The following is a 144,179-nucleotide window of genomic DNA, read 5'->3' on the forward strand; positions in this document are numbered from 1 at the left end:
GTGTTATTATTTGATTAATGTCTGTCTCCCTCACTAAGTTATAAACTCCATGAAAGTAGGAGCCTGTGTGGTTGTGCTCACCATTAAAGACCAGAGGCTGACCCAGTGCCTGGTACTTCAGAGATGTACTTCAGAAAATACTTGTTGGATAAAGAGAAGTGGGTATTTCTTGTCTCAGAGGTCACTTGTCACATTCAGATTGTCACATTTGACACCTCCCCTTTTCCTGATCTTATCCTATTTGGACTCTGCCGTATTTGACACTGCTAACCACCCTATCCTTGACATTCCTTCTTCCTTTCTTTGTGACTTAATTCACTTTTTTCTTTTATTGCTCTTCTCCCTTTTTTGTCTCTTTTACTATCTTTTCTTTCTTTTTTTCTATTTACAACTTCATTGTAGTTAATAAATAAATACTTGTTGGAGGAATGAATGACATGTTAGTTTTTTTTAGGGTTCTGTCATTGGTCTTTTTCTCTTTTTCTCCTCCCCTCTTTTCCTTGGTGATCTTATCCAACTCAGTGGCTTCACTATCATCAATATGCTGGTCCAGACCTGTATTTCCAACTGATCATCTTCATGGAGCTATCCTAGAGGTATCTTAAAATCAACCCAATTAAAACCAGAGGGATTCTCTTCCTAAATGTTCTTCTCCTGTAACCTGCTCTCAGTAAAGTTCCCCACTACCCAGTCGGGAGGGTCTAAGCCCAAGACCTGAGATCGTCCTCGACTCCTTTCTTCCCCTTCCACTAATACCAAATTCTACTAATGCATGTGAAATGTCCCTCCCTGCTCTCTTATTTATATGTTCCTAAATACTACGGCCTAGTTTTGTAGTGCTCAAACTCTTTTTTTAAGAAAGAAAACCCTTTTAAAAGATGAACTCTTACATAGGCAGTTATTATATAAGGCAGATGAAGAGGAGCTACTTTGGTTGAAGGTGAGGGAAAGGATCTTGGAGCCACTCCCCTTGCCAAATGAGGTGGTACCAGAAGATGCTGTGGTTTGAAAACCACCAGCCTATGTGATTGCAGCAGCCTTTAAAAAAATGCTTTAAAATTTTTCAGGTGTAAAACACAGAAATAATACTTACCCAAGAGAGTCACTATGCAACTTAAATTAAATATAAGGCCCTTGGCATGTGGTACACACTCAGCAAGTGACAGCTGAAATCACTATTATTCCTTGTAATCTTTCCACAAACTAACTTCTTAATTAGCCTTTGCTGTTTTTCTTAGATATATTCAGTTAATCACTCAGTCTGGATACTTCTTAATATTTTCTCTTTTTCATTTTCATTCTCACCTTTTCAGTCCAGACCCTCATGGCCTCATTGCCTTATGACCAAACTGTCTCCTAATTGGCCCTCATTCTGCCCATCAGTCCCCCTATAGCTCATCTGTACATTTTATTACCAGGTCACATATACTTCTTGGCTCTATACTAACCACAGGACAAAGTTCAGCCACCCTAGCTTGGTAACTACCATGCTCTGGGACTGGTCCTTACTTTCATGCCAGCATTTTCTCCTTTTACTCCCTCACACAGACCCTCTGCTGAAGGCAAGCTAGGTTTGTCATTGCTCTGGAACACACCAGGAATATTCCTGCTGCTACTCCGTGTTTTTTCCTCATTTACAGTGGAAGAAGCACTCTGATGCTTTAAGTTCTAGGCGTCATTTATTATATAGTCCATTCTATCTCACCAGTTCCTGAAAGACTCCAACTGGGTCCACTTTTGCCTGTTAGGAGTTTTCTTTCTTTCTTTCTTCCTTTCTTTCTCCCTTTCTTTCTTTTTTGGAATTGATGTTCTTTTTTAAAATTAACTTTTATTGGAGTATAGTTGATTTACAGTGTTGTGTTAGTTTCTGCTGTATAGCAAAGTGAATCAGTTATACATATATCCACTCTTTTTAAGATTCTGTTCCCATATAGATCATTACAGAGTATTGATTAGAGTTCCCTGTACTATACAGTAGGTTTGAAGCTTTCCTAAATGCACACCAAACCCCAAGCAGTTAGGAACCAATTTATTTATCTATTTTTTCCTTTTAATTTCTTTTTTATTGAGGTATAATTTGTATACTGTAAAGTACATAAATGAATTTATACATATGTATACATTTGTGTAAACATAATATATGATATACAGAAGATATAAGATATTGATATATAAGATATAGAATGTTTCCACCGCCCTAGAATTCTCCCTTTAACCCCCAATCAGTTGATACTCCCCCTCCCCCCAAAGCTAACCACCGAGGAACCACTTTATTAATTGGTTCATTCATTTATATAATAGGTGTTTATGAAACACATACTATGGACTTAGCACTATAGTAGGTGCTGTGAATACCATAGTGACAAGATAAATACAGCCCTTGCCCTCAAGGAGGTTATATTTAACGAGGATGGCAGAGGAAAAAAAGCAATTATGACAAAGCAGAGTAAGTGCTCTGATGGGGGATGTAAGGAGCTGTGGATGCATGTAGGAGAAGATCTAATATAGTGCAGGGGCATGTCGAGGGGTATGTCAAGGATGGCTTCCTGTAGAGAGAGACTGTTAGACTGAGGCCAGAAGGATGAGTGGAGTTGAGTGATGAAGAGGAGGGAAGATGTTCCAGGCAGAGGAAACACTGCTATTCGTGTCTTAGGGCAGGTCAGTTACTGGGAGGTAGAAGAGCAGGAAGTATTCCTGGCAGGGCACATCTTTAGCTTAAAAAGAACCAAGGAAACTCTGGAGAGGCTGATTCAGGGTGTAATGCTTTCTCCATCCCTTCCTGGGCCCCTCTCACCTTCCCTGCCCCTTAAATGCACACACACCTCCTTCTTTCAGGTTTGGCCCTCTTAGGGATTATTTCCTCACTTCTAAGCTTGAAGCCAATCTTTGATCTGAAGCAGATGACTTTCAGCAAACCACTAGGAGCCTGCCCCTGCCCTACCTCTGTGACAACCAAAAATAATGCGGACACACAAATCATGAAAGCACCCAAGCCCCGCCTAGAAGCCTCATAACTCTTAAAAAAATCTTCCTCAAATAGAGGAATTTTGTGGGTTTGTTTGATCTTTTTATGTTGCTGTTTTCAGGATGTAACTTTTCTCCTTTCCTCTCAAGCCTGGGCTCCAGGCAGTTATCCAAGAGAGGAGAGGTCTGGAGTCCTTGGCTGGTCCCAGGGCACACATCAAGGCAGAGATGAAAATATAGGCAAATGGTCTGGGATGTCTTTATGAACACCATTCAGATGACTTGGCTGAAATCTTCCTCTTACATCAGAACTCAATGGTTTTAACAACACAGTTTGATAAAAACATTTTCTTTAGCAGTTGTGTTACCATCATTAAGGTGTAACCTTGGGAACTCTATGCATGATTTAATTCCTTTTTGAACTAATTGCTCTTGTTTTATAGACATTTACTGGGTTTCTTTCCAGGTTCAAAAGGAGTTTTAAAATTGACAGTCATATGGATTCTCTGCTTAGCAGAATTCTCTACTAGTTTTTGAATGTCCTTACCTAGAGATAATTATTACACACAAAGCAAAATAAAAATTAATTTGAGATTGAACCACTTTCCAGTTTTAAAATGGAGATAATAATACAGGTCTTCAAGTTCTTGTCTGAAATTTCTGGGGCCAGATATATTTAAGAATTCAACTTATGGTGGTGCATGGAAAATAAATTTTTGGTGGTGAGGCTGTTGTAGGGTATACAGAAGTAGAAATGTAATGTTGTACACATGAATCTTATGTTATAAATCAGTTTCCTCAATAAAATATTTTAAAAAAGAATTCAAAATTTTGCAGATATTAGAGAAATAATATGCTGGCTGTATTACATAGTATCTCAGTCAGGGTCTCGGGTCTAACCTGATGTGGAACATCTGAATACTCACAGCACATCAGATAACCTCATGTTATTTCACCAAATGAGGTTTTGGTGCCAAACTTAGGAAATAAACTTTTGGTTTTCAGAGCATTTTGGATTTTGGAGTTACTAATAAGGAATTCCACATCTTGCTTCACTGAAAGAGCTGTATCAAGTGTGGTGTTAATCAAAAAATGTTTGCAACATAAAATATTGTTTTAGAGCCACTGGAGCATCGTTGTCCTTTTTGACACATATGTTCTTGCAAAATACTTTTTGGTTATAAATACAGTAATTCCTGTATCTGGAAGTTCCATATACTGCTCTCTCATCTCACTTATTACCTTGCTATCTGTTGCTCTTTGTTGAGCAGGCTGGCTTTCCAATACAAATTTCCTTTACTACAAATGGCAGGGTTGTTCTTTCCGGACATCTTATTGTACAAGCCATAATTTATGTCTCTGTCACCTGTTTTGAGAACCTTTTCTGAAATTAGTTGTTTAGTTGACTGTGGCGGTCCAGTGGGTAGCTCAGATTTATTTATCTAGAAACCATGCTACTTGGGGGCATGGAAAGAGTAAAGTACTTAGAATACTCAGAACTCCTAGAATTTCACTTTATTTCTGCTTTTTTCTATCCATGGTGATGATGGCACACAATTCGTCTGATTTGTCTGAATCTTAATTTCTCAACTTCAAAATATGTGCCTTTGCTACTTTTCAGGCATGACGTGAGGTAAAATGAGAAGATGTTGCTGCAAGCAAGGAGATTCACTAAAATTCAAATTCAAGGAAAGGGAACTATGTATTTTCAAGGTCTGTACATACTTAAGGTAGTATCTATTAATAAATGTTGGGTTATACAGCTTTATTCTTGCTTAGATCTGGATACGGGCCATTTATTGAGTGTCTGCTGTATCAGGAACTGCAGGAGGCATTCTTATTTAATCCTAACAACACCTCTTTGAGGCGGCTGCCATCATTCTCCATTTGAGAGATGGCAGAGACTCGGCCAAGGTCACACCACTATCTAGTCCCTGAGCCAGATTGAAAACCAGATTTGTTTGATGGTTAAGTCAGCACCCCTTCTACTTGCAAAGACTGTTTTGCAACAGTGAATGTTTTGGGGTTATTGTTTTGTGTTTTGCAAATTGAGAGGAAGATGGGATTCATAAAAATTTAGATAATCTTTTTCTCTTGAATATAAATTCCAGACAATATCAATAAATCACACACTTTGGAAGCTCAGGGGAAATTAATCATTATTTGATGCATTGGAAAATCTTCATTTTCTCTTCATTCACTCATTCTTTGTGATAGAATTTATTCTCATCATGCAATCCTCATAAACAAGCAGAAATGTTTTACTAGTTTAAAAAACCTTAATCGGTCCAGTCTTCCCTTTTAAGTCTCAGAAACAGTAAAACAACATAATTTTTCTTTACTATCTTCTTGGCCTAATTGTTCGCTTGCCCTGAATGAATTGTTGAATTGAGAAACCCAGATGAGCCTCTCAAAGCATACTTCTTTCTTATTTCCAATAAGTGGCCAGTTTGCAATGCTTTCTTAGTTATCAGTGACTGCATTTACTTGAGACCCTGGGTGTCGTCACTCAGAGATGAGGGCCTGGGGGAAAGGATGGGTTGGAGGTGGGAGATTGGCTAATAAAGACTGTGGAGTCTCTTTATTTTTAGTCTCTCTCTCTCTTTCTGTCTCTCATTTAAGATGATCAGAGAAGGTCTTGCTGGCTGTGAGAAATACAGCCCAAGGGATGTTGGAAGGCCTATGGCTCACAAAGACCTTCCTTGCCCCATCGTTTTGCTAACTGGGATTTCATTCTAGAGAGTAAGAGCCTCTTTATGGATTCAGACACCTCCTGGCTGCATCCAGCCAAGTGTTAATTAATGTCTAAGTGTCAGTGGCTCTAATTAGGTAAAATATCTAGATGGAATTAGTCTTTGTGAAAAGGACTTTAAGTGAGAATAAACTTGAGGAAAAGAGAAGAAAATTTGGATTCCAGATTTCATATGATTTCCTTCTGGGTGGTGACTGTGGGGACAGGGAAGTAGGATGTGAGATAACTAAGAGTTTTACTGGCAAATGTCACATTCATTTAGAGGCTCCATGACCTGAGATGTCCTTGATTTTTTTGTCTGTCTTTTCCATAATTGATTAAAAATCAATTATTGAGCACCTCATATGTGTTCAGACATACAGCCCTAGATCACATGCTAGTGATCAAGCATGAAGGTAGCCCTTGCTCTCCTGGAATTCTTAGTCTAATAGGGGAGATGGATGTTAATCAAATAAACTACACACAATATTGTAAAATTGTGACTGAAGACATTTATGGTGCTGTTAGAGAAGACTTATTTTTTGTGTGATGGATTAACCAGTGGTGGGATTACTATACCCTATTTTCTTGTAAATGTCAGGAGCCTTAGATACTTTTATTAGGTATTAAAAGGAATATACTAGTTTAAAAAAATGATTATTCATGTAGTTTGTAAATGGACTGCTGGATTGAGCTAGTTTTTAAACACATGCACAGAAAAGAAATATATATCTGTGTGTGTGTGTATATATTCAAATGTAAATACTATATACATATAATTTGTTTTGTTTTGTTTTTTTAACTACCATCTTTACCTGATTATGAAAGCAATGTAAAGTTATCATAGAGAGTTTGGAAAATCATAAGAAGTACAAAGAAAAAAATCAAAATTCCCCAGAAATAATCAGTGTTAACTTTAAAAAAAAATAATAAATTTATTTATTTATTTATGGCTGCATTGGGTCTTTGTTGCTGCGCATGGGCTTTCTCTAGTTGTGGTGAGCGGCAGCTGCTCTTCATTGCGGTGCGCGGGCTTCTCATTGTAGTGGCTTCACTTAGTGCAGAGCATGGGCTCTAGGCTCGCGGGCTTCACTAGTTGTGGCACATGGGCCTAGTTGCTCCGTGGCATGTGGGATCTTCCCAGACCAGGGCTCGAACCTGTGTCCCCTGCGTTGGCAGACGGATTCTTAACCACTGCACCACCAGGGAAGCCCTAGTGTTAACATTTTGATGTATATCTTTCCAGTCCTTTTTCTAGACATATGTATGTTTAAAAACATAATTTGGATCATATTGAAAAATTATTTTTCGCTTAAAAAATATTTTTCATTGAATTATAAGCATTTCTCATGTCATTTATTTACTGCATTATATTCTACATTTGCATCATAATTTATTTTATTATTCCTTTATTATACACAGTGATGTATCCCATTTTGCTACCATAAATGATACTGTGAAGTACAGGTTTCTATAATTTATGACAGTTTTCTCAGGCTAGATTTTGAGAAGGAAAAAAAAACAAAAAAAACAGAGTCAAAGGGATGAAATTTTAAGGTTTGTGATATGTCCTACAGAACTGCTTTCCAGATAGATAATATAAATCTAGTTCCTATTAAAAAAGTATGAGAGTGATTATATTGCTGATTACACTTATCATCATTGAATGTGATAATTGTTATAAATAGTTGAAAAATATTATTTTCTTTTAATTTGCTATTTTAGTCTACTAATGGAATTAATTTTTAAAGATGTTTGTTAGCCATCTGTACATCTTTTATGAAACTCAGTTCATGTTCTTTGATCATTTCTTTAATGTGATTTTTAGTGTTTTTCTTATTGTTTGGTAAGAGTTTTGTTTATTAAGGATACCAATCTTTTGTCATCTGCAAAGTTTTCCAGGTCTTTTTGTTTAAAAGAAGTTTCTAATTTTTATGTAGACAGATCTACTTGTTTCTTCTTCTTGATTTCTGTTGCTTTTATGCTGAGAAAGTCTTTCCTTAACTTATTAATCAGAAAACATTTTGTCTATGTGTTTTAAATCTCGATGAATTTTCATTGTGGGGCTCATAATATACTTCAGCAAACTGGTCCAGTGCCTAACATGGCACATCTGAATATGAGATATAGTCACTTCATGTTTGACTAATAGTTTGATCTCAGTAGAAATTGGTTATTGGGGCAGTTCTTTAAGCCACATCTTGAAAGAGGAGGAAGTATTACCCAGTTAAACAAAAGGGTGAAGATCGTAAAAGATGGGAAATCATCACAAGATTTTAAGCAGGAGAGGAACATTATCAAACTGACAATGGGAAATTTAGGTAAAGTATTCTAATTTACTCTAAACAGCAGAGAAAAGAATTGGAGAAGATAAGATTTGAATCTGGGCAACCATTAGGAAAGAAAACGTTACATTTATCAACAATAGTTAAGAAATGGGGAAGGTAGTATTGTATGGGCTAGAGATAAACAGATGCAAGAAATATTTAGATTGTAGAATTTGTCCATTTTACCTCTGGCCTTTTATTGACCTTAAATATGGACAAAGAAGGCAGTACAGCATAGAGGAAATATATTGTGGTTTGGGAATGAGGGCCATGGCTCTGACACTAGTACTGTCATCTTTACTAGTTACTTCTCCTCCGAGGGCTTCTACTTCTTTATTATTATAAGTGCTTTCTGGACTTATTTCTGGGCTTTCTATCCTGTTCCATTGATCTATATTTCTGTTTTTGTGCCACTATCATACTGTTTTGATTACTACAGCTTTGTAATATAGTCTGAAGTCAGAGACCCTGATTCCCCCAGCTCCGTTTTTCTTTCTTAAGATTGCTTTGGCTATTCTGTCTTTTGTGTTTCCATACAAATTTGTTTGTTCTAGTTCTGTGAAAAATGCTGTTGGTCATTTAATAGGGATTGCATTGAATCTGTAGATTGCCTTTGGTGGTATAGTCATTTTGAAATATTGATTCTTCTGATACAAGAACATGGTATATCTCTCCATCTGTTTGTGTCACCTTCGATTTCTTTCATCAGCATCTTATAGTTTTCGGTGTACAGGTCTTTTGTCTCCTTTGGTGGACTAGATGATTTTTAAAGTCTCTTATAGCTTTAAAAATTCTCTGTTCTCATAGTTTTAGGTACCAGTTTAGTGTTTTGAAACTGCAAAGTAGCCTGACAAATCTTGTGAAAATAGGAACTTGTACTTTTCTAGGATTTTTACTTCCTGTTTTTATAAAATTTGAGCTAGAGAGGACTCTAAGGAGTGTCAGAATGAACCCCTGCCTGCTGCTTGGCCAGCTGAACAGAGAAGGTTTCTGATGCCCAGAGGTGAGTGTTGTTTAAGGGGAATTGACAGCAGAAGCACAGCCCTCTTACCTCTCCAGTGTGTCTTATAGTTGGCATCATTATTATATCCTGATGTCTTGGGACCAAAAACGAAAATAAAGACATGCACAGAAATGACAGCCATGTAGTAAACGAAATACAACTATTAGAAATTCAAAAACTGAAGTTCAAATTCGTTGGCAATTTAGGTAAAATTTGGGGTCTTGTTCATTCAATTTGAAAATGCTTGCCCAGCTCTGTGGCTAATTACGTACTGAAACAATTTAGCTTACTGTCATTTTAGTCTTTAGTGCGGGCAGAAAAACTGAAGGATGTAAAAGAGACATGCCTTGCATTTTGGGAGTTCCTTGTTAATTATACAGTACTCAGTTCTTGTTCGTCAGAATTCATACTATGTGAAATACCTTAGAATAAAGCTAGTATACGAAATTTTAAAAGAAGAAAATTTTCCCCCCTGCCGGCCGTACAATTTAATCAGTGTGCTCTTTGGTATTTAGTTTGCTATTCTCTGTCATTTTTGTCTTGAGGCATTAGAATTGGGTCTATATTCTGCTGTCTGCTTTCCAGTCTTATCTAAGGAATGTATAAGCAGCTTAACCCTGTCAAAGGGAGAGTGTACTAAAATGGCCTCTTCAGGAAGGACCAGAATTCCACTCCTGAAGCCATTAGCTGTGTCTTGCTCACATGAAGCTTATCATGCTACCCTCAGAAAATTTCCATCTTATCATGGGCTGCATCGTAAATAATGGAAAAAACTGTCTGAAGCAGTTTGAGTGTTTTCTTAGATTGTTTGGAAATTTCCAGCTTCATGTACTTGACAGAAGACCTCTGACCTCAGGGATAACAGCATGAAGGCGAGGTATGGCTCCTCATCAGCCAAGGAGAGCCCATAATTGCTCTGCAGATGCTTTCTATTATTTCTGTCGTGAAATTTCTGACTGTGGTCACTAAGAGCATGGGAAATGAATTCACTTTAGGAAAACAAGCCTAGCAGAGAGAATTCGTTCCTCAAATGGAAAACTTTTAAGAGCCTTTTATTTATGTGCCTGTAATTGTAAGAAGGAGTTTTAAATTAAATGTTGCTATTGAAAATTTATTAGTTCTTATAAGAAACAATTTTAGGGAAGGCTTAGGTTAATATCTAATTTAATGTATTTTAAATTCTAGGTAAATTTAAAAAGATGAAGTCTATATTAGTTATTACAAGTTGCTGAAGGTTTAAAAATGAAATTTTCTCAGTCCTCTCATTCTTTGTTTCTAAAATTCTTTGCACACAGTAACAAACAATCTTTACATATTATGAAGGCACTGTTTCTGCCTTTGGTCTAAAATAGAAGCAAAGGGTTGGTTAACTCATAGCTATGCACTTTTGTTAGCCCTCAGTTTTGTTCATTCTGTCATCTAACCCAAAATGTCCTTTCCTCTCAATTTCTGACTGTAAAAATTTTATTTGTCTTTTAAGATTCAGATCAAATGTTACCTTCTTCTATCTCCTAAAACAGATTTCTGAGCAAAGACAGGTCTGTGAACATTTAGGAATGGAAGCAGTAACCTGCATGGATTTTTTTTTTTTTTTTTTTTTTGCGGTACGCGGGCTTCTCACTGTTGTGGCCTCTCCCGTTGCGGAGCACAGGCTCCGGACACACAGGCTCAGCACGCACAGGCTCAGCGGCCGTGGCTCACAGGCCCAGCCGCTCCACAGCATGTGGGATCCTCCCGGACCGGGGCATGAACCCGTGTGCCCTGCATCAGCAGGTGGACTCCCAACCACTGTGCCACCAGGGAAGCCCACCTGCATGGATTTTTGATAAAGAAGTCATTCCACACTAACCTCATCTCTTTTTTACATTATTTTTTACATTGTTACTCATTTTTACATTACTCATCTGATAAGTATATTTTACATTATTACTCATCTGATAAAGAAAATGCAATAGACATGATCTTTGGATTTCAATAAGTCTTTGATAAGGTCTCTCTTGATAGCTTTGTGATCCATGTGATAGTACAGTTAGGTGGATTAGTAACTGGTTAAATGGCTGAAGCTAAAAATGACTGATTAACGGCTTTTGGCCTATGAAATACTTCCTGTGGAATGCTGTCAGGCTTTGTCCTAGGAACTATCTTAGAGAAAAATTTTATTAGTGATGAATCAGTTGGGATGGGTTTTAGTCCATGCTGTAGTAACAAACAATGCCCCTCCTCCCAAATTTAGTGGCTGAAAATAATAAAGGTTGATTTCTCTCTGACACTACAAGTCCATCCTGGGGTGATGGGGATGGGTGGGAGGTCTTATCTGTGCCTTTGTTGTACTCATCATTTGGAACATTGCTGGCTACCTACAACCACACCTAATCTCAAGTGGGTGGGTGTGCAAGTTGGCAGGTGCCTACAAGGAGAGCTCTGCCATATTTGTGAAAACCTCTAGTGACTATCACACTGATTGGACAAACAAAAACATAAAATAACAGTGGATGACATGAAATTGGGGGTATAGTAAATGGGATTTCGGTCAGAAGACCTGGTAGTGGGTTCTGAACTCTTCCACTTATTATTTGTATGGCCTTGGGCAAATCATTTAACTTTCCTGTTTCCTTATCTATAAAATGAGACCGTCAATGATGTTAACATCCCAGGTTATTATGGGGAGTACTGGTGTCTGGTACTGGCTGGTATTGGTGTCTCTGAGTTTGGAATCAGCTTTATATATTGGTACTTTATTCTTGGATGTATAAAAGATTTCTATTGCAAAGGAGTATTCATAATATTATCTTTATCCATGTAAAAATTTTGCTTCTTTCTAAATTTAATGTAATTTGTTTTGAATTGCATCTTGCATCTGCTTACCTTGCCAACCTTAAATGATATGTGAACTCACTTAAAGATAGCTCATTGTTATTTATCTAGTCTGAAAGCCTTTTTTTTAATTTAAAAATTTTATTTACTTATTTATTTTTAACATCTTTATTGGAGTATAATTTCTTTACAGTGTTGTGTTAGTTTCTGCTGTATAACAAAGTGAATCAGCTATATGTATACATATACCCCCATATCCCCTAGCTCTTGCATCTCCTTCCCACCCTGCCTATCCCACTCCTCTAGGTGGTCACAAAGCACTGAACTGATCTCCCTGTGCTATGCAGCTGCTTCCCACTAGATATCTATTTTACATTTGGTAGTGTATATATGTCAATACTACTCTCTCACTTCGTCCCACCATACCCGTCCCTCTCCCTGTGCCCTCAAGTCCATTCTGTATATCTGCGTCTTTATTCCTGTCCTGCCCCTAGGTTCATCAAAACATTTTTTTTTTTAGATTCCATATATATGTGTCAGCATACGGTATTTGTTTTTCTCTTTCTGACTTACTTCACTCTGTATGACAGACTCTACATCCATCCACCTCACTAAAAATAACTCAATTTCATTTCTTTTTATGGCTGAGTAATATTCCATTGTATATGTTTGCCACCTCTTCTATATCCATTCATCTGTCAATGGACACTTAGGTTGCTTCCATGTCCTGGCTATTGTAAATAGTGCTGTAATGCTTTGGCTATTTGGGACCTTTTGTGTTTCCATATAACTTGTAAAATTTTTTGTTCTAGTTCTGTGAAAAATGCCATTGGTAGTTTGATAGGGATTGCATTGAATCTGTAGATTGCTTTGGGCTGTATAGTCATCTTCACAATGTTGATTCTTCCAGTCCAAGAACATGGTATATCTCTCCATATGTTTGTATTGTCTTTAATTTCTTTCATCAGTGTCTTATAGTGTTCTGCATACAGGTCTTTTGTCTCTAGGAATGCAAGAGATTTCTGTGTATTAATTTTGTATCCTGCTACTTTACCAAATTCATTGATTAACTTTAGTAGTTTTCTGGTAGTATCTTTAGTGTTCTTTATGTATAGTATCATGTTATCTGCAAACAGTGACAGTTTTACTTCTTCTTTTCCGAGTTGGATTCCTTTTATTTCTTTTTCTTCTCTGATTGCCATGGCTAAAACTTCCAAAACTATGTTGAATAATGGTGAGAATGGGCAGCCTTGTCTTGTTCCTGATCTTAGAGAAAATGGTTTCAGTTTTTCACCACTGACAACGATATTGGCTGTGGGTTTGTCATATATGGCCTTTATTATGTTGAGGTAGGTTCCTTCTACGCCTACCTTCTGGAGAGTTTTTATCATAAATGGGTGTCGAATTTTGTCAGAAGCTTTTTCTGTATCTATTAAGATTATCGTATGGTTTTTATCCTTCAGTTTGTTAATATGGTGTATCACATTAATTTTTTTGCATATATTGAAGAATCCTTGCACTCCTGGGATAAACCCCACTTGATCATGCTGTATGATCCTTTTAATGGGCTGTTGGATTCTGTTTGCTAGTATTTTGTTGAGGATTTTTGCATCTGTGTTCATCAGTGATGTTGGCCTATAGTTTTCTTTTTTGTGTGACATCTTTGTCTGGTTTTGGTATCAGGGTGATGGTGGCCTCATAGAATGAAGTTGGGAGTGTTCCTCCCTCTGCTATATTTTGGAAGAGTTTGAGAGCGATAGGTGTTAGCTCTTCTCTAAATGTTTGATAGAATTCGCCTGTGAAGTCATCTGGTCCTGGGCTTTTGTTTGTTGGAAGATTTTTAATCACAGTTTCAATTTCAGGGCTTGTGATTGGTCTTCTCATATTTTCTATTTCTTCCTGGTTTAGTCTCAGAAGGTTGTGCTTTTCTAAGAATTTATCCGTTTCTTCCAGGTTGTCCATTTTATTGGCATATAGTTGCTTGTAGTAATCTCTCATGATCCTTTTTATTTTTGCAGTGTCAGTTGTTACTTCTCCTTTTTAGCCTTTTTTTTTTGTATAGGCGCTTGATCCATTTACATTTATTCCCGTAATTTTTAAACTGAAATTTTCTTTTGGACATTGTGATTTATACTTTCTGTTTAAATATTTCCCTTTTATTCTGACTTATGCTATATATACCATTTGCTTCGCATTTTCCTCTGAATGTAAACATCCTGTTTTTCATTCTACTAATATATACCTTAAAGAAATAAAACCCAACCCCATAAATGCTGTCTTTTTTTGAAATACCAAAATCAAGAATGAAATAATTACTTATGACCCCAGACTTTGAACACTGGTCTTTCTTTTCATCTGTGTGCTTTAGATTATTTTCATATGCCCAGATTTATTTCTCTTTACTTGTCCTTGAAGGACCAATCTTAAAGTACAGACAAGACATGGAAGTTATTCAGTGGTGCACAGCCTCACCTAGGTAAGTTACAAAGGGTCATCTTTGGGGTTAGATTAAAAGACTAAAAAGGACATATAGCAGGTGCTGAGTTGACAACCAAGTAGTGGTAGTGCTGGAAAAAGTGTCTCCCATTCTGGGACTTCATTTCCTGGAAACTGCTCCTGAGTCTCCCTGGCACAGATTCCAATGGCTCCTTGGAGAAAAGACACAGTGTTATGCTCCCAGTCAACAAATAAGTTTTCTGGACCCACAAGCAAACTGGATCAGCTGAGAGCAGGCAAAGACAAATGCATAGGTAGAAGGAAATCAGTATAAATGTAGTTTCCTGTGGTAATGTGGAAACAAAATTGTCTCAGGGTGACGCAAGATGTAAGACCCACTCTAGAGCCTGAAACACTGAAGTGGAATAAGCACAGATGCTGGTTGCCTGCTGTGGATTAAGGAGGATTATTTAATTTTGCATTGGAATCCAGAGTGCTATAATTTCTAATGTTCCATGTTATTGCATAGACGGTTTTTCTTATTTCACATTTTCTTTGTTCATGTAAGTGGTTTTGGAGGAAGGTTTTTAGAATGTTCTCTCATTTCTTAGCCAGAAGCCCAAGGGCATTTTTTGTCTCAGAGGACAGAGCTCCAACTCAAAGGATTTGTGCTTAGGAATTTCGGGCACCAGTTGGCAGACAGGGGCTTGTGTCAACTCTCCAATCTGAATTCAGGATGGATCTAAGAAGCCATTTAAGGCACAAACTTAGGTGAGACCTCTGAGTGAGTTTCTGAGAAAGGATTGGGGCAGTCCAACTCAATCCCTGCAGCCATGCAAAACATTTGCAAAATTCAAGCACTTTAGTGAAACACAAATACACATTATGTAGCAAACAGAATTGGGATGGGTCTTGCAGAGCTAAGGCATTACCAAAAAACAAACAAACAAACAAAAAATTCCAGGATTCTAATAGCTAGGCACAAACAAGTTTAGGATCTGTGAGTAGCAGCTGCAGCGTTTAAATAAACACCCAGCCTCTGCACATGCATACGTGGAAAGGCCTGTCAGTATCACTTTTCAGCCACACCTGCACTCCCAGATGGCGACCACTGCCAGCAGCCTTGGCTTCTCAAGAAAGGATAGTCCCGGATTGTTTCACAGAGGTTTACTGACGGGAAAATAACTACCCATAATCTCAGGCCAACACTGGGAACATTCCTGTGCATTTCCTTTATCACGTATTAGAAAAGGTCCCACTTTCCCCACCCCCCCCAAGAAGACACCAGTTTTGAGAATTCAAGTCTTTTGCAATGAGTCTGGAACACAAGCCCATTCAGTGGTATGAAAGTGGTTTTGCAGAGTCTCCATGAAAACTGCCAGGGGCTAGGTGGGACCCTGATGACCCAGGGCCGAGCCACTGAACCAGAGTTGGCTCTGGGATTTGAAATGATAGCCACTTGCTGAGTTGCTTGGGCTAAATCTGAAATGATAGCTCAGCTGCCCATGTTCTTTGACTTCTGGAAACTCTCTTCCCTCATGGCTTTCCCAGCATAGCCCATCTGTTTTACCTCCTCTTTCTCTGTATTCTTTCTTAGTCTCCTTGATGCTTTTTCTTTTCAGGCCCTGAAATGTTAACTGTCTTCAGAGCCATGTCCTTGGCCCTTAACCTTTCCTCTTCTGCATGTCGTCTGTGGGTCTTCCAGATTCCTGACTTCAGCCCCCCACCCACATGGCCATCCCCCTTTGGGACATCTCCTGGGTCTCTCTGAGCTCCTCAAACGTCCCTTGTCCTAACTGTCTTGGCTACTAAGTGCCTCTCCCCCTCCTGAGATTATCTATCTTTCCTCACACCACCCTTGTCCTCTCTCTCTCTTTGATTTTTCTCTGTTTGCAGCACATTGCCTCTGCTCTCTCCTTTGGAAAAGTCTTTATTAAAAAAAATCCTGTTCATAGACTAAAAGCTCTGTGGAACTTTGCCCAACCCTCCTGTCTCTCTGCTGGAATTAATTGCTGCCTTCATTGGTAAAATAAACATTACTGAGGACCTGCTGGGCGCGAGGCACAGGGCAGGTACTAGGGACCCTGAGGAGTCTGGTGCAAGAGACAGCCTGTGGTCAGTTAGCATTTGAAGTGGTGCAATAAAGACATGTGCTAAGTGCTGTGGGAGCACAAGGGAGGGCGTCACTAACACACCATTTTCAGAAATCCCCAAGGTAGGGCGCTGGGAGCAGAGGGCAGTGAGTATAGAGCACACAGCTGGACTTGCTGGACGATTTCTTCTTGACGATCCCTCCCAGCCTCTAACCTATCTTTCTTCCTCCCAACTCATCTATTGTCTATTACTCCCATTGGGAAGCTCCACAGAGTGAAGACAATTTCATTTCTCCCTTTTCCTCTTTCCAGATCTCAGAGTGAACTCATGACTTTAATGTTTTTAACTCCTTCAGTGAGACATGGTGATGTTGGCAAAAATACACCTGCAAACTGAAAGCAAATTTTAAATGGTGCCCACTCATGATGAACCTCCATTTTCTGTTCCCTTTAAAACGGTCTCATCAGAAATCATCCCCTGCCCTGTGGCTTGTTTATTTCTTCCCTGTGGGCTTTGTTGTTTGACTCATGCTGTACTGATCATGCTGTCCTTCTTTTTCCTGGTGAAAATGATCCTGGAGGTGCTCTATGTATAGCACTACATCATGCTTCACTGTTTAACATGTCCTATCAAATTGTTATTCTAGATGAGTGGGAGCTAGGACAGCAAAGGGAATTAGGCATCTTGGTCACTGCCCCATCACATGGAATCTGGCATGGAGTTGATACGTAGGATGAACTCAGGGACGATGAATTTGAGAGATAGAAGAGAGTTTAGCAATCATCTAGTTCAACATGCTTATTTTACAAATGGCAGAATGGAAGCCCAGAGAAGTAAAGTGATGTGTCCATGGTTCACAGAGAATTAGTGGCCAGTTTGCCTAATGTCCTGTTCAGTGGTGCTCTTTCTACTTCACTGTCATACCTGGAACTCTGTAGTTGCTTATAGCTCTAAGCCTTAATCTAATTAAAATAGTCCTTTGAGGTAGGTTTATCCTAATTTACAGAGGAGGAAACTGAGGCATATAGAGGGTAAATAATTACCCAAGATCACATGGAACCTTTTTAATAATCTACATTCTCACATACAAAATGGGAATTAAAATATCAATCTATGGAATGATAAGAAATTAGGGAGGTAAGATTTGTGAGATAGTATATCATGAGCTATTAATTTATGTGTTTCTTTCCTTCACTTTCACTCCCTTTCACTTTTTGATCCTCTTTTATTTAGGCAGCTAGATAAGAGGGAATCAGAGAATTGACCTAGATATCAAAGACTGAAATTCTTAACTCTTAGTTTAAAAAAAGTCCTTGCAGTGAATATTTACTTTTTTTTTTTTTTTGTCTGTTAACAGTTCTGAAGCCCCTCTTATGTTAGGGATTCTTCAATCACACAAGTCTTGGTGGAAGGCAGTCTCCTGCCACTCGCTGTGGAAATCTATGGTGGTTGGATGTTCCATCTTTCTGCTCCCTGGCAGCCAGCTTGCAGATGTGTGAACTCCTCTTGGCTCCCACCAAGGACTGTGTGTGAAGGTGGGGATCCAGGGATAACTGGTGGTTAGTCACAGTGGTAACAAAGGCATGCTCAGGGGTGGCAAGGTGCTAACTATTAAGTGTTTGGTTTCTGCTGTCCAGCTCTTTGTATTCTCAGCTGATTCTCCAGCCTTCCCAGTGATTCTGTGAACCACCCAGTATTGGTTCAATAAATTCCTTTTCTGCTTAAGTTAGTCAGAGTTGTTCACAGCAAGAGCCCAGACTGCTACAATCCAAGTTTAAGACAAATATTTGAAACCGAACCTGCAGAACAAATTTTCTCCAGCAGAGAAGTGACAGAGCCCTTGATGACAGAGAGCTGGATAAGTAGGGATTTCAGAGAAGGGACTGTGTGTCTTGCCTCTCCCTCTCCCTCTGTGTAACAGAATGGAGAAGTTTGTGTTCCAGAAGCGAAAGGATATGTGCCCCATTCTCCTTGAACCCTCGGCGGAGGCTGCCTCCTACAGGTTCCTCATGCTGCCAGTAGTGGAAGCTGAGGGTTAGGGTGGCTTCACTGGGTAGGGTACCAGGTAGTGAGGAGGCCCACAGCTGCCCACCTGGTCTTCTGTTACTCTCAGAACAGCTAAGTTTTCCTGTGTCCTGTGGAAGGTGTGGAAGTTGGCTGAGGGAAAGAGGAAGGATGAAACTAAATAGCACCAGAAAGCAGGAGGGCCAGTGGAACAGAATGGGTCTTAGGATTCTACCTAGGGGTTTTCAGCAGAGGGTGGTACTGGTCGCATAGTCAAAGACAAGGTGGATATACAGATACCTTGGTAGTGCCAGCCTGGAAAGATGGCCACACATGGAGACCAGGTGAGACTAAACAACTCAGGTATCCTGCAGAAGAGAGAGGACAATCCCAGACCAAAAACACCTCTATCCCCAATGCTGACACCAAGACATTCTGAAAACCCCCTGGAACTCAGGTCAGTCCAGGGAGGGAGAAAAGGATAGAAAGAAGAAAACCTGGAACTGACTTAAGAAAAGTAGCAATGATTGAGCAAACCCCGAAGGTTGGAGTTTATCCGGAATCGATGAGATTATGTTTTCTGCCACTGGTGAACTGGAGTTCAAGATAGAAGAGCAGAGTCGTATTTTTGCAAACCTGAGATTTGCGCTTTGATTCAGAAAAAATTGCTTTTAGTAATTCAGGCTTTGGGCAGACATTATGATTAGGAATGTGTCCAGTGCCGTCCTGGTCAGGAGGACCACACAGCAAACAGTTTCATCTCTGAGCCACTTCTCTGTGGTGATGGAAACAAGGCAGTCCTCAGCTTTCTGGAAATGTATTCAGTTCTGGTGCATGCAACTTTACACAGCTGGGATGTAGCCACATTGGTAAACAATTCACAGGACTGTCTGAGAAGCGTGATGAAAACCACAGTCAGAACACCAACATCCCTGATACACAGTGGAGCTGCTTGCAGAGAGCACCTGGACAGCCACATGGGATTCCATTCCTTTTTTTCTTGACATTTCTTATTTAAAACAGTTTTAAAAAAATTTTAGAGACCTTTCCAGGGTAGCAGTTGCAAGCTGGATATTGAGAATATCTATTACTCTGTCATGGATTTGAAGTACTGGTTAACTAATGACCTGTATGGGTCTGGCAAATGGAAAAATTTTAGAGATGCTTAGCATCACCTGCAGTTTTCCATCACTTTCTATTGTTCTTTGAGATTCAGTTTTCTCTAAAGCATAGAGATTCAGATGCCTGTGCAGGAAGTTGCATCCTCATATGACTGATGGTAAAGATTCAGCTTTGGGCCTTTGCCAAACACTCACAATTGAGAACTGCCCAAGAGAAGCCAATGTGGTAAAAAGAAAGAAATAGCAGGACTAAGGACTATTACTAACTTTTACTGTCCGCACTTACACACATGGACCAGTTCCTTTTCAACACAGCCCTGGCTGTATCACTTGAGAATACAGGCTGTCTAAGTGTACACTATCCTGCACTAACTTTGCAGTCTGAAGGTGTTTGGTACATGTGTTGAGAGGTGGGAATGAGGTGAATTTGGAGTTAATAGAAGACATGAAAGTGAGTCCTGGGAATCTGTAAGGCTGATTTTTTTCTGATACTGAATGTGGTGCTTTGGTGTGTGCTGGAGTGGAAATAGGAGTCGGGCACAGTCCAGACCACATCGAAGTAGATTAGTGTCCCTCTTCGAATGAGGCTTAGAGGATCTGGTCATTTGTGGGAACCTTCACACTGAGGGTGAGCAGGTGTGGGAAGGACCTTTGAAAATGCCTCTGAAACACATGCAGGGTGTGATTCCACCTCGAGTGGGAAGGTGAAAAGCCAGAGTCCTGCTGGTCATCTGTGATGAGATTGGAGAGGTGCCTCCACCTAACTAACCAAGCCTCGCCCTGAGCTTGGGGCAGTGGGAGGCTTAATCATAGCTCTGAAATTAGCCTTTTGCATGGGATCCCGATCAGTCCCTTCACCTCTTTATGCCTCAATTTCTCCTCATGGACAGGAGATGACTTACTAGTTCCCTCCCTCCTAGAGGATTAACTTCAGAAGGAAAGGAGAATGTGTTGTGGACCATTTGTTTTGTGTGTGGCAGTTAAGTTATTAGTTTTTAAAATCAGTACTTTTTAATGGAAACAGCTTAACCAAAAATCTGTCACAGAATCTGAGACCCATTAAAAAAGTTTAATGAAAAAAAAAAAAAAAAGAGCTTCCCTAGTGGAGCAGTGGTTAAGAATCCACCTGCCAGTGCAGGGGACACAGGTTCTAGCCCTGGTCCGGGAAGATCCCACATGCCACGGAGCAACTAAACCCGTGCGCCACAACTGCTGAGCCTGTGTGCCACAGCTACTGAAGCCTGTGCGCCTAGAGCCCGTGCTCCGCAACAAGAGAAGCCACTGCAGTGAGAAGCCCGCGCACCGCAGCCAAGAGTAGCCCCCGCTCGCCGCAACTAGAGAAAGCCCGCGCGTAGCAACGAAGACCCAACACAGCCAAAAATAAATAAATAAATTTATATTAAAAAAAAAAGGAATCCTCAGCATTTTCACACATCAAATGCTTCATGAGAGCTTAAGAACACTGTTATCCCAGCGGCATTTCATCTCTAAATGTTAGTTTAATATATACGTTCTCTACTGGCCATGATAATTCTTAAGATATCTGTGTGGTAGGTTTAACGCAATAGAAAAAGAGTGTCAGCCTGCGCACTTGGACTTCTGAGGCTGGGTCAGCATATGCCCCAAAAGTGAGACACAAAGAATTAAGTCAGTCATCTAGATTCTGGCTTCTTGGTATTGTGCAGACAAATTATCTGGATGATGAAACTGTGGGTGTCTCAACATCGTGTTTTGGAATGTGTCTGTGTATGTATGTTTGTGCATTGTGTTTCTGTCAAGTGCATGACCTAAATCATTCTTCTTGGAGATGTGTTCAGGTTCAAAGCTCAGCTTTGTGGCAAATTCCGGTTTTCTTGCTCGAGTGTTCCAGGTGCTGATTTCTGTTTCTCATTTCCTCCTCTGATGCCTTATCTCTTCTGTTCTTGTGCCTCTCACCATGTAGCTGGAGGCTGATGGGCTGAAGTGATTAGGCCCACAGACCCCTGAGCACCAGGCCTGCTTCAGCAGCACCTGCTACCCCTTTATTTCTTGTTTCTCTCAACCTCAGATCCTGCCCTTTTATTCATCTGCTATTTGGCAGTCACCCTACATTTCATTCCATCACCATGGGGATGAGGCTAGGGGCAAACCAGAAATGGCAGTTGCCTTGTTTGATAGACCAACTTTCCAGGAGGCCACGGCCCAGAAATGCAGGCGATGGTGCAAGGAGAACAGGTCAGCTGTGCATTACTAGGCCATGTCTAGATATCTAGAAAGTAGCCTTTTTCTGTGCCCTGCCACTAAATTCCACTCTCCTTGATTAATATTCACAGAAGGGTGTACAACTTTAAAAAAAATTGTGGTTAAAATGCACATAACACAAAATTTACCATTTTAATAATTTTTAAATATACAGTTTGGTGGCCTTAAGTACATTCACAATTGTGCAACCATTACCATCATTCATCTTCAGAACCCTTTTCATCTTGTAAAACTGCAACTCTATACCATTAAACAATAAAGATTTCAAAGATATCCATTCTCCTAGTCCCTGGCAACCACCATTCTACGTTCTGTCTCTGTAGATTTGACTACTCTAGGTACCTCGTATAAGTGGAGTCATGCAGTATTTGTCTTTTTGTAACTGGCTTTTTTCACAGGGCATAATGTCCACAAGGTTGTAGCATGTGACAGGATTTTCTTCCCTTTTAAGGTTGAATAGACCATATTTTGTTTATCCATTTATCCATTGATGGACATTTGGGCTAAGGTTGTGCAACTTGTATGTGAGGTGGTAAAAACAACACAACCTTTATGGTCAGACAGATTTGGGTTCCACTTGTGGCTCTGTTACTTTTTAATATGACCGTGACAAAGTTACTTAGCCTCTCCTTAAAAAAGTACTTAAAAAAATTTAAAGTATATCTTACATACAGAAAAGAGTATAACTTACATGTCCAGTTTGAAGAACGATAACATAATATATAATATAATAGCAACACAAAAATAGAACAAGCAGCCACATACTAGCCACACAGACTAAGAAACTGAACATTACTCCAACCTTTGAAACCCTTCAGTGCTCCGCCTTGTGCCCCTTCACAGCTTTTTCTTGACCTGAAAATTTGTTCACATTATTCCTTTGTTTTTCTTTATTATATGTGTAGATCTCTAAACAGTGTATTATTTAGTTTTGGTGTGATTGTTAAACTTTATGTAAGTGTAATTCCACTGATTTTTTTCCTCCAAGCTTTAAGTTTTAAAATTCATTTATGCTGAGTGTGTCACTGTAGTTGATTCATTTCCATCATCATAAAAGTATCCCACTCCCATTCTATGGGCATTAGGTTTATTTCCTCCCTTCCTTCCCTCCTTCCTCCCCCCTTCCTTCCTCCCTCCCTCCCTCCCTCCCTCTCTCTCTTTCTTTCTTTCTTTTCTTCCTCCCTCCTCCCTCCCTTCCTCCCTGTCTTTCTTTCTTTCTGCTACTAACTTCTGCTCTGAACTTTCATGCACTTATTTCCTAGTACACAGGTGCAAGAGTTTGTCTAGCGTATCTACATAGCAGTGAACTTACCTGAGCATAGGGTATATGCAAGTTTCTAGGTAATATTCAATTATATTCTGAAGTTGTGCTCTCCCAAGTTGTGCTTCCACTGTCAGTATATGAACATCTCCATCAGGTCACATCTTTGCCAACATCTGGCAATGCCATTAAACAATTTTCTTGCCCTGGTGGGGACACCTGGTGGGTGTGAAACAGTCTTACACTTTCTTTTCAAATACTTAATCTCAGTTATCTTTATTGAGCACTCTCTGGTGATAAGTGCGATGTATATAGTGCACAAATGAGAATTATTTTAAAACAAGATTTTTCTTCCATGAATATGAACCTGGTTGAACAACAGAACAACATAGATACTGCTAACTCTATATAGAGATGACCTATTGTTGCTGAGAATCAATACTGATATAAATATTGATTAATCCCTAAGTTGACTTCTTACCTTCATCCAAGGAGGAATGGAGACTTTTTCCAAACCATTGTGTCAGTCATCCAGAAATATCTATCAGGCTTTGACTAGGGACATAAGAAAGCATGTAGAAAATACATGCCTTAATTTATTAGTAAAGGGGAAGAGAAACACAAGGGAGGGTCTGCTGAGTTCAAGACAGCGTGATAGGTACTTTCGTATATGTTAATCCCCAAAATAATACTCTTCAAAAGAGGTATAACATCTGAGTTCTTAGAGATGGGGAACTAGACCCAGAGAATTGTCAGTCAACTGAAAATATATTTTAGTTCTGAGTGTGTTCCAAACACTGTCCTTGAATACAAAATGAATATACAAGGTTCCTGCTCTCAAGAATTTTATACTCAACCTGGCAAGGAAAACAGATGTGAATACAACTGTAATTGCATTTTCATGTGTTAAGAGGTATGATAGGGCTTCCCTGGTGGCACAGTGGTTAAGAATCTGCCTGCCAGTGCAGGGGACATGGGTTCGAGCCCTGGTCTGGGAAGATCCCACATGCTACGGAGCAAGTAAGCCCGTGCACCACAACTACTGAGCCCGTGCTCTAGAGCCCGCGAGCCGCAGCTACTGAGCCTGCACACTGCAACTACTGAAGCCCACACGCCTAGAGCCTGTGCTCCGCAACAAGAGAAGCCACTGCAATGAAGTCCGTGCACTGCAGCTAAGAGTAGACCCCGCTCACCGCAACTAGAGAAAGCCTGCGCGCATCAACGAAGACCCAATGCAGCCAAAAAAAAAAAAAAAAAAGAGGTATGATAGAGGTAGGTATACTTTATATACAGTGAAGGCTTCTCAGGGAAGAAGACACTTGAACCAAGCTTTGAAGGGTTAATAAGAGCTGGTCAGGTAGCAAGAAGGGACACTCCAAGTAGAGGGGACAGCATGAGCAAAGTCATGGGTATGAGAAACAGCATTCCCTTTCTCAGGAAAGTGCAAAAGAGGGCAGTGTCTGATGTGGGGAGATAATAAGGGGTGGGAGCAAGGGTAAGAAAGAGGATTTTTGGAGACAGGCCAGGGTTAGATCTTGTAGGACTAGTGGGAGTCCTAGAAAGGAGTTTCAACTTTATGGGAGCCTTCAATAAAGCAGGGGAGTAACATGATTGGATTTTGGTTCTGGCAAAATCACTTGGATGGCTATATAGATCGGTGTACAGGGCTGGGGGCAGGGAGGTTAGGATATGGTAATGATGATTCAAGTAAAAGATGAGGAAGGCAGAGGCAACAAAGGTACATTTCGATTCTGTTCAGGTTTTAGTGACTAGTGGATGCAATGGCTGAGAGAGCTGTCAGTATTTAGGCATCATTCACCGAGATAGTGAATAAAAGGTGAGCAGGTTTGAAATGAATGGATAAAGAACATGTGGTATATACATACAATGGGGTACTACTCAGCCATAAAAAAGAATAAAATTTTGCCATTTGCAGCAACATGGATGCATCTGGAGGGTACTATGCTAAGTGAAATAAGTCATACAGAGAAAGACAAATACTGTATGATATCACTTACATGTGGAATCTAAAAAACACAACAAACTAGTGAACAAAACAAAAAAGAAGCAGACTCCCAGATATAGAGAACAAACTAGAGGTTACCAGTGTGGAGAGAAGGGAGGAACGTTAATTCCTTGCTAATGTTCTTGACCAAGTTGTGGCCAATTGAATGTGATCAGAAGTGACATGTATACAACTACTGGTTGTGCTTTTAAAGGGAGAGGTGTGTCATTTTGCCCTCCTTCCTCCACCCTGCTGCCTGGAATGCAGAGTAGTAATGGTGAGTCATCTTGGACCAGGCAGGTGAAGGCAATATCCTAGTGATGGTAGAGCAGCAATATAAGTGGAGTGGGGTCCCTAACACTGAGGGGCTACCATATATAAGCCATTGGTAATTTGCATTATGTTACAGCAATTGAGCTATATACCACATTGCTAGTTAATAAAACGAACATAAAGTTACTTATTTTCTTTGCAGGGTTCATATACATTTACAATATTATACTGATGTCTGAATTCTTTGCCTATTTCAGCTCTCTCTTAAAGGCTTCCAGAGAGAGCATCCCTATGAATTTAAATTCCTTTGCCTGGACACTAGCTCAGAGTGATACTTACGTACAAAAACACCCAGGAAGGATGGGGCAGGCTCAGACTTGGTCCAGATCATCCTTGTTCACAATCTTTACCTTTGGTCATCAGGTGCATTATATATTTTCTTTTTCATCTACCTCATTTTTTTCGGAAGCTGCTGAGAAACTGGTTTATCGATTAGCACTGCATATAGCTGTGAATAACAGAAACCTGACTAGTTAGTGGCTTAAACAAGTTACGGTTTTAATTTTTCTTGTGGAACAAGAAGGCAGGAAGTGCATCACAGTGCACTCAAGGATCCCCTAGGCTACCTCTGTTTTCCGCCCAGCAATCTTTAGCATGTGGTTTCTGTTCTCATGCTTGTCACTTCATAGTTCCACGTCAGGCATCACAACTGTGTTTCAGGCAGGAAAAGGGTTAAAGGTGAAGGAAAGAGTGCAAGCTAAATGAGTTGGCTCCCTCATTTTCATAAAAACTTTATAGTAATATAACATACATACAGAAAAGTTTACAAATCACAAGTGTAGAGCTTGGTGAATTTTTACAAAGTGAACATGTCAATGTAACTGGCACCCAGAGCAAAAACCAAAGCACTCTCAGTACCTTAGAGTCTGTTTTACTGCCCCCAAAGTCCATCTTCTACACCCAAAGGAAGAGCATAGATTATTTCTGCCTGATCTTGTACTTTATGGAAGTGTATATAGCATGTAATCCTTTGTGTCTGGCTTCCTATGTTTAATATGTTGTTTGTGGGATTCACCCATATTGTTGCATGTAATTGTAGAACATTTATTCTCACTGCTATATTATTCCAATGCATGAATATAAATTTTTAAAAATCCACTGCAGTATTGGTGGACATTTGGATAGCTTGCAGGTTTTAGCTATTATAAATAGTACTTCAGTGACTATTCCAGTACAAGTCTTCTGGTGAACAAATGTCCACATTTCTGTGGATATATTCCTAGATGAAGGACCTCTGAGTTACAGATTATGCTTATGTTTAGTTATGATACTGCCAAACAATTTCCCAGAGTATTTGTACCGATTTACTAACCCACAGCAATGTGTAAAATTCTTGGTTGCTCCACATCCTTGGCAACCCTTGGTATTATCTGTCTTTTAGCCATTCTGGTGGGTGTGTAATAGTCTCATATTGTGTTTTTAGTTTTTATTTCTCTGATAACTAGTGAATCAACTAAAGTTGAACAACTTTTTCTATGTATAAGTTTATTAGCTTTTTGAATATTCTCTTTTGTGAAATACTTGTTCACAATTTTTTGTTCTATTCTCACTGGGTTTGTCATTTTGTTTTGTAGAGCTCTCTATATCTTCTGGATGAGAGTCTTGTATTAATTTGCTAGGGCTATGATAACAAAATACCACAGACTGTTTGGCTTAAACAACAGAAATTAATTTCTTTTTGCTGTGGAGGCTAGAAGTCCAAGATAAAGGTGTCAGCAGGATTTGTTCCTCCTGAGGCCTCTCTTCTTGGCTTGCAGATGGCCTTCCTCTTGCTGTCTCTTCACATGGTTGTCCCTCTGTGCATGGGTGCCCCTGCTGTCTCTCTGTGTGTCTTACTCTCCTCTTCTTATTAGGACATCAGTCAGACAGGATTAGGGCCCACCCTAATGGCCTAATTTTAACTTAATTACCTCTTTAAAGGCTCTATCTCTAAATATACAGTCACATTCTGAAGTATTAGGGGTTAGGGCTTCAACATGTGAATTTTGTGGGTGATATAATTCAGTCCATGATAAATCCTTTGTTATATACATGTATTATAAATATTTCCCTCACTGTTAGTTGCCTTTTTATTCTCTTAATGGTGTCTGTTTGATGAGCAGAAGTTCCTAATATTGTTTAATTTATCAATTTTTTTCCTTATGGTTAGTGCTTTTTGGAGTCTATTTAAAACTCTTTGTCCATTCCAAGGTCATGAAAATGTTTGTTCTCTTGTGTTTTTTTCTAAAAGCTTTATTGTTTTACCTTTTACATTTGGATATACAATGTTTCTGGAATTAGTTTTTATATATGGTGTGGGGTGGCAGTCAAGATTTATTTTTTTCTGTGTGGAACCAATGTTGTTTATTGAAAAAAACCATCCTTTCCCTATGGCACTGCAGTGTGTTATTGTAAATTAGGTGATATCTCATTGTGGTTTTAATTCTCATTTCCCTGATGATTAGTGATATTGAGCACCTTTTCGTGTACCTGTAGGCCATTTGAATATATCCTTTGGAAAAATGTCTATTTAGTTCTTCTGCCCATTTTTTAATTAATTTTTTTGTTATTGAGGTATGTGAATTCTTTATATATTTTGGATATTAACCCCTGATCTAATATATGGCTTACAAATATTTTGTCACATTCTGTAGATTTCCTTTTCATTTTGTTGAATATTTCTTTTTTTAATATTTATTTATTTTATTTATTTATTTTTGGCTGCATTGGGTCTTAGTTGCAGCATGTGGGATCTTCGTTGAGGCATGTGGGATCTTTTTCATTGCGGTGCATGGGCTCTTCATTGTGGCGCGTGGGCTTCTCTCTAGTTGTGGTATGTGGGCTCCAGGGTGCATGGGCTCTGTAGTGTGGTGTGTGGGGTCCAGAGCATGGGGGCTCTGTAGTTGAGGCATGTGGGTACTCTCGTTGAGGCACGCAGGCTCAGTAGTTGTGTGGTGTGTGAAGGCTTAGTTGCCCCATGGCATGTGGGATCTTAGTTCCCTGACCAGGGATCGAACCTGCACCTCCTTCAATGGAAGGCGGATTCTTTACCACTGGACCACTGGGGAAGTCCCTGTTGAATCTTTTTTTTTGCTACTCAGAAGCTTTTTAGTTTGATGTAGTCCCGTTTGATTATTTTTGCTTTTGTTGTTTGTGCTTTGGGTGTAATATCCAAAAAATCATTGCCAAGACCAATGTCAAGGAAGTTCTTCTCTATGTTTTCTTGTAGGAGTTTTACAGAATCAGGTCTTATGTTTCAGTCTTTATTCCATTTTGAGTTAACTTTTGAGAGTAGTTTAAGATAGGAGTCCAGTTTCATTTTTCTGCATTAGGTTATCCAGTTCTCCCAACACCATTTGTTGAAGAGACTATCTTTTCTCTATTGAGGGTTGTTGGCATCCCTGTCAAATGTTAGTTGATCATATACACAGGGGTTTATTTCTGGGCTCTCTCTTCTGTTTCATTGGTCTATGTGTCTATTTCTATGCCAGTACCATACTGTTTTGATTACTATAGCTTTGTAGTATAATTTGAAATCAGGACGTGTGATGCTTCTGGCTTTGTTCTTCTTTCCCAGAATTTCTTTGGATATTCAGGATCTTCTGTATTTCTATACAAATTTTAGGATTGTTTTTTCTATTTCTCTGAAAAATTCCATTGGAATTTTGATAGGGATTGCATGGAATCTGTGGATTGCTTTGGGTATTATGGACATTTTAACAATTAATTCTTCAGATCCATGAACATGGAATATCATTTCATTTGTTTGTGCCTTCTTAAGTTTCCCTCATCAGAGTCTTGTTTTCATTGTATAATCTTTCACGTCCTTGGCTAAATTTATTCCTATGTATTTTATTGTTTTTGGTGCTGTTGTGAATGAGATAGTTTTCTTTATTCTTTTCAGATGTTTTGTTGTTAGTGCACAGAAATGAAACTGATTTTTGTATGTTGATTTTATATACTGCAAGTTTAGTGAATTTATTGATGAGTTCCAACAGTTTCTTGTTTGAGTCTTAAGGATTTTTTATGTATGAGATTATATCATCTGCAAATAATGACAGTTTTACTCCTTCCTTTCTGATTTTGATACCTTTTATTTCTTTGTCTTGCCTAATCACTATAGCTAGGATTTCCAGTAATATGTTGAATAAGAGTGGTGAGAGTGGGCACTCTTGTCTTTTTCCCGGTTTTAGAGGAAAAGCCTTCAAATCTTTACCATTGAGTATGATGTTAACTGTGGGTTTGTTGTATAAGCCACATACATTTTAGAATCAATTTATCATTTTACATATGCAAAACCCTTTAGTTGACTCTTTTAAAGAGGTTTCCTGTAAGCCCCGACCAGTGACTTCTCATCACATCTCATTGGCTAGAACTATGTCACATGGCCATCTCTAGCTGCAAGAGTGACTGGAAAATGTAGTATTTTTAGCTGTATATATTGTACCCTGAATAAAATTGAGATTTTCCTTATAAGAAAAAAGGTGAGAATGGACATTGTGTAGGCAACGAGCAAGTTCTGACTTAGTTGCTAATTCTTCTAAAACTAGTGGAGATGGAAGAAGAAGATAGGAAGTGATAACCTTCCCCACTTATCAGATGAGCAGAGCTCCATGGCTTTTGCTGTCACAGCTGGAATTACATTGGTGCAACTCAGGGAAATTGATGGTTCCTCTTATTCCCTTGTCTGCTAGAATTGGACTGAACAGGAATGAAGGTCCTAGTAACTCTTCTAGTGGGATCATCTGTTCCTTACTACACTGGTTTTGTCTTGTTTCCTCTAGACTGTGCAGAAAGTAAGAAACATATTTGTATACGAATACCCCAGTTTTTCCATATTTATTGTAAAGGACCAAGAATGAAAAATCAAGCTGCATTAGCCAGTGTCTCTGAGAAGCAGCCACCAGGATGGTGCAAGGATTTTATTAGGGGAACACCTGTGCGAGAGAAAATGGAGAAGGAGCTGGCAGAGCCGTCAGACTATGATGCAAGTCTAACCACAAGTGAAAGAGAGAAGGAAGGAGGGTTGGGTGGAAGAGTCCTTGCAGCCTAAGAAAGGTTCAGCATAGCCACTGGGGAGCCCTTGAGCCAACACTGGCCATCAGGGGAGTCTGCTTCCCCAGAACAGGACTACCTGCCACACCTAGTCATTGGCTGGGAGCAGCCTGTGGCAAGAGTGGCCTTGGTACAGACGTGACAGTGGGTATCAGAGTGCAGCAGTTAGAGACCTTGGTCAGTGACATTCCTGTAGTTGGAGATCAGCAAGTTACAGTCTCATGACAGCCTCAAAACCTTAATAAGCTTTTGCTGGAAATTAAAGAGAGAGCTGGATGCCCCTTACTTTTGTGAAATACAGAAATCCAAACTGGTCGACATCTGTTAACATGAATGACTTTAGGAAAGGAGTGAAATAATGGTGAATCAAAAGAGAAGGGATAAACTATATTGGATGTCCCCAGAAGTCTGTAATATTAGAACTGAGTTATTCTTGAATTATTTTCTTAAGTTCTACAGAGTCTTCTTGATTAGGTGCCATTAGCTTTCTTAAAAATTTAAACAAAAACTTTTCGAATAGGTTGACTTCTCAGGTCCAAAAAATTTGCACCAGACATTTGGAGTGTAACGACAGAGCAAAACAAATAGAGGGCAGTGTCTTTGACCTATGAATTGTTGACAGATTCACAGATGAGAGTGCTTTTGTTTTAAAAACAGACAACCTGGGCATATAAACAAGATATCAGACATGTGAGAATCAACTTTTCACTACTTGTTTTATTTTTATATTTCACACTATCAAGTCCTAGCATGGGCAAGAACAAGAAAGCACCAACACTAATAAGTTTGCCAAAACGCCCAGACAGGCATGTGACATCCACAGCAAAAGGGCCTTCAAACCTGATTTATTCTTCTGTCTTCTCCTAAGTCACAATTTGTGCTGATAAGGTGACCTAATTTACTTAAAAGTGAAATGGAGAAGCTCAAAGAAAATTGAGTGAATCCCAGGTTTATGTGTTGAACATCTCCATTAGCAGAAGGGCCATAGGCAAAAAGGGTGGGGGACATGCAACCAGAAACAGGTTTTCGCTCTGAACAAGATTAAGAGACTAGAAGGTGCATGAGATAATTTCATTTAACTCCCCATTTTGCTGCCCGAAAGACCTGGAAGAAGAGGAGGAGAATGTTCTAAATAACCTATTTTCTGATTCTTTCTCCCTCTTCACTATACATGGTTTAGCTGATGGCTTTCCTGCCATTTCCCTCAGGGAGATAGTGTTCAAAAAAAAAAGCCATTGGTAGCAAGCAATTTTCTCAGATGATTTTCATTTTCTCAGATGATTTTTTAAATTAATCTTCTAGAACAACCCTGAAATTCTTTTTGTCCTCATATTCACTCTCCTAAGATACCTATGAACCACTGTTCATCACTTTAGTCTTCCCATCACCTGGCTGTGGCTATTCTTCCTTTTCTGACTTGTGGGCAAGTCAAATCCTTTGAGAGAATTTACCACACATATAATTTTGTCAATGGCTGTTGGACTCTTCTTAGCTCTTGAGAGGTCCCACAGCTTGTGACCGAATGACGAATTTTAGTGATTTCTTCCCAAAGGAACTTATTCAAATGCAACAGAATTTCCTTGCACATTTGAATCTTTTCCTGCAGCACTTTGAAGCTGTTGAGCCCCAGCTCTGTGAAAAGAACTATTAGAAATCACCAGAGTCTATAAGGCTTGGAAATATTACAGAACATTTCGTAAATTAAAAAGCAGTCTTGGGACTCTCTTCAGCATACAGGGGAAGTTTCAACACATTTTACAAGAGGAGAAAGTAATGCAAAGAGTAATTTCAGTCTTCTCTGCTGATTACCCCTCTTAGAACTCTCCCTCCCCTCCCTCCAAGGGGGTTGCAAGGCTGCAGCTGTTCTTAATTGTTGATTTTAGCTTTGCAGTGGTCCCTGGAGGGAGAGGATGCCATATCTGCCCCCTGGAATGGACTTACAGGTGTTTGAGGAATGTTTTCTTTCCTATGGGTTATTTGACACTCTTAACAGACAAGCTATTATGATATACCAGCTGATGTCGGGAGACGTGGTCTTAAATAGCGCCTGTCTTCTCCTTCCCCCATTCCTCTCACATATAGACCTGCTGAAAAAGATCTGCTTTCTGTGCATTTCCCAGTCATTCTTCTCTCCATGCTCCCTGCAGATGGGCAGGGTACCTCAACAGCAAAAGAGAACGTCAGGTATTAAGATCTTTATGAACTTGCTCAAAGCAGGGCCAGATTAAAACGGGTTCCAAACTGAAATGCCTTGTTTAAAAAAAAATGAGTATATGAGAAATATTAGCTTTTTTAAAAAAAAAATAAAAATGCTACTTGGGCAAAAACAAATCTGGTTTTATTTTTGTTTTGTTTCCTAAGAGTTAATATGCTAGAACTTGGGTTCTAAGTTAGGGCTGGGCATGCCTTCATGCTTGTTCTGTTGATGTCATGATAGAGTTTCATTAGCTGGCTGTGGATGTCACATGTGAAGATAGTAGCACATTGAATGCATTAGTTTGAATGTATTAATACTAGTACAGTAATTGCCACTCCTTCCTCCCTTAGGTTTTGGGCACCTAGGGCTCCTTCCTTGGACTCCATGCCTATTCTGGCCCACCTCTGACCAATCCCTCACCCCTACCCTGACAACCCACTTCTAGACTATGCTCTGAGACCAGCACCTAGACTTCTATGTCTACCCTGGTGTGCGCACACCTAGGTCTGAAGAGTGGCTATATTTGAAAGTGGAATGAGAGGGGACAGAGCCTGCACGTGCTGGCTACAGTGTCCACATGCATGTAATCAATGACCCTCAGGTGCAGCTCAGAGCTGGGTGAGCAAAGAAAGGGGCTCCCTGGGCCTGGTCTCCACATGTGTTCTTGCCTGGATCTTATACATATTAGGGATGGACCTGCATGCTACCTCTCCTACTGGCTGATGCAATACTTCAAAAAAGGCAAACAAACATGGGTTTTAATTTCAAAACTAGGTTAAATTTCTCACTCATTCTAGATTTTAAGGCAAGTACACAGGAAAGTAGTCTTGCTGTAAATAGAAAGTGAAACTAACCAGTTTGAGTCCCCCCCCACCCTTTTTTTTTTTGCGGCACGCGGGCCTCTCACTGTTGTGGCCTCTCCTGTTGCGGAGCACAGGCTCCGGACTCGCAGGCTCAGCGGCCATGGCTCACGGGCCCAGCTACTCCGCGGCATGTGGGATCTTCCCAGACTGGGGCACGAACCTGTGTCCCCTGCATCGGCAGGCGGACTCTCAACCACTGCGCCACCAGGGAAGCCCTAGTCCCCTTTTTAAGATACATGAATTGCTTCCTTTGGCAGTCAATGAATTATTCTGACATTGATTTGAATGTTTGAAAGTTATTGATATTTTAGTAAAGTACATCCAAAGGATCAATAGTAACATTTTGTTGCAGTGCAATGAATGTTGAACAGTATTTAAAAAACCCACAAATTTTGTCAGGGTCTTGAAGGCTGTTCAGGTTCAGAGCTATAGTAATTAGCATAACCACAACTCTGAGTTCTGTTAGTTCAATCAAACACCTGGATTATCAATCAGGTAAAAGGCTCCACAAATTTATTACAGGGTTTAGCCTAGTAAGGGCTCAGTAAATATTTACTGTATTTTAAAAATTGACCCAATGTCTGAAAATGTTTGGTTACAGTAGTTTGTGCAGTAGTCCAAGATAGAGTCAGCGTAAATCTCATGGTGTTTCAAGGTGTTTCAGTAGCACTGAAAGCCAACCCTAGCTTCCAAAGCCAACAGCCCTGACGACTGGTTATAGATACTTTAAAGTGAGAAAGTGGAGCTAACTTTTCCATTTACTGTCAAGTAGATATAAGAGTGCACTCGCCTCAGTGTGATTTGACTCATATCCAGAAAACTGGCCCACTTCAGTCTTAGCTTCATGATGGTTTCAGTCCATTCATTGGTCATTGTCTCTTTGATCTTCAGTTCACTGGTTTGAAGTGGTTTAAGATAAACTATGCACGATGATTTCCGTTAGGTTCTATCCAGGAGGGTGCATTATCTTTCTGTGATTGTGGATGAATTTGGGAATGGATGAATAGAGGAGGAGTTATGTAGTCAGAAGATTGATGGGCTCTGAAGAGTGTGTCCACTGGGAGCCCAAGGTAATTCATGACGTGGTCCCAGCCTCCCACTTCCTGGCTCCCACTTTGCCTTAAAGCATTGTGGGGTTTCCCCCTAAGGATCCTATTTCCCTACCATGAACACCTTAATTCGTATTTTATCTGTTATGTTCCTAAATGGCCTTGAATTTCAGTACTTTTCAAATTGTGACTCTTGGCCCATTTATGGTTGTTAAATTAAATTAATGGGTCAGACCAGAAATGAAAAATGAAATAGAATGAAACAGGGTAGAAACTATCAGCGCACATCTTAGGGAGTGGGGAAAGTATTGGTTTTGCAGAATTTCTGTTTCGGTTGTGTATGTAGGAGATGGTACTGAAGAGTGCCGTAAAATTTGTATTCTTTACATGGGTGGTAATGAGAAAAATGTGAAAAGCACAGACTTAAGGCAGGTTGTTTGATTTTTAGGCACATGACAGGCATTAGGAAGGAGAGAGAGGTATAGGGGAAGGAGACTTTCTGTGCATAACTCCCACCACTCCACGTAGGCAGTCATGCTCCCAGTTTGCCTACTCATTCAGGTCATACTTTTTTTTTTTTAATAAAATAATAACTTGGATTATTTAAAAGTAGATTCAGTTGCAGGTCATACCACTCGATGTTGCTTCCTTATCCTTGCTTTGTAGAGGACCATCACAATATCACAATATTCTTCAGTGAATACTTTTCTGATTGTAAGGTGCTTTTGCCCATTCCATCCCACTTTATTATGGATTCTAGATTCCAAAACCTAGGTTCATCCCTAGGTTCAACCTCCTGCCTCTGAAAATCCTCCAGCAGATTATTCTCTAGCCTGTTTTGATGACTCAGTGTTAATATAACCACTGCCTAGAAGGGGGTGCATTTATCTGAAGGTATTTCCTGTGTCTGATTAACTTGTAACTTTTGCAGTTATGTTGCTATTACTTAAGTAAGGTATGATTGCCCTTATGACATCTCCAGTAGCCAAGGGGTGGTATTAGAAGGGCGTGAAACAAGCAAGTGACACTGGTTTTCAAGAATGAGGGTCACAAGTAGAAGAGGATGACTCCTGGATGCTAGGCAACTCTAGGGGGTCAGGGATGGGCCAGCATTTTATTGCTCACTGGCTCATGGAGAACTCCACTAAGAGTCACAGACAGACTCAGGCAGCCAGCTGTTTTTCAGAGAGATGGTTTTGTTGTAATGTTATCCTACTACCTTTCTGGGGGCCCAGCTATTCCATTCTGGGAACCTGCTGTTGTTAACAATCCACCCCCTCCAAATCAGTTGCTATTTATTAAAAGCCTGCTAGTACTATTCCCCTGGGGATCTATACAGAAAAGGTAGAACTCTGGGATGAAAAGATGGGGGCTAACCTCTAGGGCATTTGGTTAGTGGAAGCTATTTGTTTTCAGACCTCTTCCATTAAGTGACAGTGGCTGATGCCAAGGCGAGTGAGAGCCATATTGGCTTTGTGTCTCTGTTGAAAGCTCCTCACATTCACCAAAACAAAATGCCTCCTTGGAGAACTCTTAAGACCAGAAAGAGTTAAGCTGTGTGTCTGCACCGTGTGGCTTTGTTCTGGCAGCGTCCCATCAGTTTAGGTCATTTCTGATGACTTCACTCTCCTGGTGACATCAGCCTCTAATCTCCTGAAGGTGAATTCATGTGCGATTGCTTCAAAATGCTCACTCCCTGAGTTCCAGGCCATTCCTGTTGATATATGGACAGAGCCTGTCTTTGGCAGGCCACAGTCTGTTCTGTTCACCGCATTTGTGCTTACCATATCATATTACCGTGTGGACATTATGTCACTAACTGGCACAGCCCAGCTCAAAAATGAAATGTGCTTTTGCAAGCAAAAAACCAAAAGCTAACATCACCTCTCCCCGTGCCCTACCCCAGGTATAAAATGAAAAGGTTAGAAGGATGGCTTGACTATGTTTTGGTTGGATATTTTTCTAACTGCCCTCTCTTTCTGTACCCTCTATGTGGTCTGAATGTTGATAGTATCTTTGTCTTAGTTTTCAGTTCATTATACCCGCTAACTCTTGAAAATGTTTGGTTACTGATGGCACAAATTAAATCTAAGACCTTGAAATAATTTAGTTTAGCCTTGTTCTAAAATATCAATCTATAAATGAAAGTAGCCTGTTTACCTTCTAACACCATTTCCTTTCCTTTACCATTCACATGTCATGAAAGAATAAAGAGTTGTCAGGAAAGCAACCTGGGCTTATTGGGTGAGTGCCCAGGGTCCACTTCAACCAAGATGATATAGGCGTTCACTTTCCCAAAGCTGACAGGGACACGATGCCTCTGGGGATTGTGGGACATGGCCTGGAAGGGTCCCTGGAGCTTGCCTAGTCTTAGGCCAGTGTAAGCACATATTATGCCCCTTTCTGCCCTTCTTCTGCTATCCACAGGCTGTGGTGACACCCAGTTATGTCACTAGGGATTCAGAATGCCACAGGGTCTCCCTGAGCCCTGCTGTCCCCCCATGGCTCCCACTGCTGCTGGGAGGGAGTGTGCTTTGTTTGGGGTTCTGTGTCCTCAGATGGGACCTGGATGGAAATGGGGCAGAGGAGGGGAGCCTGTCTGCACAGCAGCAGAATCCCCACACCATTTCCAGGACGCTGTGCATCCATTTCTTCTTCTGATTAATGGCTCTTGGCAGTCAACAGTACCTTCTGGTGTAGAGCTAGCAGGGTACACCCTGGGGTTTAAAATCATGTCAGGAAAATTTCATACTAACAGTATTTTTAAGAGGAGAGTCTGATGTTTAAACAAGCCAATACAATGCCAGTTTCACTGTTTATCTTCATTTCATATTGAAGGGAAAGAAAGACACGAATAGAGCAGTTCACCCTTACAAGTGTCACAGTGCAATTTTCAAATAGTCACGACCAAGTATATTCAGTTTTGGGGTCGTCCACAGACTGCAGGGTACTGAAAAGATACTCTTTTTTTTTTCTTTGCCTCTTCACGGAATAAATTTAGAGGCTCTTATTTTTTTGAGGAAGGAAATAAAGTCCTTGGATGGCTTGAAAATATATTTTAAAATGCAGGGATTGTTAGCCTTTCTGAGTTTCAGATCTGTTTTAGTTGAGGGCGGGGGTGGGGGTGGGGGATTGGCTGCCTCAGAGGAAACTGGGGGAATCTTAGTCCAGGATGCTGGAACCATCACCATTCACATCTGCTCAGGATATACGAAGATATTGGACCTTTTTAAGGTCTAGTATGAACTAAACCAACTTCCTTTCTCCTCCTGCTGCATCTCCAAGAAAGTGGAAATATTAGAAAAGCCTCTTTATAAACACATTCTCAATGCCATCCTCTTTCTTGGTTCATGTAGAGAAGAAAATAGAAAAAAAGAATAATACAAAAACCCAGAAACCTAACTGAAATAAGTGAAATTTTAAAATTTGTTTTTGTACCCAAATTCTTACTTGTCCTCTTCTAGCAGCATGACTATTATACACGCACACAATTTATACGTGCACATGCTTTACACATGCCTTGCTTACTCCCTTCCCCCCAAATAAGTACTCCTCAGGAACTGAAGTTTCCCATTTCCTTGCAAGCTCCTGGAGAATAAGAAGGTAAAGCTGAGAAGACTGGAGGAACTCCTCCTTCCTAGCAGTGAAATGTCTCACATGGACAGTTGGGCTGCAGCCTTATTTGGGGATGAAAATAGTGGTAGTTGTCTGGCTATTCAGGAGGGAGGGTGTGGGTGGGTTGTAATAAGGAGCCCTGGATGAGCTGAGCCCTGTCTTTCCCACATGCAGTATTGTGGTGGTCCCTGTAGAGGGAATGCTTCCTATCTGTTTCTGAGGAGGTTGAGACATGTTTGCGTTTGCAGCTGGAGAGGAAAGGCAGGCAGTAGCAAACGAGGTAGTTTGCCCATAGTATCATTACTTTGGTGATGGCATAAATCACCAATCCTGCAAACTAACGGGTTCTTTGATGAGCATGCCCTGCCATCAGTTTGCTGAGCACTTGTTCTCCGGGTGGGATTGCTAAGCCACCAAAGGGGCACCCCCGCCCCCCAGTTTGGGATCTGAATTTGACTGCATAGTGTCCACTGTCTCACCAACTTCTCCTGCATCCCAGTGGGGAAAGCCTCCCACTCCCTACCTCCCTCTTGGAGTCTTGATATTTTGTTTGCTTAATTAGGCTCAGGCCATGCCCAGCTGCAGCAGCACCATCAGCTAGATGCAGACTTGGGAAGATGCTGGTAGCTGGAGGTATAGAAGAGAGGGAGCCTGTCACCAAAAGGCTGATGTGCACGTGTACATCCACCAAAGGATGTGATGGACGCACTCACATCAGCAGATCTTTCAGTGAAGCTCTGCCATCTACTGTCGGCCTGACCCTGAGCCAGAACCATAGCCCCACACAAGATATTTATCATTTGTCCTGGGACTCTGGATCAGAAGGGAAAAAGTTCTCGCTGGAGCCATCAGTGCCTGCAGCCAGTGGGATGATAAACACTGACGTAGTTGGCGCTGAGTATTGGTTTATTTAATGAAACAACCAATACAGCCAAAAAGGTTTTTGAGGAGTCTACCCTATCTAGAAGCCAGCTGAGGGAGTCCTGATAATGTGTGCACAGTCATTGCCTGACCTGCACCACCCCATTGAGATCCTTTGAGTTTGTGATCTGATGTGACATTCCCACTCGGGACCCCAGGTCCACCCCAGGAGGACCTCCTTTAGCCCCGGTGATCACCAATGCCTGTAGTCTTCTTGAATGCTGGGGCACTCACGTCTCAGTATGGCACCTTCATCTTTGTTTCCTGTGCTGAGAGCAGAGCCTGGCATACACAGGTCCTTGGGAACTACTTGATGAGTTGAACTGTTGAAATAATTAAAAATTTGCTGTCTAAAATAAACCGTGAACACGAAAACAGTCTATAGATGAAACATTAAATTTCAGTGTCCCAAGGATGCAAAACATGTAGTTCTTTGAAAGGACCCATCTTGATACACGTATACAAATCCACCAACTTTTCTTCCATTTGACATGTTTTAATAGTGTGGTCATGGAGTGGGCTTCCAAACAGGGTTAAATCTAAGGATGGGGATTCACGGTTTTCTCCAAAATGGGAGGTCTTAATCTAGCATCTTGTTGGTCTGCTGTTTAACTTCTCTGTTAAGGAATTCAAGGAGGTGTCTTCCATAGAGGTGGCTTCTCAGATGATCTTTTCCCTTTAATATCCTCATCCAGCTTCTTCTTGACAAAGAAGCAGTAACACTTGTTCACGTCACACAATTTTTGTCATTAACTTACCCACCCCTGCCACCCATTGCGTGGCACTACATTGGGAGAGCTCCATGAGGACAGTGATCATGCCTGCCACCATAGCATCTTGCCCAACACCTGGAGCATAGAAGATGCTTAATATTATTATGTTTAATGAATGAATTGGTAGGAATAAATGATGGCTAGTGAAAACAGAGGGGTTCCTGCCCTGGCTTGGTATATTGCCCTGGATCCTGACAACTATTAGCACATGTGAAAAAAGAATTGGAAGTCAATTCTCTGGTGAATCTAGTTTTGGCAGTGCATGATAGGTGTTTGGCCAACAGCCTCTCACTGTAGGCATTACTCACACATAAGCCATAGAAGCCTTCCCAGAGAAATTTGGGATTTTGTTTGTATGTGTCTGTGTATTGTTGTTGCTGTTAATTTAGCATTGTAAACATTGTGGAATATTACATGCATAAAAACTGCACATGGCAAATACATGCAGCTTAATATTTTATCATAAAGCAAATAATTGTAGAACTACTACTCAAGTCAAGAAATAGAGTATCACCAGCATCCTGGAAGGTCCCTTCATGCCCCTTCCCAGTCACCAACTCATTTCTCCCTGCAAAGGTCAATACTGCCCTAACTTTCATCGTAATAACGTCCTTGTTTTTCTTTATATTTTAGCACCTGAAAATGTTTGTGTCCCTAAATGCTAGAATTTAGTTTGGTTTATTTTTTTGTTGCTGGACATTATATAAATGGAATCATGTAGTGTGTGTTTTATTCTGTGTGTCTGCCTTCTTTGGTGTACCATTACATTTTGGGAGTCATTCATGCTGTTGTGAGTAGCTATAGTTCATTTATTTTTTTATTGCTGTGTTGTACTCCATTATAGTACAAATATACCACATTTATTTATCTATTCTACTGTTAGACTTTTCCTATTTTTACCTATGCAAACTTTTTTTCTAAAACATTCTTCCTAACATTTTTGCATGTGTATCTTGGTGGAATTGATGAGTCATGGGACATAAGTATCTTCAGTTTTAGTAGGTAATGGCAAACTGTTTTCCAAAATGATTGTACTGAATTTTTCTCCCACCAGACATACAGAGTTACCAGTGGCCTACATATTTGCCAATATTGGTATTGTCAATCTTTTTAAATTTAGCCACTCTGCTGAGTATTTCATTGTGATTTTATTTGGCATGCTCTGATTACCTATTACCCATGCAGTGGAGTATTTTTTCACATGTGAGTTAGCCATTTGGATATTAACTTTGGGAGGTGCCATTTCACATTTCTTCCTCATGTTTTCTATTGTGATATTTCTTTTTCTTATTGATTTGTAGGAGTTGTTTATATATACTAGATATAAGCCCTTGTTAGATATATATGGAAATATCTTCTACTCTGTAACTTCTTAATGGTATCTTTTGAAGAACAGAAGTTCTTTTTTTAAGTTTTTTTAAACTTTTTTTTTTTTTTTTTACAAATTATATCAAACACTTAAAACATTTGGGAACATTAAACATTAATTCTTAATTCAAAATAATGATATTCATAGAATATATCTTGGTGTTGGCCAATATGAAGTTTACTTAAATTCAGTATTAAAAAATTTTTTTTATTGGAGTATAGTTGATTTACAATGTTGTGTTAGTTTCAGGAGTACAGCAAAGTGCATCAGTTACACATGTACATATATCCACTCTCGTTTAGATTATTTTCCCATATAAGCCATTACAGAGTATTGAGTTGAGTTCCCTGTGCTAAACAGTAGTTCCTTATTAGTTATCTGTTTTATATACAGTTGTGTGCATATGTCAATCTCAATCTCCCAATTTATCCCTCCCCCTCGTACTCCCTGGTACAAAAATTTTGTATCCTGCAACTTTACCAAATTCATTGATGAGCTCTCTAGTTTTCTGGCAGCATCTTTAGGATTCTCTATGTAGAGTATCATGTCATCTGCAAATGACAGTTTTACTTCTTCTTTTCCAATTTATATTCCTTTGATTTCTTTTTATTTTCTGATTGCCATGGCTAGGACTTCCAAAACTATGTTGAACAGAAGTTCTTAGTTTTAACAGAATCAATTTGATCTATATTTTCATTTACAGGTAATGCTTTTTGTGTTCTGTTTAGGTAGTCTTTCTCTACCTAGCGGTTATGAATATATTCACCAATATTATCTTCTAACAGGTTATTGTTTTGTCTTTTACATTTGATCTATAGTACACCCAGAATTGATTTTTTGTGTATAGTGTGAGAAAGGGAGTTGACTTTCAATTTTTTTCCATATGGGCATCCTATCACACCATCTTTGTTGAAAATTTATCGTTCTGGATTCTTCCATCTATTTCATCATATTCGTGTATTCTTGGGCTAATATTATATTGCCTTATTTAGTATTTTTTTTAGCTAGTTTTGTTATTGAGTAGATGGAGTCTTCCAAAATTTTTCTTTTTTAACAATATCTTTACTATTTGTAGGCCTTTGCATTTTATGTATAAATATTGAAATAAGCTTATCAAGTCTGTCCTCCTCATCTTAAAAGTTGAGATACTCATGAGGATTTCATAGACTCTATAGATCAGTTTACAGAGAAATTATCTCTTTACCATATCAAGTCTTCAAATCTAGGAGCAGCTTCCCTCTGGTTTATTTGACTTTTATTTTTTTAATTAATGTTTGGGTTTTCTGAGTTAACTTTTTTTTTTTTTTTTGCGGTACGCGGGCCTCTCACTGTTGTGGCCTCTCCCGTTGCGGAGCACAGGCTCCGGACGCGCAGGCTCAGAGGCCGTGGCTCACGGGCCCAGCCGCTTTGCGGCATGTGGGATCCTCCTGGACCGGGGCACGAACCCGTGTCCCCTGCATTGGCAAGCGAACTCTCAACCTCTGTGCCACCAGGGAAGCCCCTTCTGAGTTAATTTTTATATGTGGTGTAAGTTCATATCAAAGTTCATTTTTTGAACATAGCTATCCAGTTGTTCCTGCACAATTTTATAAAAACATTTATTATTTCTCCATTGACTTGACTTTGTGCCTTTGTTGAAAATCAATTGTCCATATATGTTTGCGTTTCTTTTTGGACTTTCTGTTCTGTTCCAGTGATCTATTTGTCATCCTTATGTCTATCCCACTCTGTTGGTTATTGAATTTTTAGGTAGTGTAAATCATCCAACTTTGTTCTTTTTCAAAATTGTTCCAGTGACCGCAGGTCCTTTGCTTTTCCACATGAATTTAAAAATCATTTTGTCGATTTCTACAAAAAAGCCTACTGAGATTTTTATTGGGATTATGTGTTGCAGCTATAGGTCAGCTTAGCAAAATTTGACATCTTAAAAATATCGCATCCTCCAATCATGAACAACATATATCTCTCCATTTATTTTTTATTTTATTTTATTTTTAAATTTTTATTTATTTATTTATTTATTTTTGGCTGTGTTGGGTCTTGGTTGCTGCACCCAGGCTTTTTCTAGTTGCAGCGAGTGGGGGCTACTCTTTGTTGTGCACAGGCTTCTCATTGTGGTGGCTTTTCTTGTTGCAGAGCACAGGCTTTAGGCACACGGGCTTCAGTAGTTGTGGCACGAGGGCTTCAGTAGTTGTGGTGCATGGGCTTAGTTGCTCTGCGGCATGTGGGATCTTCTCAGACCAGGGCTCGAACCTGTGTCCCCTGCATTGGCAGGCAGATTCTTAACCATTGTGCCACCAGGGAAGTCTCTCTCCTTTTATTTTGATCTTAAATTCTTTCTTTTTAAAGGTTTGGTGAGCCTTCTGGAAGCTCATCACCTACTGGCTGCCTTTCCCTATCTCTTTCACTTTCTCTGAAGTAATTGCTCTGTTTTTTGTTTTTTAAAAATATTTATTTATTTATTTTTGGCTCTGTTGGGTCTTAGTTGTGGCACGCAGGATCTTTCATTGCGGTGTGTGGACTCTTTGTTGCGGCACATGGGCTTCTTTCTGGTTGCAGTGATGGGATCCAGAGCATGCGGGCTCAATAGTTTTGGTGCCTGGGCTCTCTAATTGTGGTGTGTGGGCTCCAGAGTGTGTGGGCTCTGTAGTTGTGGCACATGGGCTCTCTAGTTGTGCCCCACGATATGTGGGATCTTAGTTCCCCAACCAATCGAACCCACATCCCCTGCATTGGAAGGTGGATTTTTAACCACTGGCCCACCAGGGAAGTCCCAGATCTTCTTAAATTCTTTCAGCAATGTTTTCTAATTTTCCTAAGTTTTTCATGTTTTTTGATGTTATTATGCATGTTATTGTCTTTTAAATTTCATGTTCTGATTGTTCATTGCTTGTATGTAGAAATACAATTAATTTTTGTATATTGGTATTGTAATACTGCAGCCTTGCTGTGTTAGCTCACTTTAGTTCTAATAGCTTCTTTGTACAGTCCATCAGATTTTCCATCCTGATGATCATGTCATCTTCTTCCTTTTACTTCTTGCTTTCCAATCTTTATGCCTCTAATGTCTATTTATAACCTTGTTGCACTGGTTATAACCTTCAGTGTAATGTTGAATAAAAGTGGTAAGAGTAGACATCCTTGTCTTGTTCTTGATCTTAGAGGGAAGTGTGATGTTGACTCTAGGTTTTTGGTAGATATCCTTTGTCCATTTGAAGAAGTTCCCTTCTATTCCTGGCTTGCTGAGAATCTTTATGAGAATGAAGGTTGGATTTTGCCATATACTTTTTATACATGTATTGAAATGATATATGGTTTTTCTTTTTTTTATTAATATGGTGAATTACACTGATTGATTTTTTTAACATCTTTATTGGAGTATAATTGCTTTACAATGTTGTGTTAGTTTCTGGTGAATCAGCTATATGTATACATATATGCCCATATCCCCTCCCTCTTGCGTCTGCCTCCCACCCTCCCTATCGCACCCCTCTAGGTGGTCACAAAGCACCGAGCTGATCTCCCTGTGTTATGTGGCTGCTTCCCACTAGTTATCTATTTTACATTTGGTAGTGTATATATGTCAGAGCTACTCTCTCACTTCATCCCAGGTTACCCTTCCCCCTCCCTGTGTCCTCAAGTCCATTCTCTATGTCTGTGTCTTTATTCCTATCCTGCCCCTAGGTTCATTAGAACCACTTTTTTTTTTTTTTTAAGTCAGCCTTGCATTCTTGGGACAAATTGCACTTGTTTATGATGTTTTATCCTTTTTATATATTGTTGAATCTGATTCCCTTAAAATGTCTGTGGTTTTGTTTTAAGTGTAATGATGGCCTTGCAGAATGAATTGGAAAATAACCCCTCTTCTTTAACTTTCTGAAGAGTTTTTATAGCAATGGTATTATTTCTTTCTTAAATATTTAGTTGAATTTACTTGTGAGTCTTTCTGGCCTGGAATTGTCTTTGTAGGAAGGGTTTTAACTATGAATTTAAAATTTTTGGAAATATAGGACTATTCATTAAAGTAACCTATTTAATTTTGTGTGAGTTGTGGTAATTTGTGTCTCTCAAGGAATTTTTCCATTTCACTTATGTTATCAGATTTATTGGCATAAGGTTTTAACAATATTTCATTCTTCTTCTTTTAGTATCTGTAGAATCTGTAATGATTTTACCTCTCTCCTTGCTGATATTCATAAATTGCATTTTTTCTCTCTTTTCCTTATTAATCTGGGTAGAGGTTTGTCAGTTTTATTGAACTCCTTTTGGTTTCGTTAATTTTCTCTATTTTTTTCTTTTTACTATTTCATTGTTTTCTCCTCTGATATTTTTACTTGCTTACTTTGGTAATATCTTTAGTTGGAAGCTTTATGCTAGTGATTTGATTCCTTTTCTGACATAGGTGTTAGGGCTATAGATTTCCCTTTAAATTATTGATTTAGCAGCATCTCACACATGTTGATATATTGCATATTCATTTTCATTCAGTTCAAAATAGTTTCTACTTTCCCTTTTGGATTCTTTTTTGATCTATGGGTTATTTGCAAGTATTTTATTTAGTTTCTAAATATCTGGGAGATTTTCCAGAGATAATTCTGTTATTGATTTCTAAGTTAATTCCACGGTGGTCAGAGAACATACTTTGTATGACCTGCATCCTTTTAAATTTATTGAGACTTCTTTTACAGCCAAGAATATGGTCTATCTTGGTCATGGTCAGTGTAAGATTGAAAAAAAAAGGGTATTTGCTGTTGTTGAGTGGAGTTTTCCATAAATATCAATTAGATTGAGTTGGTTGATTGTGTTTTTCAAATCTTCTGTATCCTTACTGATTTTCTCTGTCCTTATTCAGTCTGTTATTGAGAGAAGGTTTGAAATCTCTGATTATAGTGGGGGCTTCAATTACATGTATATTAAGGTGTTTGAAGTCATACTATAGCTAATGCTCTGTTAATTATTTTTTAGTCTCTTTCCTCTTTGTGATATATTTATTTTAGTGTTATTTTCTTCTTCAATGTCTTATCTACTGTGAATTCTTTCCAGTGGTGCTTTCATCTCGACAAGTTTGATATGGTTCTTTTTGTAATATCTTCTCTCTCACTACTTAACTTTCTGAACATTTGGAATACAGTTAGAATATCTTTTTAAATGCACTTGTCTGTTCATTTTAACATCTTTGTGAGTTTTGGGTTGGTTTTGATTGGTTGATTTTTCTCCTCAATATTTTCCTGTTTTTTGCATGTCCAATAATTTTTGTTTGTTTATTTGTTTGTTTTTGCGGTATGCGGGCCTCTCACTGTTGCGGCCTCTTCCGTTGCGGAGCACAGGCTCCGGACGCGCAGGCTCAGCGGCCATGGCTCACGGGCCCAGCTGCTCCGCGGCATGTGGGATCTTCCTGGACCGGGGCATGAACCCGTATCCCCCGCCGAGGCAGGCAGACTCCCAACCACTGCGCCACCAGGGAAGCCCCCCAATAATTTTTGATAGAATGGCAGCCATCGTAAATTTTACATTGTTCGTTCTGGTTATTTTATTCTTATAAATTTCTTGAGCTTTGTTCTGGGCTGGGATTTCATTAAGTTACTTAGAAACTGTTTGATCCTTTAAAATCTTACCTTTAATATTTGTTAGGTGGGAGTAGAACGCTGTTTGGTCTAGAGCTAATTGTTTCCCACTACTGAGGCAAGAACTTTCTGAGTACTCAATTCTCTGTAAATTATGAGGTTTTCCAGTCTGGCTGGGGGAACAATCACTTTTCCTGTCCTTGTGTGAGCTCTAGGAATTGTTCTTTGTAATTCTTTTAGATACTTCTTCCCTGGCTTCTGCTAGTTTCCCACCATGTATGCACTGATCAATACTCTGCTGAGTACACAAGGGAGACCCTCTACCAATGTCCATTCTCTTTCCCTACAGCTCTTTCTTCTCCCTCTATCCAGCCAACTTTAGCCACATTGGTCTTTCCAAACTCTTAGCTGCATCTCTTCACTGTAGGGAGACTACATCCCCCTTCCTCTGTCGTGGTCTGGAAACTATTTCATGGCAGTATGCTGGTACTATTGTAGGGCTCTTCTCTTTCTTTTTCTGTCCTATGCTTTCTCTTGGATTCTGTTCTGATAATTATTCACTATCATTTTAACTTTCTTATGCTGTCAAACATGTTTTTTATATTTTATCTAATTTTTCTAGTATTCTTTTGTAAAAGGTTTGGTAGTCATTACTGTTTCCACTTGTTGGAATAAGAAGCCCCAAACCTTTTAATTTCAGTGAAGTTTTTTCCAGAGGAGTGAGCAGTTATTTCAGGTCTGGTGGGGTCCCCAGGTAGATTCTAAGTGAGATTCAGAGATGGTCATCTGGCATGTCTGACAGTTCTTGAGGAAGAGCCTAGTGGAAACGTCTTCTCTGGTGGACTGAGCAGACAATTGAGAGGGTGCTGATCCTGAGGGGAGAAGCAGCCAGACAGAATGAACTTCACCCAAGAACTGAATCTGAGTTATTAGAGAAGAGGAGGAGTAAGTATGATGTCAGTCATTCATATTTCTTTTCTGTCCAGCTCCCATTAGATTTACATAGAGTTGCCCAGAGAGAGTTGACTGTATGTTAAAACAGAAAGGGCACTTTTACTAAAAATTCTGCCAAAAAATAAAAGGAGCCAGAGGCCCTCCATCAGCAGCTGGGAGCAAGAACCAGTGAAATTTGAGTTATTACTGTTAATATGACCCTTTAAGAACACCCTGGCTGGTGAGGCTTGGAGAAATCAGGTTACATACGGGCCAGGTTAGCCTGGAGCCAGCTGAAATTTTATGGAGTTTCTTTAATAAAAAGAGTCCCTGGAATCCCCCTCCCCCCCATAAAATAGACAACTAATGAGAACCTACTGTGTAGCACAGGGAACTCTACTCGATGCTCTGTGGTGACCTAAATGGGAAGGAAATCCAAAAAAGAGGGGATATATGTATATGTATAGCAGATTCATTTTGCTGTACAGTAGAAACTAACACAACATTGCAAAGCAACTATACTCCAATAAAAATTAACTAAAAAAAAAAAAGAGTCTTTGGCACAAACCCATTGTCCATCAGAAACTAGCCTGAGGCCAGAAACTCATTTTACCTTGACCTCAGAATGTCCATCAGATGGTGAGGCTCTTGCCTGGCACTAATATTTTTCTGGGCTGGTATTCAGATTGACTTGAAGTCCTTAAAATTTTTGCAATGAGTCATACATAGGTCCAGGTTTGCTGAAACTTAATATGGCAATTTGTTGCTAAACTGTAGGCATTGTGAAGATATAAAATGATTAATATGGGGACTTCCCTGGTGGCACAGTGGTTAAGAATCTGCCTGCTAATGCAGGGGACATGGGTTTGATCCCTGGTCCGGGAAGATCCCACATGCCACGGAGCAACTAAGCCCGTGCACCACAACTACTGAGCCTGCACTCTAGAGCCCGTCTGCCACAACTACTGAGCCTGCGGGCCTAGATCCCCGTGCTCTGCAACAAGAGAAGCCATGGCAATGAGAAACCCGCGCACCACAACAGAGAGTAGCCCCCACTCACCGCAACTAGAGAAAGCCTGCGGGCAGCAACAAAGACCCAATGCAGCCAAAAATAAATAAAATAAATAAATTTATTTAAAAAATGATTAATATGATGCATAAAATGAAAGACAGGTAGTGGAGGTGGGGCGTGGGGAAACTATTTCCAGTGAACATAGCTCTGGTTCATCAGATGAAATCTATATTTCACTCAGCAGAAGGTACAAATCTGTATTGCATTAACTCTGCAATTCTAACAAAAACAAAGACAGGATGGCAAATATTTAAACAGTGATTAAAATGTTGCCCAGGCAATAGGAAATGTCTCCTCTTGCCATCTGTTTGCTTGGACAAAATAAAATAAATGAGGGGCACACAAACCATGTCTTCCTGGTTGCTCTCAGGGACCCTTCTCTGGCACAGGGGCAGCACCCTCAGTCATTAATTTGAGTACTGTGGATCCCACTGGAAAGACCCTATTGAGAAAGAACTCTGACATCTGTTAATGGCTAAAAGGGTCTCCAATATATATTTTTCTTTTAACATATTTTACTTATGTAAATGGCAGGGTGCAATCAGAGCAGATTTCTCTACCAGAATTTTGAATGCTTGATTCAGAACAAACCCATATTTGATTTGGTAGTATAATTTTTCCCTCCAACTCCCTCATTTGGCTCTTTGCCAGCTGTTAGTCTAATTGTAGGGGTGGCAGCCTGAGATTCTACAGCCCTCCAGGGCAACTTGAAGAAAATGTTTTCATTACTAATTATGGTGATGCTGTGATTGAAAGTAATTCTCTGCTTTTGAAAGACCTAAAATGATATGACAGCACAGAAGCACCTAAGTACCCCTCACAAATCTATATTCTGTTAAAGTTCAACATTGCATTCATGTCAAAAGTGACACTGAAACAGTCTCACTCCAGCTTTTAGTCAGGATGACCACAACTTTGATCCAATCCCACTCAGCATTTGCTCTAGTCATCTTGAAAGCGGAGCTGTTTGTTGTGTTGGCACAAAGTTGTCACAGTGCTGCCATGCTCTTTTGCAGGTGGACGGATGGCCTGGTGACTTAATTCACATTGGTAAATAGCATTCACTGTCACATTCTCAGCTCTGGACTAAATACTGCAGGTGAGCAGCCAAGGGAAGAGGCCGTGTTATGAAGTGAATTGTGTCCCCTCACTGCCCCCCCCCCAAAAAAGATATTTTGAAGTCCTAACCCCCAGTACCTCAGAATGGGATCTTCTTTGGAAATAAGGTCATTGCAGATGTAATTAGTTAGGATGAAGTGACCCTGGAGTAGCGTAGCCTCCTAATCCAATATGACTGTGTCTTTATAAGAAGATGGCCATGTGAAGATAGAGACACACATGGAGGACGGCATGTAACAATGAAGGCAGAGATTGGAGTTACGAGGTTGCAAGCCAAAGATTGCCAAAGACTGCCCCAAACCACCAGAAGCAGGAGAGAGATGGGGAAGGATTCTCACCTAGAGGTTTCTGCAGGAACGTGGCCCTGTTGACACTTTGATTTTGGACTTCTAGCCTCCAGAACTGTAGACAATAAATTTCTGTTGTTTCAAGCCACTTGGTTTGTGGTACTTTGTTCCAACTGCCCTAAGAAACTACTACAATGTGGAATGCCTTGTGTCCTTGGGCAGCATGGGACTGGTGATGGATCTATTTCATATGCACAGTGTAGTAAGGATGACATGTGGAATGGACAGGGACCAGTGGAGACAGAGTTACTAGAAGAGGCAGTTTTTTTTTTTTTTTCCGCCACGTTTTGCGGCATGTGGGATCTTGGTTCCCTGGCCAGGGAAAAAACCCATGCACCCTGCAGTGGAAGCATGGAGTCTCAACCCCTGGACTGCTTGGGACGTCCCTAGAGGAGCACATTTTAAGCTGATTTCAGGGTGTCATCATGCGAGTCCTCAAACTCATTTGAAGTGATTTTGTTTCCCCCCTGTGCAGTCTGGACCCAAGAGAAGGCAATCTGTAATCTGGGCTGAAGTGGCCAAATCTTTCTCCTCCCACCACAGAGAGTACACTCATTTGAATAACATGAACTAGTCCCAGCTTAATAGACACCCTCTTTATTACTAGTGGGTCAACAAAAGTATAGGGTAGCCTAATTGCATAGATAAAAAGGAATTCGGAATGTAGAATGTTAAAACCAAGGGTCCAGTGGCTAATTATTCCACATCCAGTATAACTTATCCTAACCCAAGTAGCTGGTCTAAAACCCAAATGACTAGAACCCTGATGAAATTTCCTTTTAAGGTGCTAAAACAGAGATTCAGACTTTGAATTTGTTGAATTAGTGCAAATTTGGATCCAGCGCCAGTCTAGCAGCCCATTCCAGCCCTCATAACGTGAACGCAGCTCACTTGGTTCCATGCCCATGCTGGGAGCTCCAGGAAGCTCTGGTGCTCCCGGCTGGCTTCCTCCGATACCAGAGCCATGTCCACTCTATAAAATGAGTATCTCACCACGTTGCTTCCCGTGTACAACCTTTTGGTGGCTCTGACTGCCTATGGATCAAATCGAAGCATGCTGTTTTAACAAGCCTCTATGATCTGTGCCTGCTCTGGACTCCTCTTCTGCCATCCTCTCCTTTTAATTTTACATCTAGCTTCACAAAATTACTTGTCATTTCCACAGTGCATCCTCATGTGTCCTGCCCCTGTGGTGGTAACTTACTATCCCCTAAACATACAATGTCATTTCCTTCTTTCCCTACTAGGAAGACGCTAGATAATCTTCAAAACCTTGTAAGGAACCCTTTCCTATGAAAGGCCTTCCTTGACCTCTGCCTCCAAATAGTCTTAAAATAGCTTCTTTCTTTGTATTATTTTTTACATATTTACTGTGCATCTCACACTGTATTTAATGATTTGTTTATAAATCATCTCCCAATTAAACTGTAAGGGAAGGAATTATGTCTTATTTATATCAGGATGTGCAGTAGTATGCTCAGTGCCTACAGAAGGTGATTAGTAACTATTTAAATGCTTTTGTTCACTCAACAAATATTTATTGTGGCATTTAATGTGCCAGTCATCATTCTGGACCTTGAGTAAACAAGACAGATAAGGAGATTGCCTACAAGGAGCTCACATTCTGGTAGAGAAGAAGGATAAACAAGTAAACAAGCAGAAATGATATATACTTTCAGGTAATGATATGTGCTATGCAGAAGAACAAAGGGCTGTAAGAAGTTGTTGGTCATTGGAGATCCTCTTAGACTCACAAGTCAATGAAACTTACTAAAAAAGGCAGACATCTCTCTAATCAACCTTGATTGCTGATAGCTTTCTTATCCATATCAGCTTAACGTTCTGGTAGAATCATGGTGGAGGGATGGGAACATATGAGACATACCGGGCCAGGAGGTTTGCATACATTATCTTGTCAGATTTTATAATGCCCTTGAGACAGGTGCTGTTACAGATGAGCGAATAACCTGAACTTCAGGGATGTCAAATAATGTGTCCATGGTGTAGTGTCTGAAGGTATAAACCAAGATTCAAATCCAGGTAGTGCTGGGCTACTTGGTTAACACCAGTTCTACAAATGAATTAATAAACAAACACAATAAAGGGCTGACTTTTTGCCAACCCTGTTTAAGTGCTTGGCATATACTAGTGAATAGAACAGACAGGAGTCTCTGTGTTTACAGAAAATAACAAGTGTTGGTGAGGATGTAGAGAAATTGGAACTCTTGTGCACTGCTGGGTAAGAAAGTAAAATGGTGCAGCCACTCTGGAAAACGGTGTGGTATTTCCTTAAAAAATTAAAAATACAATTAACATATGATCCAGCAATTCCACTTCTGGGTATATACCCAAAAGAACTGGAAGCAGGATCTCAAAGAGATACTTGTGCAGCCATGTTCACAGCAGCATTATTCACAATAGCCCAAAGATGGAAGCACCTCACGTGTTGTCCATCAGCGAATGAATGGATAAACAAAACGTGGTCTATACATAAAATGGAATACTATTCAGCTTTAGAGAAAGGAAGGAAATTCTGACATAGGCTACAACATGGATGAAACTTGAGGACATTATGCTAAGTGAAATAAGCCAAAAGACACATACTGTATGATTCCCCTTATACGAGGTACCTCAAGTAGTCAAATCCGTAGGGACAGAAAGTAGAATGGTGGTTGCCAGGGGCTAGAGGGAAGAGAGAAAGGGGAGTTGTTGTGGGTACAGAGTTTCAGTTGGAGAAGATGAAAAGAGTTCTTTGGATGGCTGGTGGTGACGGTTGTACCACAATGTATATGTACTTAATGCTACTGCACTGTACACTTAAAAGTGGTTAAGATGATAAATTTTATGTTATGTGTATCTTCAATTAAACAAAATCCCTGCCCTTGTGGGACTCATATTCTACTTGGGGGAGACATACAGTGAACACTAAAGAGATCAAAGATGTATATTATAAACTTTTTTGGGAAGAGAAGAGTGATATAGAACAAAACAGAGAAGGTTAGGAAGAGTATTGGGAGGGCTGGGGGCAGGGAGAGACTATTTTCAGTTTTTGAAAAAGGTGGCTAGCTCTATGGTCTTTTTCAGCTAAAGTTAATACATTGTCGATAAGTGTGTCAGCCATGAAACTGTGATATTTTCCTTGGCATCTGTGTTTTGCTCAGAAATCTCTGGCTAGTTGGAGTCTTGAGTTGCAGTTTAATGTCTCAGAAATAACTTTCAAATACCACTGGGAGGAGTCCTGCCCTGTAAGGCTGGTGGAGTCTCACATGGGAACACCCAGAGGGGCTTGTTTTCAAATTTGTGAGGAAGACAGCCAGGAGGGGCATGCGCATCACATTAGGGAATAATAATCAGCAAGAGGGAGCGTTAGGAGCAGAGGTGGAGCAACTTGGTGGGATGGGTAGTTTTAGGCAGGGTAAGAGGCTCTAACACTGGTAGGCTAGATGATGGTAAGTAAGTGCAGGGTTTCTACTGTTAACTATTTACCTAATCCACTGACTCCTTCAGCAAGTGTTCTGAGGGCCACCTCTGCATGTGCCTCTGGGCTAGTTCCTGAGGGTTGAGATAGAAAGAGTCGTGCCCTCAGGGAGTGCATAATCTAGTAGGAAAGTCAAAATATATGCCCATGGTGAATAGTTAAATAACAACAGCATACCGTTTATGACAGAGTACCCAGTTGAGTGATAGAAACAATAAATGCTATAGACAAGAATGGAAGTAAAAATATTTAACAACTGCTACTGCACAGGCATCAGAAGAGCTTAGAATGGATGGGACCCAATCAGAACCTACTCTAGGAGTGAACAATCCATGACCAGGAATATCAGTCCTGGTTATGGGAGCTTTGAGGAGCAAGGGATGGGGCTACCACAAGACATTTCAGGAAGGAGATGGAACTCGGACTGAGCCTGGAGTGGTGGGAAGGGAGAGAGGAGCAGGAGTAATTAAGTCAGTTTCATGATGTAAGTGGGATTCGTGGAAGATGATTCTGACAGCGGTGTGTGGGATGGAGTCACGTGGGGAGAATGAAGGAGGAAAACTGGTGAGGAGGTTGTTATAGGATCTGAGATTTGCGGTGAGGAGAGTGGAGGACAAGATATTGGATAGAGAAAGGCTCACCCATGAGAGAGGGAGAACTGAGGGGTGGAGAGTATGTAACTCTATATCATACTGACAAGGGCCAGTGCATTTCTTTCTTGCAGTGAATTGTTCAGATGTGACTAGGAAGTGTAATGAAAGCATAATAAGGTGTCAACTTAAGCCACTGACACTCCTCCCACTCCCCTCCCTGAAATTCCTCTCTTAGGACACAACAGGGAGTTGGAAAATAATATTTGTGAAGATGGCTTGCAGAATAGAGTTGGGTTCCCCACAGGAGTAGCTTTGTCAGCAGGAATTACTCTGAGGTCTTCAGTATTTGAGGGCACAGAGGTGGGCATCTCAACCTTAGCCTCTGGCTTGGGTCTGGAACAATGTTTAAAATTCCTTGAAGCCTCCAAACACTGGAATCTCTATCCCAGGAAGTCTCACCTTAGAAGCTATATCTGGATATCCAGAACCATAGGAAGTGTCCTGACCTGCAAAGCCCAAGATTATCTTCTTCTTCTTAAAACTGGACTTTGGGCATGCAACTCTCTGACTCTCCACCTAGATAAGCTTTATGTGGAATTTAGGAGGCCCTAAGAGTTGTAGGGCTTCCCTTCTATAGTTTTTTTTTTCCCCCCAGTGTTTTCTTTTTTTTTTTTTTTTGCCATACACGGGCCTCTCACTGTTGTGGCCTCTCCCATTGCGGAGCACAGGCTTCGGACGCGCAGGCTCAGCGGCCATGGCTCACGGGCCCAGCCTCTCCGCGGCATGTGGTATCCTCCCGGACCGGGGCACGAACCCACATCCCCTGCGTCGGCAGGCGGACTCTCAACCACTGCACCACCAGGGAAGCCCTGTTTTCTTTTTTTTTTAAATTAATTTTTATTGGAGTATAGTTGCTTTACAATGTTGTGTTAGTTTCTGCTGTACAGCGAAGTGAATCAACTCTATGTATATATATATCCCCTCTTTTTTGGATTTCCTTCCCATTTTATGTCACCAAAGAGCACTGAGTAGAGTTCCCTGAGCTGTACAGTAGGTTCTCATTAGTTATCTATTTTATACATAGTATCAATAGTGTATATATGTCAATCCCAATCTCCCAATTCATCCCACCCACCCCTTTCCCCCATTAGTGTCCATACATTTTTTCTCTATATCTGTGTCTCTATTTCTGTTTTGGCAATAAGATCATCTATACCATTTTTCTAGATCCCACATGTATGTGTTAATATTGATACAGCCACTATGGAGAACAGTATGGAGGTTCCTTAAAAAACTAAAAATAGAACTACCATATGACCCAGCAATCCCACTACTGGGCATATGCCCAGAGAAAACCATAATTCAAAAAGACACATGCACCCCAGTGTTCACTGCAGCACTATTTACAATAGCCAAGACATGGAAGCAACCTAAATGTCCATTGACAGAGGAGTGGATAAAGATGTGGTTTATATATATATATCAATCAATCAATCAATAAACACACACACACACACACACACAATGCAATATTACTCAGCCATAAAAAGGAATGAAATTGAGTCACTCGTAGAGACGTGGATGGACCTAGAGACTGTCATACAGAGTGAAGTTAGTCCCTTCTATAGTTTTAATTTGAGTACTGATCAAAAACTCATCAGGCAAGTGGTAATGTTTGTATAGATCTCTTTGAAATGAGGACGAGGAAGATATATGACTGAGTGCATTTCAGCCTCCAGAAAAACTACTTAAAGAGGATGAGAAGTAAAAAAAGAAGTAGTAGGTGGGTGGGGTGGCAGACCAGTTGGAGCTCACGAACTTTAGCTATGGGAGTTTCAGCTAAGATGACTTCAGAAAACTGCTAGATACTTTATATCAATCAGAAGTACATTTGAGTTAATGTGCTAGTGGATTACAGCATTAAACATAAGCAGCATCACATTTTTTTTCTTGTTAAAAATTTTTTAACGTCTTTATTGGAGTATAATTGCTTTACAATGGTGTGTTAGTTTCTGCTATATAACAAAGTAAATTAGTTATACATATGCATACATCTCCATGTCTCCTCCCTCTTGCATCTCCCTCTCTCCCGCCCTCCCTATCCCACCTCTCTAGGTGGACACAAAGCACTGAGCTAATCTCCCTGTGCTATGCAGCTGCTTCCCACTAGCTATCTATTTTACATTTGGTAGTGTATCTGTATCCATGCCACTCTCTCACTTCATCCCAGCTTACCCTTCCCCATCACATTTTATTATGATTTACTATGTAGCCAGGAAAGTCAGCTGGGATCCTCAACTCAGGGAATAGACTTGATTGAGCAGAGAAGTCAGGAGTAGGAGGATGTGGGGATGGGAGGGATTTTGAAGCTGTGAGCTACGAAGACCAATTTAAGCAGGTCAGATGCAGGCAAGAGAGGGTATCTGAACAGTGAGAGGGCAGCATGGAACGTCAGGATGGATGTGAAGCAATTGGGAAGGAGCAGAGATTGACACGAGCCATGATGTAGAGGTGAGAGCCACTAAAAAACAAAGCAAGGACCACATACTAGATAGTGTGAAAGAGGAATAAAACGTGGTTCTTGTCCTTGGGTGTTCACAGCCAAACAGGCAAACAAACAAATAATTTGTGTGGGAAGGTTTTTAGTTGAAATTTATAAAAACTTCCTTGTTCCTGGAAACAAGGAAGAAGAATAACCACGAACATCCACTGAACACTTCTATGCCAGACAGTTTTAGGTGCTCTGTACATACTATCCCAGCACCCCTGTGATGGTCACTATCAGTATCTTCATGTTTATGGATAAAGAAACTGAGACTTCTTAGCAGAATAAGTAATTTGCCTAAGCTGGTAGGTGGTAGAGCAGGTATTCTCTATATTTAACATGATCCCAATAAATTCTGGGATTATTACTTATTAATAGGGTGTAAATTTAAGCTGCTGATACTCCTCTCTCTCCCTTCTCTAAAAAAAAATGTTTTGGTGGCAGGGACTAGATTTTAAAGTTCATATTAAAATGTTCTGAAAATTCTGAAAAAGAAGAGCAATAAGAAGAGAATAGAACTACTAAACATTAAAGCATTACATAAAGTTATAATAATTTAGATATTATGATGCTGGTTCTATGAATAAATAAATTAATGATACAGAATAGAGAGTACATCTGGAAATGTCTGATACTTATGTGCTAGGAATGTAGTGTATGATAAGGATGTACATTATGTCTAATGGGCAATGGTGGTTCTATAAATACAATGAGATAATTGGGTAGCCATTTGTAAATATATACACACATATACACACACTGCATACAGTCACAACCCTACTTCATTTTGCACACCAAATGCACTCAAGATTTAAATATAAGACAACAGATATCATAAAAGTACTACAGGAAAACATGGTGGTATTTTAAAATAATTTACCACAGGAAGGCCTTTCTAAGCCTGGTAGAAACTTCTGAAGCTGTTCAAGGAAAGGTTAATAAAATAAGTAGCATAAAAATTTTTTTTTGTCATTAAAACACCGTAAACAAAGTTAAAAGACAAACAACAAACTGGAAAACATATTTGCAATGTAAGACCTAGATGAGGTACTACTATTTTGTTCTTACATGGTAGTATGAGATATCTATGTGTTTAAAGTCACTGGGGTTTTTATTTTATTTTTAAATATTTTAAGAGTTTGTGTTATGTGTGTGTATTTAATTCCATTGAGTATTACCACATGTTCTGTGTTTTATTTGTGTATGTATCACCATGATCAAGATATAGAGCAGTTCTATCACCACAAGGAATTTTCACATTACTCTTTTATAATCACATCCACCTCCCTCTTTCCCCAACTCAGACCCCAGACAATCACTAATCTGTTCTTCATTTCTATAATGTTGTCATTTAATGAATCTTATATACATGGAATCATACAGTATGTAACCTTTTGGGTTTGGCTTCTTTCACTCCACATAATTCTCCCGAGGTTCATTCATTCAGTTTGTTTCATGTATCAATAGTTTGTTTCTTTTTATTACTGAGTAGCAGATCATGGTATAGATGTGCCATGGTTTTTTAAGCCATTCACTCATTGAAGAACATCTAGGTTTAGTTTTTGGCAATTACAAATAAAGATGTTATGAACATTTGCATGCAGATTTTTGTGTGAACATAAGTTTATCTCTCCGGGATGAATGTCCAGGAGTGCAATTGCTGGATCATATGGCAAAACATGTTTAGTTTTATAAGAAACTGACAGACTTTTCCAGGGTGGCTGTATTATTTTACATATATATGTATATGTGTATATATGTATATATATATATATATATATATATATATATTTCAAAGATGTGAATGTGCTACTACCCAGATATCACTGGATCATTTTGTCAAGAGGGTAGATAGAATTGAATCCAGCAAGGAACCAGAACCTGTGCCATCAATGTCAGGCATGAGTGAAATTGCAGCTTGCCCTCCATCTACTACTGCTGATGATCCTTCAGCTTTACCATCTCCCACCTCCTCTCCCTCCTCCAGTCAGTAAATCTTTTTGCCTGTTCACTCGATGCCAGCCCCTGTGTGCCAGCTGTTGTACTGTACTACTGTACCTTTCAAGGTAATGTACTGTAGGATTTAAAATGTTTTCTTTATTTTTTGTTTGTTTACTTTTTATGTGTTATTTGTGTGAAAGGTATTATAAACTTATTATAGTACAGTACTATATAGTCAATTGTGTTAGTTGGGTACCTAGGCTAACTTTGTTGGACTTATGACCAAATTGGACTTGCGAACATGCTCTTGGAACAGAACTCATTCATATGTAGGGGGCTTACTGTACTATATATGTAAATATATAATGTATAATACCAATAGTTAAAAGATTAACAACTGCAAGGAATTAGCAAAGGGCAAGAACAGGTAGTTCACAGAGAAATAAGTACAAATGGCTCTTTAGCATGAAAATGTACCTAACCTTACTCATAATATGAAATGTAAAAACTAAAATTATGGTAGATACCATTTTTTCACCTACCAAACTTGCCAAGGACAAAAAGTTTGAGAACACATTCAGTGTTTGGGGAAACAGATAAATTCGTATGTTATTGATGGGGATATAAGCTAATAAAGCTTTCTGAAGAACAACTTAACAATATTTTTGGAAAATTTTAATGCCAGTACCCTTTGATTCAGCAATTCTACCTCTAGGAAACTTTTCAATAGATATAGTTATATATGTGTGAAATTTATCAATTCACTCAACAAGTATTTATGTGCCAGAATCTGTTCTAGCTGTTTGGGATACATTGTGAATAAAACAAAGATCCCTGACTTTGTGGAGGTTATATTCTAGTAAGGGGAGATAGACAATATATAATAAACACAGTAGATAGTGATAAAATACAGAGAAAATGATAGGTGCTCTGGGAAAACAGAGCAGGATAAAGGAGATTGGGTGTGCTGGAGGTGGATATGGTTTGCAATTTTATTTTAGTTTTTTCTTCCAGTTTTACTGAGATATAATTGATATACAGCACTATATAAGTTTAAGGTGTACAGCATCATGATTTAATTAACATGCATCATGAATTGATGACCACAGTAAGTTTAGTGAACATCCATCATCTCATACAGATACAAAATTAAAGAAATAGCAAGAAAACTTTTTTCCTTGTGATGAGAACTCTTAGGATTTACTCTCTTAACAGCTTTCATATATAACATCAGCAGTGTTCATTCTATTTATCTCTAGTACTTATTTATCTTGTAAATGGAAGTTTGTACCTTTTGACCACCTCCATCCAATTCCCCCTCCCACCCCCACCTCTGATAAACACAAATCTGACATCTTTTATATGAGTTTGTTTTTGAAGTATAGTTGACCTACAATGCTGTGTTAGTTCCTGTTACACAACATACTGATTTGATATTTATATACATTTCAAACTGATCACGAAGATAAGTCTAATTACAGTATGTCACCATACAAAGCTATTACATATTTCTTGACTATATTCTTCACACTGTACATTTCATACTCATGACTCATGTATTTTGCAACTGAAAGTTTGTACCTCTTAATCTCCCTCACCTATTTCTTTCCTCCTCCTGACCTCCTCCCCTCTGGTAACCACCTGTTTTTTTCCTCTGTATCTATGAGTCTGTTTCTGTTTTGTTATATTTTCATTTGTTTTATATTTTTAGGTTCCACATAGAAGTAAAGTCATACAGTATTTGTCTTTCTCTGTCTGACTTATTTCAACTTAGCATAATACTCTAAGTCCATCCATGTAGTCACAAATGACAAGATTTCGTTCTTTCTTATTGTTGAGTAATGTTCTATTTTATATATATATATATATATGTGTGTGTGTGTGTGTGTGTGTATGTACTGGCAGCATATGTAAGGGTTTTTATATCCATTCAGCCACTCTGTTTCTTTTGATTGGAGCATTTAGTCCATTTACGTTTAAGGTAATTATTGATAGGTGTGTACTTATTGCCATTTTGTTAATTGTTTGGGGGTTGTTTTTGTAGTTCTTTTTTTCTTCTTTCATTGTCTTCCCTTATGATTTGATGACTATCTTTAGTGTTACATTTGGATTCATTTCTCTTTTTTGTGTGTGTATTTATTATAGATTTTTGGTTTGTGGTTACCATGGGGTTTATATATAGCAGTCTCTCTCTCTATATATATATGTATATATGATTATATATACATACATATATACATATATATGATTATTTTAAGTTGCCAACCTCTTAAGTTCAAATGCATTTCAACGACCCTGCTTTTTTACTCCCCTCCTCCCACGTTTACTGTTTTTGACATAATATTTTACATCTTTTTGTTTTGTGTATCTCTTAACTACCTATTGTGGATACAGGTGATTTTACTCCTTTTATCTTTTAACCTTCCTACTAGCTTTATACACAGTTGATTCACTTCCCTTACTGTATGTTTGCTTTTACCAGTGAGACTTTCCCTTTCATAATTTTTATGTTTCTAGTTATGGCCTTTTCTTTTTCACTTACAGAAGTCCCTTTAACATTTGTAAAACTAGTTTGGTGGTATTGAACTTGTCTGTAAAATTTTTGGTCTTTCCATTAAATCTGAATGAAAGTCTTGCTGGGTAAAGTATTTTTGGTTGTAGGTTTTTCCCTTCCATCACTTTAAATATATTGTGCCACTCCCTTCTGGTATGCAGCATTTCTGCTGAAAAGTCAGCTGATAGTGTTCTAGGAGTTCCCTTGATGTAACTTGTTGCTTTTCCCTTGCTGCTTTTAATATTCTCTCTTTATCTAATTTTTGCCATTTTAATTACAGTGTGTCTTGATGTGATCCTCTTTGGGTTGATCCTGTTTGAGAATCTCTGTGCTTCCTGGACCTGGATGTCTGTTTCCTTTCTAGGTTAGGGAACTTATCAGCTATTATGTCTTCGAGTATGTTCTCTGCCTCTTTCTCTCTCTCTTCGCCTTCCTGTACCCCTATAATGAAAATGTTAGTATGCTTTACATTGTCTCAGAAGTCTCTTAAACTGTCCTCATTTCTTTTTATTCTTTTTTTTCTTTTTTCGGTTCAGCTTCAGTGATTTCCACTACTCTGTCTTCCAGTTTGCTGATCTGTTCCTTTGTGTCATCTAATCTACTGTTGATCCCTTCTAGCCTAATTTTTATTTCAGTTATTCTTCATCTCTGTTTTGTTCTTCTTTATATTTTCTAACTCTTTATTAAAAAATTCTAACTTCTCACTCTGTTCATCCATTTTTCTCCTGAGTTCTTTGAACATCTTTACGATCCTTACCTTGAACTCTTTATCAGGTAGATTGCTTACCTCCACTTCTCTTAGTTCTTCTGGAGTTTATCTTGTTACTTTGTTTGGAACATATTCCTTTGTCACCTCATTTGGCCTAATTTGCTGTTTTTATTTCTATGTATCAGTAAGTTGGTTATGTTTCCTGGCCTTGGAGAAGTGGTCTTTTGTAGGAGATGTCCTGTGTGTCCCAGCAGCACACTCCCTTCTGGTCACCAGACTTATGTGTGCCTCCTATTTGGGCTGCGTGGGTCCCTCTCTTATGGCAGGCTGACTACTGTGGGCAGTTTGGCAGATATGGCTGACCCTCTAGTTGGTTGCTTGGTTGCCAGGCCCTTTCTTATGTGGAGGCTGCCTGCAGCTGGTTGGCGGGGCTGGGTCATGAGGAGGCTGAGGATCTTTTTTTTTTTTTTTTTTTTTTTTTCCGGTACGCGGGCCTCTCACTGTTGTGGCCTCTCCCGTTGCGGAGCACAGGCTCCGGATGCGCAGGCTCCGGATGCGCAGGCTCAGCGGCCATGGCTCACGGGCCCAGCCGCTCCGCGGCATATGGGATCCTCCCGGACCGGGGCACGAACCCGTATCCCCTGCATTGGCAGGCGGACTCTCAACCACTGCGCCACCAGGGAGGCCCTGAGGATCTTTTTTGCCAGTCTTGTGGTCTTTTCCATCAATAGTTTCTCTGTAAATGGTTGTAATTTTGGTGTGCCCAGGGGAGGAGGTAAGCTCAGGGTCTTTTTATTCTGCAATAATGGCCACTCCTGGGTTGCAATTTCAAATGTATGGTTGGAGTTAGCTTCATTGAGGTGACTTGAGAGCAACAACTTGAAGAAGATCCAGCAGAGATATTTAGTGATTACAGAATATTGTGCTTCCCTACATTTTCCAGACCCCTGCAGTTAGGCAGGGCCCTGTGACTAGTTTTGATCAATAAGCTGTAATTAGAAATGATTTGGGCAGAAATATTTGAGAGTTGGTACATGACCCCCTCTTTTCTTCCCTGCTGTGGCAACTGCAGAAGCCTCATATGATGATAGCAGAGCCCTAAGATGGAAGCAGCCCAAGTATTTGGCTACCACTTGAAAGAATACCATCCTTATGAATAGTCTACATAGGAATTTTATGTGTTTAAACCACTGAGATTTTGAGGTTTGTTTGTAGTTGCAGTCTAGCCAAGCCTCACAAATTCAGGAGGTAAGGGAGTTAGCCATGTGGATATCTGGGGGAAGGGCATTTTAGTCAAAGGGAACAGCCAGAGCAAAGGCTCCAAGACAGGAGAATGCCTAGATGGTCTAGCAATTTATGTACAAGTTTATTTATGAATCATTGTTTCAGTAGCAGAAGGTTGGAAAGAAGCTAAATGTTCTTTGATAGAGGACTTTTAAGTAGTTATGGCACATCCATTCAAGGAAATACTAAGCAGCTAATACTATAATGTAGCTTTGTAACTAATTAACAATATAACAACATAATTTGTAACTGATATTACAAATAATTAAGTGGCCCTTTATGCAATGATATGTAATGATCTCCCAGCTATGTAATTAAGTAAAGAATGCAAGACTAGAATAGTGTGAATAACATAACATGGTTTTAAACAAATGGTCTATTTATTTAAAAATATGTGTGTACACATCTGTATATGTTTATTTAAGAACAAGTTTATGAATGTTAGAAACTCATCTCCATGGAAATATTAAGATGTGTCACATGCAAAGAGTGGAAGAGTGTCAAGGTTCTCAGCTGGGGGTGATTTTGCCTCCCCAGGGTCTGGAGACATTTTTGGTTGTCGTGAGAGATGCTACTGGCATTTAGTGGGTAGGAGCCAGGGATGCTGCTAACATCTTACAATGCACAAGGACAACCCCCATAACAAAGAATTATCTACCCCCCCCAAAATCAATGATGCTGAAGTTTAGGGGGCCTTGGGTAAAAGGTTTCAACTGGGCTACTCTGAAATGGTGAAATGTACTAGTGTGTATTACCAATGCTTCAGAACGTCTACTTTTTCATCTGTAGCGTATGAGCTAAGGTCTTCATAAGAGCCAGCTGCTGGGCAAAGAACAATTGAACAAGAAATTCTCATCAGCTTTCTTTCTTTTAACCAATCCTTTTTTTTTTTTTTTGGCTGGTTAGAAGAAAAAAATGACTTTCTATTTTCTACCAAAAGCTCCATCTGTATTTGAATATACTCTTATGGTTATAACAAATAATGTGCTTCAACAAATGGAAAAAGCATCATAAATGGCAACAGATGTAGCTTAGTGCTGACTTTAGATGGTGGCAAGCTCTCCTATAGGACAAGTGATGCTGCCTTCTTCCCACTCAGAGCCATCAAACACAATGCTTACAAATTAGAAAGTAATGGCCATTGCTTTGCTTGTTATGATCAACCAGAAAAACAGGCTTTGGCTTATTGGATCTATTATTGAGCCCTAATTAACTGTGGTGTTCGGACATTCTGAGGCCTATGGTAAGATAAATAATATTTATGGTTTCTTCAATGTATCAAATCATTGTTTATGAAATACAGTGTAGGATAAAATACTCGCCTTTCTCAGAGTTTAGACCACAGAGTGACCAGGCTCTCATTCTGGGGTTGTGATGGAAACACTGGAGCCCAGCATGGGTAATCTTCACGTAGACACTCTAACCACACATGTCACAGTGCTCAGCAGCGTCTCAGGCCCATGCAGACTCCTCGACGGGTCCTTAACCAATGCCCTTAACATCTCCATGTGAGCTTTGGGTGGAATTGAGGAAGGGTAGCATTAAATACACTGAGTAATCTGAAAATGAAGGGTGGGGGAATGAAAAACAAGTTCAGTTGGGTTCAAAGAAAATTTCTGAGAATGTCAGCATTTTCCATTTTGGAGAAAAAAAGATGTCTTTAAAAACTTTTCTGTAGGAGAACTTGCTAGAATCTCATCAGTGCATATATGAACTGAAATAGTATGGAGAAAAAAGTAAACAAAAAAGTAAAGTCTTAAAGACCCAAAATAAAATACCAGGATAATATCAGTGCTGACAAATAGACCTCAGTTTCCTTATCTGTAAAACAGGGAGAAACAATTTGAAATTCTTGGAGCCAGATGAAGTTTCAGAGTTCAAAGTGTTTAGTATTTTAGAAAAGTAAAAATAAAGTAAACATGTCATTTATTGTCTGGAATCCTGAGAGGGGTTTGGGACACTATACCCTAATGAAATACACTAATATTTCTGTGGTGAAATGTGCATCAAATGGGTTAAATAAAGACTATAAGCTGCCTCACGTTGGGTCAAGTCAGCTTTTGCTGCCAAGTAAATTTGCTCTAGACTTAACGAAAAAACTTTAAGTTTTCCGAACTTTTGGATTTATGAATTACAAATGAGATAGAATTTTAAAAATGCTATAATGGATAAACTGTGTATAAACTGTGTACAGTGCTGGGATACAGTAAGCATGAAACAACAATGGCTATTGTTGTTATTAGTAGGTTGAGCCATATGAAAGTTTTGTTTTTATAGGTAAAAAATAATCAGATACTTTAATTATAATATTATTGTCACCATTGGAATTCTTTGGATTGATACATATTTGGCTCTATTACTATTCCATTTCTTTTCTTTCCTTCCTTTACATACCTTTCCCTCATGCCCCCTTCCTAAAATCCTTGCATATAAAATGTGATGTGAGTAGTCATCTTTGGTTGGGTTACTAAACAGGCTCTTTAAGCTTCATCTACTTGTATAGGGGTAGAAGGCATGCTTAAAGAAGACAAAAACCAAGACCAAAACAAAAACAGTAAAACAGGCAGCAGGCATTTTATTTGTCTTAGATTTCCATACCCTTCTTTCTCAGCAATTCCTAAGTGTTCTAACCACAGTGATTCTGATGACCAGCATTTCCAGAGCTGGTAGTCTGGGCTGAGTCAGAGAGATTTGAGTTGCATCAGCACAGAGTCCAGGCCAAAGTCATGGTGAACTGGCATGAAAAAAAAACACAACACAAACACAGAGCAGCCAGCTGCCAACCACCTCAAAATTGTACCTAAATGACCTGCTGTTCATAACTCCATTTCTTTGCATTCCTTTCTGACTGTAGACCTCGGCCACTCAGATCATTTTCAATCTTAAATAATGTGATGGACCATCCACAGGAGCAGAAAAGCCAACAAACTCACGAACTACACTCTGTTTACAAGTTCACTTCCAAGGCTGATTATTTATTTGTTTGATTAAGAATTTCTATATCCTTAAGAGGACCTTAGTAATTGAAAGCTGCTTTTATTTTACTAATATGTAAATACTCCTGAGTTTTATAGTAGGAGTCTCGTCAAATATTTTCATGGTAATTCCTCTGATGAAGATAGAAGATCTTAATTAACCAAATAATTTATTATGAATATAAAGGCATAGAAAAATTGAATAAGTATCATTGTTAATTGTTCCTTCCTTCTGGAAGATTGTTTGCTCTGTAGCACTAATTCTTAAACTGGGTTTAAGAATTAAACCATGGTTAACTGGTATTAGTAGGTATTTTGGGAAAAAGAAAAAGGATGCTGTGCTCAAATAACTTTGGGAGACTTTGCTTTGAACAAAATCAAGAAGGTGTTATTACTGTAGAAACCATCATAGCCTTATTATTTTTTAAAAGTTTTATTTGGCCGTGCCCCACGACTTGCAGGCTCTTAGCTCTCTGACCAGGGATCAAACCTGGGGCCCCTGCAATGGAATCATGGAGTCCTAACCACTGGACCCCCAGGGAATTCCCCCATCATAACTTTTAATATACTAGTTTACATTATGAATCTCCAAGAGGGGACTGAGTTTGTAGGAACTCCTAAGGCTGTTTGCACATGAAAACTTTCCTTTTGCCAACAAACAATATCCTGTGGGACACCAGTGTTGCAGGCAGTACAGTGTCTGAAATATTGTCCCTGGCCTATACTGGTAGGTCAGTTGTGATGCCTTGATACCCACAGATTTAACTGAGCAGTTAATAAGCCACTGATCATAAGCAGCCATAATTTGACCTTTCATGTCCTCATGGCTGTTTGGAGTAGAAGTGGACACCTGATCCCAGGTGTCTGGGACTTGCCAGAACTGAGAAGCATGAAAAAGGCCAGCCACTTATTCAACATATAAAGAGGCTGCTATGAGAGAATAGGGTTCTTGAGGGTCCCTGAGTAAATCATAGACATGCATAGGTAGAAGTTTTGAGAAAGAGGCAGGAAAGATACGCAGAGTGGAGGGTGAGATGGTTGATGGGCTGTGTCAAGAGCTGTGGAAACAGAGACAGGGCATGTGAGTTACCAATGAGGAGGTAAATTTTGACTACCTGCCCTGGAGGGGCAAGGAGGTAACCTCATCCCTAGAGCAACTTGGGACCTTCCCATTGCTTTTGCCAGACTGGGACGTGCGCCTTCCTGGGTTCCTCAAGATAGTCTTGTACTTGTTTCCAGTGACTTACGGTTATAAACTTTCTCATTATCCAATACATTCTCATAAGAAATCACATCATAATTTGAAGTAAACTGAGAACTCCGCACCTTCCAACTTAAAAAAGTCCGATGAGCACTTCTGGTGTATTCCAAAGGCTACTTTTTTCCTATTAAAAATACTTTTTTTTTCTTGCAGCAAAATTGATGCATAGAAAAATTAAAAGCTCAATAAAGTCCAAAGCAGACAATAAAAATTACCTACAATTCCCCCCAACCTGGATAATCACTGTTAAATTTTAATGTATATCAGTGCAGCGCTCTCTTTCTCTTTCTAATTACAAAAGTGGGAGCACTCTGTTTATGCGATTTTGTGTTTTTTTCACTTAACTGTTGTAAATATCTTTTCCTTTTTATCACAACATATTTAATGGTTAAACCATATTCTATTGTGTGTACAATTAATCACCGATGTTGGACATCTTGGGTGTTTATTTTTTCACTACTATAAACACTTCTGTGATCAGTAACTTCGTAGTTAAATGTTTGTACACATATGTGTTTATCTCTCTGATAAAGTCTTAAAAGTGGAGTTACTGGATCAAAGTGTAAGCACAGTTTTAAGGATTTTAATTCTTAGGGGCAAATTACCCTCCAGAAAATCTGTGCTAATTTACACATCAAATCCAGCAGTCTCAGACAGTCAAGCTCTCTTTTCTGTGGCTTCTCTCTGGGAGCTTTTCACTGCTTCTGCATCAATATTGCTTGTCCTAAACTTTCAGCGCTGGCTCTGGCCACTTTGTCTCAGAACACTACCCCAATCTTCTCTTTCTTTTTCTGCCACTGGATCTCCCTCGATCGAATTGCCTATTGAGCAGTAGAGGAGAAAAGTGAACCCAAGTTCTTTTTGCACCCCATCCAGCCTGGGGGAGGCAGCAGTAGCAGCAAGTTAAACTCACGCCTTACAAGATTTGCTTTCCACTGGGAAATGAAAGACCCACAAGGTTCAAGGAGCCCATTAGTGGCAAGAAAATTAAGAGCATAAACCCAAAAAAATGCCCACAGCTTGCAGCCTGGTATTACATGGTTGCTTATGGTTCATATAATCCCTCATTTCTGAAACGTGTTTAAAGACAATGACAACTCTGATTGCGTTCCTGATATTCTACCTAGCTCCAACCACCTGTGGCCCTAGCCAGCAAGCAAAGAAGGTTGTGATAAATGCTACATGAGACAGTAACAGAGGGGAATAAAAGCATCAGTGCTGATTTTTATTCTGGAACTTTTCTTCTTAAGTGTCTAGGGGAACAGGGACTGACAAGCCTATTTATGGGCTTCAGGGTCTCTCCTACTTCCTGAGGAACATTCTTATTGTTGCATGGCCTTCTTCCATACTGCATATCACCTCTTTTTCTTTACTCCCCAAAACACTACTAGTATAAGACTGTTGCATGAAGTAGATTTTTCTGAGGGTTTGGGGGGTATTTCAGGGTAATTACAGTGGAGTTTGTCAAACTTGCAAGGTCTGGAGGAACAGTCCCCACACGACTGTTCTCATTTCTGACACCAACTATGATTTCAGGGGGCTCCAGAAGGAGTCACAGTGTTACCAAACCAATCTTGGGTCCACTCGCCCATGCACAGTAAAGCCAATCTACTGACACCAGGTTGTGGTGAAGGAAAGTGCAGCTTTATTGTAAGGCACCAGACAAGGAGAATGGGTGGCTTGTGCTCAAAAACCCCCGAACCCCCAAAGGGTTTCAGCAAAGCATTTTTAAAAGCCAAGTGAGGGAGGACGGTTGCAGGAATGTAATCAGCTTGTGTACAATTCTCTGATTGGTTGATGTTGAGGTAATAGGGTGGTATCACAGGGCTTAACATCAGTCCTTAGACCCCAGTAAGCCTGGGGGCTACATGCTTATTGTCATCAAGTAGTTAGGTGCGGGTTTTCGCATTTGTAAAACAACTCAGGAAATGTGTATCAGGTATCTAGGTACTTCAAAGAGGAGCTAAAGCAGATGATATGGGGGAGGGTTCTGCCCTGGGAAGGCCCCATAGGGTCTTGCTCAGTTATAACAGAACCCATTGAAAGGAGAGGGATACAGGTTAACATCAGCCAAGGGAAGAGATGTGTAGGGAAGAGTCCAGGAGGAGTCCCAAAGTCAAGCTTCCAACTGTCCTTTCCCTGTTGAGTCATGATGCTGTTACCTCCTTCTGACCACAGTGTGTGACAGTATGCAAAGTATTGCCCACCAGGGAATCCCACTCGAGCCTTCGGTGTCCAGACTTTTTATTGGTGCTCATTCACACACTGCTTGTGTGACTAACATTTTATTTTTATTTTTATTTAATTTTAACATCTTTATTGGAGTATAATTGCTTTACAATGGTGTGTTAGTTTCTGCTGTATAACAAAGTGAATCAGCTATACATATACATATATTCCCATATCTGTTCCCTCTTGTGTCTCCCTCCCACCCTCCCTATCTCACCCCTCTAGGTGGTCACAAAGCACTGAGCTGATCTCCCTGTGCTATGTGGCTGCTTCCCACTAGCTATCTATTTTACATTTGGTAGTGTATATATGTCCATGCCACTCTCTCACTTCGTCCCAGCTAACCCTTACCCTTCCCTGTGTTCTCAAGTCCATTCTCTATGTCTGCATGTGTGACTAAGTTTTAGTCTGCAGACCCTCTCAGAGGTTCAAGCTAATACCTTTAGTCTCCAATTTCTCTGGACCTGGGAATTTATACATTTCCCAAAGCCTCCATTATAAATCACATTGTTAGACCATTCAGTGACCAGAGCCCCCTGAATGGCGTTAAAGAACCTCACAAAGACACTCCTATCACATAAAACATTCCAGGGGCCTACAGATCACCTCCTAGTAGCCAGTGGGCAAAAGCCAGATCTCTCTTTGGGTAAGGTTAATTCCTCACTACACAGTTACATTAATGAGACATTTCTAGAAACTTACTGGTCAATCTTAAATCTCAGTAACTGGGACCACACCCCCTATTAATTATGTTTTTCAAGGTTCTCTCTTTCTCTAGACCTCTTAATGTCTCCCTTTTGCCTCATTTCTGGATGTATATGCTGTTTTTGTCAGGCTGCCCTTAAAATGTAAAGTTCTCTCTTTACTATGCAGAAAAAATCCATCTCTTTTGGATTTGCCCCAGTACAACCAGATTGAGCCCAGGAAGGCCTTTCTTGTCCTAAAAGCGCTTCAACCAATGAAGGTATTTTCCTCAACAAAAGAACCGTCTATTCTTGATTCATGCCACTGTTTAAGAAGGCAAATACTGAATGAAAGCTGATTTCTATACCCAGTTAAACTGTCTTCAAAAAAGAAGATAAAATAGCGATGACTTTAAACAAACAAAAGTTGAAAGACTTCACTACCAAAAGTCCCTTACTAAAGGGACTTTCAAAGGATGTACACTCAGGAAGAAGGGAAATGGTCCCAGAAGGAACATCCAAGACACAGGAGAAAAGTTGAGTAAACAAACTGAAAGGTTAACAAGTGGGTTAATATTTTTTAATTTTTTTCTGTAAGATTTATTTATTTATTTTATAAATTTATTTATTTATGGCTGCATTGGGTCTTCATTGCTGCATGTGGGCTTTCTCTAGTTGTGGCAAGCAGGGGCTACTCTTCGTTGCGGTATGTGGGCTACTCATTCAGTGGCTTTTCTTGTTACGGAGCACAGGCTCTAGGCGTGCAGGCTTTAGTAGTTGTGGTGCACGGGCTCAATAGTTGTGGCTTGCGGGCTTAGTTGCTCTGTGGCATGTGGGATCTTCCTGGATCAGGGCTCGAACTGTTGTCCCCTGTACTGGCAGGCGGATTCTTTTTTTTTTTTTTTTTTTTGCTGTACGCAGGCCTCTCACTGTTGTGGCCTCTCCCGTTGTGGAGCACAGGCTCCAGACCCGCAGGCTCAGCAGCCATGGCTCATGGGCCCAGCCGCTCTGCGGCATGTGGGATCTTCCCAGACCGGGGCACGAACCCGTGTCCCCTGCATTGGCAGGCGGACTCTCAACCACTGTGCCACCAGGGAAGCCCTGTTGTGATATTAAATGGGATTGTTTCCTTAATTTCCTTTTCTGATCTTTCGTTGTTAGTGTATAGGAATGCAAGAGATTTCTTTGCATTAATTTTGTATCCTGCAACCTTACCAAATTCATTGATTAGTTCTAGTAGTTTTCTAGTGGCATCTTTAGGATTTTCTAGTATAGTGTTATGTCAAGGGCAAACAGTGGTTTCACTTTTTCTTTTCCAGTTTGTTTTCCTTTTATTTCTTTTTTTCTCTGATTGCCGTGGCTAGGACTCCCAATACTATGTTGAATAATAGTGGCAAGAGTGGACATCCTTGTCTTGTTCCTGATCTTAGAGGAAATGCTTTCAGTTTTTCACCATTGAGAATGATGTTTGCTGTGGGTTTGTCATATATGGCTTTTATTATGTTGAGGTAGGTTCCCTCTATGCCCACTTTCTGGAGAGTTTGTATTACAAATGGGTGTTGACTTTTGTCAAAGGCTTTTCCTGTATGTATTGAGGTGATCATATGGTCTTTATTCTTCAATTTGTTAATATGGTGTATCACATTGATTGTTTTGCGTATATTGAAGAGTCCTTGCATCCCTGGGATAAATCCTACTTGACGATGGTTTATGATCTTTCAGATGGAATGTGCTAAAAATATCATTTAAGTCTATCTGGTCTATTGTGTTATTTAAAGCTTGTGCTTCCTTATTGATTTTCTGTCTGGATGATCTGTCCATTGGTGTAAGTGAGGTGTTAATATCCTCCACTATTATTGTGTTACTGTCGATTTCTTCTTTTATGGCTGTTAACATTTGCCTTATATATAGAAAAGCTCCTATGTTGGGTGCATAAATATTTATAATTGTTATTTTTTTTCTTGGATTGATCCCTTGATCATTATGTAGTGTCCTTCCTTATCTCTTGTAACAGTCTTTATTTTAAAGTTTATTTTATCATATGAGTATTGCTACTCCAGCTTTCTTGTGATTTCCATTTACATGTAATATCTTTTCCAACCCCTTACTTTCAGTCAGTATGTGTCCTTCGGTCTGAAGTGTGTGTCTTGTAGACAGCATATATAAGGGTCTTATTTTTGTAGGCATTCAGCCAGTCTGTGTCTTTTGGTTGGAGCATTTAATCCATTTACATTCAAGGTGATTATTGATATGTATGTTCCTATTACCATTTTCTTAATTGTTTGGGTTTGTTTTTGTGGGTCTTCTTCTCTTGTGTTTCCTGGTTAGAGAAGTTCCTTTAGTATTTGTTGTAAAGCTGGTTTGGTGGTGCTGAATTCTCGTAGCTTTTGCTTGTCTGTAACGCTTTTGATTTCTCTGTTGAATCTGAACAAGATCCTTGCTGGGTAGAGTAATCTTGGTTGTAGGTTTTTCCCTTTCATCACTTTAAGTATATCCTGCCACTCCCTTCTGACCTGTAGAGTTTCTGCTGAGAAATTAGCTGATAACCTTGTGGGGATTCCCTTATATTTTATTTTTTGATTTTCCCTTGCTGCTTTTAATATTTTTTCTTTGAATTTAATTTGTGTTAGTTTGATTAATATGTGTCTTTGTTTGTTTCTCCTAGCATTTATCCTGTATGGGACTCTCTGTGCTTCCTGGACTTGAGTGGCTATTTCCTTTCCCATGTTAGGGAAGTTTTTGACTATAATGTCTTCAAATTCTTTCTCAGACCCTTTCTCTTTCTCTCCCTCCTCTGGGACCCCTATAACTCGAATGTTGGTGTGTTTCATGGTGTCCCAGAGGTCTGTTTTCATTCTTTTTCCTTATTCTGCTCTGAGGTAGTTATTTCCACTTTTTTATCTTCCAGCTCACTTATCCGTTCTTCTGCCTCAGTTATTCTGCTATTGATTCCTTCTAGAGTATTTTTAATTTCAGTTACTGTGCTGTTTGCTCTTTAGTTCTTCTAGGTCCTTGTTAAAGATTTCTTGTATTTTCTCCATTCTGTTTCTGAGATTTTGGATCATCTTTACTATCATTACTCTGAATTCGTTTTCAGGTAGCTTGCCTATCATCCTCATTTATTTGGTCTTGTAGGTTTTTACCTTGCTCCTTCATCTGTAACATATTTTTTTGTCGTTACATTTTTTTTTTTTTTTGATGGATGGGGTGTGTTTTTGTCTTACTGGTTGTTTGGCCTGAGGTGTCTAGCACTGGAGTTTGCAGGTAGTTGGGTAGAGCCGGGTCTTGGTGTCGAGATGAGGATCTCCAGGAAGCCTCACTCCGATTAACATTCCCTGGGGTCTGAGGTTCTCTGTTACTCCAGCAGTTTGGACTCGGCACTCCCACCACAGGAGCTCAGGCCTGACCCCCAGCCTTGGAACCAAGATCCCTCAAGCAGAATGGCACCAGTCACTGGGGGTTCCTCCCATCCCCTTAAGTGTCCGTAGTCCCCCACCAGTGTCTGGTAGGTGCCCTAGTTTTTCAGAGATGTGAATTCCATGTCCTCCTAGTCCACCATCTTGACTCTGCGCTAGAACTTAGGGCAAAAGTTCTATGTCCAAGATGGACAGCAAGAAGGAAATGGCATCCTCTGCTGTTGCAGCAAGGCCCCTGAAGCCTCTTTTATTTCAGTGCATGGTTCTCTTGTTGCCAGCGATGGCTGCACAGCTGTTTTCCTTCCAACAACAATACTTTTTTCCTCCAGAAAGTTTTGTAATCAGGTGACAGTTATATCTGGACAAAAGCATTTGGGGAAACTTGAAGCCAGGACAAATTTATCTAAGATCATTGTTGTTGCTTTTAAACATGTGGCCAGCCTTGCAAGTTTATGGATTGGCTCCCAAAGTTTGTGCTCTGTGACTACTCTTTCTTGACAGGTTAGCAATGGGGAAGAAGAGAGACGAAGGGCACAGTCCTGGGAAGAGCCGTGGGGGTGTTGGGATATTGAGGGGTGTGTGTGTGTGTGTGTGTGTGTGTGTGTGTGTGTGTGTGTGTGGTGGGGTGTGTGGCTGTTGCTGGAGAAAGATGATTAAGTATAGGAGAGAAAGGAATGGCTGCCACACTTTTATATTTGGAAGCAATTTCAAAACCTGTATGTAGAGATTGCTATGCATGGGTATAACTGGGAAAAGCCTCAGAAAGTTGAATGCCTTAGACCAGTTTCTATTTCTTCCAAGAGAATGCCTGTATGGGTATGGTAGGTGGCCTCTGGATGTTCATGAATATGGATGTTGTATGTCTTCTCTTCCTGGGGCTAGAACTCAGCCTGAGTGTGGCATTGGCCTCAACTGTGTGGATGGTGCAGGGTTTGTGCTGATGTAGGAGACCTTCATGACTGACCTAACCTCTGTCATTGCCAAAATGTTCACAAGGACTGTGCATCCTTTGCTCCAGAACAGCTGCTTTCATATGTCAGTAGTGGTGTATCTAAATAGGTGGAAAGTCCCAGACACTCACCTGTCACCAAATCCTGGTGAGCTTTTCTAGGGCCCTTGTCTGTCTCCCTCCCCTGGGTGACAAAGGTGTGAATTGTGTGGGGTTCAACTGAGGTGTTTTATTGAAATAGAGGGTTGTATTTCATAGCCTCTATTTGGAAATGGGGATTGCAGAGGTCTTTTCTTATTGTTTGGTGTTATAAACATATGCAGGTGAGGAAGAGCAGAGGAAAGCAGTTCAGGAACTTAAAAAGGGTGGACAAATTCCTAAAATGTTAGCTCTGTGGTTCCATCTCGTAAGCCAAGTCTGACTGGCTGAGACACAACCAGAAGAATAGTAGGAAATTTAATTAGAGGAATGAGTAAAAAAAAAATGAATGAATATGAAAACCTGAACCTCCGAACACTTAGAGACTTCTGGAATTAAAAATACCTCAGAAATAGTTTTTTCTGACACTGCCTTGCAGATGAGCAAATAGAATGACGATGTCCCAACATCTAGCCTGCTTTCTAGCTTAGGACACATCATTAGAGAGCCTGGGAACTTGGCCTTGAATCTAGGACCTTTGACTGGAAGAGATGGGGGTTTGCTTAAGATCTTCCAGCTTTGTGCTCCTGCCTTGGGGACATCTTCATTCAGTATCATCCCAGGTTCTCTGACCAGATGATCCTAGTGATATCTAGGCAGAGATGATATGATATCTAACTTTTTATGTAATGAAAACTTTTTTTACTGTGTATTTTTGCATTGAGGCTATTTTGTTATAGTGATTCAAGTTCTTTTGTCTTTTTCTTTTAAATCATTGCCCTGTATAGTATTATCTTCTCTTTTTTTCTCACATTTCACATTTTCTGCTTTAACTTTTGCTTTCCAGTATGTTTCATGTGGTGATGATGAGGGTGACAATGACAGAAAATGGTTACATAGCAATCACTGTGTACTAAGCACTGTTCTAGGTGCTTATGTACGTAACCTATGGAGGCCTGTTGTTATCCCCCTTTTATAAATGTACATGTACTCGACATTTTCTTTTGATTAAAATAGATTTTAATTCTGATTTTTATTCACTTTTCACCCCAAGTTTTAGTTCCTTTCAAGTTTATCATTCTTAAACTTTTATTGCTAAAATTCTTTCTATTTTAAGGTCTATTGTCCATTATTTTCCATTTTCCTCTTATTTTTATATTTTATTTGCTGAACTACATTAGATAATTATTTTCTTTTTTTGCTGCCTTAGGTTTAATATTATTTGTGTATTTTAGCCCATCTTTTAAAAATTCTTCCTTCCATACAGGAGACTGAGAAAAAGTTAAACAGTAGCACGAGGTCATATTCAGACAAATCCAGAAAAGAGCCAACATTATGGGGGTGGGGAGGAAGATGGGGGTGAGACTGTCCCAGGCTAAATAAAAGAGACCAAAGAGAATTACCAAAATATAACTTGTGAACCTTGATTAGATGCTGGTTCTAGAACAGTAACAACAACAACAAAATCCAACCCAGCTAGCAAAGACATTCTTAGGGCTATTGGGAAATTTTGAATATGGACTAGAATGATTGTTTATTTTGGTAGGTGTAATAGTGGTGTGAGAGTTATGTAGGAGAATCCTTACCCTTAGGCCATGCATGAGAGAGATGGATAAAGGAAATATGGCAAAATGTCAATGATTATTGAATCTAAACAAAAGATGTATAGCTGTTGACTTTACTGTTCCTCAAATTTTCTGTATATTTGAAACTTTTTGTGATAAAAGAAAATACAAACTAAGCAAAAGGCCCTTGTTGATTATCTATTTTATATATAGTAGTATGTATATGTTAATGCCAAACTCCTAATTTATCCCTCCCCCAACCTTTCCCCTTTGGTAACCATAAGTTTGTTTTCGAAGTCTGTGAGTCTGTTTCTGTTTTTTGTAAATAAAGTTCATTTGTATCATTTTTTTAGATTCCACATATAAGTGATATCATTTGATATTTGTCTTTCTCTGTCTGACCTACTTTACTTAGAAGGATAATCTCTAGGTCCATCATGTTGCTACAAATGGCATTTTTCATTCTTTTTTTATGGATGAGTAATATTCCACTGTATATATGTACCACATCTTCTTTATCCATTCATCCACTGATGGACATTTAGGTTGCTTCCATGCCTTGGCTACTGTAAATAGTGGTACAATGAACATTGGGGTGCTTGTATCTTTTTGAATTATGGTTTTCTTTGGATATATGCCCAAGAGTGAGATTGCTGGGTCATATGGTAGTTCTAGTTTTAGTTTTTTAAGGAACCTCCATACTGTTCTCCATAATGGCTGTACCAATTTACATTCCCACCAACAGTGTAGGAGGGTTCCCTTTACTCCACACCCATTCCAGCATTTAATAGACTTTTTGATGATGGCCATTCTGACCAGTGTGAGGTGATACCTCATCGTAGTTTTGATGTGTGTTTCTCTAATAATTAGCTATGTTGAGCACCTTTTCATGTGCTTTTTGACCATATGTATGTCTTCTTTGGAAAAATGTCTATTTAGATCTGCCCATTGTTTTTAATGGTGGGCCCATTTTAATATGAAATTCAAATCAAATTCATGACAAAAGGACATAATACAAAATGACAACGTAATCGTTACACTCCCCTCTCCCCTAGAAGTAAACATCATTAGAATCCGCTCTCTCTCCACCATGAAAGGATGAGATAAAGGCTCAGCAGCAGCCCCCATGAGAAACATGGTCAACACTGTGAAGAGGTGTTAGTAAGACGATTTGGTCCGACTCAGAGAAGGAAAGAGACAACTCTACCCTTAGCCTGATCAGGCCCACAGGAAGGAACCACATTCGGGGCAGCCTTTGATAGTGTAGATCTGCCCATTTTTTGATTGGGTTGTTTGTTTTTCTGATATTGAGCTGCATGAGCTGTTTGTATATTTTTAGATTATAAGTAATGCATGAGTATATGTTTATTATTAAAAAATACATTTTTTCCTTCCGGTGAATCTTCCACTTGGAATTCCAGTACTAATTCTACTCTTTGTGCAATCCCCTTGAACACGCTCCCTCATTCGTCTGGATCCCTCAAAGCAGCTCTACTACGCCCAGCTAAAAGGACTGAAAGGAAAGATAGGACCCCCATCACAGAATATTTGAAGTGGTTACTTACTAGGCCTGTATATGCATATTAAAATTCTCTGAGTTGTTATAGCAGCTGTTGCAACTGAAAATAATTCAGCAAACAGGATCATTTTCTGTGTAGTTTATGGGCTCAGCAACAGTCCAGAAGCATTGGTATTTGAGTTACTGTTAGCCTGCTCAGCCAATCTCCACATGTCACAGGCTGGTAATTTGATCTATAGCTCCCTTGAAGTGAGTTTGCACTAAACATAGAAAGCTCTTTTTTTTTCCCCTTTTTGCCAAACATTAAATGGACTTTTATGTGCGTCCTTTTTTCCCCTTACAAAATCGTGATTTGATTCAACAAAAATATTACACACCTTCCTGAGGGTTTTGTATCCTTTTCTCACAGCCACACATTTTCTGCAGCTGCCTGCCCTCTGTTCACCAGAAGGCCTGAGTCCCTAAGATGGGGAGACACTGGCTTTGAATATAGCTGGGCCTAAGAAAGCACGGATGGCAGTGAGAAAAATATCTTCCAATGACTTTTCCTTTCAAGACTCAGGAAGTCTGCTGCTTCTCAGTGCTCTTACCATTGCAGTGAAGTTTTGATTTTTACAATCTCCAGGGGTGGCTTTCCAGGTGAATTAGAGCTGAAGCTGAAAGAGCCTCCTCTATTTAGAGAGCTCGAGGACCCCTCCTCAGGATGGAAGCAGCCCCACCTGGCCTCTCATGACCACCTTCCAGCAGCCAGGGCCAGGGCCATGTCTGATGATGGAGACATTTGGAACCACGTCAGCAATGGAAGCTGGCGCCGTGTGTATTCCATCTGCAGATATGTAGATTGTGGTTGGTAGGGCAGAAGGCCTGGTGATGCCATTGACTCACCACCATGCAATAGGTAGCCTGCTTTCCAGCCACTTTGCATGATATCCAGACTTCCTGGCAGTAAGACTGGTGGTTCATAGAGCCTGAAGCAGCACCTCTGAGCTCAGTTGCTTCCAGTTTTTAATGATACCCTAACCAGAGGTTGAAATACCTAAGATAATAGTAGTCACAGCGATGTGCTATTTTGGGTTACTGAAAACTGAAATTTGTTTTTTGCTGAAGACAGTTTGTCAGACAATTTAGTAACTTTTATATCAGTAATATGAGGAGTCCTGTCTATCTAATTAGCCAGTTGTACTACAAGGAAAGATTAAATATCTGTCTTCAGAGTCACTGAGTTCTTATAACATTTTAAGTTAAAATCCAATACTTTCTTCCTTAGAGACATCTAAACTTATTTGATCCAAGTTCAGGGATGCCAAAAGCCATTGTCGTTTAGATGATAACCTGTTTATGATTGACACAAATAAATAGTCACAAGTGTACATAATCTTAAGTTGTGGGATCTTGCTGTCCATCTGAAAGGCCATTGCATAAATCAGAAATCTGTGCTTGTCTGGGACACCCAAGCCGGGGGAAGTGGGAGTTCAGATGGATGAACTTCAGGGTTCAAGCCACATACACACGATATCCCAATAAACAAAAGCACCAGCAACTGTAATCTACTTCTTGATTTTTCAAGACAGAGATTGATTATGAAGAAGGCAAAAAAAAAAAAAAAAAGAAAGAAAAAATCAACTCAGAAAACCAGCCAAACAAAAAACACAACCAGATATTTGCTTATAACATTAATTTTGTGATCATTTCAAAGGGAGTATGTAAGAGACATTAACTGGGTTCTAACTCTGGAACAGACAAGTCTCTGGCTTTGAACCCAACTCTGCAGAATGATGTCCCCCAGAAAGCCTTGCTTGTGCCTTGACACTTGACAGCCAATACCTGAGGAGTAGGTTTTTCTGAAGCTTTCCATGGACAGATCTTGGAGGGCAGGCTCAGTGATCCTGGCCTTGCTCATGCCCTTACCAAAAGGAAGAAGGCAGATTGAAGGCTCCCCCAAACACTTAATGGAATTTTGGGATAAAATATTTAAAAGGTTAAAAAACCTTTTTATAAGTGGGGAACTTCGGGTCTTCCTGTGGAAGATGACCAAATGCTATTAAAATATTCCCATTTCTGGTGAGTTAATCAATCCCCAAATATTTATAGCATGCCTTGCACAGTCAAAATCTGGATCCAAAATTGCTCATTAGAACAATTTCATCTGCAGAAAGAACTTACCTACATCAAGTGGCAAGGTCATAACTACACAAAAGAGCAAACTGCACAGCCCCATTTTAGCAAAGTGCCCGTTTGCAGCTTGCTGTGGGAGGGAGTGTCCTCCAATCCAGACACTATACTAAGAAATTAGGTAATTCAATGACAGTAATTTTAGCTGCAGCTTAAGGGAACTTTACACCTTTAAAACAGGAAATGGAAAACAATAAGTAAGAAACTATAAAATAAATTGAGCAGACAGCTTTCTGTTACATTTTATACCCAGTGGTACATAGCATTTACTTTAGGAAATGACAGGCTTATTTAGAAGGCCAGCAACTTCTGGAGTTTCCCTCTTTTCTTTTAATTGAAATGGAAGTGGGAGCAGTGTTGGATACACTTAAGGCTTAGTTTTTTATTTCTTTTTAAGTTTCTAATTAGGGAGCTTTAGTATGTGTCTAAGAGGTTTTTTTTTTTTCCCTTTAATATTTATGTGCCATCTTATGGCAAAATAAATCTTTACTGTTGATTTGAATCTGGGTATTATTAGCCATGTTTTATTAAATGATTACAGTTAGCCAGGTCCTATATTAAACACTACAATGCATTAGCTTATTTAATTAATTTAACATTATGATGTAGGTATTATTATTATCCACATTTTACAGATGAGGAAACTGAGGATCAGAAAAGTTATGCAGTTTGCCTAGGACACAGCTACTAGCAAGTATTGTACCAGGAACTCAGATCTACTTGTCCTCAGAGCCCAAGATCTTAAATCTATTCTGCTTTTATTCTATATCATGAATTTCACAATCTAAAGTTTGGGAACTCCTGAGAAGCCATGGGACAATGTTTAAGAAATATTTAAGGGTGCTGTATACATTGCAACTCCCATGTTGAATCATGATTTCTTTTAAATAAAGTTTCTTTAAAATAAATGCTAGAGGGGTCTCTGACTAATGAACTCAGATCTCCAAACTGGCTGAAATTGTCATGTGCTATTCCTCCAACATTTGGGCTTTAACAGACAAAGTGTGAGTGACCACTCCCTTCCCTGGGCTTCAAGGACTTTAAAAATGTCCTGCCTGCCCTCAAAGTTAGAGAACTCTGATTTTCAGCATTGGTGGTGTGTGTTATCTGAATGGCAAGGGTCAGGGTGTAGGGGGAAGATGATAGGATCCATAGTCTAAAGAAGATCTGGGAATCCTAGTAAACCCATTTCCATAGAGTCTCAGTATTCTCACCTTTAATGGAAATGATATCAATACCTATTAAATCAGAGTGTTGCTAACATTAAATGAGACAGTGCATGTGAGTGAAATTTGTGGGTTACTGTTTTTAGAGGTATTGAAGGCCTCCTCTACTGTTTGACCACATGTGGGCTGGTAGTTAACATCCTCTCTTTCTAAGACCTGTTAAAGTCTTTTTTTTTTTTTGTCTGGGAATGCTCTATCCTTCAGGATCCTGGCAGGAAGCAGATGGTGCACTCATACTGGGAAGAATTTAATAAAGGGACTTTCTACAAAGGTGTGTGCTGGATTTAGGAAAAGCACTGAGGGATGTTGCAGTACCCCAGCAGGGAGCCATTACCAACCCTAAGTCTGAAGGGGCAAGCAGAAGGAGTGTTTACCAGAACCTAGAGTTTTTGGAGAAAACCGTCTGACAGGAACTGTGGCCTTTGGTGGAAGGATGCAGTCAAGCCACAGAAAACTACCAGGGAGAGATCTTGGGAAAAAACTTTCCTGACCTCACTTTTTTCCCTTGCTTTGATCTCCTGCAGGTACTCACCACTGGCTGAATCCAAATGGAAGCCAGAAAGGAAGGGAACTCTTGATGCATCCGTACAGGTCGGTCCCCAAGGCAGAGAGCAGAGAAGAAGAGTGGAAAGTGGATCTGGGCAAGCAGAAGGTATGGAGCACAGCCTCATGGCCTTCCAAACGTGTTAACCAATAACCTTTATCACTCTGGTCAGATGTGGCTGGATCCACGGTAATGCAAAACCATGTTGTCTTCAGCGGCTCTGCCTCCCCTTCTGTAGTTTCTCCATTTTTAGAAACATTCACTCTTCACTTCCAGTCTGTCTTGTGTTCTTTTACTCCTCTAAGTCTTCTTGTGAAAAAAATGAACACAAGAAATTAATTCACACACTTAAATATCTTCTGCCTAATTTTTATTTTTAAAAATGCCTACTGATTTTCACTCCTGGGATGGCTAAGTTGCTACCAAACTGACTTCAGATGAAAAATACAAAGAACTACCTGAAGGCACTGGAAAGGGAATAAATGCAAGGAGATTATGGAGGGTGGTTGGCACTTGAAAGGACAAGGCAAGGAATTCCTTCCCTTATTTATAGTTTTTTTAGCTTAAAAGTAGGCTGTAGGCAATGTCCATGGTCTTTCTGGCCTGAAGAACTAGAGGAACGAGTTGAGAGCAGCTACAGCCATTGAAAAGTGAGGGGGAAATCTCTAAAAGGAGAGAGCCCGAGAGGCGAGCCCTAAATTCTGTGTATAAACTTCCCAAATTCTTGGCTGATCCCTGAACCATGAATGTATGTGGCAGACTACAAGCAGCTTTGTAAAGGGTAAATGAACTAAACTGAGATAAAAGCTGTTGCTCAAGAAACAGACTACTTTTTAATTTATTTTTTTGCAATTTTGCCAAAACAAAAATATCTTACTCTTTGGGAGAAGTATAATATAATTCAGAGTCCTCACAAGAAATCATCCACAATATCCAGGATACCATCCAGAGTTACTGACACACACAAGAACAAGAATGGGGTTCTTGACCTCTTCTTAAGAGAAAATATAATCAGTATAGATCAATCCTCAGGTATTAGAATTATCAGACATGGATTTTAAAGCAGCTATTCTAACAGTAATTAGGGGAAAATTTATATCTTTAAGGGCTTGTATTAGAAAAGAAGAAAATTATAAATTAATGATCTAAGGTACTAACCTTAGAAATCTAGAAAGAGCAAATTAAAACCCCAATTCAGTAAAAAGATGGAACCAATTAGGATAACAGAAATCAATGAAACTATGTTGGTTACAGGAGATGCACTTTAAATATAAAGACAGATGTAAAGTTGACTTTTGAAAAGATAGAGAAAATTAATAGACCCATAGCTAGACTGACTAAGAAAAAATGAGCGAACACAAATCACCAATATCAGGAATGAAAAAGAGGATTAACTACAGATCCCATGGAGATATAATAAGACAATATGATGACTACTCTTTTCCTCTGTGATTCCTGGGCTCTAGGATGCCAGAGTGCCCTGTCAACAGTCATAACTTATAGTTCAATGGGACTCTTGCTCTGTCTTCTGGCAAGAATGTACTCTTCAAGGGCCAGTGCCTCCAACTCTGCAGAGCCCAGAATTGTGGCGATGGGAAGGACAAAATCCCCCAGTGAGTCATTGGAAGCTATGGCAAATGGGGTCTCTCTGGTTTCCCCCCTTGGTTACACATTTGGAACACGGAAACATTTCAGAGCTTTTTGGTTGTGGATATTTGGGTACAGGGATACTGTCATTGAGAACTCTTCTCTGAAATTCCTTCTGTAAATACTGATCCATCTCTCTCATCACTATAACCTGATTTCCATGTCTTTTTTCCCTCTGTCCATGTAACATACCTCAAAGCAGACCCTTGGCTTAAATAGTTTATCTACTTACTCCCCTACCACTTCTGGAGGGGAGAAAGTGAGTAGAGTGAGGGAAAGAGCTGGGTTTATCTGCAGGAATATAGTTAATGCTCACTACATGCTCGTTCCCCTGTATTCCCCAGTCATTTTTGCAGTTAGTCTGGCCCGTGTGATTAGTTCTGCTCAGTGGACTGTGGGTGGATCTTCTGAGGTGAAGCAGTTAAGAGCCAGTGTACCTCCTCTGTGGTGCTCTTGCCCTGGTATGGCCACACTGGAGGCCACATGTTAGAGATAGTGCAGCTATGAGATGAAGGAGGCCTACCTAACAGGTATCAACTAAACCTTTATTATGCTAAGCCTCTAAGATTTTGGTTTATTTGTTGTGGTTGTAAGTGTTAATTACCTTGATTAATAAATCTATTCTCTCCACACCCACCAATCAATAAACATTTTAGGACCCTAATTGTAAATGTGTTTACACTTGGGAAAAGATTAGTCAATCAAGACTTTATTGAGGGTTACATGCACTTAAGATTATGCTGGGTGTTTCACTATTGAGTGCCCACTCTGGGTATGTGGAAACTTCTTTCCTGGTGGTTGTGGCCACTTCTATCTGTGGACCAGATAGAAGTTAAGATATTTTAAAAACATGCCAGGTCAGCTTATTCAGTTCTTACCAGGGCTTGGAGAAGGTTATAGCCTGCCCAGATATGCAGAGAATGTACAGTGCTACATATTCAGAGTTCTTCTTTGGCTGACTTTCTAATCCCTTCTAAGTCCCATTCCTAAAACTGGAACATCACCAGTTAATCTCTTAATGTATGTGCATGTACATGTACATGTACATGTACATTTTACTATGTATTCATTGTCTAGCCATGAGTATTAATACTGCTGTCATAACAGTCTTGGGGTTAGTTTATGTGCAGTTCCTACTGCTGTGGTCTTTGGTTCCTTCTTTAGTCTCTATCTTATCAGTCTTTCACTTTGAATCCACACTTTGTGGCCTCATCCTTACAACTTCTCTAATTTCCTCTTTATCCTATTATTAAATAAAAGTTAATAACTCTGTAATCAGGCCAGTGGAATCCAGCAGCAGGCACAGATGTTGGGTGGTTTACATGTGTGATTTTGTGTCCAACTGTGAAATAGGGTTTTTTTTCCCTCTTCAAAGATGAGGAAATGGAAGCTCAGTGAGGATGCAAGAGAAATGTGATGTGATTCTCATAGATACAATCTAGGTAGAGAAACAATATGGATATGAGAGAAGTTTTTAATAATAGCAATATTTGTATACTGTAAACAACTAAATCTTGCTAAGAGAAATTAAAGAACACCCATATAAATGTGGAGATATTCTGTGTTCCTGGAATGGGAGACTCAATGTTTTTAAGTTGTTAATTTTCCCCAAATTGATCTATAGATTCAAAGCCGGCTTTTTTTTTTTGAGTAGAAATTAAAGAAGCTGATTCTAAAATTCATATAGAAATGCAAAAGATTTAGAATAGTCAAACAACTTTGAAAAAGAACAAAGCTGGAGGACTCCCATTACCTGATTTCAGGACTTACTATAAAGCTACTATGATCTAGATAGAGTGGTAATGGTGTCAAGATGGACAAATATGTCAATGGATATAATGGAAAAACAAGTCCACATGTATATGGTCAGTTGATTTTTGATAAAGACACAAAGGGTTCAAGTGGAGTAAGAGTGGTCTTTCTAACAATTGGTGCTGGAACAATTGGACATCCATATACAATAAAAGAAAAAAAAAAACCTTTGATCTGAACCTTGCAACATATATAGACCAAAAAAGGATCATAGACTTAAATGTGAAATCTAAAAGAATAAAATTTCTGGAAGGAAACATAAAAGAAAATTTTGGTGCTCTGGCATTAGGCAAAAATTTCTTGAATTTCATATCAGAGACATGATCCATAAAATAAAAACATATAAAATTGGACTTCACCAAAATTAAGAACCTCTACTCCTTGAAGAGAATAAAAAAGCTAGCTATTGGAAGAAAATATTTACAAATCACATATCTAAGATTTGCAAACAATACATAAAGTAGTAAGAGAAAAAGCAGTTCAATTAAAAATAGGCAAAAGATTTAAACTGGCACTTTACCAGAGAAAACATCAGATGGCAAATAAATATATTAAAAATGCTCAATATCATTATTTGTTACAAGCAAATTAAAACCATAATGAGATACTGTTACACACCTAGTAGAATGAAGACTGACCATGGCAAGTTGAGGATGTGGAGCAACTGGGAACCCTCATACTCTGATGATGGATATGTAAATTGTGCAACCATTTGGAAAATAGTTTGGTAGTTTCTTAAAAAGCTAAACATATACCTACCATATGACCCAGCCATTTTACTCCTGTGTATTCACTGAAGAGAAATGAAAGTATTTGTCTATATAAACACTTGTACATGATTATTCATAGCAGCTTTACTGTAACAGTAAAAAACAAGAATCAACTCAAATGTCCATCAATAGATGAATGGACAAATTACAGTATGGTGTATCTATGCAATGGAATACTTAGCAATAGAAAGGAATGAACTATTGATACATGCAACACATGAATGAAATTCGACATAACAGATGAAAATGAGTCTAAACTGTATGACTCTATTTATGTAAAAATCTGGAAAATTCAGGCTATACCATAGTCACAGAAAGCAGATAGGTAGTCACCTGGGGATGTGGGGAGTGGGGAGTGGTGGGAGGGAAGGATTACCAAGGGGCTTGAAGAAACTCTTGGAGGTAATGGATATGTCATCCATCATATTGTGATGGTTGTGGTGACAGTTGTGGTGACAGTTTCACAGGTTGTGGTGTGGTTGTGGTGACAGTTTCACAGGTGTATAATATGTCAAAACTTATCATATTGTACATCTTGAATATGTACAGTTTATTGTACATCAATTATACTTCAATAAATGTGTTAAAATAGCAATAACAGTAGGGAATATTGAGAGGCAGGAGATGATAGTAGAGAGACTGAGTCGAGCCAGAATGCCTGAGGTACCAGTTGTGGCTTTTCCACTTGTTAGTTGTGTGACTTTGGATGAGTTAGCTCTGGACCTGTTTTTCTGTATACAAAATGGAGAAAGTTCCTGCCTTGGTGTGTTGTTTTGAGTCTTGTTAGTTCATTAATGTAAAGCCCTTATGGTATTCCCTGGCATGTAGAAAGTACTTAACAAATATTAAGAAATCATGTGCTGGGCACTATGCTGAATGCTTTATAAGAATTATCTCAGTGGGAAGCAGCCGCATAGCACAGGGAGATCAGATTGGTGCTTTGTGACTGCCTGGAGGGGTGGGATAGGGAGGGTGGGAGGGAGGGAGATGCAAGAGGGAAGGGATATGGGAACAGATGTATATGTATAACTGATTCACTTTGTTATACAGCAGAAACTAACACACCATTGTGAAGCAATTATACTCCAATAAAGTTGTAAAAAAAAAGAATTATCTCATTTAAACTTCACAATCCTATGAAACGAGTACTAATATTCTTATTTTACAAGTGAGAAAACTGAGGTACCAAGAGGGTGTATAACCTTGCACAGGAGGCAAGTAGCAGAATCCAGATTTGAATAAAGGCAGTCGAATTCTGCACACTTTTAATCCTATGAATAAGTGTTAACAGATGGGGCACTGACTCAAGTGTTAATAAGAAAGTTGTCCATACACTCTCCCTGTTTTCTAGGATGTTATTATCTGAGATATGTGAAACTATTGAAGACCAACATATTTGGGCAGGTTTCTGTGGGTTCCTCATGTAATTACTCATGGCAACTGGGTCAGTGCTCACCAAACCTGTTTCTTCTTCCTGGGCACATGGTCAAACTGTATTTACCACTCCTCCTGTATCTAGTAAGGTCATATGACTAGTTCTTGCCAATGGAACATGAGCAAAAATGGTTGTGTCACTTCTAGGCCAAGGCAGGTAGGAATGGGTGGGCTTTCTCCATTCTCCACCTCCCTTATTCCTGTCAACTAAAACATGACCTGCAATGAACCACCTTTGATGTGTTAAGCCACTGACATTTTGAGATTTGAGACTGTTTATTATAGCAATTAGCATACTCTGACTAATGCATTACTCTTGTGCAATATTACCTTTGCTGACATATTTCATCTCTACAAATTTCTGAAATATAGGTCAAATACCTAGATCAATTCTATTGCTAGGAGATGGACCACAGAGAAGTTAGAGTAGAAGTTTAGTTAATAAAAATAATATATAGTTAATAGGAGATAATAGATATATGAACAGTACATGGAACCTAAGTGTTTCAATATTTAAATTCTTTCCAAAATTCCAATATTTAAATGTCCTTTATCTCATTCATGGTGGTTGAGTGGTGGCATGTGTTCTTGGTTCAAATTCCCTATTGGCTTTTGCCGTGTGTGCTCCCTGTTTCTTGGGGCTTCAGTCATGGCATCAACTCTAGGTATTCCAAGATTTACAAAAAAATTGAATCATTCCTGGCCCTCTCAGATGCATTAATTGTCTTCCTCGGTTATTTTGAAACCTTCCATTCACATCTCAAAAACCTATTTAAAGGGACAGGTTGCTACCATCTGTTTTTCAACTGCCATTTCCCCCCCGCCCTCCTTCTTGCTCATTGGAAGGTTTGCCTTCCACTAATTTTACCAACTTCCCCATCTGTGGTGTGTCTTCTTTCAGACCGTATCCTCTCTCAACTATGACAATTCATGGTCTGCTGACAGTCTTCTGGTTCCTGGCCAATTACAGCTGGTTCATGACTCCATTAATCTCCTGGCACAAGAGGCTTCTCTCTGTTTCCTAGGGCTTCCGAATGAGAGAAAAGAAAAGGAACACTTACTTACCCTGGCTTGAGGACCATCTGTGACAGCCTGAACATGTAGCATTACTTTTATGTTCCATCTCTCCCTTTTCTAGTTCTGGATTAGGAAAAAAAAAAAAAGCCCAGAGACAGTACCTTTTGTTCTGCTTGAATTTGGGACGTTTTGGGAGAGAACAGCTGTTTACAAAGCTGGACAGTGAGTATCTCATGCCATTGTCATGGAGAAGGGGCTTGGTTCTGGGCATCTGGTTCTGCAAATCTGCTGTTTTTGGCAGAAGGTGATCACTTACGATAGCATTCCAGGGGCTATCTATGAAGGAACATGCATGGGAGATTTGATCCTCTGGTCTCATACTCTCATTTTACTGATGAGGAAACTGAGTCTTAGAGTCAGATGGAGAGCTCCTCAGAGTGTGGTCCTCAGACTGGTGCCGGTCTGAGAACCACTTACTACTGGTTGGTATAGGTACAGAAAGCAAAAGTAAGAAGCATTTAGTTAAAATAAATAAGCTACAAGGATACCTTGTACAGCACAGGGAATATAGCCAATATTTTATAATAACTTTAAATGGAGTATAATCTATAAAAATTTTGAATTACTATGTTGTACACCTGAAACTAATATAATATTGTAAATCAATTATACCTCAATTGAAAATAAAGAAAAGAAAAATGGAAAAAAGAAGCACTTAGAAACTTTTATAGTGATTTGAGAGAGAAATTTTAAGTCGATTGACACTAATAGTTTAAAGAACTAGGCTTATATTATATATACCTCTTAAAAATTCTTGTATATTTAATGTATTTTATTTTTTATAACAAAATTATTTTTAGAACAATTTTAAATTTACAGAAATATTGAGAAGATAGTACAAAGAGTTCTCATAGCATCTGTCCAAGTTTCCCCTATTATTAATATATTACATTAGTATGGTGCATTCATTACAATTAGTGAACTCATATTGATACATACTTAACTAAAGTTCATATTTTATTTATACTTCCTTAGTTTTTAACCTAATGTCCCTTTTCAATCCCAGGATCCCATCTAAGCTCCCACATGACCTTTTGCTGTCATGTCTCCTTAAGCTTCTCTTGGTTGTGACTATTTTTCAGACAGTTGTTGGTTTTGATGACTTTGACAGTGTTGAGAAGTAGTGGTCAGAAGTTTTGTGGGGTGTCTTTCAGTTGGGATTTGTCTGATGTGTTCTCATGACTTAATTGGGCGTGCGGGCTTTTGGGAGGGAGACCAGAGAGGTAAAGGGCATTTTCATCACATCATGTCAAGGCTACATATTGTCCACATGACTTATTACTGTTGGTGTTGATCTTGATCATGTGGCTGAGGTGGTGTTTGTCAGTTTTCTCTACTGTAAAGTTATCTTCTCACATCTCCTTTCCATATACTCTTTTGAAGGAAGTCACTATATGCAGCCCACACTTAAGGAGTGGAGAGTTGTAATTTATTTTATTGTACTTTATAAAAATATAGTTTGTGATATATATTAAATATATATAGTGTGTGATATAAAAATATAGTTGATTTGTGATAGATTGAAAACGAAAAAGGTCTTTCACCACTGATCATTTGAGAAGCACTGCTCTAAAAACCTGCTTAAGGGCACACAGATGAAGCACTGGAACTGAGCCCAGTACTCATGGACATGTTGGCTCCAATCCCAGCTCTTTTCAGTCCCCAGAGCCCAACTTGAGTATCCATCTTATTGTGGAGCCAAGAGCCAAGCTGACTCTGTAATACCATAGACTACTCCATGATATTTCCATGGATCTTAAGAAGGGCTTCAAGTCTTAGTGAAGTTTCTGGAATATCAGTCTCACTGTGCCTTGAAATGTTACCTCTGAGCTATTGTTTATGTCAGGTTCAATGGCAAACAGATACTGAGATGGAGATTTGCACTCAGATATTTATTAAAAGTGAGGGGAATGGTATTGGGCAGAAGGAGAAGTTGAAGGGCAAAGCAGTCCAAACAAAGGCTCTCATCAGTGATATGGGGAGCACCAGATCTGGGATGGCCATTCAGAGTTGCTCTAAATTTAGGCAGAGAGACCGGGCTTTGAACACCCACACTGACCAGGTGTTGAATGCTGTCTGTCTTTGGGAACGAGGTGTAACCTTGGGAGAGGTGGCTCCCTTATTAGCCCAGGGGCATAACCTAGAAAGGGACTTAGCTGTGCCATCAGCAGCCTATACTTCTGGCAGCTAGGGGAATGAGCTAATGGGGAGATCTGGATGGCACCCCACAGCACTTGTTATAGATACCATTACTGTTTTTATTTCTTTTGCCTTTGTGTTGTGTTTAGATTCTAGGAATCAGAAGGTTGTTTGCTACACTCCTCCTTGCATTGTTAGCTGTCTCTAGTGCCTGAATGCACTAATTGTACTTTGGCTATGGATGAGGTAATCCAGCAAAGGAATGCTGGGAAGAGAGGCCATATGAGAAGGTTAGTGTGGGTGTAAACACAATGCAGAGGATTTGTATTTGTGCAATCTGCCTGCTTCTATGATTCATCTGGGGCTGTGCACCCTCATAATCAGCAGGCTCCAGTGAACTAAGTGTTGCTTTCTAAAGAAAAATTAAAGCTGGAATTTCAGCAGGGAGGAAGGCATATGCCCAACAGTAATGAGTGCAAACAAATACACAATACCAGGGATGCCATATAGAATAAAGCTACGGGAAGATTTTTATACTTTTTTTTTCAGGGAAAGGGGTGTAAGTGACAGAATTGTTTTAATTGGTCAAGAATTTGTCTCTCCAGTCAGTTGTCTCTCATAGGTTCTCAAGCTTGCTCTTTCCCACCCATTTTGAATGGGGGTGAGACCAAGGGAATTTTAATTACAGGGCAAAAGATGGAATTTGAAAGCAGAGCAAATTTGGTACAAGTAATTCTTATGTAAAAAAACATGCTTCCTGTACTTGGCATCTTGCTTCCCCAACTCTGCCTGATGTTCATTTCTTTTATTCCTTGCAATATATATAGTATAGTTTGAATTTAGACATACATCTTCCCTTTCAGCTTCACCCTGGATTGGAGGATGCTTAGCATGAATGAACTCAACCTGGTTGATAGGATAATCTTATACTTAGATAAGGGGACTCAAAAGAAAAAAAAAACCTTTCCCTCAAAGAGCCTTTTCCACCAGCAGCCTCAGGACACGGCACCCACCATTTGGAGTATATGTAACTGTGGGGCAGAAAAGGGTTTAAAGGACTCAGAAAGCATTGCAATGGATTTTTTTTTCCCTCTTGAGATAGCAGAATGTGAACCACCATTTCTGCATAATAACCACAGACCATATTACCTAACTGAGCACTTTCTAGGTTCTGGGCACTGTGTTAAGCACTTTATAGGCATCATCTGATTTTATGTTCATAATGTTGTGACTATTATTACAAACCCCTCAACACAGATGATAAAACTAAGAGTTGCAGAGCTTAGGTAAGTTGCCTAAGTGTGGAGACGGGATTCAAATCTAGGTGTTGGATACCTTTGCACCACTTCCTGTGTTGCTTCAGTAGCCATGAAATTGGGAAGGGGGAGTGGTTTGAATAGGAAAACAGGAAGTGTGCTCAGAATGGCTTCCTAGGAAAAAGGTCTTCTGAGAAACATCCTACTGTAAGCTCCTTCTTTTAGCTCAGGCCATTTTCTTTTAGTCCTAAAAGGAGAGACCAAAGGGACAGTTGAGATCTGAGAGTCAGGACCTTAAGACTGAATTTGGAAACTCTTATATTGATCTGTCAGTTTGTGACATGAAGGTGGTGTTGGAGGCCCATAGGTGTGGATAAGATTGTCCAAGGAGAGAAGGTACAGCAAAGAGGTTAAAGGGCACAAGCTGGATTCCTAGAAACCAACACATAAGGGCAGTGTAGAGGAAGACAAACCAATAGGAAGGTCCAAAAGGAAGAGCCAATTTTGCTGCAATCATCTAGGATAGGGTGGTGTGTGGTCATTTAGGGAGAGGGTGGTGTGTGGTCATCCAGGAGAGAGGAGCCATCAGTGGAATGATGCAAAGCTGATAGGTTAGGTGACATCTCATCTTCTAATCGAGGAGAGAAGGAAGGGAAGATGGGAGGAAAGGCAGATACATTAGAAAGTGCAGAGAAGGGCTTCCTTGGTGGCGCAGTGGTTGAGAGTCTGCCTGCCGATTCAGGGGACAGGGGTTCGTGCCCCGGTCCGAGAAGATCCCACATGCCGTGGAGCAGCTGGGCCCGTGAGCCATGGCTGCTGAGCCTGCGTGTCCGGAGCCTGTGCTCCGCAACGGGAGAGGCCACAACAGTGAGAGGCCCGCGTACCGCAAAAAAAAAAAAAAAAAATAAAAGTGTAGAGAAGACAAAGTTAGGGAAGGTTATGTCAGTGCCCATATATTCTTAAGGAAGTATTATAGAATGTTCTTTGGGTTTTTCTGGCTCAATTCCTTCCTTCCCAAAGCATCCTTTCAGTAGTTCCTCTCATGCTGTGCATGAGCAGGAGCACCTCCACCACAGGGTAACCCTGCTGCGGACCTGCCAAAGTAATGATGCCTTGTCAGGGATAGGTGCATCTGAGCCTTTGTTAGACCACTTGTGACTGTGGTTGCACCACATGGTCCTGTTGGGTGGTTTTTCATCCCCTGAGGATGTTCTCCAAACTTTCTTGGAAAACTTTCTCAGAAAACTGGGTGATTTCACCTTTTGTCTTTTGTCTTAGATAGAGCTCATTTCTCTCCAAGTTTGTGTTCACTGCCAGTGGAGCACCCAGGGACAGGTGGCATGTGGATATTCAGCTGACTCGTCTTTTAACTAAGAACTTGGGCTGAAGGAAACTCTTGTGAATGCTAAAGTGGTCAAGTGTTGGCAAATGCATGGTAAACGCTGTCTAAGATCAGACTCTTGTGAGATATTCGAGATCTGTGCTTCCTGAGTGGTCACCTCCCAGAGGTCTTCCTTGCTCTTCAATGTTCTGGTGCCTACTAGAACTTTCCTGCTTCATTTGTGTGACTGCTAGTTGAATATTCTGTTCTTTGAAAAGATATGAAACACATAAGTCCGTGTAGTAGGATCTTTCTCATAATGTTTACCAGATTTATATTTCTTGCTCCCAGTAATTCAGGTTATAACTGACTTTGTCTTTCCAGGGAAGTATACCCATAGCTCCATCCCCAAGGCTAAAACAAGTCTGTCCCCTGAGTCTTTCCTAATTACCATATGCCTCTTGAAGTTTTAAAATTTGTGAACAAAGCTCTTCTTTCCACAGCTAGAGATACACCCATAAGACAGCTGTCTTGGAGAAATCTGATTTAAATTTGAAGCAAATTATAAAATATCAGTATAAGATGTTTTCCTGGGAGCAGGCATTTAATGGAGGTGGGAAGAGATTACAGTAGTGGCTCAATGTTGGGTATTTTGCATACTCTATTCTAAGTCTGTAACAACACTGGGCGTTGTTCCATTTTATTGCACAGGAAACTGGGTCACAAAGAAGTTAAGAAATTAACCCGGGTCCCCTAGGGTTAATTATGTTAATTAAGTGGCAGTGCTGGATTTCAGATCTTGGTTTATCTGCCTCCAGTATCTGTGCTCTTTCTATTACCCAACAGTTCTCCAACTTGACATAAAATCTTTTGAGGGATTTGTTTAAAAAGCAGATTCTACCCGATCCAGGGGTTCTAATTCAGCAGGTCTGGAGTAGGGTCAGGAATCTGTTTTTAAAAAGTGCCTTCAGTGATTCTGTTGTACAGCTTGTTGGGAAAACAAGAAAGGGGGCAACAGGATAGATGGTGGGCTCCCCTCTTTGATAGTTTGGGCGCAAGCCCGCACACCCCCTGAGGCTCACATCCTCTCTAGACCTGGCCAGTGTTCTCCGACTCCAAAGGTGGGGGGATTCTCCTTGAGCTCTGCTAGAGGAACTTGCACTAAGGCAAGGCTTGCCAGCATGGAGGTCCAAAACTGGCCCAGAAGTTTTCAAGTTAGAAAAGTAGTTACTGTTATCTTCTTCCAAAGGAAGGACCACTTACAACCACACTCTAAGCCCAGAAATGGGATCTTTCTCATCTCTGTGTTCTTATAAGTATCTGGCACAAGTATCTGGCACGTGGTGGGTGCTCAGTGTACATTGGGTCATGCGGGGTGGTGGGTGTGCTAGTGTCCAGTCCTGGTAGGTAGGGGCTGAGGGCTTACATTTTTAAATCCAGATGTAGCCAGTTTTCTAAGGTACACAGTGATGAGTGTGTGATAGCCTTTTTTCCTTCATAATGTTTGATAAGTTGAATCTCATTTACTTGTGGGAAAGCCCCATGGAGATTAAATTTCTAATCTAGTCAGCCTGTAATTATTTCTTTACTTTGGCCGATTACTGATATTTCAGGTGGCTCCCTCCCAATTCAGAGTCAGCAGTGAGTATCATTAACTTGCCTTCTAGTATTTCTCCCAGATCATTAGTATGAGATGAACAATCAGAAGATTCCAAGAGCCTGAAGCTTAATCAAAGAATCGTGTCTTCTTGTTCTGAGATAGGGTCACATGTTCCACAGCTCTAATTTCTCATGCCTGCAAACCTCGAGTGCTCAAGTGAAGGCCTTTGATGATTTTCGATAATGTGATTCCATGTTTTATAGGATCCCATGCCTGCCCCCTGGCTCCAGCTGTACACTATATTTAAAGTAAACCACTCATGCAGAGGAGACACGAGATAACTCACCAACCTGATATTCAAAACTTTATCATATGTACAAACTCCAGGTTTTCCTCCTAGTCCATGTTGTCCGGAAAACTGAAAATGATCCAGGCACAACTTAATGAAAGAGTTGGATGGAAGGCATCAGGAAGTTGTAGTTGCTACAGTGGCCTGGCAGGGCCCCCAAAAGAGACAGTAGTAATATTTTAGCAAAATAGGGGCTCCAAGGAGACTGGACGTCTTCCTCCCTCCTTCCCTCCCTCCCTCCCTTCTTTCTTTCTTTCTTCCTTCCTTTCTTTCACAAACACTTCTTAAACTCCTCCCCCCACCGTATTCCAGCCACTGCACTAGGCCTCTGAGAATACAAAGAAGCAAATGACATGCCTTTGCATTTTGAGAGCTTAAGGCTCACTAGAGCTAATAGTTTGTCCAAGTGGAGCTGTGAATGGAGCGCCCGTTTTCTGAGCCATCATTTCTGCATCATTGACCCCTGACCTGGAGGCTGCTCTGATGCAGAGTGAAGTGGCAGGAGGTGCTTGAGTGCTGCTCTCCTGTACCACGTGCCCCCCTCCCTCCAGCCCTCCCTTCTATCCAAGAATTTCCTCATTTAGATCAGAACTGGTTCTTGGTTTACGGGAGCGTGGCAGAGGGGAGGGGGTTCAGAAAGGTCTCATTTCAGAGTCACTTTTCTTTGGGAAGATTGGACCATGATTGCTGTGTAGTCAAAACAACTGCAACTCTGAGTGCTCATGGGTTTGAGGATGTGTAGCCACTGATTCTATAACTTGGCTACTGGTGGCTGGTGGTGATAAAGACAAAGAGAGAAGAAACCTTCATGTTGGAGAAATGCAGTGTTTGTAATGAACAAACCTTGTAACATTTCTAAGAAATATCCAGATAAGTAAAATATTCAGTACACTGTGTGCTAGTTTGGTCCACACAATGCCTGTTTGTTCATTCACTCATCCATTCACCCATCCATCATGGTGAACATTGGGTTTGGAGCTGGGTGGACATGAGCTACAGGCCCTGCTCAGTCCGGTGACTGGGAAACAGATGTTTCCAAACACTGGATCTGAGTGTCTTGGCATCATGAAGAAAAGGACTTGTGACTGCAGATGTCTGGTGGGTAGAGAAGGTGGCTCTTGGCATTTAATCTATGTTAAAAAACACTTTCCAATATCATTTTACCAACACCTCAGAGCTGTAAAATATGTTATGAAATTAAAAGAGAAAAATCAGAGAAGAAACTGTTAAAATGTAGAGTATTTTAGCTGAAAAACTCGGACATTAAAAAAAATTTTAATTTGGGACAACTTTGTGTCAAAGGAGGTTTAAAAAATCTTAAAAATAATAGGAGCTTCAAAGTAGGTGGTCACTTACTATATACAGGGCTTTACTGTATGCTTATGTTAAACTTATGATGCTTGGTAATTTTAAAAAGTTAATTATTTTGGCATTCTCTCACTTCGTCCCAGCTTACCCTTCCCCCTCCCCATTTCCTCAAGTCCATTCTCTGCGTCTGCATCTTTATTCCTGTCCTGCCCCTAGGTTCTTCAGAACCAATTTTTTTTTTTTTTTTTAGATTCCAGAAGGGTAAGCTGGGACGAAGTGAGAGAGTGGCATGGACATATATACACTACCAAATGTAAAATAGATAGCTAGTGGGAAGCAGCCACATAGCACAGGGAGATCAGCTTGGTGCTTTGTGACCACCTAGAGGGGTGGGATAGGGAGGGTGGGAGGGAGACACAAGAGGGTGGAGATATGGGGATATATGTATATGTGTAGCTGATTCACTTTGTTATACAGCAGAAACTAACACACCATTGTAAAGCAATTATACTCCAATAAAGATGTTAAAAAAAAAAGTTAATTATTTTGGGGTAGAATGAAAAAGTCTTATTTGTTCCTCAACTCCAGTCACTCCAAAGCAGGGGATGGATTCTGCTTCCATCTTCCAATGCAAGCGAGTTTCCATTGGGTTGAGACCAAGCTTGCACAATTTCAGCCTGAAATGATTACTTTCTGGAAATTTTCAGTGAGTGGAAACAGTCATGTAGAGGTGTGGATCTTGCTACCTGGATCAATAACTTTAGCTAGTTAAGATTCTCGCTGAGGAAAGTCAAGGAAGATCAAATTTCAAAGACCTAGCAAACCACTGGAAACTTCTTGCATGTGTATGTTCAAGGATCACTTTTATGATTTATAGAAATCAAAGCACTCACTGGAATATGAATAATAGCTAACATTTATTTGTCATTTATTATGCTGGCCACTGTGCCAAGTACTTTATATACATTGACTCATTTAATCCTAATGACAACCCACGGGCGGGTACTATTATTTTTCCTCCTTTACAGATGAGAACATTGAGGCACAAAAAGCCTAAATTACAGAGTAGGATCAATGTGTCATTCACTTAGAAAATGAGTCAAGCACCATATGTGTGAATAAATGTAAACATTCCTATTTCCTTGTCATTTCATTTTCCTTCTCAAGTTTGGTGTGTTTTCTGTGTCTTCAAAGGATGTTGGTGACTTCTAAGTCCTTTGAAGAAAAGTCAAAATTTGAATGCAGAAGACGGTTTTGAAACCCACAGCATGAATTCATGAAGCTAAAAGAAAATCTAACTTCACAAATAGGATACTAACAGCTTGGAAAAATCCATTGCTTTTGCAGGGTTTGTTCTTGGGGGCCTTTATCTTTCTCTCTGAACACCTCTTACATTTTCTTCTCAGATAAGAGGTAACAAGATGCTACCAACTAACTCATTTCCTAAGCAAATGACACATTTACCTACTCTTATAAGTCTAAGCTTTCAGCAATTCCCTAATGCTTAGGACACATGAAATGTAATTTTCTCTTCCTAAAATGTCTGGCCTTCTCCACCATGGCTTCCCACAACTCATTCCTGATGATCCTCTGCCACCACCTCTCTCCTGTACTGAGGAAGTTTTCTGGAATGTTCTTTGAAAACAGTGTTCAGTCCATCCTCCACTGATGTCTTAGCTCCAGCCTTTTCCCCTTATGTTCTCCTCACGTCCATTCTTCTGAATGACTCCAGTACTGGGCTATTAATCACTGCATTTTATTACTGAATCAATTCTGGCCACAGGTGTTCCAGTCAGAATGCCTCCAGAGCCTCGACCTGCAGGAAAAAGTTTGTGTAGCTTCTGGCTCTGGCACCAAGCCAGGGAATCTTGGTGAATCATACAGTTTCTCTGAGGCTCAAAGAAGGCACTTTGTAAATTTTAAGGCATTAACCAAACGAAAGGAGAGATCAGGGGGTTCTGTTCTACACTTACAGGTAGGTGTCTTACTTCATTGTGATAGCCATCATCCCTAGAAACGTGTCTGAGATACATGCCTCTTGACATACTTGGGCCTTAGGGAACACGTGTCCGAAGCCAGTGTCAACAGGGTCAGCTGGACGAACACGTTTCAGTGGCTAAGGCTGTTGGAAATTACCACTATGTTACATTTCCCTTTAAACTCCTCCCCTTGTAAAGAAGTAAAGTCAGGACAGAGAACTGGATGGATTTGCCCTTGGCCACAGGATCAAGCAGTAGAGTAAATGGAAGGAGAGTAATCGTGTGTTAAAGACTGTCAGCATTTGCCAAACCATTGTCTTTTAAAAATACATACATGTATTGCACAAAGAGTTTGGCATTATAAAACAGATCTTGTAAGTACCATAGTCTTTTATCCAGAACATTATTAAGAACTTTTTATTAAAAATTAAGATGCCTTAGAAACCACATAAAATTTTAAAAGGCTTTTCAGGGGCACCTCAGGAGATATGGCAGAATTCTCAAGCAGTTGGAGAGGTCTGCAGAGGGACACTCCACTCAGCCAATTTGTCTCCATACTGGCCCAGGGCAGCCATTCACCAACTTGTTTTTGGTTATTTCAGCTGCTGTTAGGAGTTCTCCTTTACACACACCTGCATCATAGCAGGCAGGATGCAGTGTGTTCCTGTGAGCCGTTGATGTGGGCCCTGCAGCCCGTGTGCGCCTCTGTCTGACCTCACCTAGCTCTCCTGAAGTTTTCTGGGTTTTCTGTGAGTTCTCTTATATACTGTGAACTTAAGTACAGGATCAGCCTCCTATTCATCAGTGCAGTTTTCTTTGTTTGACTCAACTCAGCACAAACGGGGTCACTTCATTTTGAGGGCCTCAAGCAATCTGCCCTACTGCCCCCTTCTTTGCTTGCCCTCCTTTTCTCCTGGACTAGCGTAAGGACAGTCTTTCTAAGTTTTTCCTGGACCAAGAGACCCTTCTCATGTCCAAGAAATGTTTTGCCATTCTAGGATACTGTAATTTGGCTAATAAGTTATATGTTCCTTCCCACCCTTGCTCATCCCACTTATCCCCTTCCTGAGTTCCTCACCTTGGTCCTGTCCTTTGAGCTTTTGCTTTTTTCAGAGGACAGCACCCACCATTTTGTCTGCTGTTCACTGTGACCCCTTAAATTCCCTTCTCTTGGGTGCTCTTCCATGTCTTTTTTGTATTGCTCTAACAGCAAGCTTGTAGGCTCAGCTTGTAAAGGCATATATTTCCCTCCTTCAGCTCCATGTGATTAGTCGGATTTGCCTTACTGTCAGCTCTTTTGGTTGAAGACCTGGAAACTCTGAGTTTGCCCTCTCCTGAGATTCTCTCTTTTGCTCATGGAGTACCAACAGAAGCTGAATAGAGTCAGGAATTTTCTGGCCTCCTGCAATTGTTCTTTCACGTAGGAAATATTTGTGGAGTCCCTTCTTTATGCAAGAGTGTCCTCAGTGCTGGGTATACAGAGGCCCTGTCCCAAAGGGGGCTTGCATGCTTGTGTGGAAGATAGATATAGTGACACATCCTACTCTCTGTTGAATACCACTATGCTACGGTAGAGTTGGAGGAGGGTTGTTATGGGATGCTCCATCCCACACAGAGAATGGACCACCTAATTCAGCAAGGGGAGAGGTGTCAGGGAAAGTGTCACCCTTTAAAAGTCCTAGTTGAACTGAGTTCTGAAGCATGATGAGGTGTTCACCAGGCAAAGTCAGCCAGGGCCTTCTTGGTGGAGGGAGTAGCACAGGCAGAAGCTCAGAAGTATGAAAGAGGATTGATGATGTCCAGTCTGTTTATGAACCTTGTTAAAGATCAGATAGTCTTGCCTATGTGCATTTCTTGCCAGCCCTATAAGCAGAATGTGCTCTGAGTGGGTTATCAGGAAAGGTTAAAGCCTGTATAGCTGGTGTGGGGCTTGGGTGGGGAAGGGTGAATCACTTGGAAGTTTTGTGCGCTGTGACAAGGCTCTTAAAGGATCCCCAGGGTTTTTGCAGAGAAGAAAGTGCTTAAAGGCAGATTTTGCAGCCAACGGTGAGACAGGAAATGGTTTCACTGGGACCAATACTGGGACATTTTGACAGCCCTCTTTATTGGGCTTGGGGCTCTTTGGCTATCCAGTACCTTTGTGACTCTCCTTTCAAATGCCCAAGAGGGGTTAAGGTGAAAATATAGAGCTTTTGAGCACTTTAATGTGATTTCAATTGCTTTTTAATTTTTAATAAAACTTTTAATAAAGTTGTGCTTTAAGAGCCACAGGGATCAAAAGATTCCATTTAATAGGGAGTCCAGTATTATAGTGCCGGGAGATAGATGGGTTTAACAAACCTGTGGTACATCTCTTCAAATAAGTGCAATAAGTGGTTCTGTTGGAATGGGAAGAAAGGGAGGGTGCCTACATACATGCATATATCTTTTTATTTTTCTGTGTAGCCAGTAATTACACTCTTTGGAAGTAATTGCTGAGCTTCTGGCATCTTTGACTAATACCCTTTTCATATGATAGTTACAAGGCTCCAAAGACAGTACAGACATCTGAGCCAAACATTTTTCTCTTTCGTTTGCAAGAAATTGAACTGACAGATATACCTGTCTCTTTTGGTTCCAAGAAAATGTCTTGTTAGAAATGTGTGAAAATATATTATATGACAGTTGCTGAAAATGTTTCAGATGCAGCAATAAATTGATTGTGGTTTTGGGACCAGATGTGCACCATGTTTAGAATTTATTGTGTGTCTCCATATTCTAGCTCGGTGCTTAAGTAAACAGAAAGAAGTACTTTGCTTTTCAGTGGAACTCCTTGTGTGAATGGATGACATTTCCCCCCCTCCCCATTTAGTGATAGGAAATGATAGAAACCATGCAAATTGGAAATACTCAGTCTCCTCTCATCCACTGTGTAACTGACAGGACTCAAATTAAGGGCCTGTTGTTTTGTTCTGACTCCTGAGGCTAAACAGTGAGACTTAACCAGCAAATGACCATAGCTTAACTGTGCAGCGTTTTTGAGCTCACATACAAACTAAAGAAATGTTTTTCTTATCTTATCATAGTATTTTATATTCCTGTCTTGTGATTTAATGTGTGATAGGACCTAATCAGTTAGTTAGAAAGCCTGAAGGAGACATCTTTTTATTGCATATCCCTGCAAGACTCAAGGAAGCCTCTTTTCAAGGTGTTAAGACATTTGATTTTCTATGTGTGTTCAATAAAATATCTTTCTCATATGGGAATGATCTGTGTGTTGTGACTGGTCACTTTTTTTATGCTATCTCATTTTCCAATTCAATTCTAGAGGCACGTTGTCTTGAATGGTTAAAGATGTCTCTCATTTCCTCACCAACTGAGATTATGTGTCGAGCTTTTTGTTAATTCTAGACATTTCAACAGTTGCTGCTGATCACGTCCCAAGTCACTGTGCTAGGCAATCAGTGGGCCTGGGAACCAGTGTAGGAAATGGTCTTGCCCTCAGGAAAGCCATTAGAGGGTTCACGAAGGACAGGAGGGCCAAGAGCTTCACATTTGAGACCTCATTTAATGGATGGCAACCCTCAACTTGGTAAGGGGGTGTTTATTTCTTCATTTTACAAATAATAAAACTGGGCCTCACATAGCTCAAAAATTAAGCTCCAGAGCCAACAGATGCTTGACCTCAGAGCCCACACCCTCTCTCCATCTCACTGGCTGGCTGGTTGGAGAGTCAAGACGACAGTGAATACAGGCTAGAAAAATTTTGAATAAAGGCTAACAAAGGTGCTATAGCATTAAAATACCACATGGATTAAAGAAAGATCTCTGTGCACCCCCTAGTCAGTGAAGGCTTTCTGGAAGAGCTTCTGAGCTGTGATTGGAAATCTGGAAAGATGAGGGCGAAATCACGGATGCAAAGATATTGAGGGGATGAGCTTGCTGTGGTGTTGACAGGCTACATCAGATAGCTGTAGAGCTGGGCTGCAGTGGGCAAGCAGGAAAGGTATAGGTGGGGGCCAATGATAAAGGACCCTGGATGCAGAACAGAGGTGTTTAGACCCTTGTGAGAAACTCGGTGTGTGTGTGTGTGTGTGTGTGTGTGTGTGTGTGTGTGTGTACATGTGCATTTCCAGAGAAATTTTTTAAATGTGGAGGTAAAGTGCCATTTAACTAAAAACTACAGCATCTGGGGGCTATACAATGTTAAACTTTTCCTTGCAGCAAGAAAAATAGTGTTTTAATAACGAGGAGACTGTCACGTTTCTTTTTCCCACCAGGGAATAAAATAAGTCAACCTCTTTGCTGAACTGAAAGCGTCTGAGAATTATTGGCAAAATGAACAAATTTTCTTTGAGTCTCAGTGAGAGAAAGAGGAAACTGGAGAGGGGGCAATGGGGCACGTGAAGGAGGACAGGAGTGCAGACCACCCTGGTCTGGCAGTTCCTCTGATGTTCTGGAGATGCCTGGACACTAGGAGGCAGATGAAAATATAAAAGAAAGAAAATCCAAAGGGAAAGGCTGATGAGTCCAGAGAGCAGCAGGGAGCATGTGGGTCTGCTCTTTGAACCTGGGGGAAAAACTGGCATTTGGGAGGGGCTTATCTTCCCTCCCAGAGAATATAACTTTTTAAATGTTTCCAACAAATATTTTTTGTGCCAGGCAGGCACTGCAGCATAAAGCCCCCCTTTTCCTTTTTGTTTATAGAGAGATACAGAGAAATATTCTGTACAATTTTAAAGGTGATTATGACATGTGAGAAAGACGTGTGGTTTTATAACTAGGCAGAAGAAAAAAATCTAAGAGGTACGTGACTTAAGAATTCCTTTGTAGTAATCACGTTGCCTATCTATTGATAACCCTCTTTCAAACATGGAATCTAAATTTAAGAGAAAGGGGCACACAAGTCACACCTGTATTTTTCTGGTGGTTTGAAAGAAGGTATGGGAGTTTTGTCAAATGTTTGAAAACTCAATGTGAAATTTTCAGTGCATACATAATCATTTATGTGGTGGAAGATTGGCTAGATGCTGGGGATACGAAGAGGAAGTCCAGGGAGCTTTCAGTCCCTTGAGGGAGGCAGAGAAATACATATACGAAGTGACTGGTACTACAATATATATATAAAGAGTGGTGAAAATATAGAAGAGGAGTGATTCACACAGTCTGGGTAGATCAGCGAAGGCACTATCAAGAAGATGACAGTTGAGTGGGTTTTGCAGTGTTGATAGGAGTTTGGGTGAAGAGAAGTGAAATAAAGGAGAATGGTGAGGAGCATCATAAGCAGAGAAATATGCAAATAAAAACTCAAGCAGATGGGGCTTCCCTGGTGGCGCAGTGGTTGAGAGTCCGCCTGCCGATGCAGGGGACACGGGTTCGTGCCCCGGTCTGGGAGGATCCCACATGCCGCGGAGCGGCTGGGCCCGTGGGCCATGGCCACTGAGCCTGTGCTCCGGAGCCTGTGCTCCGCAAGGGGAGAGGCCGCAACAGTGAGAGGCCCGCCTACCGCAAAAAAAAAAAAAAAAAAAACTCAAGCAGAGGGCCTCCCTGGTGGCGCGGTGGTTGGGAGTCCGCCTGCCGATGCAGGGGATGCGGGTTCGTGCCCCGGTCCGGGAGGATCCCATATGCTGCGGAGCGGCTGGGCCCGTGAGCCATGGCCGCTGAGCCTGCGTGTCCGGAGCCTGTGCTCCGCAACGGGAGAGGCCACAACAGTGAGAGGCCCGCATACTGCAAAAAAAAAAAAAAAAAAAAAACTCAAGCAGAAAAACATGGTCCTAAAGGATACATGCACCCCAGTGTTCATTGCAGCACTGTTTACAATAGCCAAGACATGGAAGCAACCTAAATGTGCACTGACAGAGGAATGGATAAAGAAGATGTGGTACATATATACAATGGAATATTACTCAGCCATTAAAAGAATGAAATAATGCCATTTGCAGCAACATGGATGCACCTAGAGATTATCATACTGAGTGAAGTAAGTCAGACAGAGAAAGAGAAATATCCTATGTACGGAATCTAAAAAGAAATGATACAAAAGAACTTATTTACGAAACAGAAACAGACTCACAGACTTAGAGAAGGAACTTATGGTTACCGGGGGGAAGGATGGGAAGAAGGAATAGTTAAGGAGTATGGGATGGACATGTTCACATTACTATATTTAAACCAACAAGGACCTCCTGTATAGCACAGGGAACTCTGCTCAATGTTATGTGGCAGCTTGGATGGGAGGGGAGTTTGAGGGAGAATGGATACATGTATATATATATGGCTGAGTTGCTCTGCTGTGCACCTGAAACTATCACAACATTGTTAATCGGCTGTATCCAATATAAAATGAAAAGTTTTTTTAAAAACTCAAGCATGTTAAGATGTACCATCTACTTAGAGAACTAACAGTAAGGCAACAAGGGTGGTGCATGATGTACAAGAAGGAAAGAATGATAAGAAATAGGGTCACAAGGATAGATTAGAGACAGATTTCAACAGCCTTAAATACCTTGCTGAGACGTTTGAACTTTATTCCTTAGAGTAGTGCTTCTCAAGTCTTTTTGTTTGTTTGTTTGGTTTTGTTTTTTTGCATGGGGTTCCTTCCTTCCCTCCCTCCCTCCTTTCTTTTCTTTTCTTTTCTTTCTTTCCTTCCTTCCTTCCTTCCTTCCTTCCTTCCTTCCTTCCTTCGTCCTGCAAGATGCTCTGGAAGAAAAGGCTTCTATGGTCATAAGTTTGGGAGAGATGCTGTAAATATGCACCCTTCCTCTTGGATATGCACAATATTTTCACTACACGAACACATTTTAGCATTGCTAAAAGCCAAATAAGCTCAAATAACAAGCCCTGAGAATTCCTGAAAAAACAACACAACCAAATGATCTAACTCTGTTTTACCCTTTGCTTCCCATTTATGTTAACACAAGGTCCCCTATTCATGTAATACCTTCTCAGATTCCCTGAAACTAATATCCCCCAAACTAGATCAGGAAATGACACTGGGGAACCACTGAGATTTTTTAGCAGGAGGGGCATTTAATCTGGAATGCACTGGAGGAAGGGAACTGGTGCCAGCTTGGAGGCTGGAAGGGTGGTAGACCCAGCACTGGGACAGAACGCGGAAAGCTGCACCTAATCCCAGTAAGTTCTCTGTCATAAGAACTTACTTTGTGCTGTGATTTCCATCTCCTCCACTGACCTATGACCTTGTGTTAGTTATTTTGCATCCCATGCCCAATACACAGATTCAGAATAAGTCTATGTTAAAGGAGTCAAGGGAAGAGTGAGCTACTGGAGTTGTTTAGTTAAGAGATATTGATGGGGCTTCCCTGGTGGCGCAGTGGTTGAGAATCCGCCTGCCAATGCAGGGGACACGGGTTCGAGCCCTGGTCTGGGAGGATCCCACATGCTGCAGAGTAATTAGGCCCGTGAGCCACAATTACTGAGCCTGCACGTCTGGAGCCTGTGCTTCGCAACAAGAGAGGCCGCGATAGTGAGAGGCCCAGGCCCGCGCACCGCGATGAACAGTGGCCCCCGCTTGCCGTAACTAGAAAAAGCCCTCGCACAGAAACGAAGACCCAACACAGCCATAAATAAATAAATAAAATTTAAAAAAAATTAAAAAAAAAAAAGAGATATTGATGAAGGTATGAGCCTCTTAGAAAAGGCAAGATTCTTTGAGGCTAGAAAATAAGAAAAAGCAAATGCCTAAGTCAGGTTTAGACATAGCTCTCACTCTTGATATTGACTCTGATAAAGCAGTATGACTATTTTTTCTTAATTTTTATTAGATGCGGTATTTCACATGGATGTATTTTCTCTAAACCACCAATAAGTTCTTTTGTCCCCATTAAAATGTTTTACCTGTTCTTATGAGAGAATAAAATATAAAAGGGAAAGTGTTATTTAATATACTTATGAAGATGGAGAAGTACAACAAGGAAGATAAATTATGAGCCTTTTGGTGTGGACTGACAGTTATTTTAGCAGGTAAAAAACATGTTTTCTTAATGTTTATCACAACTTTTATAGAAAAGGCAAAACAAGGGAAGAGGGCAAATCTCCATTAACAATTTACTTTCTCCCAGATTTCACAATGTGAGACTTACTCTAAAGGCAAATCTTAAAGAAAACGAGATAAATGGTTCATCATACATCATCACCATTATCACATGTGAAATGGCAGAATCACAGAGCCATCAATTTTGCTGAACATTAGAGATACCTCTCTGCAGCTTGGCCAACATCATCTGGAGGAAATGGACAGTGAAATCAAGGCCTATGGCCAGAACAAAGCTTTGTGAGGCTGTAGGGTCCTCATGCACTGTGGTGGGGCAATATTTTGAAATATCAGCTGAGGATTTTTCTAGTATTTCCTTGTGTTGCTTGGTTCTGGCTTCCATTTAGTACACTAGGCTGGCCTAGTTTTATTGCCTTAGAGAAGGTAGGTTGTAGAGCAAGCACAAGATATAAAGTCAGTCTTGGCTTTTGGGTTCTAAAATCCTAGCTCCTTCAGGAGAGAGAAGAACCTCAGGGCATGAGTAATAGATGAGCTAGAATATTACAGGGAGGGTCAGCTTCCCACCATGAGGGGGACAAGGGTCCATGGAGCAGGAAGCATCAGGGAGTTGTGGGAGCACATTTGGGAGCTTTGGCATGGATAGCCCCTGAGAAAGAGGACTGGCGCCCAGTCCTTACCCAGGTCAAGCCCTGGGTAGGTGTGACTACAGAGCCCCTAGATAGATTTGTCGGAACTGGATGCACACAGGATGTGCACCTTGCTGGTGGTGCTCAGAGGGGAAATGACTGTAGGGGAGGAAGAGCCTTAGCATCAGTTTCTCATGGCCCAGTGGGGCGGGAAGAATGATTCTCTGAGCGAAGTGGATGAGTTCTTGGATGACCTCACAGTTTCTCTCTGCCCAGCGTGGTATGGAGCAGTAAGTGAATTCCTGGGCACGAGAGAGGAGCACAGAAGAAGCAAAAGCAGAGGCATCGATGGGAACGTGGGCTGGGCAGCAGTGAACTTGTTGCATGGTAACCAGGGCCAGGGGCCCAGGGGGCATCTCAACAGATGCCGCTGTGGAAAGCAAATGACGATGACTGGGAACTCCATGTCCACCACCCCCCCCATCCCTGCCTCCTTGTTACCACTCAACCTCCCCCCACCCCTCTAGAATCCAGAAATGAGTGGACTAAGCTGCTTCCACCCCTTCAACAGGGGCTCTCAAAATAGAAATTCAGTTGCGGTATCAAAAAATAAAGCCACATTGCTTACACACATGACTCTAGGGAGTGAGATTCAAGCCTGCTTTTTGTATAATGAGAAGAAATTCCATTTGATGATGTCTAGTCAAGAATGGGCCCTTCTCTGTCCTGCAGAGATCAGAATGCCCTTAAACTCAGGCCAATACAAAGAAGGGTTTGTTGAAAGGATACACAAAAAATCTCTTAGAAACCAAGCGCAGAGTAGTATAGATGGGTCTGAGGGGATTCTTGGAAAGTGGAAAATGAGGTTCTACTTTAACTTAGGGGCTGCATGAGCTCTTTAATCTCTCCCTGAGTGCCCTTCCCCTCCCTCTTCTTTCCTTGCTTTGCCTGCCTCCCCAGCCTGGGCAGTCTGTGACGGCCCTGGCCCAGGTCTCATGCCTGTGCAGCCACCCCACTAAGGAGCTGACAGTCTACTGTCCACACAGCAAGAATCTGATTGGTTCTCTTTGGTGAGGTGTCTGCTGTTGGTCCAATCACTGGCCGGCTGTTGGTGAAGTCACAGCCACATTTAGATCGTCAAGAGCAGGGATGCCATATCAGATGTTCATGGTGATCAGAAGGAGATTACCTTGTCAACTTGGGTAGTTCCTGGTTAGTACAGTGGTTTAGAGGGTGTGCTTTGATGTTCAACAGACTGCATTCAGATCTCAACTCTGCTTATAAAGTGCAGCGTTGGTAGAGTTACTTGATTTCTCTAAGTCTCGGTGTCTTCACTGATAAAGTGAGGATGATCCTTTCTATCCTACAGGGATTCTTATAAGGATTACAGGATTCAATGCATTTAAGGAATTTAGGCCGGTGTCTGGTGCTCCACAAGTACCTTATAAGTGCCAGATATCATCAATTCTATTATTAGTGATAATAAACCATGTAAATTATGCAGTCATGAAATGTTGACCCATTATATGAAAAGCATTTATTTATATGCATTCAAGGTAATTACTATGTGTTTGGTTAAGATCTATGGAGTTAAAATTAGAATCACGATGTTATGCCAAATTGATACTGGTAATAATTAACGACAATTACAATGACATTGATGATGAAAGAATAAACCTGGATAAAATTTCGTGTGGTGTAAGTATGCACATATGTATTATATCTAATTTGGATTTTATTTAAAAATCTTTGTCCTAATGGCTTTTTCCTTATCGTCTTGACCCTATTGTGACATCTAGCAAGATGTGATCTTTTTCAAGATACATGTTTCATAAACAAAATGTATGTTTATATCTGACTGTACCCAAGCTGCTAATTATGGCCATCTCTTTCTATAGCTCACTATTAATCATTCATGTCTTTGGGGTTATATAGAAAACAATTTATGTTACAAAATAAAATCCTCCCTCAAAAATGTTTGCCCTGGGAGTGAGGAGAGAGGAAATCACAAACTGTTATTATTTTCCCTTAGATGGATCTAAATATTAACATTCCCTTAGCTTTAAAGATTATTTTTATGCCGCTCCTTTATAAACAATCGAAGTACACTCACTCTTCTGTTGTCTGGGGTTCTGTCTGCAGCATACCCAAACAACCAAGCTAAAAAAAATGAGAAAATCAATTCAACAGGTTATTTGGCATTGCATGCAGAAAATAAATATGTTCGAATAGCTTAAAACATTTTAAAAAGCACAGCATATAGTAAACTGATTTGAATGTTAAACACAGACTGAGGATCCCTTGCACAGTGGAGAAGTTTCTAGGTTTCATTGCAGCTGTGTTAACTACCCAGCTTCTAGGACAGCAGCAGCATAATAGGAAGAACTGGAGAAAGAGGAGGAGGAAGCTGGTATGTTAATAATAGCAGAAGTAGCTGTAGTAATAGTAGTAGTAATGATAATAGTTAATGCTATGGGCAGACAATGTTCTAGGCACTTTGTATATTGTAGCAGTCACTCTTTACAGCAACCTTAAGAGATGGCACTGTTATTTCCCCATGTTCCTGAAAACTGAGACTTCAAGGAGTGAAGTACCTAGTGGAGGAATCAAGATCAGAAAAACAAGAACAATGATTGACACTGATGGAATGTTTCATGTTTCTTAGCTATTGATGTGCATAACCCCACTGAATTCTCACAGCAATCCTAGGAAGTAGCCTTCTTTATTATGCCCAGTGAACACAGGAGGACACTGAAGCTTGGAGGCTTGACTAATCAAATGGCAGACAAGGGACTGAGACCAGGGATCTAAAGCTACAGCTGGAAACTGGCCTTTCATTTTGGGGTTTAGAAGTAGTGTCTTGCTGGTTCTGCTTGGACTGATTTGTTGAGAGAGAAGGAGAGTCCTGTGCCTAGAGATTCCCTCAGGACACCACTCTCCCTGATAACAGGTTTTCCTTGAGCTGCTCTCTCCTACTGCCTGGGTGGAAACAGGTGCTCTTCTGCTGAGGACACTGATGGGACCCCCACTGCTGGAGGTGAGGCAGTAGTGTAAGGCAAGTGAGGTGCTTGCCTGGGGCACAAAATTTAAGGGCCCACCAAAAATTCAATAATCAAAATAAATAACATTTTAATGTATTTTAAACTATGTAAATAATAACTATTTAAGATAAATATTTTTGAAAAATCTATATCTGAACAAATTATCAATATTTAAAATAAAGACAGGATCAGTGTGGCCCTGGGTCATCTGGTACCAGGCCCCTGGATGGAGACAGACAGGAGGGTGAGCCCGATGCTGGCCGTCTGCTCATGGCCACCCTGGCTGTCCTCACTCCCACAGGGCCTTCTTGGGCCCTTTATAACATTTTGGCCCCTCAGTCCACCTCTCTATACCACTGCACACGCAGGCCTCCTGTACAGAGTCACCATGAAGGAGAGGAACCTGTGTGGTGGTGCTTCTGTAGGCAACACCAAAACAATATGCCTTTATTCAATACTATTTTTAAAATTGAGGATGGCATTTTCCAATGATATGCTAAAAATGTTAAGCCTCTTCTCTTCCAACTTTTCTCTCCAAAACTCAACTAAGGGAGCTGTTTTAGAAAGAGACAGTCAATGCCTTTCCAATTTTAGATCTGTGTGTTGGACCACTCTTAGTTTCTCTTTTCTTATTTACTACTTGGGGTGTCAACTTAAGAAAACACTGGCTCTCCTGCTGGCGCGTCAGCTGGGACACATGTGTCCTGCTGATCTCTTCCAAAAGCATTGAGGAATTGTCTGGTTCCAGTGGCCTTGGGCTTTGAGGACTCAACCCAGCATTCATGATTTTGAATACGAATATGACTGCTTCCCACCCCAAAAGACATTTTATTTATTATTTTAAAAATATTTTCTTTGGGCTTCTTTAATCCTAGGGGACATTTGCTTGATGAATAGCAAGTAAGTTCCCTAACCAGACTGTTGTTATAAATACCCATGGCATTAATTCAAACCATTCGCATCGGAAACTTTTTTTTTTCTGGAGGAAAAAGGGTGGCTGACTTAACCTCAACATTTGGGACATGATTTTCCCTAAAATAACCACAACATCCATCATTTTTTTTCCTGCTGGTGTGTCGATTTTTTAATGAGAGTCTGGGTCCCTCCAGTACCTTTGGTCTCCATAGTAACAATTCCATGTGTTTATTCTGGCTTACTGAAATAAAACACTGAGGAAAAGGTCAGTGACTCATTTTTGATTGGGGGTTGCTCTAATTAGAGGATGATTATTTAAAAGCTGATCTCTAACACAAAGATACTATGTGCTTAGAAATAAGATCCATGGCAAGGATTTTAAATGACAAATTATAAAACTTTTAGATAGTGAGATGCTTCCAAACTCTGGCTGTTTCTTCACAGGTGCAGGTGTTTTCAAGATTATTATTGTTTCACCCATGTATAACCAACCTTGACTTCCTGCCATTCCGTCCTGGTACCAGGATCTGAGTAATGCATTAAGTAATGGATTAAAGTGTCTAGAATGACTAATGCAGTTATAAGAGTCTATTTGGACCTATGGTATATGCATCTGAGATGAGCTGAATCAATACAATAAAGTTTTTCTGAGGTGGCCACTGGATGGCCAGGAGAGGTGGAAACATTGCTTGAGTCCCAGTCTTTTCATCTCCCCTGTCCCTTCAAGTTGGGTTTTGAATCTGTGGGAAGGCAGAAAGGGGCCTGCCATGCTTTTTGATTGTTGCCTTGGGTTGCCATTGTTTGATTTAGTAGGTATTATGCCTCTCTTTCCTCATCTGTAAAATGGGAGCAACAGCAGAATCTGCATCATAAGGTGTTTGAGGGGATTAACAATAATAAGGATGTATGTGTGGTGTTTAGCAAAGTGCAGGCTCTTATTAAACACCAAATTAGTGTTAGCTGTTATAATTACTCTTTTACTTTCATTATTAGATCAGCACTCTGGCCTTTGGATTGAGTTCTTTTGTTCAAAATTTATTTAAGACTCTGAGTGGCAAATGAAATGCACACTTCAAGAGGCAAGAAATCATTCTGAGCAGGTGTGGATATGTTCGTCTGTGAGGAATTCTACTCCTTTAAGCCTCCGTGAAGCTCACTTAGCTCTCTCACGTTTGAGAAGTATGGGGTATTTTGTCCTCTTGAACCTAGGCTCACGTGGACTGGCTCCCAAGACTACGTATGGGCAAGGCTCAGGTGGAGAACCTGGCCCTTATGCCCCAGATTGTTGAATCTTGATCAGTATATACAATATAAAAATATGAGGAACCTAAAAAAGTCAAGCTCCAAAAGTAGAACCAGAGAATACAACAGTTGTTGCCAGGGCTGAGGGTGTTAAATGGGAAGATGTTGGCCCAAGTGTTCACTTTCAATTATGAATTGAATAAGCTCTAATGGTAACTATAGTTAATAAAACTGTATGTGTTCTTGAAGTTTTCAAACAGTAGATCGTAAGTGTTTTCACCACATGCACACACAAAAGTAACTAGGTGAAGTGATGGATGTATCCATTAACTTGATTGTAGTAATCATTTCACAATGTATGCATATATTAAATCATCACATTGTATACCCTATTTTAATCTGTCAATTATAACTCAATAAAGCTGGAAAAATATAAAACATAAAGAGATCCAGTCTTAGCTGACAGAATTGGAAGTCAGTTGCATCCCTGTGATCCCTTGTCAGTGACCTCACTTGAATGAGGCACCGTGAGACCAGCGTGGACACAAGTTGGGTGGGCTCTGAGAGAAGTTGCAGAAAAAAGCTGGTATCTTTTAGATAGAATTTGGGCATTTGCATGAGGTGTTTTTCTGGGTACTTGTGAAAATCCATCCCTTTGATGACTCTTAGTAGGCCCTAGAAGCCAGGTCTTTATCAGGGAACTTCAACCATTCACCTACTTAAATATTTATGCCTATGATGTGTCAAGCGTATGGCTAGGTCAGCTGTTACTATGAATGCCATGATTCTCCTCTCGGAGCTTTCATTCTAAGTCGAAGAGATAGTAAACAAGTAAGAGAAAAAGAAGAAGATAATTGCAGATATTAAATGCTACAAAGGAAGGGAAAAACGTGTGCTAGAGAGCATTTATGCTCATCTCCGTATTGCTCCTAGAGGAGCATTGTGTCTTCCTCAGCAATGAGGATGGATAATGTTCTGGTTTCTTCCTCTGTGCTTAAGACTGTGGAATGACTCCTCCTCCTTAAGTGTTGATACCAGTTCGGTCTTTCCTGTCGGGTTGTGCAGTTGGACTGAGCAAAGTGATCGCTATTGCTGTTCTTATTTTTTTTTATTTTTTTTATTTTTTATTTTTGCGGCACGTGGGCCTCTCACCACTGTGGCCTCCCCCGCCGTGGAGCACAGGCTCCGGACGCACAGGCCCAGTGGCCACGGCCCACGCGCCCAGCCGCTCCGCAGCACGTGGGATCCTCCCGGACCGGGGCACGAACCCGCGCCCCCTGCATCGGCAGGTGGATCCCCCAACCACTGCGCCACCAGGGAAGCCCCTGTTCTTATTTTAGTTGTGAATAATAATGTTGCTAGGGCCCTGAGTCTCTGTTACAAATGCTGTAATTACTATTTTTATCATCATTCTAAGAAAATACAGTTTTGCAAACTTATTTGCTCACTATTTGCTTTTTTCTTCACAAGGCATCTCACGGGCCTAGTGCTTTCCAGAGCACCTTTTGGGAAACAGTGTTTTAGAAAGTGCAGTTTGGATGGTCCTGTGTTAATGTATTTCTGAAGAGTAATATGTCTCTGAAGAGAAATACTGCAGATAAGGCATCTCTACTTGTTGGCTATCTTAGGGGTCTGAGTGCCTGGATAAGGCCACTATTTTTGGTTCATCTTCCAGGTCTCAGCCACCTGCCTACGATTCTTTGAGATTCAGAACCCACCTCCACCCACCCTTGTCAATGTTATTGCAGAGAAAACTAAAAGTAGCCCCCCATGCAAAGCAAAGCAAAACAAAACAAAACAAAAACAACCAGTGTTTGATGGCACACATATAAGGAGATTCCATCTTAAAGGTTAATGCAAAATAGATGGATATAAATCAGGCTTGTTTCTAAAGTTTACAAAAGGATAAAATGACACAGGAATTTCTTGGGGAAAACATTATACATGCCAAAAAATGTGCTGTGCTTCTCTTTTCCATCCTTAGATCATTGTAGTTCTTAAAAGATTTTTAAAAATTTAAAACTATCATGCAATTCTTCTTTGCTTGAAATATTTTAAAATATTGTAGGTGTAAAGGGAATTCACTTGCATATCCATTGGGCTGTCATATCCATCAGAGTGAATGCAGTAGCCTGAGTCTAGTTTGCTGCTCTGGGGACCCAAACAGTTTCCAGCTTCTCCTGACCATCTCCAGCTCCACAGAATCTAGATGCTAATCATCTGGGGTCAAGTTTGAGGCCTAGAACCATGGTAATAGGTCTGAAGAAAAACTGTGATATTTTTCTGTGGTATTTTTCTGTGATGTACTAGAAACAGATCTTGGTGAGATTTTTTGGAAAAAATTTTGTTGTTGCTTAAAAGTATTGAGAATTATATCCAAAAGACAGTGTCCATACACATGCCAATAGATGACCAAATGGTTCTATTAGGGGAAACCTCTCCCACCTCCTACCTCCACTATGGTCAAGATAACACTGCACCTTGTAGCTAACTGATTAAAAGAAGGGATGCCCACCTACTGGGTAGAGTAGAGAAGATGGCACTGCTTCACAATAGCCACTTTTGCCTCATGAGTTTTAAATACATTCTGGAAGGAGACGCTTCTTTACAATTCAAGGTACGAAGCAATAAGTCCAAAAGAGATTACTATGATCGGGGTCCCACTTCCCATACTCTAGCCCTATAATTACCCATTGTTTGTGTTACCCCTCATTTAGTTCTTTCTGTGCCTTCCTCAAAGCAAACTCTCTTCCCCACATTGTTGGCTTTTTTATTTTGGGGCTGTTCCTTCAAATGTGGAAATAGTTCTTAAACATTAATGTGTATCAGAACCAGTTGCAGAGCTTTTGAAAAAATGCAAAATAACAGTAAAGAATATATAACTAGAAAGCAGTGTTCACCACTTAGTAATACTAATACTCATGTTTGGTAAGTATAATGTCCATGAACAATACTCTTGTACAATTTGAATGTTTCCCTATTCCAGCATCCATGGGCTGCTTATTGCTTATGTGCCTGTTGGGTTATTAAACCTAATATCATAAACTTCCTCCACCATCCCCCCCCCCTTCTTTAAGGATAGGAAATTACATTTAATAAATTATCCTTTTCCTACTTCTGGCCTCTTTCCACTCAAGGCTTTCCTCTCCATAATTTATGCTTATTTGTTCATTCATTTTTTCATTCAGCCGGTCAGAAAACATGTGCTGTCTGCAAAGAATCAACCACTCTGCTAGCTATTCTATTCTGTCATCTTGAATTCTCACAAAACTCTGAAAGGTAGATATTTTTATAGATAAAAGCAGTGAGACAGAGGTAGAGTAACTTTCCTGAAGTTTTGTGCAGCTGGACTGTAGCAGAGCCAGGAGTTGAACTCCTCACAAAAAAGCCTCTTTGGTTTGTGGGCTTCTCACTAGCTAGAGAGGAGTTTTCTGGTGATACTGCCAACTCTGTCCTGGAACAATAACCCTGAAAGTTTACTGGTGCCCCAGAGAAAAAAGAGAAGGGAAGGAAGCGCAGAGCAAACACCCAACTTTATGAACTAATAAAACCCGAAAACAACCTTGGAGTGTCTGATGTGGAAAGCCTGTTTTTGATAACTGATAGAGCACATGAGGTGACTTTTATTTTGATCTTGCTGAATTTGAATACAAAGCAAAGAGAAGGTCCATTCCACCTGAATGGAAATAAGAATGATATGGCCTCTGAGAAGATTCAATCCATGGTGGATTTTAAGTTATTTGGGCAGTTTTTGTCAAAGTTTCAAGTGCACAAAAATCACCATGAGTCTTGTTAGAAAAAATCTTATTTTCTAAGTCTGGGAGGAGCCTGAGAATCTGCATTTCTAACGAGTTCCCGGGTGATGCCCTGGACTACACTTTGAGTGCTAAGGTTGTAATGTGCTGGGAACTAATTGCACCCTGACACAGACTGGGTCGTGGGGTGCTATCTATCTGAGGCTGACAGCTGTGGTCTCAGGGTAACTAGATGCAGAGTCAGGAGAGTTGGAATTGAAGCCAATTTTGTAGCTTGAAACAAGACACAAACTTTCTGAGCCTTTCTCTTACTTGAAAGGAGGACAACAGCTCCCATCTTACTGGGATGTTGAGAAGATCAAAATGAGATAATGTTATGTGAAAGAACTTTGCAAACTCTGAAGTGTTAGGTTATAACTTGGATTAGTCTGTGACTCAGTTATCCTTGCGTAATATTGGGAGAATGCTATTATTGAACCTCAGCTTGACAATTAATTCCCTAAGTTTGAGAGTAAGGAATGAAGGATCTCTGAAACACGGAAGAAGGAAAGAAGGATGGACCTGAGTGAGTACCAGTATGGGAAGGGAGGGAGTATTCATGTGAAGTATGGCAGTTTGGAAAACAGGCAGTTTCAGTGAGCTTGGAGGCAGGACAGAATGTACCTTCACTGGGTACAGTTTTTCAAGCACGCACTGAAGGAAGGTGACCCTAGGTGAGCAAAGTTAAGGGAAGTACATGGAGTAGAATTCTTTTATCCCTGAAAAACATACTAAAAAGAAATGAGACGTGGATGGACCTAGAGAGTGTCATACAGAGTGAAATAAGTCAGAAAGAGAAAAACAAATGTGTATTAACACATATACGTGGAATCTAGAAAAATGATATAGATGATCTTATTTGCAAAGCAGAAATAGAGACACAGACGTAGAGAACAAATGTATGGATACCAAGGGGGAAAAGGGTGGTAGAAGGAATTGGGAGATTGGGATTGACATATATACACTATTGATACTATATATAAAATAGGTAACTAATGAGAAGATACTGTATAGCACAGGGAACTCTGCTTAATGCACTGTGGTGACCTAAATGGGAAGGAAATCGAAAAAAGAGGGGATATATGTATATGTATAGCTGATTCATTTTGCTGTACAGTAGAAACTAACACAACATTGTAAAGCAACTATACTCCAATAAAAATTAATTTAAAAAAAGAAATACAGGTCCATTTTCAGTAGCACAGACAAACCAGATAACCTGAAACCCTCCTGCTGAAAACACTTGGAAATGCTGGATAAAATATAACAAACATCCTTTTAAATGCATATTTAAGCTCTCAAGAAAATAGGGGAAATACATAGGGATATAAAACAAAGAGGAATCTGACAATTAGCTGTTGTTTCAGTTACCTTTTATTTTGTAAACTTGTTTTAGTAATTGGGAAGTTTGGGTTTAACAGTAGCCTTACAGGGTCTGAGACAAGGCATGAAGTTGTCCAGAGGTGGGTTGTTGGAACTGAGATCCCTCCCTGCACAAGCCTAAAGCTGAGACTCTCGAATTCCTGTTCCCAACTCTGACCCTCACTCTCCTTTCACCCATTCTGTAGTTTATTCAATAAATATTTATTCAGTGTCTCCTTTGTGTCAGACACACAGTGCTGGGCCCTGTAAAGAGAGGATTCTGGTTATTCTGAGGTCACACTGATACAATGCATTAATGCAAAAAGAGGGTTCTGAAGACTGTGAATTTCCATACCAACATGTCATTAAGGTCCTATGAGAGTCACCTGGAGGAAGGAACTAGCTCTTTTAACACCGCCCCCCAACCCCATATCGGCATGCACCCTCTCATCCCTGAGGGCAGCAGTAAAAGCCTTGAAGATGCTGGCAGAGGGTGGACTTTCCACAGAGGTTGGCTCCGGGGCTCATCCTGTCTCATCCTCTGAGGAATGGCCCCCTCCATCCACTCCAGGGTCTGGTGGATATCATGGAGACCCTCCAGAAAGCCACCTCCTGAAGTGGTTTCTTAGACCCCTGAACAGTACCACACATAAAACTGGAGATAGAATGAAGCCATGAGATGAAGGAAAGGGTGGGGGCAGGGAGAATTCCAAGAGCCAGGGGGTTTGCACGGCCACCCCCAGGCAAGGCCTAGTCGTCCTCAGGTTGATGCTTTACAACAGGAAGAGCTGGTGCAGTGGGACACACAGCCTCCCACTGCTGGAAGTCTCACAGTCCTGAACACAGTCCAGGGCCTGCGGTTCTGGGGGCTGTGGGGCTGCTGGCTGGGATCCCAAGTGCCTGCTTTGCTTTGAGACAGAGCGGAGAGCGAGGAACTTTGGGGAGCGGCTGACTAACCACCCCGCAACCCCCACCCCGCCTGCCCCAGGGATGGAGCTTCTCCCATAGATGCCTTGCTATTGGATTCTCAGACTGGCAAACAGAAATTCTAGTTTCTGAGTCATTTAATTGGTAACTGTAAGTTCACTGAGAGCTGTACCCAAGGGCACATTTTCCCTCGTGTAATTACTCAAGAGGCAGTATTTGTTGGTAAAAGTATAAAGGGCAGAGCTTGCCTCTTATTTCTGGGGCTGCTGTGTGGTTGGAGCACCTCCTTCTACAGCCTATTTTCAAAGCTTAGGAAACTGAGCTGGTTGATAGGCTTAGTTGAAGTTTGGGTCATTGGGGGGGCCATTGTCAACAGCTATTTACTGTCCAGTCAAGAGTATGTTTTCGGGTCATTTGTTCAGCAAAGTGGATCCCCTTTGAGGCATGGTCTACTTTAAAAGTTGATGGGAAAGTCCATTTTTCTTTAAAGACTGGCATCCTCCTTTTTTTTTTTTTTTTTTTTTTTAGAAAATAGCATATGATTTTGGTGACAGAGAGATGTGGCTCTGTAAGTCTGGGCATTACCACTTATTAGTTAATTGAACATAGACATGTCCATTAAACTCTCAGAGACTCAGTTACCTCACCCTGATGATAGGAATGCTTGGCTTGCTCTGGTAGACATTGGATGTGTTGGTATTTTGGTGACTTCTATTTGTGTGTGTGTGCTTTTCAGGACATTTTTGTAAAAAGTGCAAAATCAGGTTTACTTTTAGTCCCTTGCTCATCTCTGGTTACACATACACAGAGATAGAGTTCAAAGGTGGACGAGGACCCTCGAGCCTGTGCCATGAGGCTGGGGGAAGTTCTCCCTAGAGAATCTCAACTGTTGGGAATCCATAGAGTTTGGCTTAGAGGCATTGCCCACTGATCATGTTCAGTACACCTAGAAAGTAGGACAGCAGTCAGAAATAAAATGTAAATTTGGTTTGACAGTGTAAAAGTAGTACTCATCACCATCAGCACTCGTTTTCATCTACAAATCACTAGCTCAGGCAATGCTCAACACAAACTTGGAGTGAATGAATATTAGTGAGGGAGAGCCAAAGACTCATTCATTCATTCATCAGGTTTTTGCGAAGCTACCTGCCAGGTGCCAGGCGAGACTGTCAGAGGTGGGGGCGTGTTAGTGAAGACAGCAAAGTGCTGCCCTTTCAGAGACAGACAAACTAAGAAATTAAAATGTGACATAATGTTAAGTAGTGACCAGGTATTTGAAAAAAAGTAAAGCAGGGAGAGAAGATAGAGTCATTTTCCAAGAGCGAGATCAAGGAAGACCTCTCTGAGAGGATGATGTTTGATCCAGAGACCTGGGTCAAGTGAGGGCATGAGTCATAGGGATATGAGGGGAAGCACCTCATTAGCCATAAACCAGGATTGTCACCCCCCCCCCCAGAACTAAAACCTTTGGTTACTCTCGAGGCCCCAGTGAGGACTTTGGATTTTATTCTAAGTTCAAAGAGTAGCCATCACGGAGAGACATGATCTGATATTCTTTTTAAAAAGATCACTCTTGCTGCCATATGAATGTGGACCTTAGGAAGGCAAGAGTGGAAAAAAAGAGACCAGTTGGGAGGCCATTGCAAAAGCCCAGATGGGAGATAACAGCTCATTTTTAAATGGGGTTGGCTTACCACAATTTTATTTGACTCCACCCTGAACTCATCCTGAGCGTTCAGCCCTCTTATTCATTCATGAAGCAGGATCACTTGCTCTCAATATTAAAGAAAATCGGAGAGATCTGTGATCCTCATCATCTCCCTTCCAAGCATGGTGCTGGGCTGGTGGATGTATCAATACACAGAAGCTCTCTCCAGTGTTTCACTGTCTTCCCTCCTTTGCCCTTCCCAAGGAGAATGGAGATATCAATCCCTCTTCTTGCTCTTCATTTTTTCACAGATTTTTGGTTCCAGAACTGAATGTCCTCTCCTCCTTTTCACTTTCCATCTTTGAATCAAAAATTTCCATTAGTCTTCTGAAGTAATTTTGGGCATGCACCAATTGCATCCATAAACAGTCCCATCAGGGATATTTTGTATTTCGTTGAAGTTGGTCCAAAGGTTATGATATATGAATTTGGAATTGTCAGTGAAACTTGGAAAAGTTTTATTAGGTACATGATGGACCTGGGAAAACATGTTGGAACTTGTATGTTATGTAACTCTAATAGCATAATTACTTCATTTCTCCTGAATGTGGGCTTCATGCATCTTGTTGCTCGGCTGTTTTCAGAAAGTAAGGGTAATAGCCACATTAATGTATCATCTGTTCCATGATTAGAAAAGAAACCTGAGAATGCTTTCCTAGCAAATATGTAGACACAGTTTCCTCCAACACCTGTTCTCTCAAGTCATGAGATGTTTGAAAATAACCACACAAGTTCCTGTGTCTGATCCAGTCTTTTGAATACCTACTAGGGCAACATAAAAATTTTGCTAGTGTGAGCAAGTGTCATCATGGCCCTTCTCTTGCACCCCTGCCCATGGATTCAAGGAGAGTAAATACCTATTAATTTGGAATGACCAGTGGATGGGTTATTTTGGTTCCATGTAATTAATCAGCAGATGAAAAACTTTTTTTTTTTTTTTTTTTGCGGTACGCGGGCCTCTCACTGCTGTGGCCTCTCCCGTTGCGGAGCACAGGCTCCGGACACGCAGGCTCAGCGGCCAGGGCGCACGGGCCCAGCCGCTCCACGGCATGTGGGATCCTCCCGGACCGGGGCACGAACCCGTGTCCCCTGCATCGGCAGGCAGACTCTCAACCACTGAGCCACCAGGGAAGCCCGAAAAACTATGTTTTTTAAAAGTAAAATGCCTAATGTTATATTGCTTTTAAATTAAGGAGCTGGACTTCCATATTCCAGGTACTTATCCACCCTACTACACTTTGAAAGTTTAAAAATTATGCAAAAATACTTTCTAATTGTGGAAAAATTAGGAAACACAGATGAATTTAAAAAATGAACCTCAAAAAATATTTCCACCATTCAGAGATAACCACTGTTAAAGTTTTGGTTCACTTATTTCCAGACATTTTTCTATACAAATATAATTACAAATATCTTTTCAAATGGATACTGCTTTACAACTTCACTTCCCCTTTAATAATATCTTGTGCTTTGTTAATGTCTTTCTATGGCATAAATATCGATCTGCACTGTCATTTTTAAAACTTGCGTTGTTCTCCATTCCAGGATGCTAGTACTATTTATTAAATATTTCATTATTTTTTTCCTCTTCTGAGTTGGACTACTACTTGATTAACCAATCCCCCTGTCTTAGGACACTTATTGAGTGCTAATGATATTCTAAGTGTACACTAGCGCTTTACATGTTATTTCATTTATTTAGCTTGTTTACAATTTCTTGGTATTACTGACAGTGCTTATTCTTTACATACATTTCTGTTTGATTATGCAGTGGTTATTTAAAGGTTTTGTCTTAAATATTGTCAAAGTAAGCTTCAGAAATGTTCTAACAATTTATGCTCACAAAGCATCGAAAGTGTTTAGCTCTTCACATCCACACAATCAGTGGGCATCACCAAGTTTTAAAATCTTTTCTAGTCTTGTAGGAAAAAATGGTATCATTATTTTTTGGTTAGATTTCTTTGATCACTAGAGAAGCAAAATATTTTTCTATTGGTGTATTCATCTTTTTCCTTAAAATATTTTAAATCTAACATTTTAAATAATACATATTTTAACTATATGTACCCACATATACATAATTTGGTCAAACGCAAACCTTTAAAATTATGAAGTGCTCTTTTTACTGCAAGTTTTTCTTTTTCTATTTTGTTTGCTTCATCCTGTTCCTTCCTTTCACAACAGCCTCTCTACCTCCCAAGTAGCAACTAAAACAGCATCGAATGCATCTTTTTCTGCATGTTTTATCTATCCTCCATATAATCTTCATATAATGTATAATATACATGCATACACACAATATCATATTGTTTTATGTGTTTTTTTAATGGAAGTAGGATCATATGTTACATGCTTTTCTGCATCTTGCTTTTCTCACTCAACAGTATCTCATTTGAAAATCCTCCAAGTCATCTGGTAGAGCTCCAACTCATTATTTTTAATGACTGGAATTTTTAAAAAGGCATTTTCCTATTGATAGGCATTGCTTTTGTTTCTTGTTTTTCTTTTTTCCTACCACAACTAACAATGCTGCAATCAATATCTTTTTACATATGTCTTTATAAAGAAATACTTTTATTTTATTGGAATATCCATGAATGTTATTGCTGGATGGGTCAAAGTGGGAGTATGTGTTTTACTTATAATATATGATGCCAGATCGCTTTCCCCAAAGGCTGTACCACTTCACATTTCCACCAGCAATATATGAGAGTATCCTTTTCATTATATCCCAGCCAGCAATAGATATTGTGGCTCTTTCTATTTTTTCTCAGTCTGATGGGTATAAAGTGATAATCATGTAGTTACTATAATTTACATATTCATGGTTACTTCTTGTGAATTTGTACGTCTTTTCATTTGCAACTTACCACAGGATTTATTTGTCTGTAAATTGTCTTTTTCCATTATTTTATTGGGTTACATGTCTCTTTCTTGTCTATTTGTAAAAGATTTTTGCATATTATTAACTTAGAATTTTATCATCCATGTTACAAATTTTTCCACATCTATTATTTGCCCATTATATTTGTATATGAGACTTGTTGTCATACAAAAGCTTTTCATTTTTATTTAGTCAAGTGCATCAAGCTTTAGCTTCTGGGTTTCTAGTCAGAGTTAAGAAGTCATGAATTCTACACAACACTGGATTGTGAGGTCTCAGCTTTTTCATATTTATTTCCTTCCAGATATATATCTAAGATATTAATACCAATTATTTTTTTCTTCCAGTTTTACTGAGATGTAATTGACATACAGCACTGTATAAGTTTAAGGTGCACAGCATGACAATTTGACTTACATACCTTGTGAAATGATTATCACAATAGGTTAGTGAACATCCATCATCTCATACAGATATAAAATTTTTTAAAAATCTTTTTTTCCTTGTGATGAGAACTCTTAGGATTGACATTCTTACCAACTTTCATGTGTAACATACAACAGTGTTAATTATTAGGTTGGCCAAAAAGTTCATTAGGGTTATTCCATAACATTGTATGTAAAAAGCCGAATGAACTTTTTGGCCAACCCAAGATACTAATCATGTTGTACATTACATACATAGTACTCACTTATTTTATAACTGGAAGTTTGTACCTTTTGACCACCTTCATCTAATTACCCTTCTTCCTACCTCTTGCCTCTGGTAACCAAAAATCTGACCTCTTTTTCTATGAGATATTAGTATCTCATATACGAATATTAGGATATTAGTACCAGTCATTAAACAATCTATAATTTTTCTATTGATAATATTCCATGTTTATATTAACTCTCATCTACACTGGGATTTATTTCTGGAGTATCTATCATGTTTCCCTGCTCCATTTACTTGCTCCTATTTGATTATAATGACTTTATAATATATTCCGATAATTGTTAAGGCAAATCTTCTCCTGTCATTTTTTCATACTTTTCTTAAATACATTTTGTTTCACATACAATTTTAAAATCATGTACCCAATTAAAAATATAATGGGATACCAATTGATACTGCATTTAATTTGTAGATTAATTTTTGTAGAATTCATGTTTTTCTATTAATTATTCCCTTTTAAGAGCATGGAATGCATTTTCATATTTTCATGTATTACATATTTTAATAAGATTCTATATTCCTATGACTTTTTTATGAAATTACTTTAAAAGTATTTTATAATTTTTGTCACTATTGTAAAAAGATTTGATTTTTCATTTCTTGATGCTAATTGTCAGAAAAAAGCTGTTAATTTAAAAAATATTTGTTTTTAATCCAGGAATTAGAACAAATTATTTTATTAGTCTTAGAATGTTTTGTACTAGAATTTCTTTTTTTTTTCTTTTTTTTTAACATCTTTATTGGAGTATAATTGCTTTACAATGGTGTGTTAGTTTCTGCTTTATAACAAAGTGAATCAGTTATACATATACATATGTTCCCATATCTCTTCCCTCTTGCGTCTCCCTCCCTCCCACCCTCCCTATCCCACCCCTCTAGGTCTTTGCAAAGCACCGAGCTGATCTCCCTGTGCTATGTGGCTGCTTTCCACTAGCTATCTATTTTACATTTGGTAGTGTATATATGTCCGTGCCACTCTCTCACTTCATCCCAGCTTACCCTTCCCCGTCCCTGTGTCCTCAAGTCCATTCTCTACATCTGCGTCTTTATTCCTGTCCTGCCCATAGGTTCTTCAGAACCTTTTTTTTTTTTTTAAGATTCCATATATATGTGTTAGCATACGGTATTTGTTTTTCTCTTTCTGACTAACTTTACTCTGTATGACAGACTCTAGGTCCATCCACCACACTACAAATAACTTAATTTCATTTCTTTTTAGGGCTGAGTAATATTCCATTGTATGTATGTGTGATATCTTCTTTATCCATTCATCTGTTGATGGACACTGAGGTTGCTTCCACGTCCTGGCTATTGTCAATAGAGCTGCAATGAACATTGTGGTACATGACTCTTCTTGAATTATGGTTTTCTCAGGGTATATGCCCAGTAGTACGATTGCTGGGTCATATGGTGGTTCTATTTTTAGTTTTTTAAGGAACCTCCATACTGTTCTCCATAGTGGCTGTACCAATTTACATTCCCACCAACAGGGCAAGAGGGTTCCCTTTTCTCACCCTCTCCAGCATTTATTGTTTGTAGATTTTTTTGATGATGACTATTCTGACTGGTGTGAAGTGATACCTTATTGTAGTTTTGATTTGCATTTCTCTAATGATTACTGATGTTGAGCACACTTTCATGTGTTTGTTGGCAATCTGTATATCTTCCATGGAGAAATGTCTATTAAGGTCTTCTGCCCATTTTTGGATTGGGCTGTTTGCTTTTTGATATTGAGCTGCATGAGCTGCTTCTAAATTCTGGAGATTAATCCTTTGTCACTTGCTTCATTTGACAATACTTTCTCCCATTCTGAGGGTTGCCTTTTCTTCTTGTTTATGTTTTCCTTTGCTGTGAAAAAGCTTATAAGTTTCATTAGGTCGCATTTGTTTATTTTTGTTTTTATTTCCATTTCTCTAGGAGGTGGGTCAAAAAGATTCTTGCTGTGATTTATGTCATAGAGCATTCTGCCTCTGTTTTCCTCTAAGAGTTTTACAGTGTCTGGCCTTACATTTAGGTCTTTAATCCATTTTGAGTTTACTTTTGTGTATGGTGTTAGGGAGTGTTCTAATTTCATTCTTTTACATGTAGTTGTCCAGTTTTCCCAGCACCACTTATTGAAGAGACTATCTTTTCTCCATTGTATATTCTTGCCTCCTTTATCAAAGTATAAGGTGACCATATGTGCATGGGTTTATCTCTGGGCTTTCTATCCTGTTCCATTGATGTATATTTCTGTTTTTGTGCCAGTACCATACTGTCTTGATTACTGTACCTTTGTAGTATAGTCTGAAGTCAGGGAGCCTGATTCCTCCAGCTCCGTTTTTCTTTCTCAAGATTGCTTTGGCTATTCGGGGTCTTTCGTGTTCCCACACAAATTGTGAAATTTTTTCTTCTAGTTCTGTGAAAAATGCCATTGGTAGTTTGATAGGGATTGTACTGAATCTGTAAATTGCTTTGGGTAGTATAGTCATTTTCACAATGTTGATTCTTCCAGTCCAAGAACATGGTATATCTCTCCATCTGTTTGTATCATCTTTAATTTCTTTCATCAGTGTCTTATAGTTTTCTGCATACAGGTCTTTTGTCTCCTTAGGTAGGTTTATTCCTAGGTATTTTATTGTTTTTGTTGCAATGATGAATGGGAGTGTTTCCTTAATTTCTCTTTCAGATTTTTCATCATTAGTGTATAGTAATAAAAGAGATTTCTGTGCATTAATTTTGTATCCTGATACTTTACCACTGATTAGCTCTAGTAGTTTTCTGGTAGCATCTTTAGGAATCTTTAGGATTCTCTATGTTTAGTATCATGTCATCTGCAAATAGTGACCGCTTTACTTCTTCTTTTCGGATTTGGATTCCTTTTATTTCTTTTTCTTCTGTGATTGCTGTCGCTAAAACTTCCAAAACTATGTTGAATGATAGTGATGAGAGTGGACAACCTTGTTTTGTTCCTGATCTTAAGGGAAATGATTTTGGTTTTTCACCATTGAGAACGATGTTGGCTGTGGGTTTGTCATATATGGCCTTTATTATGTTGAGGTAAGTTCCCCCTATACCTACTTTCTGGAGGGTTTTTATCATAAATGGGTGTTGAATTTTGTAAGAAGCTTTTTCTTGCATCTATTGAGATGATCATATGGTTTTTCTCCTTCAGTTTGTTAATATGGTGTATCACATTGATTGATTTGCATATATCAAAGAATCCTTGCATTCCTGGGATAAACCCCACTTGATCATGGTTTATGATCCTTTTAATGTGCTATTGGATTCTGTTTGCTAGTATTTTGTTGAAGACTTTTGCATCTATGTTCATCAGTGATATTGGTCTGTAGTTTTCTTTCTTTGTGACATCTTTGTCTGGTTTTGGTATCAGGGTGATGGTGGCACCTAGAATGAGTTTGGGAGTGTTCCTCCGTCTGCTATATTTTGGAAGAGTTTGAGAAGGATAGCTGTTAGATCTTCTCTAAATGTTTGATAGAATTTGCCTGTGAAGCCATCTGGTCCTGGGGTTTTGTTTGTTGGAAGATTTTTAATTACAGTGTCAATTTTAGTGCTTGTTATTGGTCTGTTTATGTTTTCTATTTCTTCCTGGTTCAGTCTCAGAAGGTTGTGCTTTTGTAACAATTTGTCCATTTCTTCCAGGTTGTCCATTTTATTGGCATAGAGTTGCTTGTAGTAATCTCTCATGATCCTTTGTATTTCTGCAGTGTCAGTTACTTCTCCTTTTTCCTCTCTAATTCTATTGATTTGAGTCTTCTCCCTTTTTTTCTTTATGAGTCTGGCTAATGGTTTATCAATTTTGTTTAACCTCTGAGAGAACCAGTTTTTAGTTGTATTGCTCTTTGCTATCGTTTCCTTCATTTCTTTTTCATTTATTTCTGATCTGATGTTTATGATTCCTTTCGCTAACTTTGGGTTTTTTTGTTCTTCTTTCTCTAATTGCTTTAGGTGTAAGGTTAGGTTGTTTATTTGAGTTGTTTCTTGTTTCTTGAGGTAGGATTTTATTGCTATAAACTTCCCTCTTGGAACTGCTTTTGCTGCATCCCATAGGTTTTGGGTCATCGTGTTTTCATTGTCATTTGTTTCTAGGTATTTCTTGATTTCCTCTTTGATTTCTTCAGTGACCTCTTGGTTATTTAGTAGTGTATTTTTTAGCCTCCATGTGTTTGTATTTTTTCCGATTTTTTTCCTATAATTGATATCTAGTCTCATAGTGTTGTGTTCGGAAAAGATACTTGATATGATTTCAATTTTTTAAAATTTACCAAGGCTTGATTTTGACACAAGATATGATCTATCCTGGAGAATGATCCATGAGCACTTGAGAAGAAACTGTATTCTGTTGTTTTTGGATGGAATGTCCTATAAGTATCAATTAAGTCCATCTTGTTTAATGTATCATTTAAAGCTTGTGTTTCCTTATTTATTTTCATTTTGGATGAGCTGTCCATTGGTGAAAGTGGGGTGTTAAAGTCCCCTACTGTGATTGTGTTACTGTCGATTACCCCTTTTATGATGTTAGCATTTTCCTTACGTATTGAGGTGCTCCTATGTTGGGTGCATAAATATTTACTATTGTTATATCTTCTTCTTGGATTGATCCCCTGATCATTATGTAGTGTCATTCTTTGTCTATTGTAACAGTCTTTATTTTAAAGTCTATTTTGTCTGATATGATAATTGCTACTCCGGCTTTCTTTTGATTTCCATTTGCGTGGAATATCTTTTTCCATCCCCTCACTTTCAGTCTGTATATGTCCCTAGGTCTGAAGTGGGTCTCTTGTAGACAGCATATGTACGGGTCTTGTTTTTGTATCCATTGAGCCAGGCTGTGTGTTTTGGTTGAAGCATTTAATCCATTTACATTTAAGCTAATTATCAATATGTATGTTCCTATTACCATTCTCTTAATTGTTTTGGGTTTGTTATTGCTAGTCTTTTCCTTCTCTTGTGTCTCCTGCCTAGAAAAGTTCCTTTAGCATCTGTTGTAGAGCTGGTTTGGTGGTGCTGAATTCTCTTAGCTTTTGCTTGTCTGTAAAGGTTTTAATTTCTGTCGAATCTGAATGATATCCTTGCTGGGTAGAGTAATCTTTGTTGTAGGTTTTTCCCTTTCATCACTTTAAATATGTCCTGCCACTCCCTTCTGGCTTGCAGAGTTTCTGCTGAAAGATCAGCTGTTAACCTTATGGGGATTCCCTTGTATGTTATTGGTTGTTTTTCCCTTGCTGCTTTTAATATTTTTTCTTTGTATTTAATTTTTGATAGTTTGATTAATATGTGTCTTGGTGTGTTTCTCTTTGGATTTATCCTGTATGGGACTCTCTGTGCTTCCTGGACTTGATTGACTACTTCCTTACCCATATTAGGGAAGTTTTCAACTATAATCTCTTCAAATATTTTCTCAGTCCCTTTCTTTTTCTGTTCTTATTCTGGGACCCTTATAATTCGAAGGTTGGTGCATTTAATGTTGTCTCAGAGGTCTCTGAGATTGTCTACAATTCTTTTCATTCTTTTTTCTTTATTCTGCTCTGCAGTAGTTATTTCCACTATTTTACCTTCCAGGTCACTTATCCATTCTTCTGCCTTATTTATTCTGCTATTGATTCCTTCTAGAGAATTTTTAATTTCATTCATTGTGTTGTTCATCATTCTTTGTTTGCTCTTTAGTTCTTCTAGGTCCTTGTTAAATGTTTCTTTTATTTTCTCCATTCTTTTTCCAAGATTTGGATCATCTTTACTATCATTACTCTGAATTCTTTTTCAGGTTGACTGTCTATTTTCTCTTCATTTGTTTGGTCTGGTGGGTTTTTACCTTTGTCCTTCATCTGCTGTGTTTCTCTGTGTTCTCATTTTGCTTAACTTACTGTGTTTGGTGTCTCCATTTCGCAGGCTGCAGTTTCATCATTCCCATTGTTTTTGGTGTCTGCTCCCAGTGGGTAAGGTTGGTTCAGTGTGTTGTGTAGGCTTCCTGATACAGGCTACTGTTGCCTGTGTTCTGGTGGATGTGGCTGTATCTTGTCTTTCTGATGGGCAGGATGATGTCCGGTGGTGTGTTTTGGCGTGTCTGTGAAGCTACTATAATTTTAGGCAGCCTCTCTGCTAATGGGTGGGTTTGTGTTTCTGTCTTGGTACTTGTTTGGCAAAGGGTGTCCTGCACTGTAGCTTGCTCGTCATTGAGTGGAGCTGGGTCTTAGCGTTGAGATGGAGATCTCTGGGAGAGCTTTTGCCATTTGATATTACGTTGGGCTGGGAGGTCTCTGGTGGACCAATGTCCTGAACTCGTCTCTCCCACCTTTGAGGCTGAGGCCTGTCACCCCGCCGGAGCACCAAGACCCTGTCAGCCACACGGCTCAGAAGAAAAGGGAGAAAAAGAAAGAAAGGAAGAAAGGAAGAGAGAGAGCGAAAGAGAGAAAGAAAGAAAGAAAGAAAGGAAGGAAAGAAATGAAGGCAAGAAAGGAAGGAAGGAAGAAGAAGAAAGAAAGAAAGAGAAAATAAAATTATTAAAATAGAAAAAAATTATTAAAAATAAAAAAATGAAAAGTGTTAAAAAAAAGAAGGAAAGAAGGAAGAGAGCAATGAAAGCAAAAAACAAATCCACCAATGATAACAAGTGCTACAAACTATACTAAAAAAAGAAAAAACAAAAAACAGAACCCTAGAACAAATGACAAAAGCAAAGCTATACAGAGAAAATCACACAAAGAAGCATACACATACACACTTACAAAAAGAAAAAAAGATATATATATATATAAAGAAATAAAAAAAGGAAGAGAGCAACCAAATCAATAAACAAATCTATAAATGATAATAAGCTGCAAATACTAAACTAAGATAAACATAAAACCAGAAACAAATTAGATGCAGAAAGCAAACTCCAAGTCTACAGTTGCTCCCAAAGTCCACCACCTCAATTTTGGGATGATTTGTTGTCTATTCGGGTATTCCACAGATGCAGGGTACATCAAGTTGATTGTGGAGCTTTAATCCACTGCTCCTGAGGGTGCTGGGAGAGATCTCCCTTTCTCTTCTTTGTTCACACAGCTCCTGGGGTTCAGCTTTGGATTTGGTCCCACCTCTGTGTGTAGGTCTCCTGAGGGTGTCTGTTCTTCACCCAGACAGGATGGGGTTAAAGGAGTGGCTGATCAGGGGGCTCTGGCTCACTCAGGCCAGGGAGAGGGAGGGGTACGGAATGCAGGGTGAGCCTGTAGTGGCCAAGGCTGGCATGACATTGCAACAGCCTGAGGTGCGCCGTGTGTTCTCCTGGCGAAGTTTTCCCTGGATCATGGGACCCTGGCAGTGGTGGGCTGCACAGGCTTCTGGGAGGGGAAGTGTGGACAGTGACCTGTGCTCGCACACAGACTTCTTGGTGGCTGCAACGGCAGCCTTAGCGTTTCATGCCTGTCTCTGGTGTCCGCACTGATAGACGTGGCTGAAGCCTGCCTCTTGAGCTCGTTTAGGTTGTGCTCTTAATCGCCTCTCCTTACTCACCCCCGAAACAATGGTCTCCTGACTCTTAGGCAGTTGCAGACTTTTTCCTGGACTCCCTCCTGGCTAGATGTGACACACTAGCCCCCTTCAGGCTGTGTTCACGCCGCCAACCCCAGTCCTCTCCCTGGGATCTGACCTCCAAAGCCCGAGCCTCAGCTCCCAGCCCCCCGCCCGCCCTGGCCGGGGAGCAGACAAGCCTCTCGGGCTGGTGAGTGCTGGTTGCCACCGATCCTCTGTGCGGGAATCTCTCCGCCTTGCCCTCCACACCCCTGTTGCTGCGCTCTCCACCGTGGCTCCGAAGCTTCCCGCCTCCGCCACCCGCAGTCTCCACCCGCGAAGGGGCTTCCTAGTGTGTGGAAACATTTCCTCCTTCATGGCTCCCTCCCCGTGGTGCAGGTTCTGTCCCTATTCTTTTGTCTCTGTTTTTTCTTTTGCCCTCCCCAGGTACGTGGGGAGTTTCTTGCCTTTTGGGAAGTCTGAGGTCTTCTGCCAGCGTTCAGTAGGTGTTCTGTAGGAGTTGTTCCACATGTAGATGTACTTCTGATGTATTTGTGGGGAGGAAGGTGATCTCCATGTCTTACTCCGCTGCCATCTTGAAGGCACCCCCCCATTTACTTTTTTTTTTTTTTTTTGCGGTACGCGGGCCTCTCACTGTTGTGGCCCCTCCCGTTGTGGAGCACAGGCTCCGGACGCGCAGGCTCAGCGGCCATGGCTCACGGGCCCAGCCGCTCCGCGGCACGTGGGATCTTCCCGGACCGGGGCACGAACCTGTGTCCCCTGCATCGGCAGGCGGACTCTCAACCACTGCGCCACCAGGGAAGCCCCCCCCCCCCATTTACTTTTAATGTGATTATTGATTATGGTTAGAAGTATAGCTGTCATATTGCTGTTTTTTTTTCTCTTTGTCCCATCTGTTTTTTGCTCCCTTTTCCCTCATTTTGATCATTAAGATACTTATAAGCTTTAAAAATCTTGTCCAGTCAAAATGAGAAGTTCATTTTTATGTTGAATCCAAAGCTTCTCCCCTCTCTCTGCCCAGGTCTGACCCATGGTTCCAGGGTCCTTTTCTGTTCTTCGTAGCTCTTTCACTTCTCTTCCCTAGCTCTTTCTGATGCTTTTGCCCTTCTCCAGGTTTGAGGTAGTGTGAAGCTAGATTCGAGTTAAAAAGACCATAAGTCTTTTTATTCAGTGGTAGCAGTAGCAACCAAAATCTTTGTTTTTATCTTATTTATAGAAGCCTCAGGTGTTTAGCCCATAGAAAGCTTTATATATTGAAAAGCAGACCTTGGTATTAGTGTATTTTCAACTTTTGCAAACCTGTTGGATTTAAATGCAGGAGACAGTGGATGTTGGAGCTTGGTGTACAATTGCTTACCTTAAATAATTATTAGTAACTTAATTACTCATTGTGTTATCATTCTGAACTAAGATAGGATGTCTGCTAAGGTAATGTGAGCTACTGTAACAAAAAATTTTAATAAGGGTTTATTTTATCATCTAAATTTGGTTCCCTTTCAAAAATACAAAAGACAACTCTCTTCTCAGTAGTGATTCAGGGCTCCTTCCATCTGTGGCTCTGCCACCTTTGACATCTGTCTTCTAAGGTTGCCATAGACATCTACATCAAGCTGGCAATCCTTGGGGAGATAGTTTTATATGCTAAAGCCTAGGGGTGGCATACAGTACTTCTGCTCGCATTCCGGTGGCTAGGGCTCAGTTATACTTACCTGAAGTGTGGCTGGAAATATGGTTGTGTGACAAATGAGGACAGAAAAGGTTTGGTAAAGAGCTAGTAATTTCTGTGTACACGTGTTCCATATATTTAAATTTGGAATTAACTCTCAGTGAACATGGCTCTTTTTCCCCTCTTCTGTGGCAGTATGTTGATATCATACAGCCAGGTCACTCACCTCTAACTCAGCCCTCAATAGGACATTTCTTTGTGGGAGGAAAAAAAGATTACCCATCACACTAACACTAAAGTTCCCAGAAATGTCTAAATTTGAATTTTTAAGAAAATGTTTTTGAGGGACCAGGTCTTTATAATGATAATTTTAAAAGAACACTTATTAAGGTCAAGCAGTGATGTCTTCATACTTCATCCTGAGAGGATTTTCTTTTTAAAAAGTAACTCTTGAATGTCTTTCTAAAGATATTTTTCATTTAAAAGTAAGAACTTAAAATTCTATTTTCTGGAGTTTTGATTTCGGACAAAAATGCATTTGTATAAAGAGTCTTGTAGAGTGTTTATGATGTCTCTGTGTTTAGTATTTTTCTTACGAATCCCAATCCTCTGGAGTCATGGGGTACTCTGGGCACAGGGACTCCAGTTTAACATTAGTTTAATGGTTCTGACCCCTGCTCTGAAGTGGATTTATACAGAGGAGTCATGCCTTGCATGTCCTGAAGTCATTAGTTTGGCATGAAATGGTCCTACTGCTTGTGTTGTCTTACACACAATTATTTCTGAGTTGGGTTTCTGTAAAATGACCATGTCTACTTGAAGACCTAAATAATTTAGGAGCAAAATGCTTGTGGGACTGACAGCATTTGAGGGCCAGTGACTATCTGATCCTACATTTAGGGCAACTCTCTCTTCCCATTTAGTTACCTAGGTTCTAATCACTTAATAATTTGAGTGGTATCCCTTTCTGAGAATGGTGAATATTTCCCAACTTGGCCATAGAAATGGTTCTGCACATTTGTCAAACCAGCTGTGAATAGTCTGTTGGGAAATTAGTGTGCTTATTTTATTACTGAATATGCTGCTTATGAATTTGGGGTCCTAACTGTATTTGTTTTTTAATGTGTGGTCTTCAGATACAATAGCTGTCAACTCATGTGCCAGGAGTCAAGGCTTTTAATTGCTACTGTTTTCTCAGTACGATATGGAGGAAGGTTATAATCTGGGAGTGGGAATGGGAAAGGACTTTTGGAGCTTTGAGGAGAGAAGGTGTGATGTGATTGTCTAGGAGAGAGGAGGATGGAATGGGGCAAGGAAGAGTACTGTGATTGCTGGGTAGCATTTTGCTGTCATAGATACAGAAGACTTGAGAGGTAAGAATTGGGGTCTGTGAGATGAGTGGGGGTCAGACCTAGTAGAGCCTTGCAGGCTGTCATAATGACTTTGGATTTTGTTTGAAGTGAAATGTGCAGCCATTGGAGGGTTTGCACAGTGTCATGACACTATCTGACTTAGAGTTTAAAAGGATCACTTCAATCACTCTGTGCAGAATATTCTGCAGAAGGAGGAAGAGGTTTATTCAACAGTGTAAACAAAAGATGCTAGTGGCTTGAACTATGCTGGGAGTGGTGGAGGTGATGAAAAGGGGTTGGATTTGAGTTATATTTTGAAGCTAGAGCTTACAGGATTTGCCAATTAAAAGTAGAGTGTGATAAAAAGGCATCAAGGATGAATTTAAGGTTTAATCCTGAGCAATGCATGGATGCTAGTGCCAATTATATATCAGGTTTCTCAGCCCCAAATAAACATACAAGATCAATGCCAGCTATGCTGGTATCCTCAGCCAAGCAGCAAAATAATCTCCATGTTATTCTGGAGATTTATTTAGGTTAATGTTGCGAATAGCCTCACATTGCAGACAAAAAGGAGGAAAATTTCAGCATGAACCACCAGTCAGGAGGTCTAAGATGTGTAGTTTTTCTTAGTATTTTAGCATATTTTCTTTTAATTTTATAATTCCAAGATTAATTAAGTAGATATCAATTTAACCTAACTTCTGGAAATATGCTGGAAATTTCTTCTTTCAAAAAGATGACAGATACAGAGTGAAGTTAAGTCAGAAAGAGAAAAACAAATACCGTATGTTACCACACATATATGGAATCTAAAAAAAAAAAATGGTTTTGATGAACCTAGGGGCAGGACAGGAATAAAGACATAGAGGTAGAGAATGGACTTGAGGACATGGGGAGGGGGAAGGGTAAGCTGGGACAAAGTGAGAGAGTGGCATGGACATATATACACTACCAAATGTAAAATAGCTAGTGGGAAGCAGCTGCATAGCACAGGGAGATCAGCTCCGTGCTTTGTGACCACCTAGAGGGGTGGGATAGGGAGGGTGGGAGGGAGACGCAAGAGGGAGGGGATATGGGGATATATGTATACGTATAGCTGATTCACTTTGTTATACAGCAGAAACTAACACAACATTGTAAAGCAATTATACTCCAATAAAGATGTTAAAAAAAATGACAGAATTCAGTTAGTAGTCTGGAGCTTGTTAGTTTTCCAAACAATAAAACAAAGTGTATTTATTTTAATGGGAAACTCTGCTCTGTCCATTCAGTGTTTTAATATTTTTAACTTTTTCTTCTTTAAAACTGAAATAAAACTATAGAAGTCTGAAAAATGAATATGCCATTAACTTTAAAAAGAGAGATGACACTTTGTTCCTCCCTTTTAAAGTTTGTCTCAAATTTTCCCAGTCTGTTTTTGTTTTTTAATTTTACTAGCTTTTTGACTGGGCTAATCTCATTTCATACCCTCTTACTACTTCAGCTGCTTCATTCCTTTTTTATCAGCTCATCAGCACACTTTCTGGACAACTGAGAAACAAATGTCTTCATTTCCGTCCTTTTAAATGTAAGGACTTCAAAAGTAACTGCTCACTAACCAGAGAAAACCAAAGGATGCTAAGACATTTCCCCCCAAAGTGCAGTTTATCCATTTTCTTTATTGTGTTTACAAATGATGCCACTGGGACTGAGGGAGGAAATGAATGTATTGCACAGGAATCTTTGTTTTGGGGAGATTTTTTCTTTTGCGATTTGGGGAGATCAAGAAGAAAAATAGTACCTGGATCTTTTAGTTACTTCAGTTTGTTTCTTCTGCTCTTCTTGTTTGGTGAATGATTAATTTCAGGTGAAAGGAGGCAAGTCCTTTAGGGTCTTTCCCCTTAATCAGAGAACTTGATGGCTCTAGTTGGTGCTTTAAAGTGTAAACAGCTGTCAGGTTTGTGGATTGGTGCTGCAGTGGGAAGCCCACTCTGATTTCAGAGGTAAAAGCAATGCAGAGCTTGGGTTTTGGAATTCGACTTGGGTACAGATTCTAATGTCGCCACTCTCTAGCTGGCCAGGTCATTTAGCCTCTCTGAGGCTCAACTTTCTTGTATATAAAACAGAGATAATAGTACTTACACAGTAGTTGCGAAGATTAAAATGAATAATGTATCATGCAATTACTATAGTGCCCTGCATATAATAAATACTCAATAGTTGGTAGCTATTATTATTTTTCAGTTTTATTAATTTGTAATTTAAGGAGTATAGTAAGATAAGAGTATTATAGATATATTATTATATTTTTTATTTATAAGATGTATTTTGTTTTTAAGATATATCATACCTTATCATATAAATTAATATATATACATATTTGTGTATATATATATGAATGTATGTATGTGGTATATATGTATGAATTATATATATATATGAATAAGAAAAGGTTCAGATTAGAGAAAATAGTACTCTACTTTCTCTAGGTGCCTCTAAAGATCTAAACCAATAGTTATTAAAATGTAGTCTCCAGACCAGTGGTATCAACCTCACCTGGGAACTCGCTAGAAATGCAGTTTTTTGAGCTGCACTCTAGAAACTCAGCAATCTATGTTTCAGTGAGTCTTCCCAGTAATTCTGATGTCCTGTAAAGTTTGAGAACCACTGGAATAGACATGTTGCAATTCTAGGTTAATGATTTTCAATCTAAACCATACTTGGTATAGCTGGTGTCTTGTTTCATGTAGTAACTTTTAAGCAACCTGTAAATGCTGAACTAAAATCAGATGGTAATATTACAACCACAAATGCTTTGTTCAATAAATGTTTACTGAGTGCTTACTAGGTGCAAGGCATTGTGGTAACATGCTTTAATGCACATTTAGTATCACTGTGTTTGGCACAATGGGCAAATATAAGACCCAGAAGTACCACTTCTTTTTGTTGTTTGAAGGGTATCATGGTAAGACTTTCTCCTTCCCATGGCAAGGGATTGACTGAAAGTATTTGGGGCCAGCACTGTCTGGTTCCCCAAAATTCAAGGAATGGGACAGAAAACTGATGATGGTGTCAATCCTGTTAGGCATTTACTGGTTGGACAGCAAGGGGACACACCGTAGGAGGAGGAGCATGGGTGCCTGCCAGTTCCCCCACCTACTAGTGGCATCCTTTATGACCTCACCAGGTTGCAGAAGGACACTCCTCCCCCACCAAAACCTTAATTCAGTGAAATGTAAAACTTTTATGACCTCTTGGGAGGTGTTGGTTCTGTATCATTGTTTTAGTATGACTAAAATGACTAATGTTCCACTATATCATCTGTCAGATTAAATAATGACTACATATGTGAAGGGAATATTTGGAATAAAATAGAAAGCACAGAGAATAATATAACATACTCCTATACAGTCACTATTTAGATTTAACAAACATTAATGTTTTGCCATTGTATTAGCTCAGGTTGCTGTAGCAGAATACCATAGACTATATGGCTTAAGAACAGAAATTTATTTTTTCACAGTTCTGGAGGCTAGAAGTCCCAGATCAGTGGGCTGGTTGATTGGTTCCTGGTGAGAACTCTCTTCCTGGCTTGCAGACTTCTTGCTATGTCCTCACCTGGCCTTTCCTCAATTCGTGTTCATGGAGAGAAAGTGAGATCTCTGGTGTCTCTTCTTATAAGGACACATTTTATTGGAAGGCCCTGACCTTATGGCTCACTTAATCTTCATTACTTCCTTAGAAGCCCTTTCTCCAAAAACAGCTATACTGGGGATTAGAGCTCCAGCCTGTGAATTTTGGGGAGACACAATTCTGTCTATAACCACCAGGCATCTGATTTTACCCTCCTTGACCCCATTCCCCCTTCTTCCTCCCCACAGACAGATTTTTTGAAGTTAGCATGTGTTCTTCCTCTCCTGACATTATACATTTACTGAACACACACATGCACAATTTATGTCAATAAACACTATATTAATTCATATAATGTGCTTCACATTTGAATGATATTTGCTTTTTTTATCTCACCATTTTATTTCTAACATTTATCCATGTTGATGCTTTTGGATCTAATTAACTCATTTAAACTGCTAATTGATGCATTATTGAATGAATCTATCATGATTTATTTACCTATCTAATAGTAATAGACATTAAAAAGTAGTTTCCATTATTTTCACCGTTATAAGTGATGCTGCATTAAGTATCCTTGTGCATGGTTCCCTGTGGATATGTTCTAGAGTCTCTTTAGGGGATATACCTAGGCTTGGAATTCCTGGGTGGTAAGGTATGTATATACACAATCAGTTTTATTAGATATTGCCAATTTACTCTCAATAAAAGTTTACACAAATTTTAACTTCTACCAGTAGAGTTTTAATTTCTACACATCCTTCATAACTCTTGTCAGGTGTCTTAATTTTTGTTTATCTCATGAGTATAAAACACTATTTTATTGTTATTTTAAATCTACATGTCCCTGATAATTCATGAGGTCAGTAATCTTTCATATGTGTATTGGTCAGTCAGATGGTTCCTTGTGAATTGACTGTTCATGTCTTTGTCTACTTTCTATTGGGTTGGTTGTCTTTATGTAAGTTCCTTATATAATTTTATTGTTAAAATTTTGTTTATTTATGATGATTGCAACTATCTTCTCCTTGTCTGTAGCTTGATCTTTTTCACTTAAAAAAAATAATGTTCTAATTAAATAGAAGGTTTATATTTCAACGTAGTTGAATGTATCAACTTTTTTCTTTTATGGTTTGGGCTAATTATGTATTATTTAAGAAACTATTTCCTACCCAAGGCCATTAAGATATTTTCTTTGACAAGTTTTAATTTCTGAGCTCTCCATTCTTTTCCATTGGTCTGTCAGTCTTTTTGCACATTGTTTTAATTATTATAACTTTATAGTAGCTTTGGTATCTGATGGAGCAAATCCCTTTTCTTTAGTCTCCTCTAAAAAGGTCTGGACCATTTTTGACCTTTATTCATCCAAATAAAATTCAGGAAAAGCCTGTCAATCTTCATGAAAAACTACAATATTCACTGAGATTTCCTTGAATTTGCAGATTAATCTGAGAGGGATTGACATCTTTATGATATTGAGAGCCTTCTGGTAAAAGAATATGGCATATCTTTCCATTTACTTGAGTGTTCCTTTAGATTTTTCATTAAAGTTCTATGATTTCATTCCTTCAGGTAATATAAAATTTTGTTAGATTTATGCCCAAGAAATTTACAGATTAAAAATAATTCAATTTATTATGGAATTAATATTTTAATTTGTCATCCATTTTCTAATTGGTTGTTTCTTATGCATGGGAATGCCATTGATTTTTTTAAATTAATTGATCTTGTATTCAGCAACCTTACTGAACTCTCTTATTAGTTCTAATAGTTTGTGAATTCCTTTGGATTTTCTGTGACAATAATATGTTCTACAATTAATGCCAATTTAGAACCCATCTTCTCTTTCCTCTTATATCTATTTCCTGTCTTATTGGATTGGAGAAGACCTCCAGTTACAAGCTGAATGGTTGTGTCAAGAACAGCCATGTTCTATTTCTGACTAAATTTATAGCAGATCCTCTATCACTGATCACAAAGTAGGAGGCTCATTTTTTGTGGATACTTTTTCTAGATGAAAGAAGTTTTTTCTTCTTCCTACTTTGCTAAGACTCCAAATTATGAAAGAATGTTGACTATTTTCATCATGTAATTTTCTGTATCTATTTTTTCTTAATCTATTAATACCGTATTTACAGTAATAAATTTTACATCCATTAAATCATCCTTATATTCCTGTTTAAAGCTTGTTTGGTTGGCTAATATTAGAATGAAGAACTTTTGCATCTGTGATCTATAATCATGAAAGTGATTGAGGCTATAATTTCACTTTCTCATACTGTTTTTGTTTAGTTTTGATATTAAGGTTTTGCAAGCCTCATAAAAAGAACTGAACAGCTTTTACTCTTTTCTGGTTTCTGGAATAGTCTGAATAAGAATGAGGTTGTATAACATTTAAAGGTATGGTAAAATATACTTGAAAACCTGTCTGGTTTGGATGCTTTGGTGCTTCTTTATGGGATAGTTTTTTATTTTCAACTACCAATTCATTTTCTTTAATGGGTATTTTTTTCCAGGTTTTTCTGCTGCTTCTTGAGTCAGTTTTGCAATACTATTTTCCAGGAAGCTGTCTATTATATTTAAGCTTGTAAAATTTATTGACTAATTTGTTCATGGTATTCTTTTATAATTTTACAGATTTTTACTGTAGCTCTATTTTGTCTCTTTTCATTCCTAACTTTGTTTATTCTGCACACACACTCTTCCTCTTTTGTATTCTCTCGCCAAAGATTTATTTATTCATAGAAAGAGCATTTGATTTTGTTGATACTATTTTTTCTTTCTTTTCTGTTTAATTAATTCCTTCTCTTACTGTTATTCTCTTCGTTTTTACCCCCTCTGGGTTTACTTCATAGTTTTTAAAATAATGTCTTCAGTTGAATACATTAATTATTAATTTTGAAAATTTCTTTTCCTACTCTAAGTCTATATATTTTCCTGTAGGTATCACTTTAGCTGTATACTATAAATGCATTGTTTAAGTCTATTATTGTTTATTTCTAAATAATTTCATAATTTCCATTGCAATTCTTCTTTGATCCTTGAATTATTTAGAAGTATATTTTTAGTTTTAAAGTAAATGAATTAAATATTTTTATTGATTCCTTATTTTATTGCTTTATGGTTAGAGAATGTGGTCTATATGATATCATATCTTTGATACTTGTTGAGACATCCTTAATTTACTTCAATAATATTTTTGAAATTGTTTCATATATACTCAAAAAGAATGGCATTCTCTATGCTCATGCTCATTAGATCAAGCTTGTTTATTCTGTTGTTTGAATCTTCTATAACTTTGTTTATTTTTTTCCAATCTGTTTTAGGAATGTTACAATCTTTCATATAGATGTGATTTGTGAGATTCTCTTTGTAACTCATCAACTTATGGTTTATATAGTTTGAAATTATCTTGTTACGTGAATGTAGCCAAGTGTCTATAGGGATGGGTATAGAATTAGAGCATAAAGATTTGGCAGATATCAAATACCAGAGATAAAAAACTGAGGAGCTGGAGAAGAAATGCTTTTTCCCAAACTCTAAGCCAAGAGTTGACATAAAAGTGCCAGGCTATGTCTGCCAAGTTCATGGGAAAAAGACTCATATCAGGGACCATGTACTGGATGAGGAGTGAAAACATAAAAAGGGGGTCCAAGATGAAGTCAGCTGGATGTAACTCACAGCCAACTGTTTTTAACTGCTGCCATACCTGTGTATTTGTTTGAAAGAGACTAGAATTGAAAGTTGTTACCTGTCACTGAATGCTGGCAGGAAGAAATTCTTTTGGTTGAATAAAACATATCAGAACAACTTCTAACATTTAATCAGTTACCACCCACACTTTCATTTTGGAAGGATATTCCTGACTTTTGTATACTTCTTTTTAAAATCTTAATATCACATTTCGTATAGCCCTTTGTGTTTTGAACTCCAGGAGGATGAATTATTCCGTTTGTCTTACTTAACTGGCTATTATTGTCTGGAGGAAACTTTAGTGAGTTCAATTTACCTGGTAGCCTTTCCTGCTGAGATTTTGTTTCTGGTAGACTTCACCACTGAGCAGAAATACTCCTATTACAGCACTCGGTTTATCTGTAGATGAAAACCTTTGCATCTTAAATAAAACACTCAGCTAGTGGGGTTATGTTTGGCTCTGTTTCTCTTCATCAGTGCTTCTAAGTCTCTTTGCCAAGTCTGAGGTCCTGGACTTAGACATCTTGGAGGAACACTGGGGGTAAAGGTGCTTTCCATTTAATGTGAAAAACAGCATTTTGTTTTAGGCTATTTTGCTCAACTGCTCCAAAGTAATTTACCTTGGGGAGCAGAGACCAAGACTGAGACATTCAAGTCTAAAAGGAAACTAATTTTTTAAAAAGTACGTATAGTTATAAGCAATCAACAAAGGGGAGTTTATGAAAATTATTCTTCAACCCTGACAGGGACATTCTCTGCAGTAAAAGATGTAGCTTTCTCATAAACACAAGGAATATGTAACCCCTCTCTCCTCATTCCTTTATTACTTTCACGTCTCTTAATTTGGGGTGAAGAAACCAAGCAAAGTTTATGGTGAGATTCATTTTAGTAAAGCAGACAACTTCTCAGGTGATTTAAGATTCTGCCCTTCTCCAACTCCATACAAACATTTATCTCCTATGTTTAGCTTATGCAAATAAAAGGGACTTGTCGGGGGTGGGAGTGTATGCCAAATACCCTATAATTGCACAGTCTTAAATTTTAGTTTCCTAGTACAGACTGGTATCTAAGTTGGTGTGACATTTTCAGTCTCCAAAAACCTTACAACAATCTTTACAAATTCTGTAGTTGAGTCTGAGCATTTTCTTCTTTGGTCATTAGATTATACTGCTCCAAATTCTACATGGTAGGTCTGGCAACAGATCCCTTCCATGAATAACTATTGCTTTTCCAAATACAAAAATATAAAAACAAAATAGCTACAATAAACAGTAGATGATCTGAGAGTTAATTTTTCAGGAGGGAAAAGAACAAGAGTCCAATTAGACAGCATTCACTTCAGGACTAATGTTTAATCACAGTAGTTCCAGAATTATCTAACTCAACTGTAGCCTCCAGACTTTGATTATGTCTCTTTGCTAAATTAATCAGAATTAATTTTGAACTTAGATCCTTTATAGGATAGATCCTAAATGCTGGGTCTTCAGGCCACCTTTCTGTTAAAATTCCCTTCACTTGACTTTTTTTTTTAATTTTTTTTTTTTTTGTGGTTACTAGCAACTTTTCTCCTTCCCAGCTAAAGGTGGTATACTTACCCTGCTTACGTTGGTAGAGTGTGGACCTACTTAGATTCTTAGCTTGTCTGTATACACTCACTAGGGAAAAGCCATGCTGCTTCTCTAGCCCCTGTCCATTGGACAGAAGGTAAAAGAACCCACAGGCTGCCATACATTGACAGTGGACATCTTTACCTGATCAGAGATTGACCAGGTAAAAGGAAGTCCTTGTCCATTATAATCACAAAGAAGAATAATTTGTGCCACACTTCTTTTCCCACAACCTATGAAGTTGAAAGCAAGAAATTTATACAAAAACAGAGGTTAATTTTTTTTTGATCTAAACATACTATAAATATTTCAAAAATTGTTGAAAACCTGTAGTTTGCATGGGACTTTACTCAACAATGTGTGTGATTCCACATTTTACAAATTAGGAGGAGAGATGAACATGTATACCAGCAACTGTAATTTCGAGTAGTTGTAGAACAAGGATACTATGTACAATACAGACAAGCAGTGTTTACACGGTGATCCTTTCTGGCCAGGGAAGGCTTCTGGAGAAAGTTGCATTTGTATTGGGCCTTAGAGATGGGTAGGAATTATCAATGGGCAGACATATTTCAGTGGTACTAGGACTACTTTAAATGGAGCATGATTATAAGTCCAACAAACTGCATGAATAAGACCAAGGAGTAGGAAAGAATGAGTCACGCTCAAAAACAAAGAAACTCAGTTACATTGGGTAGAAGGGGGTATTAAATGGCACTGAGAATTTAAGGGGGTGTCAGACTGTATAAAGACGGAAGAATGATAGAAGACCCAAGATGTAAGTAGAAGCCAGATGATGAAGAGTCATTGATGACAGGGCTTTGTAGGCAATGGGAATCACTGAATTTGGGCAGGGCAATAGTAT

The sequence above is a fragment of the Hyperoodon ampullatus genome (genome assembly GCF_949752795.1).
Source record: "Hyperoodon ampullatus genome assembly, chromosome: 16".
Classification (NCBI taxonomy): domain Eukaryota; kingdom Metazoa; phylum Chordata; class Mammalia; order Artiodactyla; family Ziphiidae; genus Hyperoodon; species Hyperoodon ampullatus.